This window comes from Gossypium arboreum, chromosome 5 (assembly GCF_025698485.1).
Source record: "Gossypium arboreum isolate Shixiya-1 chromosome 5, ASM2569848v2, whole genome shotgun sequence".
NCBI lineage: Eukaryota > Viridiplantae > Streptophyta > Magnoliopsida > Malvales > Malvaceae > Gossypium > Gossypium arboreum.
This window is the reverse complement of record NC_069074.1, coordinates 25,368,183-25,512,361: the sequence shown is the minus strand read 5'-3', so window position 1 is coordinate 25,512,361 and position 144,179 is coordinate 25,368,183. Positions and strand designations below refer to the sequence as shown.

The window sequence follows — 144,179 nt, the reverse complement described above, 5'->3', positions numbered from 1 at the left end:
ACGATACAAGAAGAAAAACTAAAGCAATGGATAAAAAACTAGAAAGACTGAAGTAAATACAGAAAGAGATGCAGGAGCAAATGCAAGCATAAGTGCAAGAACAGTTAGCTAAAATCTAGTAGGAAATGAGGGACCAAATGCTGAAATCACAAAGAAATATGATGGAAGAGCTAACCCGACTACTGACTAGTAGGCCGGACAAAGGAAATGACCTTACAGCCGATATTGGAAATAACAATGAAGATCCTCTTTACCCTCTAGTTTTACCTTGGCAAATGCTTAAACGCAACATAAGACACACACGCAGAGGCCATCCGTTACTGAAGATCCTCTTTACCCCCATGGTTTCACCTCGACGAATGCTCAAACGCAACCGGAGCTACACACGCGAATGCCATCCGTTACAATCAGGCCCCAACAATTTTAAGCCGATACCTCGATGCCAATCAACTATCAAACAGGCTCAGGCTCTAATCCAGGGGATAACCCTATTAATCTTATAATCCCTGATCTGGATAACGTGGCAGAAGACGAGAGAGTGAGAGCGGGGATCTCGAAAGAATTAGAAGACCGATGTAAGTGGTTAGAGAAAAAGTTCAAAGTGATGGAAAGTGCTGACTATCACTATGGGATCGGCGCTAAAGATTTGAGCTTGGTTCTAGACTTAGTCCTTCCCCCTAAGTTCAAAACCCCAGACTTTGAAAAATACAATGAAACTAGCTATCCAGAGGCTCACATCACCATGTTCTGTCGTAGAATGGCAGGGTACGTTCACAATGATCAACTGTTGATCCATTGCTTCCATGACAGTTTGGTCAGGTTCGCGGCCAAATGGTACAATCAACTAAGCTGTACTAAAATCCATTCATGGAAAGACTTAGTACAAGCTTTTATTAAGCAATACGACCACGTGATAGACATAGCACTTGACCGAATCACGTTACAAAACATGAAGAAGAAACAAAATGAGAGCTTCAGACAGTACGTCCAAAGATGGAGAGAGGTGGCGACGCAGGTCCAACCACCTCTCCTGAAGAAAGAAATGACCATGCTTTTTATCAATACTCTAAGGGCTCCATTCATAAACCATATGATGGGAGGTCTACTAAGAGCTTCTCAGACATAGTAATGTCTAGAGAAATGATAGAAAACACAATAAGATGCGAGAAGATTGAAATGGGGAAAAGTGCCAAGAAATCAGCCCCGAGAAGGAAAAAAAACGAGGTGAACAACACGAGCGTGTACAATAAAAGTTACTCCAAGCCAGTAATCGTGAGCCAATCTAGGGCTGTGACTACTAGCCGTTAGGGCTCCACAAGGCAAGATTTAAACTCGAGGCCTAACACAAAAAAATTCCAGTTTACGCCAATCCCAATGTCATATAGGGAATTGTGTCAGAGTTTATTCGATGCCCATGTGGTATCACCTTACTACTTGAAACACCTGCAACCTCCATTCCCTAAGTAGTATGACGCAAACGCTTAATGTAAATACCATGCAAGAATCTCGGGACACACAATTGAGAACTGCACTGCCTTCAAAAAGATAGTCGAAAGGCTCATAGACATGGGCATTGTGAAGTTCGATGATCCCACAAGACCTAATATGGCGGGGAATCCGTTACCTAGTCATTCAGACAAAGGGGTAAATGCGATAATTGAAAATAAAGGGAGGAGAACCAAGATGGACGTATCAAAGGTAAAAACCCTGCTGAAATGGGTTTGGAAGAGAATGATAGAAGGAGGTTTGATCACACAACGTTCAGGGGAAAGACCCAGAGAAACGAGGAAATACTACGAGTTTCATGCCGTTGAGGGCCATGACGTCCAAGAGTGCAATAACTTTAGGTCCATGGTGCAAAATCTGATGGACAATAAAGAGATGAAATCCTATGAAGAAGTCGAAGGATCAGAAGAAGAAGAGGTTTACGCCTCATAGGAAGGAACAACAGAAGGGGTCCAAAGAGTTAATCATCCTGTGGTGATAATTTCGCGACCAGAGAACAATGAAGTAGGAGTACAAATGGCGCCGAGAGTCATAATCCAGAAGCTGGTATCCTTCCCCTATAAGGATAGCAAAAGGGTTCCCTAGAATTATGATTGCAACGTGACAATCCCGGAGGAGGAGAGCCCGGCTACTACTTCAGAGGGGAATCGAGATGTAGGTTTTTATACACGCAGTGGAAGATGTTATGATCCCACAGGTGCAAGAACCGAAATTGTCAAAGAAAAGACCTCAATAGACGAGCGAAAGAAGGAGAAGACAACCAGACCTGAATGACCAGTCAATGAGTCAGTGGCTAAAAAGGAGACTAAAGAATTTTTAAAGTTCTTAAAGCACAACGAATATAGCGTTGTAGAACAGCTACATAAGCAGCCGGCTCGTATCTCAGTGCTAGCTTTATTTTTGAGCTCAGAGACATAGCAGAGCACATTAATAAAAGTACTAAACGAAACCTACGTCGCGGATGATATCTCTGTCAACAAGCTGAACCATCTCGTCAATAATATAAGCGCCGATAATTTCATATTTTTCAATGACAATGAAATACCGTCGAGGGAATAGGGTCAACAAAGGCGCTACACATCACCATCCGCTGTAAATGACATACACTACCAGGAGTATTGATTGACAATGGGTCTGCACTAAATGTCCTACCCTTATCCACACTGAATAGATTGCCAGTGGATAGTTCCCACATGAAGGCGTGCCAAAATATAGTAAGGGAATTTGACGGTACCGAGAGAAAAGTAATAGGAAGGATTGAAATACCCTTTTTGATCGATCTAAGCACGTACGAGGTGAATTTCTTAGTAATGGACATCAAAGCTTCTTACAATTGCTTATTGGGGAGGCCTTGGATTCACTTAGCAGGGGCAGTTCCATTGTCATTACATCAAAAGCTCAAATTTATAACGGAAGGCCGATTGGTGATCGTAAACGCAAAAGAGGATATCATTGCATCCGTTACCAGCAAGGCACTATATGTGGAGACAGATGATTAAGCAATAGAATGCTCTTTTCGATCACTAGAATTTGTGAATGCAATCTTCATCGTCGAAAGGAACAAGGTCTCGGTGCCCAAAATCTCCAAAACGACCAGGATGGGCTTACAATTGATGGTTGGGAAAGGAGCTTTGCCCAGAAAAGGGCTTGGAAGAAGCCTACAAAGAAGGATTGAGGCACCCATGCTCACAGAAAAACGAGACCGTTTTGGCTTAAGGTACAAACCAAATACAAGGTAAAAGAAAAAGGAGATAGAGAAGAAGCAAGAGAGGAGAAAAACGCATTTAAATGGAGAAGAGGTCAAATGGGAGCCAATGACCTTTCCTTATATATCCAGAACATTCGTGTCGGGAGGGACCATTTACTCTGAAGGAAAATCAACAAGAAAAGGGTCTGCTTTAAGCATTAACGCCATATCCAAGGAAGAGACGAGAGAAGAGAATTAAGTAGGCATTTGCCCATATGCGTCTAGGAGCGTCTTGAACAATTGGACTGCGGAGAAGATCCTTGTAACTTTTAAAATTAATTCAGAGTAATATCCAAAACAAGCTTATTACTTTAAGCCTAGGGGTAATAATAACCCTTTTATGAAATAGGCATATGTCGAAATATCGTTATTTCAATAAAATGCACTTTTGCGTATCATCTCGAGCAGACATTCTTTTATTCTTTCCATTTCATTCATAATCATACCATATAGATAAATATTCTTCGATTTTTTTGTTATTTGGATTTTTCTTCATCCCTATAACAGGTCTACAGATATCAATGATATGAGTAACGCCGCTACTGACTCGGAGTTTCCTTTTGAGCAAGAAATGTGCATAGAGGATCCTCTGGACTTTGAAAATGACTGAAATTATAACCTATCTCCTGATCTGTTAAGAATGGTAGAACAAAAGGAGAAACAAATCCTACCTCACAAAGAGTCAGTAGAAATAGTGAGCTTAGGAGAGGGAAAAGAGGTAAAGATTTGAGCTTGTATCGCTGCAGAAAAAAAGCAAGATCTCATCAAGTTACTCCGAGAATTTAAGGATGTCTTCGCATGGTCATATCAAGACATGCCCGGGTTAAATACCGATATTGTGGTACACCGACTCCCCATAAAGGAAGAGTGCAAGCCAGTCCAACAGAAACTCCGAAGAATGAGACCTGATGTTTTGTTAAAGATAAAGGAGGAAGTCAAGAAACAATTCGACGCCGGTTTCTTACAAATGGTTAAATACTCAAAATGGGTAGCCAATATAGTCTCAGTTCCTAAAAAAATAGAAAAGTACGGATGTACGTGGACTATCGAGATCTAAATAAAGCCAGCTCAAAAGACAATTTCCCGTTGCCTCACATTGACACATTAGTGGATAACACGACAGGTTACTCACTTTTCTCCTTTATGGACGGTTTCTCGGGATACAACCAGAAAAAAATGCATTCCGAAGACATGGAAAAGACCACATTCGTGACCATATGGGGAACATTTTGCTATAAGGTGATGCTATTCGGATTGAAAAATGCAGGAGTGACATATTAGAGAGCCATGGAAACCCTATTCCATGATATGATGCACAATGAGATCGAAATTTACGTCGACGATATGATTGCGAAATTCAGGACAGAAAAGGAGCACATACAAGTCCTGAAGAAACTATTCTTAAGGTTAAGAAAGTTTCAACTAAAGCTTAATCCCGCAAAATGTACCTTCTGAGCCAGGTCAGGAAAGCTGTTAGGATTCGTAGTCAGTGAAAAAGGGATCGAGATCGACCTAGATAAAGTCAAAGTCATACAAGAGTTACCCCCGCCACGCACTCAAAAAAAATTTCGAGGCTTCTTAGGAAGGCTAAATTACATTGCCCGATTCATTTCACAACTAACGGAGAAGTGTGACCCGATATTCCGTCTCCTTAGGAAACACAACCCAAGTGTATAGGATGAGGAATGCCAAAGAACTTTTGATAAGGTCAAGCATTATCTATCCAATGCCTCAGTGCTAATGCCACATTGTCTAGATAAGCCACTGATATTGTATTTGGCAGTGTTCGAAAACTCCATGGGATGCGTATTAGGCCAACATGATGAGTCGGGAAGAAAAAAGAAAGCAATATATTATCTCAGTAAGAAATTCACCGAATGTGAGACAAGATATTTGTCTATCGAGAAATTGTGTTGTGTTTTGATTTGGACAACCCGGAGACTGAGACAATATATGTTGTACCACACAACTTGGCTCATCTCAAAACTAGACCCTCTGAAGTACCTAATGGAGTCAAATGCTTTGAACGAAAGAATGACTCGTTGGTAAATTTTGCTTTCTGAGTTTGACATAGTCTACGTAACCAGAAGGCTATAAAAGGGAGTACAATAGTAGATTTTCTAGCCAGTAGAGCTCTGGAAGATTATGAACCTTTGAGCTTCGATTTCCCAAACGAAGATCTAATGTATGTTGCAACCACTGAAGAAAACTCTTAAGAAGATCATCCTTGGAGACTGAATTTTGACGGAGCCTCAAATGCTGTGGGTAACGAAATCGGGGCAGTTCTGGTATCCCCAAATGGAGATCATTATCCCTTCACTAGTAAATTAGATTTCAATTGCACAAATAACATGACAGAGTACGAAGCATGAATCATGGGTATCTATGCAGCCATTGAACGCAAGATCAAGATGCTAAAAGTATATGGGGATTCTGTATTAGTGATCTATCAGCTCAGAGGTGAATGAGAGAAAAGAGACCCTAAGTTGATCAATTATCGAAGACTGGTTCTAGAGTTAATTAAGAAGTTTGACGATATCACTTTCTGTTACCTCCTACGAGATGAAAACCAGATGGCTGATGCCTTGGCAACTTTAGCTTCAATGATCAAAGTAAACAAAGAGGAGGATATGAAACCTATCCAAATGAGCATCTATGAGACTCCGGCTCGTTGTTACAATATCGAAGAAGAAGAAAAAGACTATCACCCTTGGTATCAGGATATATTACGATACATGAGGAATCATGAATACCCAGACCAAGTGACAGAAAATGATAAAAGGACATTGAGAAGGCTAGCCAGTGACTATGTCTTGGATGGAGAGATCCTATATAAAAGAAGGAAGGATCAGGTACTCTTAAGGTGTGTGGACGCTGTCGAGGCTAAGCAAATATTGGAAGAGGTCCATGAAGGTGTCTGCAGAACACACGCTAACGGTTTCACCATGGCCAGACAAATCATGAGATTCGAATATCATTGGTACACTATAGAGGGGGATTGCATCAACTATGCTAATAAGTGCCATAACTGTCAAATTTATAGAGATAAGATTCATGTACGGCATTTACCTCTTCATGTCATGACTTCTCCATGGCCTTTTTCTATGTGGGGCATGGATGTCATAGGGCCAATCTCGCTGAAAGCATCTAACGGGCACCGATTCATCTTTGTGGTCATCGATTACTTTACCAAGTGGGTAAAAGCCACTTCTTATACCAACGTTACGAAATCAGCAGTCAACAAGTTCTTAAAGAAATAGATCATATGTCGATATGGAATGCCTGAGAGGATCATATCAGACAATACGCTGAACTTGAATAACAGTACGATAGCAGATGTCTGTATCCAATTCAAGATCAAACACCATAACTCGTCGCCGTATAGCCCAAAAATGAATGGCGTGGTGGAAGCAGCCAATAAGAACATCAAGAAGATCGTGGGAAAAATGACTGAGACTTATAAAGACTGGCATGAGAAATTACCATTCGCTCTTTACACCTACCGAACATCAGTCAGAACCTCTACCAGGGCAACACCTTTCTCTTTGGTTTATGGAATGGAGGCGGTCTTACCTATCTAGGTTGAAATTCCTTCTCTACGAGTGTTGTCAGAATTAAAGTTAGATGAAGAAAAATGGATCCAGTCACGGTATGATCAGTTGAACTTAATTAAAGAAAAGAGGCTGAAAGCTATTCGCCATGGTCAAATGTACCAAAAGCGAATGATGCGGGCTTATGACAAGAAGGTTCGCCCTAGAGAATTCTGTGAAGGAGACCTTGTTTTGAAAAAGATTCTCCCCATACAAAAGGACTTCAGAGAAAAATGGATACCAAATTGGGAGGGACCTTATGTGGTGAAGAAAGCTTTCTTTGGAGGAGTTCTGATCTTAACTGAGATGGATGACAAAAGCTTGCCTAGCCCCGTGAATTCATATTCGGTCAAGAGGTACTTTACCTAAAAAAAAATAACAACAACAATAAGACGGAGAGGCCAAGGCGAAAACCCGCAAAAAGGCGCTTTGAGACCAAAGAGGTTTTGAGTTGAAAACCCAGGAATGGGCAATTCAAATTTTGATCGGAAATGGGGCATACAGTAATTCTGTCTTCTCTGAATTAACAAGAAGGAGGGATGATACATCTTGGGGCATCAACAAAGTACTCTTCGTCTTCTAAACACATATCAAGTTCAAAGAGTCCTCAAGAAGTTTTGGGCAGAGAAGCTCATGCTACGATATCTGGGGCACCTATTTTCATATTTATTCATTTTGTATCATAGAAAAATTTGCTATCTTGATTACCTTATTCATTTTGAGCTTTTTCTCAATAAAATTCCATCTTGTCCATTGCAATAATCTTTTTCAAGTGTTTTTCATTGAAATAATGATTAATGGACGAATGACATTCAAAAAAAAGTTCTGCATATTACTCTGAAATGATTCTAAATGATACAAAGACCTGAAATGGGACTAATTAGTTTGAATTACCCAAATTCAAAGAAACATTGGGAAAAGAATAGCCCAAGTTATGATTATTCTTTAAGAAATACCAACTGAAGAGAAAGACTAAATAATATGTCATTGATAAAACCTTGGTGAACAACAAGTAATATCAAATTAAGCATTAAAAGAAAAATAACATTTTTACATTCATGCAAACATCACCCGTACACACCTAGTTAGGAAACTTGATTCATTCATGACATCCTAATCATTTGGCATAAGCATAGTCTCAAGAAATCAATTTTACGAGTCATGTCCCTCAGAGGACAGTGTAGCAAGATCGATTGAAGCTACAAATTACGACGAATCTTATCTTCCTAAAGTTCTAGTGAAGTAGGTTAAAGTCATCAATCTTATCTCCCTAAAGTCGCAGTGGAGCAGACTGAAGATAGCAAATTTTATTTCCCTGAAGTTGCAGCGGAACAGATCGAAGCTATAAATTACAGATCCTATCTCTCTAAAGTTGCAGTAGTGCAGGTCAAAACAAGCCTTATCTCCCTGAAGCCGCAGTGGAGCAGACTGAATATAGCAAATCTTATTTCCCTGAAGTTACAGTGAAACAGATTGAAGCTATAAATTACAGATCCTATCTCTCTAAAGTTGCAGTAGAGCAGGTCAAAACAAGCCTTATCTCTCTGAAGTCGTAGTGGAGCAGACTGAATATAGCAAATCTTATTTCCCTGAAGTTGCAGTAGAACAGATCGAAGCTGTCAATTACAGATCCTATCTCTCTGAAGTTGCAGTAGAGCAGGTCAAAACAAGCCTTATCTCCCTGAAGTTGCAGTGGAGCAGACTGAATATAGCAAATCTTATTTTCCTGAAGTTGCAGTGGAACAGATTGAAGCTATGAATCGCAGATCTTATCTCTCTGAAGTTGCAGTGGAGCAGGTCGAAATTACAAACCTCATCTTCCTGAAGTTGTAGTAGAGTAGGTTAAAATTACAAGCCTCATCTCCTTGAAGTTGCAGTGGAGCGGACTGGAGTGGGGCATATTGAAGCTACTCGAAGAAAATAAGCGCTAAAAGAAGTCGAAACTCAACAGGTCCAGGCAAAATTGGCCCTCTTATAGTCTTTGCTCCATTCCCGTTACATGACAATGAGCAAAGAGGGCAGCTGTACGGGCCCAAATTTGCCCGGCCCTTTAGAAAACCCAATAATGATAATAAAACCCAAAATTCAATATCCAAATTACAAACAATTAGCAGGCTTAAATTACCCAACTTAGACCCAGCTAAGCCCAAACCTGGATGGCCCGATAGGCCCAAGCCTAAACCGAATATAGCCAAGCCTAACCCTAGTTTCCCCCTAGAGTCGTACCCCTCCCACGTACGTCGTCTGCACGTCTAACACCCAAGGTTTGGCCCTCCATTGTCCAGTTGCACCAAAGCGGCCACCTACAACCCCGTTGACCTTCGTGCGCCTGCAAAAGAGAGCAAAAGAGGAAACGAAACAAGACAATAGAGTCAAAAAAAAATGAAGCAAAAACGAGGTGAGAAAACAAGCAGAGATAGACAATAGCAATAGGAAATCAATCGATTTTCAACTATAAAGCCCAAACAAAAAGCAGATTGTATTTACACAGACATTAAGATTGAAATACAAAAAGAAATAAAAAAAAGATGGTTTTTGTCTAAACTTTCTTGAAATTTTTACATTTCCTGGATTCATTTTCCTTCAAATCATTCATCATTGCATTAGAAAACAAAGAAAAAGTGAAAGAGGAACCTTACCTTGTGAATCGGCCATAGATTTCTCCTTTTGCTTCGTTGAAATTGAAGCCGAAAAAGGATCTCAAGGCTGAAAAGCCATCCTTCCAAAGTTAGAATACACCGGTCGCCGGTGATAGTGGCAGATCGGCGTTTGAGCCAAAGGAGGCTAGGGTTCAGCCGAATAAGGAAAAATGGGGTGTTTAGTTTTCTGCTTTTGATTCCTAAATGGTTAAGTGTATTAGTTTTAGGTTTTTTTTTTTAGTTTTAATGATGGACATAAAACGACATCGTTTAGGGCTTGTTTCAGTGGCTCCAAAATGATGCCGTCTAGGCCGACCCGTTTTGACCCGACCCGATGGCCCCTAGGACCTGCGTGTTTCAGCGGAGAGGGGATATTTGCGTGTTGGTCCTTCCTCTTTTGCACCAACGTTCGATTGAGCCTTGTTCGCATCTTTCTTTCTTTTAATTTTTTTCCTAAGATTTACGTGTTCTTGCATTTTAACCCATGTTGATAATATATTTGAATCTATCTTTCTCAGAGATATTATCACACTGTCAAGTCAACGCTATTGGTGTAGTGATTTCAAGTACTTTAAGTCTATGGCATGTATAGGAGTTTAAATATTAGAGTATGTGATATGGCTTTAACCATATTTGATTATGGGGTTGTAAATCCATTTTAATTATGCATGCATGTGCTATGGTATTACGTGATGAGTTTATAATGATTATAGCATGAATGTGGTAAAGATGTGAGTAAAATCTATGATATCTATTGCATGTGAAATTCCCATAGTCATGACGTGTTAGGAATGTTTAAGAACCTAATTTTGCCATGTTGTATGTTATTGTATAAGTATGCATGCATGTGTTGTGAGTGTGACAAAATGGCTCGGAAAATAGCCTTATATTTGTCCACACGGGTAGGCACACGGGCGTGTGTCAAGGTCATGTTTTAAAGTCAGTATTGTAGACGGGCTAAATGCACGGGCGTGTCCCAAGACACATGGGCGTGTGTGACCATACGATCTATATTCACACGGGTGTGTGGAGCCTTAAAGCATGAATTTTTCAAAGTTTTTCTTAAGTTCTAGGTTTAGTCTCGAACCGTCTCTAATGTATGTTTCAGGTCTCGTGAGCCCGTTTAAGGGACAAAATGTTTGTGAAACGGAAAGTTTTAAAGTGATCAAAATTTTATGGCCCGGTTTTATATAATTGATTGAGTTTAAGTCAAGTAACACATCGAACCCTATCCCGGCGTCGGATACGGGCGAGGGGTGTTGCATTTATTCTATTGTTGAAAATGAATTATTGTTAGAATTATAATATTGAATTGAATATTCAGGTTGAATGGAACGCGAGATTTGAGTATATTCGTTATTTGGCATATGACGCTGTTAAAGGAAGATATCGGCAAATTACCCAAGTAAATCGGGGTTCAACATTTGTTGCAAACTCTCATATTTTACTTTCTGTTTAGCTCTTTCGAGAGTTTCTGTTAAACTCTTATAAGTTTCTATTCAGCTATGACGAGCTTCTGTTCAACTCTTATGAGTTTCTGTTCAGCTCTTACGAGCTTCTATTTAACTCTTATGAGTTTCTGTTAAGCTTTTACAAGCTTCTGTTCAACTCTTACAAGCTTCTGTTCAGCTCTTATGAGCTTCTGTTAATGATGTACTCTTATCCATAAGTCATTCTTCAAATGAGAAAAATTTGGTAAGGTGATTTATTTATTGAAATTGAAAGACATGTTATTTATTTTTGGTAATGACTTGAAAACGAATGTATTCATCGATTGAAGTTGTGATTGATAGAGAATTATCAAAAATGATTTTATTATTTGATTTATTATAGTTAGTTCGATAAGATTTTTATTTACCCTATCGAACTTACTAAGCTTCATTAAGCTGATTTGAGTTGTTTATGTCCTTGTAGATTTTTAAAAGGTTAGATGATCGAATCAATACTCAAGTCACACTATCTAGCTTATTCCGGTAGTTTTTGAAATGTTCAATACGATTTATATGGCATGTATAGGCTTTTGTGTGGATTGGATTAAAGTTTGGCTTGTGTAAACGTTATGAATTACATTTTGTTTATATAACCAACTTATATATATTGGTTTGAGAATGAGGCATATTAATGATGTTAGTGTGAATGATATATGTTTGTATGTAATTATTTTGTAGTGAACCTTAGTAGAATTGTTAGATGGATTAAGATGGATTAAATAGGTAAGTTTGGATATTTAGTTGACATGTTTATCAGTTGTCATTTGAGGAGTCTAAGAGCATGTTGGTTGATTGTGGTGATGATAAATGTTTAAGACATGATTTTAGTTTGTGTTGAATGTTTTGGTATGGCTTGATGATGTGTGATTTGTTGAAGCTAAGTTGGTAACAATTTGGGTGAGAAATATGACTTGGAAAATGACCTATTTTCGTCCACACGGGCAGAGACACGGGCATGTGTCTCAACCATGTGCCAAGTGACACGGTTGTGTGTCCTCTGTATCTTTTAAATTGCGCAAGTCAGTATGCTCACACGGCTTAGCACATGGGCGTGTGACTTGGCCGTATGACCCAAGTTAGAGAGTTACACGGGTACAGACACGACCGTGTGTCCCTATTTTGAATGCCCATACGGCCTGACCACACGACTGTGTGAGTCACACGGCCTGGCCATACAGCCATGTGTCCTCTGCAACTTTGAAAATTTTCAATGTTTTTCGAAAAATTCTTTGAGTACCCAATTTAGTCTCAACTTGTTTCTAATGCATATTTTGGGCTTAAAGGCTCGTATAAAAGACAATATGTTTGATTTTGATTGGTTTCTGACGTGAATGTAATATGATATGAAATATCTGTTAATTTAATCTGTAAACTCCGATAATACTCCGTAATTCTGTTCCGGCGACGAATACGGGTTAGGGGTGTTACAAATAATCTCAATATCAATTTCTTAAATAATCTTAGATAATTTGAGAGTTGTGATTCTTAATTTTTTTCAATTTTTTTATTAGCTTTTAATTTTTTAATGTTATATCCTTTCACCAAATGGACACATGTCAACTTCAAAGGCATTATTGATTCCACATTGAATTCTTTTAAAATAGCATCACGATAGACCTCTCATCCATAGTATCTCTAAATGAGACTACCCATTCTACCTCAAAGGAGTCATACACTTGGGTTTAAATTCCATACTTGTAACATCCCGATTTTGGGCTTAGTCGGAATAGTAGTTTCAAGACCACAAATCTGATAAGGAAAATTTCATTTTTATTATATTTTTATGGTCTACAATTTCACGGAATGATTTCGTGAAAATTTCGTTCGAAAATTTTGACGTTTGGGCACTCAATTTAGTAAAAAGGACTAAATTGTAAAAAGTGCAAAAGTTGAATTTTACATGTTAGAGGTGTCTAATTGTCATGAAATTTTAAATGGGAGGTCCTTAAATGATAATTCAACCATTGTATAACTTATTGGACAAAAATGGCCTTGGTTGGGTAAAATTTGAAAGAATAGTAAAAAGGGTATTTTGGTCATTTAGGGGTAAAATGAATTAAAAGACAAATTTTAAACCCCAAATGTGTCCCTTTCTTCTTGCTACAGCAGAATGTACCAAGAGCAGCCATGGTTAGGGTTTGGCCAAGCTTCCAAGCTTAATAATCAAGGAAATCGAGATTTGGGCTTAAATCGAGAAAATACAAGGTTATGGACTAGAATGGTAAATTGCCATTTCTAGATCCGAGGTAAGTTCGCGTGATTTAATAAGCCTATTATTCATGTTATTATTGATATACATGAAATATAATTTGTTATAATTGTATTGAATTTGATGTTAATAGAAATTTGATGGAATATGATATTTAAAAGAAATGGGTGATTACCGAGAATATGAGATCTTGCATATGATTGTCCTGTTTGCATGAGTGGTTGTGCTAAGAGATAGTACAGGTACGTACTCGAAACTCATGATACATGTTTGACATGTGAAATGAAATGGACTTGTGAAGAGAGTGCAAATGAAATAAGTTTTAGTATTGTTCAATTAATAGACACAAACGGTGATTTATGGTTGATGAATTGAGATTACATGAGGAAATCTCTGTTGAACCTTCGGAATGAAAAAACGTGGTGCTAAATGGATATACCATGGTTATACATGTAACGTGGTGCTAAGTGGATATACCACGATTACACATATTGATACATGTAACGTGGTGCTAAGTGGATATGCCACGGTTACATATATTAATTCATTAATGTGGTGCTAAATGGATATACCACGATTAAACATGTAACGTGGTGTTAAGTGGATATACCATGGTTAAACATGTAACGTGGTGTTAAATGGATATGCCATGGTTATACATGTTAATTTGAAAAGTGGCGCTAAGTGCGTATGCCAAAATTACATGTTAGCCCAATAGTGTGGAGCTATGTGCTAAAACCACCGGATATTGTTACTTTCCGAAGTGTTCACCCAGAGCAACAAGTTTGCTAAATGAAATTTAACATGAAAAAAAAATGTGGGATAGTACCAGAATATGAATATATGAGTTTTGAATTATAAGTTAGATATGTGATTGAATTTTTGATAAGATGAATATGGATAAGTATTATCTTGAAAGTTGATAATAAGAAATTTTAGTGAAGGAATGAAATTTGGGATAAACAGTCTAAAATAGCAGCAGGGGAGTGACTTTGAAAAATCACCAAAAATAATAGAATTTTAATTAGAAGTGATATGATATATGGAATTAAAGCTTATTGAATCTATTTTCATATAAAAGAAACAGAGCAAACAAAGGAATTCTGTATTTTGAGATATTTATATTTTTGTAAGACTGGTTCAGACTAATTTCGTGATCTCCTGTTCTGAATTGTAAAAATTATTAAAAATTGTACAAAAATAATGAAGGAACATAATTAATATGGTTTGATTCCTTATTGAATTTATTTTCAGAAGAAAGAAACGAGAACCTCATTTGAATTTAGCAGCAAAAGATAATTAAAATTTAGTGAAGAGTGGTCGAAGCTGTCAAACAGCAAAATAGGGGAGACTTTAAATAATAAACTGTACTTATTGGATGGACCAAAATTCTGAAAATTTTATGGTGGAATTATATATGAGTATAGTTTCTGTGAAAATTTACGGATCTTAATTTGGAGTTCCGTAGCTCCAAATATAAATGATTTAGTGACTATGACTCAAGAAAACAGCTTAACCAGAACATGTGTAAATGTACAATTGGGATAGTTTTACTATGGAAAGCATGTTAGTAACTTGTTTATTATTTTCATGCAAGCTTACTAAGCGTAAAGCTTACCCACTCCTTTCCATTTCTTTTAGTGTTGTCAGGTTAACTCGGGGTTGGAGATCGTCAGAGGCAGCATCACACTATCAAGCCAACACCTTAACAGTATAAACACATATGCTAGAATTATCAAGTGAGTGGCATGTATAGGACCTAGTTTTATAACATGTGTTATTATAATTTGGCCAAATATATTGGTCTTTAGTGAGCTAATGATTCTGACTTATAAATCTAGCTATTCATGTTATGTCTGATATTGGTGATGTGCATATGCTTGTTTGCCATGCATGGTTGGTAATATGTTATGTGTTGTTGTAAGAATGTCATGCTTGTGTCTTGATTGTGAATATATAATTACTCAAATATGCCATGTCAATTGAAATGAAAATGTATAAGTGTATGTAGGTAATTAAGGTTGACAATTGGCTTGGAAAATAGCCTTGAAATTGACCACACGGCCCAATCCACATTGGCATGTGACTCTCCGAAGCAAGAAAATTAGTTAAGTTGCCCAAAGATTTTCAAAGTTCTTGATTTAGTCCCGAACCACCCCAATGTATGTTATAGGTTTCGAAGACCAATATAAGGGACGATATACATGTGTTCAAGATGTTTTAATTTTTGGTGAAATTTTGTGGTCCGGTTTTACATGTTGTGAATGTTTAAGTCCAGTAACGCCTCGAACCGTGTCCTGACGTTGGATATGGGTGAGGGGTGTTACAGTACTATTCTACTATGAACACACTTCCAAAGCAATAAAGAGTCTATTTAGGCTTAATTATCTCGTATTGATAAAGTCTCATGATGCATGCCTATAATTATCTATTACACATTTAACGTGATTGGATGTATATTTGGCACGTCATACTTGTGGATAAGGGGACCTCTCTTATAAATATCTTGAAAAACAATGAATAAAGGATCAACCTTTTAGCATCTTGAGGTTGTTCTGAACATTCATCTTTTTGATCAGCTTGTCCCATTGTCCTTGTTTTGGCGACTCTCGGCCTTTATAGGTGAATAGGTCTTCATTGCATAACCCTAATCTCCTTACTCCCTCTTATTTACCTTTCTTGTTGTATCCTGTATCAACAAATTCGTTATTCAAATTGTTAGATATAGTTAAAATATTATAACTTATTTAACAATTCAAATAAAAAAAAATGATTGCCATTTTCATTAAGAATAAATTGATCAAACTATAAAAATTGGGTAAACTACACTATTGGTCAAAAATTACAAAAGAGGCAATGACATTATGAAATGTTTTTGTTTTAGTCGCCCGCCATTAATTTGGGGTTAGGTAATGTTATTGTACACTTATTTTAGTCACTCAACTTTAGTATGTGTTCATTTTGGTTACTCATTCTATCTTTTTAATTTTCTTTACTTTTAAGAATTAATTTTAGATTATTTTAGTAAATGAGAAAAACTTGGGTTTTATAGAGAAAAGCTTATATTTTTATATGGAAAAACTATTTTATCTTTTTAATTTACTTTATTTTATTTTCTTTTTTTAGAATTAATTTTAATTTTTACGGGTAAAAGGAAAAATCTAAGGATTTACAAAGAATTATTTGGATTTTATAAGAAAAACTTGTGTTTTATAAGAAAAATCGATTTATTTTTTAATTTTCTTTTTTAGAATTAATTTTATTTTTTCAAAAGAAAGGAAAAGCCTAATTTTACAAGGAATTACCTAAGTTTTTATAGCGAAAAAGTAATTTTTCTTTCATTTTTAGAATCAATTTTAATTTTTCTCGGTAAAAGAGAGACGTAAGGTTTTTTTTTAAGAATTACTTAAGTTTTATAAGGAAAATTTTGAATTTTTAAAATATCTTTTCAATTTCCTTTAATTTTCTCTTTTAGAATTAATTTTAATTTTTTCAGTAAAAGAGAAAAAACCTATGTTTTACGAGAAAATATTAACGTGTTACAGAGTTTGAGTTACATGAAAAAACTTGAGTTTTATCTCGCACTTGAATAATTCAATTTCTTGTAAAACCTAATTTTTTTTCTTTTCTTTTTTGAAAAAATGAAATGAAAATAAGTGAGCAAAATGAATATTTATTAAAGTTAAGTGACTTAAATGAGTTACAATAAATATTGTTTAACCCTAAATTAACGACGAGTAACAAAAAAAACAAATTGTAACCACAATATTTTTAGTATTTTTTTTTGGGTACCCAACAGTAAAATAATTGTAAAAGAAGTAGTCTACGTGTACCAAATAAATAAATAAATCCAATTGGGATAATATTTACAGAAATTGAGACAAATTGGTGACAGCAAAACAAAATGATTCTCTTACGTTAAGGAGATGATGTTATACCCTGTTTTTGTGGATTTATTCCTTCCAATAATTCGTCGTAGCTGATTCCCTCCATGAAAACGTTAGCAGTAGAACACGTAATACAACGAACCATATATCTAGTAGCTGTTTTAATGGACTTGTATAAATTTGAGATACATTTTTTTTTTTGTTATACTATGAATTATCGCCCTAAAAAAATTTAATATAAATATAATTTTTTTAATATGATATCTAACCCCGCAAAATACGTAAAGAATGCACAAAATGTACAAATTGTTGGATAAAGCATCGTGAACATGAAGCTTGATGTACCCACGAAAAATTCCTGCACTAGCTTAAAAACTAATGGGTAAAATCCACCAAAAGTCACTATGCTATTAAAAATTTTACATTTTGGTCACTCAATTTCGAAAAGTTAGAATATGATTATTAAATTATTTAAAAGTTTTTATTTAAGTCATTGAACTATACAAAAGTATTTTTTATTTAATTAAGTCACTAGGCTGTTTAGTTTTCTTTTTAAGTTGTGCTACTAAGCTTTAAGCGAGGAGTCAACAATCAATATGGTAGATCAGTACTCATTGATAAGTAGAAGAATATAGTTAGTGTTGAATATCAGGGAAGAAAACTGTTTAGATTTTAGGTAAACAAATTGAACTATAAAAGAGAAAGGGAAGAAGAGTTTTTGATTAGCTTAGGCGGTTTGGATGGAGAATGTTGTACAATAGTGATTTTAACAATCCAATGACTTAAATAAAAATTTTTGAATAGTTCAATGGTCATTTTATAATTTTTTTAAGTTAAGTGACTAAAATGTAAACTTATTAATAGTTAAAGTGATATATATCCAAAATTAATAATGAAATAAAGAAAATGCTAAATTGCAGTATTGGCTATTTTTTCTTTTTAAATAAACAAATGTTGAAGCCATTTTGAACTTAAATCAAAGAAGGTGGAATTTCAAACATTCATCTGATCTTTCTCTTTTATTTGCTGCACAAGAGAGAAAAAAAATGGTGCATTTCTTCAGTAAAAGAGCAGAAACAAAGACCAAAGATATACCGAAAGAAGATTACGATGAATTAATGAAGCTATTCAAGCGTTGCGACGTCAACAACGACGGAAAGCTGAGCTGGGAAGAGGTGAAGGCAGGTTTCCGAAGGCTTCAATCTCGTTTTCCGCTTTATAGAACCCATCGTGCGTTTCAGATGGCTGACGAAAACCACGATGGGTTTATCAACGTCAATGACGAGCTCGACAAGCTTGTGACTTATGCTTTGGAGTGTTACCCAGGCAAAATCAAACTTCGATTAATTTAGATATATCTACCCCTCTCTATATAGAAAATCCACTGTATATGTAATCAAGCTGCTGTTATCCTTTTAAATCTGAATATCATAACAAAACTCAAACTGCTGAGGTTTGAGCGTGTACTTTGTGTATAAAATCAAGCACATTAGAACAACAAGTAGTTGGATGTAATGGTAAGATACGTTGCATTCTTATAGTAATAATTTAAGTTCAAACTTTAAAGATAATATTGTTGAAAGAGACAATTATAAACTCCGAACATAAGCCGTAAAATGAACATAAAAAATATAAAAAGAATAAGAATTTTAAGACTTGATTTGAGACAGTAAAGTTAACTACCTTTGCAAGCTTCTCATCGGAAAAAGATTTCAATCAAGGTTTCAGTGGGAACATGTAAACATATACTACAAAAAAAAAACTTATATTTACCGGCATTAATTAGCTCTCGGTAAAAAAAAAAAACACGCCTATTGATTTTTCCTACGGTTCGTTGACTGATGGTTCACCACTGGTTAGGCGAATGTGGATAAAAAGTTTCCGGCGAGAAGATTTTAAAGAGTAAAAGTTCTTTCCAAAATATTAAGAAATATTTGAAGAAATCAAAGAATTCTGAAAAAGTTGTTCTCTAATCCTATTAGATTGACAAAAAAGAGATTAAACTCGTTTTCAAAATCAAATCTTGAAGATCGATGAAAAAATATCATTCGTCCAAGATAAGTTTCAAAGACCTTCGAATCAAATATCTCTCGATCTTGTTACATTAGCACAAAGAAGATAAAACTCATTCTTCAAGATCAAATCTAGATGGTTCTTGAAGCAGACTCAACCAATCAAACCTCAAAGAACCTTGAATTCAAACTCGTTTTAAAGATCAAATCTCGACTACCTTTGAAGCGGGCTTTATTAATTCAAGATCAAGTCTCAAAGTCCCTTGAATTTAAATGAACAAATTCTCAAGCAAGCATCTATTTAGACTTGTTTTTAAGATCATCTCTATGACCTTTTTGAAGTTGATTGCGTCCATTCAAGATTAAATTTTCATGACCCTTAGATCAAAAGCTCCACCAAAAAGAAGAATCAAAGGAATTATCTAAAGGTTGTAACTCAAAAAATTTATAAATAAAATTCTTTGATTTGTTCCTAAATACTTTTTATTCTATTTTTAGCTCGAAATTTGTCTATACAAAATGTTGGCATCCTTTTAACTGGAAAATCTTATTTTAATTCTTATGTCTTTACGAGGATTTTATGCAAAGATTATATGGATTGAATCACATTGAATATCAATTAAGAAATGATTTATTTTGAAGACTTTATGTGTGATTATGTTACCTTAAATGAAGAGATCTAATTTTTATAAAATTATTGTTTCATACTTAGTTTATAACTAAGCTTTCAAGGAAAAAATTTTAGTGCAAAGAATAATCTTAAATTGAATTATGAAAGTAAGGTTGCAACTTGATCAGTATGTTGTATCTAAATCACATATTGTGTTGCAAATTGATAATGAATTACTCTTTTAAGTAAGACCTTACAAATATAGAAAAGATTTTGAATTAGCGTAACCAATTTCTATGTTTATCTCTATTTTACTTGTAGGTAATTAGGCAAGTTCTTTAATCCAAAATTAGTCTTAATCATTTTCTTAACTCTCAAATCTTTGCTTTGGATGCCATAGGACAGGATCAAATTGAGGAAATATCTCTATTATGATTTTTCTATGGAGAATGGGCATCCCAATGAGGCTGTTTTAAACAAGATATTTTAATTTAATCACATATTCGAATATATATCTCTTGTAATTCATTTCTATTTTCTTATATGAAATTTTCATTTATATGCTGAAAATGAAGTTTCTTTAAAATATGCTTCGACATGTAAGTTAACAGAATGTTGGGTATATCAGGGTTAACAGAATTAAGGAAAGAAAAGGCAACAAAGCTCTCAGGGTGACCAGAGAATATGGAATTGGGGGAAGAGGGGGTTCCATAAACACTTTAACACTTTACTTGATTCTCGTGATTTATTATTATAGTAAGTGGTCATGTTTACGTGCCTCATGTGATCTTGTCTTATTATTTATGTTATACGATTTTGAAAACGAATATCGGATGTAGATATATGTCTAATATAAGTGTGATTAATTTCTTTAATTATATTCATATGGTTGGAATATCAAATTTCTTCTTCCAAGTTGAATTTTTTTAAAAAATTGTTTATAAAAATATAAAAATTTAATGAACACGATAATCAGATTTAATGATGTGGTGATATGAGATTATGTCTCTTCATCACTTGAAAACTAAATATATCTATCTACCTATATATTTTCTTTTGATGACATGGTACAGTTATTAAAGTGTCGTGTATGGTACTCTAATAATTGAAATCTAAAGTGTCACATATAATATTCTAATAACCGGACCAATAGTTGAATTAGTCACACCACTGATTCTCGATTCAACTACTAGACTAACAATAATTAAATAATTAATTAAAATTTCATAAAAATTTTAAAAAAGTGTTTTTTATTAAAATGGTTCAACTACCATTTTTATTTTTTATTTTACTAGTTTCGAACAAATTCTTATTCAATCTATTCAACTCATTTATTTGGACTAGTATACCAATTGGTTCTTAACCTAATCAATCCAATCATGTTCTAAAAATACTAATCACATCATCAAATGTTGGGTAAATCCGTATTATCAATGAACTTTATAAGAGGCAGTGGCTGATTGAATTCAAGCATATAAATAGGGAGCAGAACTGTTGCGTTGATCGACTAGCTAAAATGGGGCATTCAGAGTTGGAAGGGTTGCGATTTCTGGAGCATCCACCGGATATGTTACTTGATGTTTTGTTGCAGGATAGGAACCGGCAAGGAGGTTTTGGGGCTGTTTAGACTGATTCTGTTGTGGTTCGAGTGAATTTTTTTTATTCAAAAAAAAAAAAAAACTCAAAATGAATGAAGTTGTTAAGTTTAAATACCAAAATGAAAATAAAAAGTATTAAAATAGATCCAATTATTAAATATAAGGACCAAAAATTATATAATTCCTTTATTGATGATATATGTTTAGCTGAAGAAGGGAATCAAAATGTACCCAAAAAGAAAAAAGGGATTCAAGTTCACCTAAAAGCCTTTTGCACAAAAAGAAATTCAGTTAAAAGCCCCCATCCATTCTATCCGAAGCTAAATCATTTAGATAAGCTTAAATTAGAAATAAATAATCATTTAAAACCCTTCTGATTAGGGCGAAATTGTGCAGATATGTATGTTCTTTACCATATTCAAGTTGGTGGCGTATATGTTAAAATGAGATTCCAGATTAAGTTTTGCTTCTTTTAACTGAAAATCAATTAAAAAGAAGGTTATTCTTTGGGTTAATAAAATCCCATTGAAAGGGACATCTCCATTCATGTTTTAACAACAAATAACAAAATTTCCGCATCTTTGGACCCTTGCCCCTTTATTCTCCAAACAACATGGCCTACCATTACACATAATTCATCTACAATGAGTGTTAGTTACGTTATTATAATTTTTTTTAAAGATCAGTAGTTCAATTCATTTTCCTCTAAAACGATCGTTATCTGTTCGGGGTATCATTGGTTTTTGACCACCCAGTGACTGAAAAATTTCCGACCCTCCACGCATCTATCTGTTCGGGATTTTATCCAAACACGTGTTGGGCAACCGATTTTAAAGCATACAATTCCCAAAAACTGCTCAATCCTCAAAAATTGCCTACTTGAAAACTACTAATCTCTTGAAACCTTTTCACTGCATCATTTGTACTGTTTATCAATTAAAATAAATATATCTTCTTATCAGTGAAAAAATAATAATACATTTATTTTTAATTGATAAGAACCAATGATGTGATAATGAAAGTTTATAAAACAATTCAAACATAATTTTAAAAAACTAAACATAAACTCTTGTTTATATGCAAAATATTCTTAAATTTTATATTAAACTTTTAAAAGTAAATTTAAATTAATCCTTTGTCACTCAATTATTAAAAATTTTATTTTAATCATTAAAATCTTTTAATTACTATGTGATTATATTTAAAACAACTGATGTTGTAGTGTTTACTTTTCTGTAAATTAAGGAAGCAAAAATTATTGCTTTTTTTTTAAAATTTATCTAACTTTTATTTGTTTCTTTTATTTAATTTCGTCATCTTCTCAAAAAAAAAAAAAAACCTTTTGGAGTTTCATCTGCATGTCAGGTCACCACTAAAATCGTCATTCTTTGCCATTCTAGATATCGACAAACTTATCTCATCGTCCTCTACCAGTCCATTATTATAAAATTTTTAAAAGCCTCTTTAAAACTTAACGCACCTTCAATCCAAAACTCAAAAGAAAACAACTCCAATTTCCAATCTCCACCATTTGATCAATGCGGAATCGAGATATATTGCTCCTTTCGTCCACCCCCCACAATTGGAATTTAAAAGATGTTCCAAAATAGAAGAATCAAGGGAGTGCTCCTCTGTGCGCGCACGTGCGTGCATGTGTGCGTGTTTTGGCTTGAAGGGAATCTTAGCCTCACTTGTAGAATAAAAATTTTTTGCCACTTAAGTATATAATAATATATATCTAGATCTATGTATATTATGTTTACTTTATATCTTTTTCCTTTTTCCTTTTTTCTTCCTCTCATTTTGGGCTTTTTTTACAAGTACGAGCATTTTAAGCTCCATGATTTTAATTAATATTTTCAGAATTAGATGATTAAACCATTCAAGTCATCAGTTTCCAATATAAGCAATTTATCTAGTTTGATTAAATAAGTTTAAAAAAATTATAAAAATAAAAATATTTTTAAAAAATAAAGAAAATTGATTCAACTAGATTTTTAACTCGATTCAATCTCTGTGTATGGTTTGCAGGTTAATCAATTCACCTCCAATCTAATTTAGACCTATACTCCGACAAGTTCGCAGTCCAATCAACTGATTTAGTTCTGAAAATATTGATTTTTATTGATAAAAAAACTTTTGCGATCCCATCAAATCAAGTAAGCAAGCAGTGAGATTTGAAAATAGAATTAATCGCCATTGTCTTGACCTTAAGAGAGAAAATTTCGAGCATTGTTGGCATTGTCGAACATTATAAACAAAGAATAAAGGAAAAAAAATAGAAAAATAAAGAGAGAGAAATAATGTAAAAGGAAAAGGAAAAAAAACTAAAAAATACTTTTAAAAGTTTATATGACATGACAATCTTTGGTTAAAACTTTTTTAATGAATATAACACTTTGGTTTAAAATGAGTAACGAAAGAATAGTTTAAGTACTATTTATGAAAAAAATTAAAATTAAGTATCAATATGAAAAAATAAGTATAATTTAATTACCTAGAATTTTAAAAATAGCCCAAGTTAATAATTTTTTTTGATAAAATAAGTTAATAAATTTAAATGCTATGATTATTACTAAAATTTAAAACAAAAATCAATAATGATTCATAAGAAGAAGAAGAAGAATAAAATTTAACAATAAAAGTTGCATAATCAGTTTTCTATATAAGCAGATATTCTCTCCACTTAAGACGTATACAACCGAAGCTAAAATAGCAACTTTACATATACATTTTCTTCTTCCATTTGGTTGGGTAAGGAGAAAATGGTTTTTTTTAAGAAAAGTGTATCACCATCTTTGCTAGCCGAACATGAGCAGATCCTGAGTTTATTCAAGGGTTGTGACGTCAACAAAGATGGAAAGCTTAGCAAAGACGAAGTGAAAGAAGGTTTTCGAAGGCTTCAGTCTCGTTTTCCTCGTTTTAGAGCTCAACGTGCGTTTAAGGTGGCTGACAAAAACGGCGATGGGTTCATCAGCGAGGCAGAGCTCGACGAGCTTGTTGATTATGTCTTGGACTGTTACGAAGGCAGCGTAGCTCTTAGATTGACCAAATAGATATGTATATTTTAGGAAAATCCTCCATGAAGAGTTATCAGAGAAGCTTTTAGGTAGTGATGTAGCATTATATATGTATGTACATATTAGGAAAATCCGCCATGAAGGGTTATTAGTGAAGCTTTTAGGTAGTGATGTAGCATAATATATGTATGTATGTATGTATATATTCGGACAATCCGCCATGAAAGGTTATCAGTGAAGCTTTTAGGTAGTGATGATGTAGCTGCAGTTTGAGCTTTGTACTTTGAGTGTTTCTTAGTCTATGAAATTAAGAGTATGTAATTTTAACTTGAATGTAAGATAGAAGTGTTACAAACTCTTAAAGTCTCTCGAGTTTCCTTCCATCGAAAGAAAAAAAGAAATTGAAAGGAAGAAAGAAAGATTGTTGATGCTTCAAGATTGTTAATGGTGTTTTACAAAATCTAACACCATGCAAACAATGGGAAAAAACTTTTCTAAAACAGTTTATGTCTGAATCTCTGATTGTCTGAAACTTTCAGCATTGAGCATAGTGTCTGAAATTTATGAGAGGAAGAATAATTCTTACTTGTGTAAAATAATTCTCTTAATTTTCGTTTTGCAAAGATTATGCTGCACATTAAGAAATTAAATAATACCGATTTTTCCATTTCAAGAAAAAAAAATTAATTAACATAAGACTGATTTTTCCATATGATTCCGCAGGCAGATATTACTTTCAGCGATGAATGTATAAAATATTTTATGTCGAAATTAACACAGAGTTTAAGACAGTATATGATAACCTAAGACCTTGACCTAATTTGCTGACAACAAAACAAAATTATTCTCTTACGTGAAGAAGATGATGTTACCCTGTTTTAATGGACTGATTCCCTCTAATAAAGCTGCTTTTTTTTTAAAAAAAAAAAATTTCCTCCAGTAACATGTGCTAGTTGATTCCTGTTGAGTTTAATCATGATAAAATATATTTTATTTTATCATACTCAAAATATAAATCTAAAATTTTATTTGAGTCTATTTCTATTTGTAAACAAATACAAACAAATAGCTCAAACTCATTTTAGGCTGTTTATATAAATATATATTCAAAATATTTATATTATTTTTAATTTAATATTTATTTTATATATAAACATCTTAATTTCTTAAATATTATTATCTTAAAATTTTAAATTATTTTTAAGATAAATGTTCAACCTGAACCAACTCTACTGGTTCCTCCAATAAAGATAAACTAGAGCTTGACTTAGAAAAAAACAGTTTCAGCACAACCAAAAAGTTAAATAACATAAAAAAAATATATACGAAGACAAAAGCATCTTGAACATGAAGATTGATGTACCCATGAAAAATTCCTTCAATAGCTCATAAACTAATATAAAAATAAAAATATATGGCAGAATGTTTATATATATAAGTAAATGATAAACCATTTTAAACTTAAACAGAAGAAAGTAAAGTAGTGTTTCAAACTTTCACAAATAGTTTGTGTTTCTCTTGTACTTGCTTGCAGGGAAAGAGAGAAAAAAAATGGTGTTTTTCTTCAATAAAAGAACAGAAACAACGCACAAAGATTTACCTCCCAAAGAAGATTACGACGAATTAGTGAAGCTATTCAAGCGTTGCGATGTCAACAACGACGGAAGGCTTAGCTGGGAAGAAGTAAAAGCAGGTTTTCGACGCCTTCACTCTCGTTTTCCGCTATATAGAACCCATCGTGCCTTCCAAATGGCTGACCAAAACCACGATGGCTACATCAACGTCGGCGATGAGCTCGACAAGCTTGTTACTTATGTTTTGGAGTGTTACCCAGGCACCATCAAACTTAGATTGATTTAGATCACATCTACAAATATCCACTGCCTCAACTAATATTATATATGTAATTAAGCTGCTGTTAGTGTTTGTGTGTGTATTCTGTGTATTTCCTATAGTTGGATCATAATATGAAGCATATTAGGACCTGATTTGAGACTGTAAAGTTAACTATTTTTGTAAGTTTCACATCTGTAAAAAATTCCGTTCGAGTTTCCGGTGGCAACAGAGACCAGAATTCCTTCATCTTACTCAACAATTCATTTTTATTTCTAAACTCTTTGGCTTCCACATAACTTCGAGCTCTTCCAGACTTCCTCCAAATCTCATTAAAGAAAAATCAAAGCTTGGAAGAAAACTTGAGTTAGATTTATAATGTCCATCGTTTCCAAATCCATCCACATCGATTTGAGTAGATTTTTCTTTTCAAACAATGGATGTGGAAAGGTGCAAGGGGGTGAATTTTAGTAGGTATGAAATGATTATAATAATTGTTTTTCTCACTTCGCTCCGTTTTATTAAATGAAATTATCATTTTATATTTAAATTTATATATTTTATATTTAAATGTTTTTTTAATAATTATATTAAAATATTTATTTGTATTTAAAAAGATTAAAAATATTAAAGATAAATAATAAAAAAATATATTAAAGTGAAGTGAGTTGAGATAAAGTGGATCGAAGATGGAAAAAGAGTATGTCAAATTTAGAGTAGTGACGAAGTTAACAATATCTATTCTCAGTCTACTCCATTATCACATCCTTAATGGATAGGTTTAAGCTAATCACATTCCAATATAATAAACTTCATTAAAAAATTTTATATATAATATTTTAATTTTACTAAACTTAAATATATATACAAGTTTGGCCTACCCTAAAACACTTCCACAGATGAAATAAAACAACTTAAAAATGTGGAACCAAATTTATCGCATATTTTAAAATTTAAAAAGTCTAATTTTTTATTTAAATTTTCTTTAAATATCGAAAGGACCTTTTGGACGTATGTGAATAGTCCAACCCATCGTTCAGGCAAAGGTACAGTTAAACCATGTATATCTGCATTACTGTCTTTACAACTCAAAAGTTACTATGCACGAACACCTATAGAGATTAATGCATCTGGAACTATGTACTTGCATGTGTTTGTATATATATAAGTAGAAGTTGAAACCCTCTTAAACTTGGAAATAACGTTTGTCACAAGTTGTTTCTTTTTGTTTTGTTGCAAGAAAAAAAGCAATGGTTTTCTTCTTCCGTAAAACAGATAAAAGGTTTCCAGAGACACTGAAAGACGATTATGCAGAGATAAAGAGGTTATCAAGTGTTGTGACGCCAATAACGATGGAAGGCTTAGTTGGGAGGAGGTGAAGGCTGGTTTCCGGGAGCTGCAATCGCGTTGGCCTGCTTATAGAACTCAACGTGCGTTTCACATAGCTGACAAAGACGGTGATGGCTATATCACTGAGTCTGAGTAATGGACCAGCTTGTTAAGTATGCCTTGGATTCTTACAAAACCAAACGTAAATACTAGATTCGTAAGTAACTCAGAATATATATATATAGAGAGAGAGAGAGAGAAAAACTCACTAGTGTACTGTATCAATGAAGTAGCAATTATCTGGGTGGTGATGCAGTCATATAATATACAATCAGTATGTAATTAAGCTCCAGTTTGCCTTTGATCATGTATTTTGTGTACTTCAGGTATAATAATAAATTTAAGTATATTAGGACTTGTTCTTTGTTGTTTAGAGTTTAACATCTTCCAACTTTCTCAGTCCAATGGTTTTTCACAATTTTTCTGAACTTTAAACAATCCACAAATGGGGAACATTTTTCAGAAATATGATTCTTTTTTTCCAAACAATTGATTGGAAAAGTTAACAACTCCACCAGGATTAATTTCTGGGTTGTTGTTCTGAAACATTTTAACTTGAAAATAACTTTGGGAAAGAGGGAATGAAGAAATATTCAACCCTGCAACATTCGACATAGGAAGTCAGTCGGAAAGAGAGTTTTCCCAATCCACAAAATGACGAAAATGATCAAAGAAAATGAAAAGAAAAAAGCTCGAATTTCTTACTAGATGTTGAATGTGAAATATCCTGATCAAAGTATAATAAAAATAAAAAGGCCTCCATTAAAACTGCAGAATTTATGCTGTATTGCTGTCAATAGCTTTCGTTGTCCCCATGTAAAAATTCCTTACGATAAAAGCTAATCTTGCTGAAGAATGTCAGTGAAGGTTAAAGTGATGGAGAATCAATTCAAGATTGCCCCCATCATAAGTTTATCAGTTAAGAATCTTCTCATCAATTATTGTTTCTTCAAGAATTTGACTACACTGTTCAAACATTGATTTTCTCAACACATCAAACAACCAAACTTAGGTCTAGATTTTATCTTTCTTTTATGATATTTGTAAGCAGAGATATCGATGAAACCAATCAGGTCTCATTTAAAAATATTTTCAGACCCAAACTCCACCGGCTCGCCTATTATATTAAAGCCTTAACAGCTCCTCCACTCACGCAATTTAAACTTTTTACACTTTAATCATTAAACCTGTACACATAAAATATTGGATTTCAATATTTACTTAGGTAAATATAAAATTGTACTCAATATGCTTGTAAAATACTCCATGAGTTGCAATCATGAAGTTTTAGGCAAAAATTTATTTGGAAAATGAGAAAAATATCATTTTTCATAAATAATTGATATTAAAGGGATATTTTTGTCTTTTAATAATTTATGTAAAATTGTAAGGAAACTATTTTATAATATAGGCAAATAATAAACTTAATCCTCAAAGTTTACATTTTTTTATTAATTTGGCCATTATTTTTTAGCTAAATTTGATTATTAACTTTTTAAAAAGAGTCAAATTATTTTTTAATCAAAATACTAACCAAAACATTATTTTTTCTAACGATGTTTGTAACAGCCCGATTTAGACCCTAGTTGGAACAGTGGTTCGGGACCACGAATCTGAGTCAGAAAAATATTTAAAAATTATTTTCTGTGTTTATTATGTGTGAATTTGTATGTATGAAATTTCTTTGCTTTAATTTTATCGTTTGAGTGTTCGATTAAATAAAAGGACTTAATCGCGTAAAATGAAAATTTGGTAGTTTAATGTATAAGGGGCCGAATTGCTATTGGCTTTATAAATGGAAGCCTTTAAGTTGAAAATAGCCCATTGACATATTGAATGAACGGCATTAGGCTTATATTTTATAGTTTTGTTATAAATTCATTAAGGTTAATTTAGTAAACTAATAATATAAGCTATTATAATATAAAATATATCATAAAACATTAGTGTTCATATTATTTTTTACCATTGCCGAAACTAAATAAGAAAGAAAGGAAAAGAGTTCTAGGGTTCGGCCGTTTCTAAGCTCAATCAAAGTAGGTGTTTAGCTCGGTTTTTGATAATTTCTACGTTTTTGAGATCGTTCCTTCGAGTACTAGTAAACCCATGCTTGAATTTTTTTATTTTGGTGAATATTTTGAGTTATGCCATTGTTAACAGCTTGTGATTTTTGTTGTTTGATGATGAAATATGAAAGATATGTTTTGGGTTAACATGTTTTGTATTGAAATTTTTGATGATTTTGAGTAATTTGGACTAAATTGAAAAAATAATAACTTGAGGGACTAAAATGTAAAATAAATGAAATATATGGACTTGTATGAACATGGGTAAGATTCGGCCTAACATGGGTATAGTGAAATTTTTCATATTTTGTGTTTTGTGCAATAGGGACTAAATTGCAAAAAGTGTAAATGTTAGGGGTAAAATGTTAATTTGCCCATTTACGTGTTTTTGGACTAAATTGAGTGATTTGAATGAGCTTAATTTGAATATGTTTAGATCAAGAACCAAAGAAATCGGATTTGGATCGGGTGAAAACGAAAGTTGTCGACTAGCTGTCTCGTTCCATTTTACATTGTCCAAGGTAAGTTTATAAGCAAATAGACGTACTTCATTTTAATTAAATACAAAGTATATTGCTGAAATGAAATATATGAATTTATATATGCTATTGTCGAATGTGTATAAGCATGGTAACCATTTTTATGCATTCGTTTCGACCGAGTTACGACGTTCGAAAGCCCCGTATGAACGTTAAGAATAGTTAGGATACATATGTCATGACATAGGATTCCGATATATGTGTGCAAGTAAGACCATGGCATAGATATGTGACTCTGATATACGTGTGTGAGTAAGACCCTATCTGGGACAGTGGCATCGATAAGTGACAACATGTAAGACCACGTCTGGGACGTTGGCATTATATGATATGTGTGATTATCCTAGTGTCCTATCCAATTCTGAATGGTTCATTGGGCAAAGATAAGTGGTGTTCGAATGTGTAAAACGAACTAAATGGCCACGTATGAATTAACTTGTTACCTACTTAGGATAAGGTAAGTAAGTAACTTGTTTATTTGTTACAAATCATGTACGATGCAAATGAAAATATATATGTATGTGGTATGTGTATTCGGCTTTGAGAATGAGTAACTTGTTCATCATTGAAATAATTCTTAATATGTGCATATATGTTTAGGTATATTCGGCCACTTAATTAATATATGTATATGTAGCTATAATTTGATACATGAGCTATATATATTTGAGTGTATGTGGACTAGGTTATATTATGATTATTTGGCTTTGGAAGTTGATTAATAATATGTTAAATTGACTATGTGAACATTCAGCCAAGGTGAGAAATTGTCAATGAAAATGTATTATTTATAAAATTTGTAAGTTTGAGATTAAGCATGGTATGGTAATGTAAATCAGTTAGTTAAAATGAGTAGACTATATCTTTGAGTTTATTTGCTTATGACTTACTAAGCTATGATAGCTTACTTTGTGTGTTCATGTTTACTCTGTTTTATAGCTTTTGGATTCAAATTACAAGCTCGGGGATCGTCAGCAAAGTTCATCACACTATCTACTATTTCGGTACTTAATAGTTGAACTCAAATTATGGCATGTATAGGCTGGAACATACTTTTGAAATGTTGTATTTTGGTTTATGTATAATTTGAGCCATGTGAAAATGACTTAATTTCTATGTTTGAATTCGGTTATGCTTAGTTGTGGTTTGAATTCATTTTAGTTAAAGTGTTAAGTACTATAAATGGATGATGTTCGTGATAGGTGTTTTATGCTTTGAAAATGGCTTGCATGTTATGTTTAAATTCTGGTCTTATATGCTCTTTTAAAATGTTTGTAAATTGATAATGGAAGCTTTGGATATGTAAGGGGTTTTAGGTAATAAGATTCGACTATGAAAGAATGATAGCATAATATGTATTTGGTATATTAGTTAGTTCATGATGGAGATATGAAATGTGATATAATTAAAGTGATGGATGAATGTATACTAGCTTGATTGGTTCGGTTGTTAAGTGGTAAGTATTGCATATATTTCATGATTATTTTTGTTGATTGTTTGGATATGTAATCAATGCTAAATGTGATATTTACTTTAGGGTAAGTTGCGTATTATGTATATAATATGCATTAATAGCATGTTCGGTCATGTTATATTGTATTAAGTTGCATATGTGATTGCTTGTTAAATTATGTAATAAGTTTTTAAATGGTTTTACTATAAGCTTGTGCAGGAGTTATTATTTATGTCCGAAAATGGTTTAAGTTAAAATGTTGTAATGTACTTGAGCTCGGTGAACATGTTGCATCTTTTATATGTTGGTTTATTAAACTATAAACATGACTTGTTATAAAGCTTAATTCGAATATGCTTAGATACATTATTTAAATTTACATATTTTCAAATGAATGTATATAAATTATATTAATGTATGATATATGAAATTCGCATTTACCAACATGGTAATGTTGCATGAATGAATGACAAATATAATATGGAAGTTAGTTTCATATGTGTTACAACCTATACGTGTGCAAGATTTTTATAAAAAAATTAGGTTAATATTCCATTAATGAAGTTGTTGATATAACTAAAATGTAATGCATATTAGTATGTATTGTGATATGATCGGTAATGCCTCGTAACCTTAATCCGACGACGGATACGGGTTAGAGGTTTTACATTTGATTGGTATTAGAGCTACGTTTTAGTCGATTCCAGGACTAACGTAGCGCGTGTGAGTCTAGCTATATATGCCATATTATTTACTGCGATAGTGTGATGACTTTTGACATTTAAAAATATGTTTTCATACAGTAAATGGATCCCGACAGAGTTGTAGCTGATGATGTTGAGAGTGTAGCGCCTACTCCCGCACAAGGGACAACGTCGGTTGATTTTCAACCAATTTTGAGTAACCAGGAGGGAGAGGTTAGATAAGCCTTTTACCAAATGATGAATGACTGGTTTACTCAGTATATCCGGACTAACCCGGCTGCACAACAACCCTCACCCCTGACTAATCCATCTTCGATACCTGTTATACCTCAAGTAAGTGACTCGTTGAGATTACAAAAGCCACCTATTGATAAAATCAGAAAACATGAGGCCGAAGAGTTCAAAGCTACCGATGATGATGATGCTGAGCGAGCTGAATTCTGGCTTGATAATACTATCCGTCTGTTCGATGAACTATTTTGTACTCCAGATGAATGTTTGAAATCTGCCATATATTTGTTTCGAGACACTGCATATCATTGGTGGAATACATTAGTATTGGTGGTTCCAAGAGAGCGGGTGACTTGGGAGTTCTTTCAGACTGAGTTCCGTAAGAAATATATCAGCCAGAGATTTATTAACCAGAAGCGTAAAGAATTTATGGAATTGAAACAGGGTCAGATGACCGTGACAGAGTATGAGCGGAAATTCGTGAGACTGAGTCGGTATACCCAAGAGTGTGTTTCGACCGAAGCTATAATGTGTAAAAGATTTGAAGATGGGCTGAATAAAGACATTAAATTGCTAGTTGGCATACTTAAGATAAAAAAAGTTAGTAGTACTGGTTGAGCGAGCCTGCAAAGCTGAAGACCTCAGGAAAGAGAAGAGAAAAGCTGATTTTGAAGCTAGAGATTCACGTAAGAGATCATTCAGTAAGCCGCTTCAGCCGGCACTAAAGAAGTTATGAGATAATTTTAGCCGTTCTAAAGCTACTTTGAGTTATTCTCGACGAGATCAGAATAAACCACCTGTGAGCTCGAGAGCTATCTCAGTAGCTAGTGTGGGTAATGTCAGATCAAATCAACCTGAGTGTAAACATTGCTGTAAATGACATCCCGAAAATTGTAGATTGTATGATCGGGCCTATTTTAAATGTGGATCGATGGATCATTATATTCGTGAATGCCTAAAATTAAGTGAAAAAAATCCAGTACAGAATACGAGATCGGGTAATACTGTAGCTTGAGGTAGACTACCCAGAAACACAGGTAATGTGAGTAGCAGTTAGAGAGGGACTAAAGATACGGCAGTTAGATCTGAGGCTCATGCACCTGCCAGAGCCTATGCTATTCGTGCACGTGAGGAGGCTTCATCCCCAGATGTTATTACTGATATATTCACTCTCTATGATACTAATGTAATTACATTGATTGATCCTGGTTTGACTCATTCTTATGTGTATGAGACTTTAGTATTCAGTAAGACTCTGCCTATTGAGTCTACTGAGTTTGTGATTAGAGTGTCAAACCCCTTGGGCCAGTGTGTTATGGTTGATAAAGTGTGTAAGAATTGTTCTTTGTTGATTTGAGATCTGTGCTTTCCGGCTGATTTGATGTTGTTGTCATTTGATGAGTTCGACATAATTCTGGGTATGGACTGGTTAACCTTGCATGATGCTGTTGTAAACTGCAAGAGAAAAACTATTGATTTACGGTGCCAGAATGATGAGATTATTCAGATTGAATCTAATGATCTGAATGGTTTGCCAGCAGTGATATCTTCAATGTTAGCTCAGAAATATGTGAAGAAAGGTTGTGAAGCTTATTTTTCCTATGTTCTTGATAGAAAAGTGGCCGAAAGAAACATTGAATCAGTACTTGTTGTGTGCAAGTATCCGGATGTGTTTCCTGAAGAATTGCTAAGTTTGCCACCTATTCGGGAGGTAGAGTTTGGTATTGAATTAGTGCCGGGGATAACTCCGATATCGATAGCTCCGTATAAAATAGCACCTACTGAATTAAAAGAATTGAAAGCTCAGTTGCAAGAGTTGACAGATAAAGGTTTCGTGAAACCGAGTTTCTTCCCCTGGGGTGCACCTTTGTTATTTGTGAAAAAGAAAAACGGAACTATGAGAATGTGCATCGATTATAGGCAGCTCAATAAGGTGACTATAAAGAATAAGTATCCGTTGCCAAGGATTGACAATCTGTTTGATCAACTGAAAGGGGCTACAGTGTTTTCAAAGATAGATTTGAGATCGGGCTACTATCAGTTGCGAGTTAAAAACTCCGATGTGTCAAAGACTACTTTCTGAACGAGGTACGGACACTATGAGTTTTTGGTTATGCCTTTCGGACTTACTAATGCACCTATTGTTTTCATGGATTTGATGAATCGGATCTTCAAACAATATCTGGATAGATTTGTGGTTGTGTTCATAGATGAAATTTTGATCTACTCCCGTGATAAAACAGAACATGCCGAACTTTTGAGACTTCTGTTACAGACTTTGCGAGATAAACAGTTGTATGCAAAGTTCAATAAATGTGAGTTCTGGTTGTGTGAAGTCAGTTTTCTAGGCCATGTTGTATCAGTATCGGGTATTCGGGTTGATCCGAGTAAAATTTCAGCTATACTTGATTGAAAACCTTCGAGGAATATTTTTGAAGTCTGAATTTTTCTCGGACTTGCTGGTTATTATAGGCGGTTTATGAAAAGTTTCTCTATGATTGCAGCCTCGATGACGAAGCTATTACAGAAAGATGTTAAGTTTGAGTGGTCAGAAAAGTGCCAAAAAAGTTTTGATCAATTGAAAGCCCTTTTGACCAAAGCTCCAATACTGGTTCAGCTAGAATTGAGTAATGAATTTGTTATCTATAGTGATGCATCTTTAAATGGTTTGGGTTGTGTTTTGATGCAGGAAGGCAAAGTTATAGCTTATGCCTCGAGACAGTTAAAGCCACATAAGAAGAACTATCCGACACAAGACTTAGAACTGACAGCTATTGTATTTGCATTGAAGATATGGCGTCACTATCTGTTCGACGAAAAATGTCATGTTTATTGTGATCACAAAAGCCTAAAATACTTGATGACTCAGAAAGATTTGAATTTGAGAAAACGTTGATGGTTAGAATTGCTAAAAGACTACGAGCTTGTAATTGACTACTGTCCAGGGAAGGCTAATGTTGTTGCTGATGCTCTAAGTCGAAAATCACTATTTACTTTGCGTGCAATGAATTCGCATATGGCTATGTCTAATGATGGTTCGATAATAGCTGAATTAAAAGCAAGACCGTTATTTGTTCAACAAATTTGTGACGCTCAAAAAGTTGATGATGATTTGTTAGCAAAACGAACTCAATGTGATTCAGATGCTGATTCAGAATTTTGAGTTTATACTGATGGTTGTTTGAGATTCAGAAACCAAAAATGTGTCTCGAGAAATTTAGAGTTGATTCAGATAATTTTGAATAAAGCTCACAGCAGTCGGCTATGTAATATCCTGATTTTGGGCCTAGTCAGAATAGTGGTTTCGAGACCACAAATTTGAGATAGAAATAATTTTTTTTATAATTATTTTGAGGTCTATGATATGATTGCATGATTGTATGAAAATTTCGTGAAGAAATTCTATGCATAAAGTGCTTAATTTGAAATTAGGGACTAAATTGAATAAATTGCAAAACTTGTGTTCTAGAAGCATTTTGCATAAAATTGAATTAGATTATTAATTAGAGGTCCTTACAAAGCAATTTGACCAATTTGTAAGTCTATGGACAAAAACTGGACATGGATGGAATTTTTGAAAAGTTTAGTAGTAAGGGCATTTTGGTCATTTAGATATTAAATGAAATTATATAGTATAGGAAGTTGTAGATAAAACGAAATAAAAATGAGGTATCGAGACCTAGAATTCATAAACCGAGCCATAAATATTTTTAGAAATATTTATGGAGTGTAAATAAGTTAGTATTAAAGTTTCGTCAAGAAATTTTAAGGTTTCGGTAATTAATTAGGTGAAAAGGACTAAATTGAACTAAGTGCAAAATTTGTGAGATGTGATTAAATAGCTTAAGTATTTAAAAAGATGGATTTAAAGAGCAATTAGACCCAAAGGTTAATGGCTGGACGGTTTGGGTATGAAATAAGCAAGAAAACAATGTGAACAAGGGCAAAATTGGAAATAGCATAAAAGTTAGTAATTAAATAATGATGTAATTGAAAAATCTAGACATTTTCTTCATCTTTCTCAGCCAGAAACGCCGTAGCAGGTCTCCTATGCTGTTTTTTCATATTTTTGTACCATGTAAGTTAAATTTTTACTTTTTCTTAGTAATTTTATGTTTTGTGACTTTTACAATTAGGTCCAATAATCTAATTCATTAGTTTTTGATTTGGTGGATGAAATTGGAAGTTCCCCTGGCTGAGTAAGGGCAGTTTATGATGAATTATTATGAAATTGAAGTTCTAATTTCATATTAAGGTTGTTTTATTAAGTCATTTTGATAGAAAATGGTATTTAGGACCTAATTGTGAAAACAATTGTGAATTAGATGTTGGTGTTGAAATTCAGAATATCAAAGGTTGTGAAATAGTTTATAATGATAAAATAAAGTGTTAATTGAGAAAAATTAGTTCAATTTATGGGTGAATTAAGTAGGGACTAAATTGTAAAAACTGTAAATTTTCTGGTAAAAGTGCAATTTCGAAATTTGAACAGCATAAATTGTGAAGTGAAATAGAAATCAAATAAATGCTAATGAGTAGAAATAATTTATATTATAGATCAAGAGAAACGAGATTCAAGTCGTGATCGAGGGAAGAATAAAGTTTACGAGGAATAAGCTCGATTGCTAATATTTTATATCGAGGTAAGTTCATATGATTTTTAATAATGCAATGTGTAATTTAATGTTTTGAAATGAAAATTTCATGAATGATATAGTATATTATTGCATATAAAATGTCATTAAACTGTGATAATTGTAAAATGATATTTGAATAAAAGTACAAATTAAATGGAACAACGGACTTGAGTACTTTCATTCAGTGGCTAAGACGAATTGACGGAAAAGACCATGGTTGGACCATGGCAGCACGTGAAATGTGATTTCCGTATAAGACCATAGCTGGGCTATGGCTTCGGAGAAATGTGATATGTGCTTCCGTATAAGACCATATTCGGGATATGGCATCGGTGTGATATGTGCTACTGTATAAGACCATATCTGGGATATGGCATCAGTGTGATATGTGATCCGTGTAAGACCATGGCTGGGCTATGGCCTCGGTATGTGATATATGACTATGTGCAAGACCATAGTTTTACTATGGCATTGTGATAATGAGGTACTCAATTCCGTAATCGTTCCCTAATTTGATTATGAACGAAAATATAAAATGGCCCGAAAAGATTAAGAATTGGCGAATACTATGAAAATGACACGATTTGGAATAAGTTCTTGATACTTGATGACATTGAGATTATGGATCTATGCTTATGAAGCATAATTATGTGTTCTTACCATGATGGATGAAATGATATTGTATGGATTTAGTGAATAATAGTGGTGAATGAATAAATATGGCCTTGGCAGTTTTGGGTTACTGCAGTAGTGTATATTTTGAAATTCACCATAAATTGTGGAAATTGAGTTAAGGGCTGAATAAAATATGAGATTAAAGCCTGATGAGTTTAGTTTCATATAGAGGAAACGGTGCATGCAATTGGATTTTATGTTATAAGATATTTAAATTGTTGTGAGACAGAGTTTGAATGATTCGAGATCCCCTGTTCTGATTTTAGAAAATCATTAGAAATTGTACAAAAATAATTATGAGTTTTAATTTATATATTTAAAATCCTTATCGAGTCTATTTTCAAGAGGGATAGACGGGAACATCATCCAAGTCCCGAATTATGAGATAAATAGTTTTTAGTGAAGAGAGATCAGAACTGTTGGACAGCAAAACAGGGGAAACTTTAATGAATAAACTGTACTAAATGGCTGAACCAAAAATTCTGGAAATTTTATGGCAGAAAGGTATATGAATCTAGTTTCAAGGAAAATTAACGGAACTTAATTTGAAGTTCTGTAGCTCCAGAAATAAATTATTTAGTAAATGTATCTCGATAAAACAGTTTAAGCTGAGTATGTATAATTGTACAATTGTGGTGTTTTATCTTAAAAGCATGTTGGTAATTGCTTATTAATTTCATATGGACTTACTAAGCATTTATGCTTACTCCCTCCTTTTCATTCCTTGTAGTTTTGATAAGCCAGCTCGGAAATCGGGAACGGTCGGAGGCCCACTCACACTATCTGTATACCATCATGGACTAATGGCTTGTATATTTTGAGTATGGCATGTATAGCATTATAATCATTTTGTATATATGGTCTTATGATATGGATATTGAGTGGTATGGAAATGTTTGGTAATGATTAGCCATTGGAATGGCTAATCATGATCATATTTGGTGTTATATATGCTAAATTGCTAGCTAATCCATGGAAACCATGAAATAGGCAAAATTTACCATAAAATAGATCCAGACAGCAGCAGTGATGTGAGTTTGAAAAATCATTAAAAATAGTAGAGATACAATTAGATGATGAATAAAATATGGAATTGAAGAATTATTAGTCTATTTTCATATGGATGGAACAAAACAGGTATATGAGTTATATTTTATGAGAAGTTTAAATTTTTGTGAAATAGGGCCAGAGCGATTTCTGGATCCCCTATTCTGACTTTGGAAATTCACCATAAATTGTACAATGATAATTAGAAGTTATGCTTTATATGTATAGATTCCTTATTGAGTCTAGTTTTATTAGACACAAACGGCATAGTCATTGAAACTCTGTACAGGGAGATATCTGATTCGTAATACACAGAGGTCAGAGTACTCGAACCCTAAAACAGGGGAGACTTTAACTAATAAACTGTACTAATTGGCCCGACCAAAAATTAAAAAAAAAAATTAGTAGATAGATATATGAGTCTAGTTTAAGGGAAAATTTACAGAATTTGATTTTGAGTTTCGGAACTCAAGACATGAATTTTTAAGCAACTATGACGCAGTTGGACAGCTTGTCCGAATTTGTTTAAGTGCTCAAATAAGTTTAGTAATGCCTCGTGCTCGACTCCGGCGACGGTGTCGGGTAAGGCGGAATTACAGGCTATCTATTCACCCAGGTAGTACAAAGATGTACAATGATTTGAAATAGCTTTACTGGTGGCTTGGTATGAAACGAGACATTTCTGACTTCGTTCTGAAATGTTTAGTCTGTCTGCAAGTAAAAGCTGAACATCAGGTACCTTCTGGATTGCTTCAGCCAATCATGATACCCGAGTTGAAATGGGACAGAGTCACGATGGATTTTGTATCCAGTTTACCGTTGATACCGAGCAAGAAAGATGCAATCTAGGTTATTGTGGATAGATTGACTAAATCGGCTCATTTTGTTCCGATACGTACAGACTACCCGCTTGATAAGCTAGTTGAATTGTACGTTTCTCAAATTGTGAGATTTCATGGCGTGCCTATTTCTATTGTTTGGAATAGAGATCCAAGGTTTACATCGCGGTTCTGGAAGAAACTGCAAGATGCACTAGGTATGAAATTAGATTTTAGCACAACTTTCCATCCGCAAACAGATGGTCAGTCTGAACGAATCATTCAGATACTTGAGAATATGTTGAGATGTTGTATTCTCGAGTTCGATGGTACGTAGGAACGATACTTACCCCTGATTGAATTTGCATACAATAATAGCTTTCAATCGAGTATCAAAATGGCACAGTATGAGGCTTTGTATGATCGTAAATTTCGTACACTATTATTTTGGACTGAGCTCAGTGAAAATAAGGTACACGGGGGCGATTTGATCAGATAGACCGAACAGAAAGTAAAAGTGATCCGTGAAAGTCTGAAAGCAGCGTCAGATCGACAGAAATCGTATGTGGACTTGAAACGAAAAGATATAGAGTTTCAGATTGGAGATAAAGTCTTTTTGAAAGTATCACCGTGGAAGAAAATACTCAGATTCGGTCGTAAAGGCAAATTGAATCTGAGATTTATTGGGCTGTATGAGGTTATAGAGCGTATCGGGCCGGTTGCTTATAGACTGTTGTTGCCACCTGAGTTAGAAAAGATCCATAATGTATTCCATGTTTCAATATTTCGAAGATATCGATCGGATCCCTCACATGTGATTAGTCCGTCTGATATTGAGATTAGGTCTGATATGACATATGAAGAAGAACTGATTCGTATTTTGGCTTGTGAGATTAAAGAGTTACGAAATAAGAAAGTTCCGTTGGTTAAAGTATTGTGGCATAAACACGGATTTGAGGAAGCAACATGGGAGCCAGAGGATACAATGAAAGAAGGTTATCCAAACCTATTCACCGGTAAGATTTTCGAGGACAAAAATCCCTAAGGGGAGAGAGTTATAACAACCCGATTTAGACCCTAGTCAGAACGGTGGTTTCGGGACCATGAATCTGAGTCATAAAAATATTTAAAAATTATTTTTTGTGTTTATTATGTGTGAATTTGTATGTGTGAAATTTTCGTGCTTTAATTTTATCATTTGAGTGTTCGATTAAATAAAAGGACTTAATTGCGTAAAATGAAAATTTGGTAGTTTAATGTATAAAGGGCCGAATTGCTATTGGCTTTATAAATGGAAGCCTTTAAGTTGAAAATAGCCTATTGACATATTGAATGGACGGCATTAGGCTTATATTATATAGTTTTGTTATAAATTCATTAAGGTTAATTTAGTAAACTAATAATATAAACTATTATAATATAAAATATATCATAAAATATTAGTGTTCATATTATTTTTCACCATTTTCGAAACTAAAAAAGAAAGGAAGGAAAAGAGTTCTAGGGTTCAGCCATTTCTAAGCTCAATCAAGGTAGGTGTTTAGCTCGGTTTTTGATAATTTCTACGTTTTTTAGATCGTTGTTTTGAGTACTAGTAAACCTATGCTTGAACTTTTTATTTTGGTGAATATTTTGAGTTATGCCATTGTTGAAAGCTTGTGATTTTTATTGTTTGATGATGAAATATGAAAAATATGTTTTGGGTTAACATGTTTTGTATTGGAATTTTTGATGATTTTGAGTAATTAGGATAAAATTGCAAAAATAATAACTTAAGGGACTAAAATGTAAAATAAATGAAATATATGGATTTGTATGAACATGGGTAAGAGTCGGCCTAACATGGGTTTAGTGAAATTTTGCATATTTTGTGTTTTGTGCAATAGGGACTAAATTGCAAAAAGTGTAAATGTCAGGGGTAAAATGGTAATTTACCCATTTACGTGTTTTTGGACTAAATTGAATGAAAATATGTTTGAACAAGCTTAATTTGAATATTTTTAGATCAAGAACCAAAGAAATCAGATTTGGATCGGGGAAAAACAAAAGTTGTCGACTAGCTGTCCTGTTTTATTTTACATTGTCCGAGGTAAGTTTATAAGCAAATAAAAGAACTTAATTTTAATTAAATGCAAAGTATATATGCTGAAATGAAATATATGAATTTATATATGCTATTGCCAAATGTGTATAAGCATGTTAACCATGTTTATGCATTTGTTTCGACCGAATTTATGACATCCGAAAGCCCTGTATGAACCTTAGGAATAGTTAGGATACATATGTCATGACATAGGATTCCAATATATGTGTGCGAGTAAGACCTTGTCTGGGACAGTGGCATCGATATGTGACAACATGTAAGACCACGTCTAGGACATTGGCATTGTATGATATGTGTGACTATCTGATTGTCCTATCCAATTCTGAATGGTTCATTGGGCAAAGATAAGTGGCATTCGAATGTGTAAAACGAACTAAATGGCCAGGTATGAATTAACTTGTTACCTACTTAGGATAAGGTAAGTAAGTAACTTGTTTATTTGTTACAGATCATGTACGATGCAAATGAAAATATATGTGTATGTGGTATGTGTATTCGGCTTTGAGAATGAGTAACTTGTGCATCATTGAAATAATTCTTAATATGTGCATATATGTTTAGGTATATTCGGCCACCTAATTAATATATGTATATGTAGCTATAATTTGATACATGAGCTATATATATTTGAGTATATGTGGACTAGGTTATATTATGATTATTTGGCTTTGGAAGTTGATTAATAATATGTTAAATTGACTATGTGAACATTCAGCCAAGGTGAGAAATTGTCAATGAAAATGTATTATTTATAGAATTTGTTAGTTTGAGATTAAGCATGGTATGGTAATGTAAATCAGTTAGTTAAAATGAGTAGACTATATCTTTGAGTTGTTTATTTGCTTATGACTAATTAAGCTATGATAGCTTACTCTATGTGTTCAAGTTTACTCTATTTTATAGATTTTGGATTCAAATTACAAGCTTGAGGATCGTCAGCAAAGTTCATCACACTATCCACTGTTTTGATACTTAATAGTTGAACTCGAATTATGGCATGTATAGGCTGGAACATACTTTTGAAATGTTGTATTTTGGTTTATATATAATTTGAGCCATGCGAAAATGGCTTAATTTCTATGTTTGAATTCGGTTATGCTTGGTTGTGGTTTGAATTCATTTTAGTTAAAGTGTTAAGTACTATGAATGGATGATATTCGTGATAGGCGTTTTATGCTTTGAAAATGGTGTAACAGCCTAATTTTCAGCGGTATCGGGAATAGAGATTTGAGATCACCAAATCCGACGGGTGAGTTAAAAATTTATTAAATTAATTCCTATGAGTCAAATGCGAATATAAAAGCATTTTTGAATTAGTGAATTTGGTGATTTAAAAGAATTAATTAGGTAAATTGGGTCGAGAGTGAGGTATCGAGACCTCGACTTCATAAATCGAGCCATAAATATTTTTAGAAATATTTATAGAGTGTTGGTGAGGTAGTATTAAAATTTAGTCAGAAAATTTTGACGTTTGGGTGGTTAATTAAATAAAAAGGACTAAATTGAAAAGGGTGTAAAAGTTCCTAGAAGGATTAAATAGCTCAATTGTCAAATGAGGAAGGACCTAAAGTGAAACTAATCCTAAAGGAGATATTTTGGGCGGCAATAGCTGAGAAAAATCAGGAAATGGATGAAATAAGGGCAAAATTGGAAAATTGCCAAAATTGGCTAAATAAAAATGGGACTAAATTGGAATATCTAGAATTCTCTTCATTTCTCTCATATTCATCAGCTGAAAAATAGCCATGGAGGAGGGTTCAAGCTGGTTTACATACTCTAGCTTCATGTAAGTTTAATTCTTTCTTTCTCCTTGAAATTTTTATATTTTTGTGACTTTTACAACTAGGTCCACTTGTTGAATTCATTAGTTTTTGATTCTATGAAAGAAATTGAAAGTTGCTATGAATATGTGCTGGAAGTATATGATGATTTGGCATGGAATTAGAGCTTTAAATTATTTATATGCTGATTTTATTGAAAGAATTGAATAGAAAGTGAATGTTTGGGACCTAATTGTAAAAGAGTTTGAAGTTAGAGTTCCATATGGAAATTCTGAATTTCAATAGTTATGAAATAACTTATAATGTCTAGAAAAAGAATTAATTGGGAAAATTATCTTAATTGAGGGGTTAATTGAGCAAGGACTGAATTGTATGAATTGTGAAATTTAGGGCAAAATGGAAATCAACATTTTGCACTAAAACTGTTTTAGACAACAGTAGTAGTCTAACTTTGAAAAATCACCAAAAATTATATAAATCGAATTAGAGGATGAATAAAACATGAAATTAAAGCTTATTGAGTATAGTTTCTTATAAAAGAATTTATGTAAGCAATGGAATTGTAAATCATGAGATATAATAACTTTTGTGAGACAAGGTCAGAATGATTTTGAGTTCCCCTGTTCTAACTTTGGAAAATCATAAAAAATTGGATAAAAATAATTAGGGGTTTAAATTTATATGTTTAGAATCCTGAATGAGTCTATTTTCAAGAGAAGCAAACGAGGACATCATTCAAATCCTGTACAAGAAGATAATTAATTTTTAGTAAAGAAGGGTCGGAACTGTCAGACAGCAGAAAATGGGTGATTTTAATGAATAAACTGTATTAATTGGCCCAACCAAAAATTATGAAATTTTTATGGTAATAAGGTATATTAGTCTAGTTTCAGGAAAAATTAGCAGATATTAATTTGGAGTTCTGTAGCTCAAGATAAAAATAATTTAGTGACTATGACACAGATGGACAGCTTGAATATTCACATAAGTAGATAGTGAAAATTATGAATAATGTTTACCTACAAGTGTGTTCTTTATACTAAGGATGTGGAATGGAGAGGAGGAGGAGGAAAAATATGTATGAATATTCAGCTAGCATGGCTAATTTGTATGTTTTAGGCTCAAGGACTAAATTGAATAAAAGTAAAACTTTATGGGTAATTTTGTAAAAATGTCGAAAATGACTAAATTGAAGGGAATGAATTGTTTTATTATCTAAATTAATAAATTGAATGAAATTATCAATTTAAGATTGGGTGAAATTTGGGAATATGGTAAATTACCAATATGCCCCTAAATCTTGGTATTTCTGCAATTTAGTCAGGTAGGTTCGTATATCCTGCATGAGCATGTAAATATAAAAATTTAAGTATTGTATCGTATTTTATATGATATTTTGAATTGAGTATATGAAAAGAATGTTACATGAAACATGAAAATGAATACTAAATAATATAAATTAATTGAAATTATTTTGAAAAATCTCAAGAATACCGTATCCTATCCAGTCTAGTGCGGGTATGGGGTATTACATTTAATGGTATCAGAGCTACGGTTTATCGGTTCTCGGATCAAACGTAGTATATGTGAAGTCTAAAAACACATGTCATTAAAATATGTGATAGTGTGATATCTCTCGACTCTAATGAAATTTGTTTTACTTATAGAAAGAGATGTTTTATAACCAAGTTAATTCTGATAATGCTAAAAACGATACTCAAGTGTACAAGTAGAAAGTTGATTATGATGAATCGGTAAAAAAAAAAAGGGGGGGGCATGAATAAAAGTTTTATAATACATGTCGATGATGAATATTATGTTATATGTATTATTAAAAGTAAATTATATTACAATATGAAATATTGTGCTGATGACTAAATTACAAAATATATAAATGTGATATATGAAGTACATGATAAGGATTATTAGAGAATTATGAATGAATAGTGAATTTTGAAATATATTACATGTATTGAAGATACAGAAGATATAAGCATATAAATTATTGGTACAAGGATTAAATTGTAAAGCATGTAAAAATATTATGCGAAAGGTGTAAAAGTGATATGCATGTATGAAATAATTTGCCCAAGTAGACAAGATTAGAACTACTAGGATGTTAAGGGACTTCAGCATGCTCTCTGAATATTAGCACGTCAGTGCTCTCTGATTAGCACATTTGTGCTCTCTGATATTTAGCACGCCAGTGCTCTCTGATTACTAGCACGCCAGTGCTCTCTGATATTTAGCACGTCAGTGCTCTCTGATTAGCACATTTGTGCTCTCTGTATAGCACTTCAGTGCTCTCTGTTCATTAGTGCATAATAATGCACCTCTGTATAAGTCCTGTATATCCGAAGTGTTCTATCTAGTCTACTGGGCCTCTGTTAAATAAAAAGTAAACAATTTTCGTTACAAGATAAAGGATTATCCCTGAGTAAAAATGTTAGTTATGATGAAGCAGTACACGTAAAAGTACGGATAAATGTTTTATAATACTTGAGAATAATAAATGTTATATGAGTAAATACATGAAAATTAAATTATGAGGCTTTACGATCTATACCCCTTTACTAATACAGTTATATGCAATGAAATTCATGAGATTTATATTGATTAAATTCAAAAGCGGAAAGTGAAAAAGTTCAATGGTTGAACAATTGATAATACAGTCGGAACTGAGAATGAGTTAATAGGTAAAGATGGGTTCTGAATAGAGACATCAAATTTTTCTGAAAACTAGCTGGGATATACAGTACCACTGTTAAATAAAGAAACTATTTATAGGAAAATCGATTTGTTCAAATATGGTATTTACAGAATGGTTAACTGAAAATTCCTTCCAAATTAATTTCTTGAGTGAACTGAATGATGTGAAATTATTGATGACTATACTAGTCAATAGATTGGTGAATAAATTGCAAAAATATTTGAAAATAGCAGTTATAATTGGGTATATTATAGTAAATTTTTGGGATATTATGTGGGTATCTTATATGTACTGATATTTTCAGAGGCATATGCAATTGTTAATGTTTGGATGCTATAATCAATATATTAAAAGGTTAGATAAATATGCTAATAGACAGAAATTATCGCAAGTCTGATTGATTCACAAGCGGTACTACTCTATCTTTCTTTGGTTTTCCAAGCTAATATATGTGATAAAACACTTGATAATAAGATTCATATGATATTATCTTCTATTCCTGTTGGTAAAAGCTCTGAGAGGCAAATGTGAAAATTGAATTGAAAATAAAATGTGAAATGAAAGGATAGAAAATGGATATAAATGATAAACTAGGTAAATATGTGCAAAAAGAAACTATAGAATTATAGAAATAATGAAATTCATGATCAAAAGAAAATAGTGTAAAGTGTTTAGAGATACATGCCATATAAATCTGTGATAGAGTGATGCGTATAATCCGATCAAATTTTTATTTTACTTATAGACAGAAATACTTTTTAAGCGAGTTATTTCAGAAAGTGTTGAAAGTGACACTAATGTGTCTGAGTAAGAATGTGTTTATGATGAGTTGAAACTTGGAAAGGTATGAAAAGAGTTCATGATATGGATGTGATGATGTATGAAATGAAATAAAAGTTTATCTTGTGATGAGCGCGCCTATGTTGTTTGGTATTTATATGATGTTATGTTGATTGATAAATGATATGTTAGATGTGTGTATATATATAAGAGTTAAAAGTCGAGGCTTTACAATCTTCACCCCCTATCATTATGGTATTATATAATAAAGTTTATGAAATTTATATTGAATAAGTTCACAAGTGTGAAACAAAAGAGTTCAAAAAAGTGGAATAATTAATAAAGTGGTCAGAGATAAGAATGGTTTAGCAAGTAAAAACGATTCTGGAATAGATGATAAACTGTTTAGAAAATCATTCAAATTAAGTGATGCCACAGTTAAAGAAGAGGGCAATAAGAGGACAATCAACTTATTCAGGTATGATATCTAAAGAATGTGTTATCGGGAATTCTTCGAGTTTTCTTAAGAAGATTGACATCAACAAAGTGTGGATTGTGACTGTTCAAGCTAAATTTTTATATTGACTTTCTTTTATTAGGTAATATTGATTAAGGTCAATGAGATAAATCAAGATGTGGTGTTTTGTTTGAACTAATGCCGTTAGTAAAGCTTTTTGACTAGCATGTTACAGAAATTTGTGAAAGATTATGTGATTGAGTTGTTCTAACAACTTGAAGAGGAAATTGTTTGAAAGGTTATTATTGTTTGACAGTTAAGATGGAATAAAATGTTTTAATCAAAACAAGTTATTCAGTTGGAAGGTAAATTGAGATATATGCATGTAAATCGATCCTCGAGTTTGAAAATGAATTTTATGTATTCATGAGTAAATAAATGGATAGTCTGAAAAATAAAATAAAAAAAAATTTGCTACATAATCCCTGATTCCAAGAGTTTAAAGTGTCGAATATTACAGAAAAATTTGAATTTAAGACAGTAATGATGATTTGAGTTGTTGAAAGATTGTGAGTAGCTATCGATTAACCTTTGAGAGGAGTAAACATAGATATGTATGCTCTGAGTAATGAAGTTTCGTTTACTTTGCGAGTGATGATTACTTAATTAATATTGTATAATGACATTCAGAAAATTTAAAGTAATCGAGTACAGTGTAAGGTTCTTAGGCAACATTACAGGATGGAGGATTTATGCTGAAACCTTAACCTCTTTTCTGATAAGATTTTCGGGACGAAAATCCCTAAAGGGGGGAGAGTTGTAATAGCCTAATTTTCAGTGGTATCGGGAATAGAGATTTGAGATCACCAAATCCGACGGGTGAGTTAAAAATTTAATAAATTAATACCTATGAGTCAAATGCGAATATAAAAGCATTTTTGAATTAGTGAATTTGGTGATTTAAAAGAATTAATTAAGTAAATTGGGTCGAGAGTGAGGTATTGAGATCTCGACTTTATAAATCGAGCCATAAATATTTTTAGAAATATTTATAGAGTGTTGGTGAGGTAGTATTAAAATTTAGTCAGAAAATTTTGACGTTTGGGTGGTTAATTAAATAAAAAGGACTAAATTGAAAAGGGTGTAAAAGTTCCTAGAAAGATTAAATAGCTCAATTGTCAAATGAGGAAGGACCTAAAGTGAAAATAATCCTAAAGGAGATATTTTGGGCGGCAATAGCTGAGAAAAATCAGGAAATGGATGAAATAAAGGCAAAATTGGAAAATTGCCAAAATTGGCTAAATAAAAATGGGACTAAATTGGAATATCTAGAATTCTCTTCATTTCTCTTCATATTCATCAGCTGAAAAATAGCCATGGAGGAGGGTTCAAGCTGGTTTTCATACTCTAGCTTCATGTAAGTTTAATTCTTGCTTTCTCCTTGAAATTTTTATGTTTTTGTGACTTTTACAACTAGGTCCACTTGTTGAATTCATTAGTTTTTGATTCTATGAAAGAAATTTAAAGTTGCTATGAATATGTGCTGGAAGTATATGATGATTTGGCATGGAGTTAGAGCTTTAAATTATTTATATGCTGATTTTATTGAAAGAATTGAATAGAAAGTGAATGTTTGGGACCTAATTGTAAAAGAGTTTGAAGTTAGAGTTCCATATGGAAATTCTGAATTTCAATAGTTATGAAATAACTTATAATGTCTAGAAAAAGAATTAATTGAGAAAATTATCTTAATTGAGGGGTTAATTGATCAAGGACTGAATTGTATGAATTGTGAAATTTGGGGCAAAATGGAAATCAACATTTTGCACTAAAACTGTTTTAGACGGCAGCAGTAGTCTAACTTTGAAAAATCACCAAAAATTATATAAATCGAATTAGAATATGAATAAAATATGAAATTAAAGCTTATTGAGTCTAGTTTCTTATAAAAGAAATTATGTAAGCAATGGAATTGTAAATCATGAGATATAATAACTTTTGTGAGACAAGGTTAGAATGATTTCGAGTTCCCCTGTTCTGACTTTGGAAAATCATAAAAACTTGGATAAAAATAATTAGGGGTTTAAATTTATATGTTTAGAATCCTGAATGAGTCTATTTTCAATAGAAACAAATGAGGACATCATTTGAATCCTGTACATGAAGATAATTAATTTTTAGTGAAGAAGGGTCGGAACTGTCAGACAGCAGAAAAGGGGAGATTTTAATGAATAAAATGTATTAATTGACCCAACCAAAAATTATGAAATTTTTATGGTAATAAGGTATATGAGTTTGGTTTCAGGAAAAATTAGCGGTTATTAATTTGGAGTTCTGTAGCTCAAGATAAAAATAATTTAGTGACTATAACATAGATGGACAACTTAAATATTCACATAAGTAGATAGTGAAAACTATGGATAATGTTACCTACAAGTGTGTTGTTTATACTAAGGATGTGGAATGGAGAGGAGGAGGAGGAAAAATATGTATGAATATTCAGCTAGCATGGCTAATTTGTATGTTTTAGGCTCAAGGACTAAATTGAATAAAAGTAAAACTTTATGGGTAATTTTATAAAAATATCGAAAATGACTAAATTGAAGGGAATGAATTGTTTTATTATCTAAATTAATAAATTGAATGAAATTATCAATTTAAGATTGGGTGAAATTTGGGAATATGGTAAATTACCAATATGCCCCTAAATCTTGGTATTTCTGCAATTTAATCAGGTAGGTTCGTATATCCTGCATGAGCATGTAAATATGAAAATTTAAGTATTGTATCGTATTTTATATGATATTTTGAATTGAGTATATGAAAAGAATGTTACATGAAACATGAAAATGAATACTAAATAATATAAATTAATTGAAATTATTCTGAAAAATCTCGGTAATGCCTCGTATCCTATCCCGGTCTCAGGTACGGGTATGGGTGTATTACAAATGGCTTGCATATTACGTTTAAATTTTGGTCTTATATGCTCTTGTTAAAATGTTTGTAAATTGATAATGGAAGCTTTGGACATGTAAGGGGTTTTAGGTAATAAGATTCGGCTATGAAAGAATAATAGCATAATATGTATTTGGTATATTAGTTCGTTCATGATGGAAATATGAAAAGTGATATAATTAAAGTGATGGATGAATGTATACTAGCTTGATTGGTTCGGTTGTTAAGTGGTAAATATTGCATGTGTTTCATGATTATTTTGGTTGATTGTTTGGGTATGTAATCAATGCTAAGTGTGATCTTTATTTTAGGGTAAGTTACGCATTATGTATATATATGCATTAATAGCATGTTCGGTCATGTTATATTGTATTAAGTTGCATATGTGATTGCTTGTTAAATTATGTAATAAGTGTTCAAATGGTTTCACTATGAGCTTGCAGGAGTTATTATTTATGTCTGAAAATGGTTTAAGTTAAAATGTTGTAATGTACTTGAGCTCGATGAACATGTTACATCTTTTATATGTTGGTGGTTTATTACTGTAAACATGACTTGCTATAAAGCTTAATTCGAATATGTTTAGATACCTTTATTTAAATTTACATATTTTCGAATGGATGCATATAAATTATATTAATGTATGAGATATGAAATTCGCATTTATCAACATGGTAATGTTGCATGAATGAATGACAAATATAATATGGAAGTTAGTTTCATATGTGGTACAACTTATACGTGTGCAAGATTTTTATAAAAATAAATTAGGTTAATATTCCATTAACGAAGTTGTTGATATAACTAAAATGTAATGCATATTAGTATGAACTGTGATATGATCGGTAATGCCTCGTAACCTAATTCGTTGACGAATATGGGTTAGAGGTATTACAATGTTGACGTGGCAACCTATTTGGCAGTCCATATGTACTTTTTTTGACAAGATACTATTTGTCTTATATGTCACATCAATAAATAATTAAAAATATATAAAAATTAAAAATTTAAATAAAAATAGCATGAAGTACCTTTGAATTATCATGTAAGTTGTCATATTTAAAATTTTAACATTTTAGTTAATATTTCTATAAAAAAACAATTTTACTCTTTTAAAAAGTTTATGTTCAGTTTAACTCTTTATAAAAGATTGACAACCAAATATGATTAAAAAATAACGGCCAATTTGATAAAATATATAAATGTTAAGAGTTAAATTTATCATTATATCTAAAATATACTAACAATGTTTGAATTTAGAAACCTTGAGGCATTAACAAAGAAGTTTCAACCAATACGCCAAGTGTTGTTATATTATTAAATGGTTAAAGTGCAGATTTGTAATCATACTATAATGAATATTGAAATTTGTCACTATATATTTTTATATTAATATTTGCCATTATGTTTTGAAACTATGAAGAAATTTATGTTCAACTCTTATATGATTGAATTTTATTAAAATTTTGCGACTAAATTAGTTTTTTAATTAAATTTTCTGCATAATATTATTTTTAATGATTTAAAAGCATAATTTAATAATAAAACTTATTTCAAATATTTTATTTTATTAATTAATAATAATTTAATTTATAAATATTAGAAAAATTAAAATTTCTATTTAATGAAATAAAAACTTGAAAAACAAAATAACATATATCGTAAAAGAAAAAAATCATTTTTTGTAAAATAACCATTTTACTTAATTTTAGGCTTTGTTTGTTTCACTGAAAATGAATTCCGGAAAATGATTTCTGGAAAATAATTTACTTTTCCGGAAAAGCTAATATTTTCGGTGTTTGGAGGAATTTGTGTAAAATATTTTTGGTGTTTGGTAGATTTCTTAAAATATTTCATAAAAGTTGTTTTCAATTAAACAAACATACATTTGATATTTTCTTATTTTTTCATTGTTTAATTGAATTTTTATCTAAAATTTTATATTTTACATTTTTTTGCATATATTAAAAATATTATGTTAAATTGATTCATTACAACGTCATTTTTAATTACATAACTACTAAGTGAGTATTTTTATTTAAAATGTGACATCAACAAAATTGACAAGAAAATTTAACAATGTCAACAATTGGACTTGATTTTCAAATTTGAATAGTAAATGGACTAAATTCTTGAAAATAAAAGTACAAAGACTAAATTACAAATCTGTGAAGTGTAAATAGACTTATGACATATTTTAAACTTTATACTACAAAACATTTATTATTAATATATTTATAATTGTAATAAATATTTATTATTAAAATATTAATATTGAATATTTTCAATAATATGTGAATAATATTATTTAAAATTATTGTTTTTAAAATTTATTATTAAAATAAAATTGAAATATTAAATAATTTATTAAAATAATAAATTATATTTATTATATTAACAATTTATTATATGAATAAATATAAATAATTAAATATATATGTTTAATAATATTGAAAAATATAATTTTTAAATATTTTAAAATAAAAATAAAATTTATTATCAATATAATAATATTAAGTTTGATTTAAGTTAATTTATATATAAAAATAAAATTATCTATAGATGAGCTCTTTTCCGGAAAATGACTTGCGCTTTTCAAAATGGTAAATCATTTTACAAAAAAAGAGCTTATTTTACCTTGACCTGTAAGTCATTTTCCGTTGACCAAACTATTTTTTGTGAAACAAACACAAGAAAATACAGAAAATATTTTTCGTAAAATCTTTTACATGTAAACAAACGGACCCTTAATGTTATATTAATTAACATATTATTGTTAAATATTTAAGAAAAATATAAAATTTATTTTATTAAATTTTATCTTCAAATTATTTTTAAATTTAAATTAAATTTGAATAAAGAATTTTAATAAAAAATAATTTTAGTGGTAAAATTCAATAAAATAAAAGTTAAAAAATTATTTGGTATATTATTAGTGGAGTTTTTAGACTCTACAAGTAAAGTTAGAGATTAACAAATGTCCTGTAAAAATATAGTCAATTATTAAAAATAAATATTTTAAATAAAGATACATGTTACATTTTAAGATTACTTGTGAAATAAAAAAAAAAAAAAGTAAGTTGCCAGTATATTAAATGCTCACCGTACGAGTAATGCCACAAAATTTATTATAGAATTAAAATATAGTGATAAATTTATCTCTAGTATCATAACGACGGTGACTAATATCAATATTGATAATTTTCAATTTCCACGTGGCAAATTCGCATATTAACCCATTAATTTTCAGGCTCTGACAACATGTGTTTTGTTAGTTGGGCTTTTTGGCTGATGTTTAGACATCAAGGAAAACGGTCCATTTAGGAGCTTGTTATTAAAAATGGCTACCCAACAACAGAGCCCAATAACATCTAAAAACCTCATCTCTTGATCTCTTCTCTCATCCCAGGCGATGATGCGATTGCCTTGTTTCTGCCAACACCTTTCGATGGATTCGACTTTCAAATCGCCTCTCTTTCATCCAACTACATCGTTCAGTCGTTCTCAAGTTTCATTCCCTTTCTTCAGCTTCCAAACACAATACCTTACCCTCAACAAACCACCTACCATCTTACGCTGCTCTAACTCTTCCACCATTTCTTCCACCACTAATGGTAATAACAACAATATGGCAGGGCTTCCGGTGAAGAAGAAGAGGAAACGGTATAGGAAACAGTACCCTGGAGAGAATGAGGGCATTACTGAAGAGATGAGATTCGTTGCTATGAGACTTCGTAATATTAAAGGTAAAAAGGTCAGTTCCGATACTGTTTCTGACTCTGAAACCGACACTGAAAATACCCCAAGCGATCAAGAGAAAGAAGAAGATTCTGAAACTTTGAAAAGCGGTGAAAATGGTGGTGATGGAGAAGCAGAGACTTGGAGTCCCACTATGGAAGGATTTCTTAAGTACTTGGTTGATAGCAAATTCGTCTTCAACACTATTGAGCGCATCGTTGATGAATCCGATGATGTCGCTTGTGAGTTTTCTTTTTTCTCCTAGCAAATTACTTTACAAAAAAAATGGGTGCTTTTGGCTTTGTTTTTTCTCTTTTTTTTTCCCCATTTTCTGGGAAGTACCTTTTACATTTTGATGTGTGTCAAATTAGAATAATATTGAACTTTGTGGCTGTGCCTACTGATTGTGGATTTTGAGTAGCTTTGTTAGAGTGAAATTTGAGCCTTTGCATAAACAGGGGTGGCCCTTTGCTTTCTTATTTCTGCTACTTGCATGAGTTCAATTGATATCTTCTTGTCTTGTTTTGAATTCGTAGATGTAGAATTAGCATCTTGTGTTCAGTGAATCCATGGTGGATATAATTGATTATATTGCTGACTTGCATGTTGGTCACACAATTTTAACTCTTGCTTGCCGAATTACTAGAGAATTTAACATCGAAATTTGCTGCAGATGCCTACTTCAGGAAAACTGGACTGGAAAGATCAGCAGGGCTTTCTAAAGATCTAGAATGGTTCAGCCAACGAGGTCTTGTAGTTCCAGAACCTAGCAATCCAGGAGTTTCGTATGTCAATTATTTGGAGGAATTAGCCGAGAAAAGTGCCCCACTTTTCTTGTCTCATTTCTACAATATTTATTTTTCACACATAGCTGGTGGTCAAGTGATTGCAAGGAAGGTATGCAGAGGGTCATTGCCTGCTGACTCTTCATTTCTCTTGAAGTATTTGTGCTTGACACCTTTGTATGACAAATTTCAAAACGAGTATGAAGATTTGAGTCTCCAAGGACCGTCCATATACATGGAAAAGCGTAGAAAAAATTGTACATATACCAGTATGCGGTACTCATGATGTTTAGTAGTGTTTACTATCATTGCTTGAGGTGGTAGCATTGAAAGTGTTTCTGGATTTGAGCCTATAAACTTTTGTAATGTTCTTATTTTGATAGTTAGGAACTTAGATGAGTTCTTTGTATGTGCTTTTATATTGTGTCCTCCAAGAAACTCTAATCTGAAAGAGAATTATGAAGGCTAACAGCCTCTCTCTACGAAGTGAAGGCAAAAAAGGAACATGCAGGAGCTTAAAATAATGTTCTTTTTGCCGGATTTAGATTCTCTGAGACCAAACCAATCATTTTTTTCCTAATTTTTAATTGTCTTTAGGTTTCTGATCAGCTTCTTGAAGGAACGGAACTAGAGTTCTATAAATGGGAGGGTGATGTGCAAGAATCATTGAAAGATGTCCGCAAGAATCTCAACATGCTTGGCGAGGTTGATGATTGAGATTGCTATGTACTGGAAGAATAATCTGTTTCTTTTTTCTAGGTATTTCTTCATACTTATTTCTGGCTTATACTGTGCAGCATTGGTCTCGGGATGATCGAAATAAATGCCTGAAAGAAGCAGCAAAGTCATTCAAGTTTTTGGGGCAGATCGTTCGTTTGATAATCTTATAAACAGGATTGGTTTCCCATCAATGCACTGTATATTTGTAAGCCGATAACCTTTTCCACTTGTTCTCCTCTACCGACCTCCTTTTGCACTGCATGCCATTGATATTAGAAGGTGACATCAAATATGTTGATATATCCTGGAAATAAACCAACATTCCTCTTTGCTTGAACTTTAGCTTACATTTCCAAAGCTCCTCATGGTCTCAGCTAATATGTTTGTGTTTTCTTGCTGTTCACCAGGCAATGCATTCACCTACTTGTCGGGATTGTCGGGACAGCCAACAAATGGAATATCGGCACCACTGTCGTGCATTCATTGACATTAATGTCCTCTAGTGGTGACATTCTTACTTGGGGGCACTAAGCAAAGGAAGCAGCCTTTGTTTCCAAAACATGAAAATGGTGGCGATTGGTGTTTCCACTGAAGGTGTGTGAAAATAAACAGCAAGTTTGACGGTGGGACAGTGGCGATGTTTCATGTTTTCGGTGTTTGGTTTTTAATGTAACATGCAAGAAACCATGAATTTTATCCTAGTGGGTGTAAGAGTATGCAGGTTTTGATTAAAATGTGACACTTTATGTACTATTTTGAAATTTTAGAAGAGATATAGCAAAGTGGGAATAGACCAAGATAGGACACTTTATTCATTATGTTTGTTGTTTGTTAAGTTTCCATGTCCGACACATACAACGAAAATTTTCGGATTATTGTATGACAATGCAGATTACCCTTTTGTTGAGAAATTTTAATAAGAATTTATGTTGTGTTCTGATCATCTAGATGAAGATCAAAGAAGAATTTGTTTTACGCTTTCAGTTAGATCAATAGCTTTGTCAAATATTTGTAGATATAGTTTTTTGAGTCCTTAACATGAGACTAACAAGAATGTCTACTCTGCTGCTGTACTCTGTTCCTTTAAAATACATCCTCTTTTGCATCAAAATTTCACAAGGATGATTGAATCCAATCCAAGAACAGGGATGAGGATGATGAGGTGTTCCAGAAAAATGAAGTTGATGCAGGAAGATTTAGATTGATTATGATGGAAAAAAAGAGGGTCTTCTTGAGTAGTGGTAGTCAGATGATACAAGTTGTTCTCACCCCCTATGGAATAGGCACAAGGCCTAGTCGGAGGCCGGTTATGGGGCCGAGAAATGTGTCCATTTGAAGGGAGATAAAGATTTTCCGGTCTGCAGTAGAAGCCCCACAAAATCCTACTTTGATTTACGTTATCATAATAACCCACCCATTGCTGGCAATTTGCTTCTTCTACCTTGTCACGCTTCAAAATGCTCATCCTCAAAACATTCAACAACAAATAACAAAAAGAACATAAAAAAATCATTGACCACTAGAAATATATACATTGTATTTCAACCATCTACTGTGGAGCCAGCATCCATATTACCTGATACTCATGTAAGAATATATATCCAATATGCTATACCGGTATTTTATGTAAAAGAAAAAAGAAAAGTGTGCAGAGGCTGGGGCTGGGGCTGGTGAAGTCAAAGAAGGTATGCAGTGATGGTTTGAAAATCTTAAGGATGGCAGAGAAATCACGAGAGACAAGGAAAATTGGAACACTTGGATTTTCCACTTTATGTTCCTTTGAAAACAATTATGATTACTTGTTGTTACATGTTAGTTTCTTCTATGTTTCTGTTTATGGCCATTCCTCAGTCACTACAGAAAAGAAATTCATACCTGCAAGTAATTGATATGTTAAATCTACAAATTTTGGAAACAACGAATCTTTTGTTGAAGTGACAGCTTTTATCTCACTTTCAAAGGTTTTAGTGCTTAATAACTCTTACTACAAATAAAATTACTTTGTTATCCAAGCACGTGAAACATGACGTTAACAGTAATTCCAAGGCTGATATTCAAAGATTATGGTCGTTTGCTGTAAACTGATGTTCTAAGGCTCCGCCTTCTTCCTATTTACAATTTACCAAAAAAGGAAAATTTCCTTTAAATTTTAGTTCAATAGATTTTGAATTTGTTGTATTAATTTGTGGACAATCCGCAACCGTAACATCAATACCTGAGAAGCGAGACCTAGGAAGCAAATACGTGCAAGTTTCCGCCCACCAGCAACAAGCATGAATATGCTGTCTAACAATTCAAATCTAGAGAAAGAACGGGGAACAATAGTTGACACTGCATGGAATCAAGACATGCAGGAAGCAGGCAGCAGTACAACACCACACATAGATGTCAACAATTAAACACTATGGGATTATACTGAACCTGTCCTTTCAATCCATCATAATAACCAAAAAGACTCATCAGTCTGCAAACCAGCCAGCACGGGCATTCCCACTCCACTCCACTCCACTCCACCGCTAATTAAAACTCTATAAATTCCCAGCCAAACCAAACGCTTAAACCCATCTCCTCATCATCATCATCACTCATACCTGTAACTTTTCCTCTTTCAGCCGCTCAAATGGCCAAAACCAACCTCATTGTACCCGCTGCCATTCTCGCCGTCCTTTTGTTTGCTTACGGGATCACATTTTCCGAGGAAGCCCGGGTTTTGAAAGCCGACCATAAAACACATCACCATTCCAGTCTAAATGTGAACGTCAAGGGTGACGTTTTACCAGATGGATCCGCCACTGTCAACAATGTCAAAAAAGCTGCCTATCGCACCGACGCTTTCCGTTCCACGACTCCCGGTCACAGTCCCGGCGCTGGTCACTAGAATAACTAGATTTATCATACGAAATATTATATTATTTTCATTTTAAGTACGTACTGTTATCTTATAATATCCACTGTTTGAAATAATGTCTTATATCATCATTTGTAGCCTTTTTAATCAATCTCATAGGCTATCTTCTATCCTATGATATTGTTTGATGAGATGAGAAAGTAGTATTAAGTACACGAAAATTGCATCTTTGTCTCCATTAATAAATTATTAAAATGACTAATGCTACTATTATGTTCTTATTTACATATAATATAAAGTTTGATCTTTCTATTTAGGGTAATAGCATCAATAGAGTACATCTAAATATTACAAAGTTTGGAGCTGTCTTGTCTTCTTTAATTGCCTACACCCTTTAAGTCACCTTTTTTAGATAACCAAAACCTCATGACCTCCAACTATTATTGGTCATGACGCATAACTTATGAGCTACTGTGATAACTGGTATGAAATAGTAACGTCATATTATTTGTATATTTTAATAATTTAATATTATATAAGTATTTTTATTTTAAATTTTAATATTTTCATCTTGATAAAAATTAAATTTAAATGAAAATCTTAAAATTAAGATGAAATTATTGATGTGATATTAAACTATTAGAAAGAGATAATATCATTAGTTTATAAAATTTTCTCTAATGAGAAGAGATATTCTAAACTGTCATTTCACATTATCTCTATTCTTTTTAAAAACTTTAAATTAATTGCTCTATAATTCCAAATTCAATGAATATAGGTATTAATTAGGTGATGGAAGAAAGATAAGAGGATGGGAAAGGATAAAGTTTTAATTGGATACAAACTACTATCCTTTTATGGAAAAAAATTATTAAAATAATTTTGGTTCTGTAAATAATGCATGTTGCTGGCGGCGGATTGAGGGTGAGAGAGTGGGCTTAAACCCGTATTACGTATCATCCCCTCAAAATGAACGGCTGATATCAAACTATCACCTATCTAATCTAACGGCCAAAACCACAACTACGTTTGGGTTAAATCCTTTGCTTATACCCTAGCCGCATTTTCTTTCTCTTCTATTTTCTGTTTCCTGGAAACACTCGGATTCAACTTTTATTTTATTTTATTTTATTTTGTTTCCTAAACGAATAAAGGAAAAGAAAGAAAGAAATTAAAACTCAGATTCAATTCAACTAAACATTCAAATCTTTTTTAATTTATATTATTTTCCTAAGATAATAAGTGCTAGCAGTTTTTATTAATAAAAAGGATAAGGATGCAGCAAAATAGTGGCTTGGATTCGCAACCGTCGCAGGAACAGAACCAACGGCAGCAACAACCTCCACGATCGCAGCCGCAGTGGGTGGCAATGCAGTATCCGGCTGCCGCTATGGTAATGCAGCATCAAATGATGCAACCGCAGCACTTCGTGGCGCCGCCACTCCCACCTCAGCACTACATGCCTTATCACCACCTTCATCTCAATGGCCACGCGCAGCAAGGTTCCGGCGGAGGTAGCGGTGAGAACAAAACCGTTTGGGTTGGTGATTTGTATCATTGGATGGACGAGAACTATCTTCATAGCTGTTTCGCTTCCACTGGCGAGGTTGAACAAAATCTCATTGACACATTTAGATGCTTCTTTTTAATTGCCTAATTTGCTCTGATTTATATTCTCCTGTTTTCGCAACAGTTACATTGTCATATTTCACGGTTTTCTGCTGTTGATATAGTTAGTACGGATTATAGATTAATGTGATTGAATCTTCTTTAATACTTCTTTACGTGCCTCTCCATTGACAATCAATATGATCGTCATAATTTAATGTATGAAAATACTTCTTTAAATGCTAACCTTCACAATTACTGTTATACAGAAAAAATTGTATCTGTACATCAGCGTCGGTATTAATTTGCTCTATTCTTGCATGCTTAACCCTAATCAAATTCCATGAATTTACATGAGTACAACTGGTGAACTGTGTGACATCGATTCCCCATTTAAATATAGCAAAAAGAAACATTAATTAACTTCTACCCTGTCTGAAGATATAGTCTGGAATATAAAAAAATCTGTTAAGAGAAGGCATTGCTTTTACAGGATTCTGTATTTGTATGAATGTTGAGGTTAAATTCAAGTTAGAATGTAAGGTTGGTAGTGACAGTAACTTTGCATAAATTCATTCCAAGTATGACAATGGTACTTAAGGAAGAAAGAAAAGGAAGAATCTTGAAGAAAGAAATTTGAGTAAGGGTTTTAGTTGATTGCCTGCCTAACTTAATTTATAATTTGGAATTTGTTTGAGCAGATTGCATCCATTAAGGTCATTCGCAATAAGCAGACTGGTCTACCAGAAGGATATGGATTTGTGGAATTCTTTTCGCATGCAACAGCAGAGAAAGTTCTCCAAAGTTATAGCAGCGTTTTGATGCCTAATACTGATCAACCTTTCCGTCTGAACTGGGCAACTTTAAGCACGGGAGAGAAACGCTCAGAAAATGGCCCTGATCTTTCTATTTTTGTAGGAGATTTAGGTGCTGATGTTACTGATAGCCTATTGCATGAAACTTTTGCTAGTAAATATCCTTCTGTTAAAACTGCAAAAGTCGTTATTGATGCTAATACTGGTCGATCAAAAGGTTATGGTTTTGTGAGGTTTGGGGATGAGACTGAAAGGTCACAAGCCATGAATGAAATGAATGGTGTATATTGTTCAAGCAGGCCGATGCGCATTGGTGCCGCGACTCCGAGGAAATCCTCAGGGTATCAGCAACAATATTCTTTGCAAGGTATTTGATTATTTACCTTGCATTTCTTTTTAAAGTTCACAAGCATTGGTACTTCTAATTTCTTCAAGTTTTATGGAGAATTTATGTTCCTTCGGATCTATCAAAAAGCAAATGTTCTTAGGTGACATTTCATAATTCTCTATGCCTCCTCTCTTTTTGTTGGTTAATTGCCGTTTCTTCGGTTATAATAAGAACATCTTGGTATTAAATGGTACCTTTGTTGGACAATAAATGCTAGTCGTCTGGGGTTTTTTATTTTTTTTGGTAATATACAATTAGAGAGTTAGTACTCATGCACTCACGGTAGAAATTTTATTATCATATCACGTAAGTTGTTAGCTTCCTTTTTTAGTGGCCATGACTGAATTTCTAGAATAGTAATTGGGGTTTTGAAATTGACATCACTAAAGGATTTTATTTCATAGCGTAAGAATTTAATTGGTTGCCTCAAAATTTTATTATAAAAAGTTTTATCATTTTTTTTAATAATTGTAACATCCTTTTACCTCACCTTATATAAAGGATGAGTCTTAAAATTAACCTTCTTGCTCCCTTTTTCTTTCATGAAACTTAAAACGGGCTTTGGCAAATGTAGCATTGCATGATCGGCACTGTGAATGAACTTCAGTGCCATGGTCAATTGCCAAACCCAGATGTTTATTTACCGGGTTTTATATCTGCCGCCCTACACAGAATTAATTTCTGGTTGCTATTGTTCATTCTTGCACCATCTATTTTTTAAACCGTCCGGGCAAAGTTACTTGTTACGGTTTAAAGTTTTGAGGATTTTACCAGACACTTTTTCTTTCTTTTGTTCATGGAAGGTGGGTATGCATCAAATGGTAACTCAACTCAATCTGATGGAGATTCTTCAAACACAACCGTGAGTTTTTCCCCTCTTTTTTGGCTTTTAACTTCTAGGAGCATCACCATTTGTGCTCCTTGGCTAATCTTATTTATTTTAGATATTTGTTGGAGGGCTTGACCCAAACGTCACTGAGGGAGATCTCCGCCAACCTTTCTCTCAGTATGGTGAAATAGTCTCTGTTAAAATACCTGTTGGCAAAGGATGTGGGTTTGTACAATATGCCAACAGGTAAATCTATGGCTCTATTTCGGCCTTTGCCTATAATAGACTGCTATTTTTAAGATATAATTTGTTACTCAACAGGAATAATGCTGAGGAGGCATTGCAAAAGTTGAACGGGATGGTAATTGGCAAGCAAACGGTGCGACTTTCCTGGGGTCGCAACCCGGCAAATAAACAGGTCTCTTTTTCTATCCATATTCACACTCCCTTTTTTCTCCATCAGTAGTTTGTCAAAGCTGCCTGTTACTAAAAAGTAGTATTGATCAAATGACATTTTCCGAAACAAACTAAAAACCTTTGCATATAATTTCCTGCCCATCACTTATGATAAATCACATATTTAGTCTACGATTTTTTTGGAGAATGCAGTTTAGAGGTGATTATGGTAACCAGTGGGGTGGAGCTTATTATGGAGGACAAGTCTACGATGGTTATGGATATGCTGTGCCACCACCTCATGACCCGGGCATGTACGCAGCCGCATATGGGGCATATCCCATCTATGGCAGTCATCAGCAGCAAGTTAGTTGAAATAATGACATCGGGGGAGAGAAGTTGTAGCTCTTAGTGAGTAGATACTCAAACTAAAGGGGGCCAACGGCAAACTAAAGCAGTAAAGCTCTCTAGATTTCTTTAGAAATCTTTATATGAATCCTCTCCAACTGTGGACCGGAACTGAATTTTGACCCCTTAGATAGTTTTTTGTAGGGATTTATTTCAAAATTTGTTTAATTTTTTAGGTGAGGTGAAAAAGAAAACTTGGTGATTGGAATATAAAAGTTGAATATGGTAAATAAGAAGTACCAAAGATGGGGCTACTTGTCCGGTCTGGTAGGTTCGACCTTAAATAACATCTTTAATTACGGCATGGTTCAATCCAAATTAGGCTTGGGAAAGAAAATAGGGCTTTCTTTTCTTTCCTATTTTGAGTTTTTTAATGCTAAAAATGGAGATTTGTCTTAATGGCGAAGAAGATGAGGGTTTATTTTAATACTAAAAATTGGGGTTTGTTTTAACGGGGAGAAATTTAAAGTTTATTTATTTCAAAATTTTGTAGATTTTTTATTGTAGAAAAGATGAAGATGGAACGAGAAGGACCGAGAGATGATTTTTATTTATTTTAAATTTAAATTTTATTGAATCTTAATTTTAAATATTTTATTTAATTAAAATCATATTTCATAAATTGTTTGGTGTAGAGGTTTTTTTAATAGAGTTAACTGTTGGTAGCTAAAGTGATAACAAAATAAAACTTTAAAATTTAATAAAAAGAAATTTAATTATTTAAATGAGAAAATTTGTATAGTTTGAATAGCTTTTTTTTATATCTTAATAATCTTAATGTTAAAGAGAAATTGAAATTATTATAGACTCATTTTTCCTCTCAATCAATCTTTGAAAGAAATTATTGAGTGTTGATACTTATAATTTGAAACATAAAGTATACTTTATATTTACTTAATAATTGAATAATATAATATAATGTAATTAAATTTTATATTTTACTAATTGAGTTATAGTTTGATTGATATAGATATTATTGTCAATATAAAATATATACATTCTTTTATTATAGTTTCATATTACTATCGTAATTTTGTCTAAAAATTATACTGACACAAATGATTTTCTTAATAATAAACAATTTATTAACAAACATAGATAATAAATTAAATATAAATTTCAACAAAAATGCATGGAATGCAAGCAACGGGTTGAGTTGACTCGGTGACCGAAGGACCGAAAAGTTGACCGGCAAATGGGTTGGAAAGAGACAACAACGGGCCCACCTTAGTGACAGCCATTCAAGTGGCTCTTCGTTACATTTCATAAATCTCTTCGTATCTTTCCACTCCCCTTTTTCTCTCATGTGCGTGCATCATACTCCCCAAATTAGGCATGAGACGCTTCAAGAATCATATTTACTTAAAGAGATATTTGAGTATGGGAGCTCAGATGGTTGAGAATGATTAATTATGAGTATAGTTGCTCCTCGAAAACAAGTGAGTCACACGCTCCCTAGGGAGGAGATTTAAATTAAAACCCACAGAATGCAATTGGAATCACATGAGATTCTTACAACCTGGCTGCTGGGCCAATCCTACGTGGAGGGCGCCCAAGTCTGTAATTTTGTTTTCTCTTCCCATTGAGAGCCGTTGATTAGTGTAACCAAAAAGAAGTCAAAAAGGTATAGGGTCCTCACTTTCCGTCTTAATTTAATATAAAACTTCTGTTCTGTTTATGTTATGCGTTGCTTCAACCTATCTTCTCATGTTTTAAACGTGATTTTATTAGGTTAAAATTTCACATAGCTACTTATACTTTTTACAAATTTGAAATTTAATCCTATATTCTTATTTTCAAGAATTTAATCTCAACTTTTTAAATTTTAAAATTTAATCTCATTATTAACACTAATAAATTTAGTCCTATATAGCAGATCAGGCATGGGAACAAAGGATCCCAAATAATTACCAAATTCGACGACTACAGATTCTATCCTCTATATTTACTATATAGTATTTTCTGTCTTTCTTAACTTCACACACATTTTTCCCATTCTAGATCATCTTTCAATCAACACATTTCTTCTTGCTGTCATCAAATTTCTTTTTTATCAATGGACAATAATTGTATTTCCATGAATTGCCTTGCTTCCTCTTATCCACTATTTTGGTCATCATTTTAACTTTGATTTCCTCCAACATGGTTATTATACTCTTGAATTGCGATTTTGCAACATGCATTGGATAATCATTTTAACTCCGATTTCCTCCAACATACCCCAAAATAGAAACCCTATATAAATATTATTGAAAATCAAAATGCGATTCTATAACAGGCTTTAGATAATCCTCTTTCGCACAATTTTTTTACTTTCTCAAATTAGGGTTCAATTTTTGCTCTCTTTTCTTTAAATTATCTAATTCAAGTGTTTGTTCTTTTAGGATTGACCATATCATTTCTAAATTGATTCAGCGTCTGCTTTTTTTACGTTTTTTTGTTTTTAATTTTTTTAATGAATAAAAATTTTTTTGAATTATTTTTATTTTAATTACGTGTGAAATGCGTTGACGTTTAGGTGGAATAAATTTCTTTTCACATCAGCACTGTTAAACATTTAACAGCTACGTCAACATGTTCGTTAAAAATAAATTAATTTGACAAAAAAAATAAGCGTTAAGAGTTAAAGTGCTGATAAAAACAAGATAAAAGACCAAACAATTAAATGATAAGAGTTATTTTTGGGATTATGACTAAAAACAATTATTTTAGATGAATTCGTGTCTTATTGGAACTTTTTCCCATACATAGTCGGTGACTCCTAAGGTATTTTTACCTTGCAACACAGTAAGACTGATGGATTAGTTGGGTTATGATTTTACTAAATGTTTGTACTTGGAAAACATTAAGGCAAATTGGGTGAGGATGCTAAACTACACTAGACTTTAAGATTAAGAAATTTGCATTTTGGTGCCTTTTTTTTTATTACCTTTTTGGTGTAGCAATAGTTTTAAGGATGAAAAATGTCAAATAGCTAGTCGGACATGATTTTAAAAATAAATTGGTTTATTTAATTTACTAGGAATCCATTTGAATTAATTTATCACACCTGCTTTTCATTACGTTTTTAAAGGAAGTTAAAGGTTGAAATGACTATAAGTAATAAACCAAAAATGTTAGTTATCATATAATAATTTTTTAAAATTTAACGACCAAAATGCAAACTAATTTAACCATAAATAATTAGTTTTGTTGTTTACCCAAAATAAAATTAAAATCAAATTTCTATTTAAAAAAAAAAATCAGATCATTTTTTAATAATAAAACTTTAAGACGCCACCTTCCACGAAGTTCCCTCTTCTCTGGTGGATGCCTAAAATGTTCATGAACCTTTACTTCATATATATAATATAAACCCGATCCCCCTCTTTCATCTCATACATTTCTCTTTGCCTTGTTAAGTCTTTTAAAAATGGAAGCAGTGAATGGATGTTCATCTTCTTCATCATGTGATACATCTTCTTCTTCTTCTTCAAAGTCATCTTTGTCTGAAATGGCTTCGAGCAAATCTGAGAAGATCAAAGGTCCATGGAGTGCAGAGGAAGATAGGATTTTGACTCGGTTCGTTGAGAAATACGGACCCAGAAACTGGTCTTTGATAAGCCGTTATATAAAGGGTCGATCAGAGAAATCATGTAGGCGTAGATGGTGTAACCAGCTCAGCCCCAATGTGGAGCATCGTCCGTTTTCACAAGCTGAAGATGAGACCATCTTGGCTGCTCATGCTAGGTTCGGTAACCGGTGGGCCACTATTGCTAGATTGCTCCATGGGAGGACTGATAACGCTGTGAAGAATCATTGGAACTCCACGCTGAAAAGGAAGGCCAAAGAATCACGACAGCAACAGCAACGAAAGGAACAGATCTCAATGAGTACTTACCAGCAAATGGATGAGGAAGCCTTGTCGACATCGTTGACTCTAGCGCCGCCTGGTAGTGGAACTGCGTCGGTGGCGGAGAGGAGGATAAGTGTACCGGCGGAGCTTTGGGATGTAATGAGAGATGTGGTAGCAAGAGAAGTTAGAGAGTATATGAGCTCAACTTCATCACACTGAAGCATCAAAATTTCACTAAGCCATTGTATTATTCTGTATTAATCTCCCTATGTTTTTGAACAAATAGAAAGATTGAGAAAAACGATAAGTATCTTCTGTCGAGTAGCACTGTTTAGAATTTCTCCCAATTCTAGGAGATGAGTGATAGTGGGCGGCCACCACAAGACAAATTAATACTCTTCTCTGTACTCCGGTTCTCGTTAACATTAATTGATAACACGTGCAGCTTACAATGCCTTAGATCTCATGGGGTTGGGCAAGTAAGAAAAAATAAGTAATTGTGTTTTTCACCATTCAAAAGCTTTACTTTTTTTCCCCTGAAAGAAGTTTAAATGAATTTCAAAACAGATAAAAAGAGATTTGGGTATGGACTATGGAGTGTTACAGCATCAAGTATTCATTTTCAGCTTCAGTGAACTCTTTGTGCAGATGCTCTTGTAAGATTAGAGAGCAGTGTTTCGATTCCCAGCTTTTGTCAATAGTTGTTGGGTTTTTGACACAAAAACATAACAGCAGCATGGATGGCCAATTTCCAACAATAGCCCTTGAACTATTTAATCCCACTATTGCGCGTTGAGTCCAATGGGAAAGTGATGTACCGTGACACCTTCACGTTTTAATCATTTTAATGCACTTTCTTTCTTGATTTAATTTAAAAAAAAAAACACTGTTGGGATTTATCTCTATCAACATATATAAAGTACTTCAGACAAGGTGGGCCTTGCCTGTTGAAAACTTGAAAACATGGTTTTGAAACCGGATTCAATTAATCAAAGCTCTCTAACTTGACATCACCGACTTTGGGTTTCATTTGAACAAGGCTTGCATGTGTTAATGTGGCAATGCGCTTAAAAAGAGGAAGTTTTCAAGTGATGTAGCTTTCAGTACTGTTGTTTTTTTTTTCAGTTTGGTGGTTCAATTAATAGGTTATTGAAAACCCTGAAATAAATGCATACAATAACCATTTCAATGAGAGTTAAAAGCTCTGCAGGAGAGAAATTATGTTAACCATGTTAGAGATTTGTGTCTCATAAGGTATCCGGAAAGTTTAATAATATTCATGAAACCGTCTTAGGTTGTTAAATTTCATCACCATATCCAAATTTATTTGTGAATTGATCAAAATATATGTAGAAGGTTCTTCTGATAAAGTGAAGAGACATTACAATCTAGTAAAACAAGATGTTGTGGAGAGACGGGGGAGAGAAAGATTGAAGCAAACTCTAGAAAATAAGTACGGTAGTAATAGACGCAACATAAGGTTGAGAAAGATAAGAGCTACTATGGTTGTTGTAATTGTAGAGAAAAAGTTTCTGTAAGAGTTTTAGAAAGCTAAGTTTGTCAAAAGGTCTCAAAAGTCCTCCTCAAATGAAACTTTGGAACTTCTATTTATAGTTTCTAAAGTAGTTATCCCAAAAAATTGTTGTAAAACAAGTGAGAACGTGGGGGAACGTCGGGTTAATTCACAAGTATGTTTTATGAATTATTGGATAATGAAAATGAATGAAATTCATTCACATTCATGTTACTTGTAGTGAGTAATGGGAGAGAAGTTATGAAAGTAGTGGATGTAATGATAGTTTAGCGAAAGTTCCTCTCATGTAACTCATTTTTACAAAGAGAGTGCTATTTGCAAACTTAAGTGCTAGTGTCATAGGGCTAGAACTTTAGTTTGACAAACCATGTGGCATTAGGCGATTTATTAGGATTCAAATCCACCTAAGTCAACCTTACTCTCAAAAAATAAGATTTCTAACAGAAATTTTTTAAGATATTGAAGTAAAGTAAAAGCAAACTCGAAAGAAAAAAAAACCACTAACAAATAGAAAAGGCACAGAAAAAGAGTGCACACCAAATGTTTGAATAAATGCTCTAAACAAGATATTTTTAACTCAAAAAATCAAGTGATTACAAATAAAGGGGAATGACTCTATTTATAGTTGAGCCTCCCCAAATTTAATGATACTTTGAATTACATCAATGGTTGAATTTAGTTCTCATCTACAATAAGAGAGTCCAAAGAGATTTATAATAATTATTCTCATAAAAATATAATTTACTAGAGTGAATACATTTTAACCAAGAGAGGAATAGACACACTTGCACTCCAGAGAAAAGTTAATAAGAATCATTTTTAATAATATTTGTATCTAAGTCTCCGAACTATACTCTCCAAGATTTCTCAATGGTGGAGTAAACTTACAAATCCTGCAAATCTTCTTAGTGATTTTATAAAAAAAAAAACATATTTCTTGACACTAATATTTACAGAAACGTTAATAACCAAAAACGAGTATATAAACTCTATTTATAATACTTTAAAATAATTAAGCCTAAATGGGGATAAACATCATCTGTACAGACAATAATTGACTTATTGGTCCAGAAAAGATAAAGGCGGAGATTCGAATTTGTGAAACCCAAAATTGAATTAAGCTGGACCGACTCGACATTACCTCAAAATTTTGTACAAGCAATAATATTGACCCTACAAACACCTCAACTCATGAGTTGCTTAGGTTTGCTTCACGTGGACCTTGGATTGTTGCTGATGGGCTACATCTTTGTTATGGGGTAAAATAATAATTAGGGAAAAGAGGTTAATTTCTGTTAATTAATAGTTAGTTTGTTTAGTAAAACGGTACGTATAGTTTAATGAACCGGGGCGTTTTGCACAACTGTAAGTGCCACGTCCTCTTTAGCTGCTGTTTCCTTTTTAAGCATGAATTGTGTGTGGAGAAACGATTATGAAAAATATTGAGCAGATTTATGAACCTTCTTTTTTCTCTTTTCTCTCCTTAATTCTTCTTCTTCTACGTTTTCTCTGTTGTATTTTCTGAGTTCTTATCAAAGGTATCAGAGCCTCTACCATCCCCACAATGACCGGTGATAGAGTGTCGACACGGTTGCAAAAGGAAATGGGCAGTATGAAGCAAGAAATCTCCAAGATCCATGAGGAGTTGGCTCGATTGGAAGCAACGATAGACTCCAAGTTTCAAGCATTTCGAGAAGAGTTTCGAGGGGATTTGCAAGCACTTTTGAGCAAGAATTTTGATAAAGGGAAGGAGGTTTTAGGAGCACCACCTGGTTTCCCTCAAAAGGAGGCCGACGCATCCACTGTTCTTTTTGGACCGAACTTGACGGATATGGACAGCATGCATGGGAAGGTTCAGTCGCCTGTGGTTGGGGTATCGGAGAAGGTCAATAAGCTTGAATGTCTGAAGTTTGGCGGCAATGATTTTCGAGGATGGTGGACCAAGCTTGAGCAGTATTTTGAGGCCGAAAGAATACTTGAGTCTAGCAAGGTTTGTATGGTGATGTTGAATTTAGAGGGGCGAACCTTGGAGTGGCATCATTTTTACTCTCAATGAAATGGGGGTCTTCAGATGCTGTCATGGCCAGCCTACTTCAAGAGTCTACAGGATCGTTTCGGGTTTGGTCAGTTTGGCAACCCTATGAAGGAGATAGTGAATCTGAAACAACAAGGTACGGTAGAACAATACCAAGACATGTTTGTTAGATTGCTGAATCAATTACATCTACCTGAATCTTATACTCTTAGCATTTTTCTTAGCAATTTAAAATCTGAGATTGGCTATTACTTGGATCTGTTTGAACCTACTACATTGATGGAAGCATTTTAGTTAGCCAGCAAAATTGAGGCACTCTTGGCTTGTCCAGCAAAGAAGTCTTCCACTCCTTCGAGTAACTCACCTCGATCACTGTTGAATCCGTCTATCATCTCGGGCTACTCCTCATCACCTATAAGATCTGTTCCTGTTTCATAATTTGTTAGCAATGCCACAGTCGCTATTCCACCTGCAGTGCTGGTAGAACGCAAGCAGAAAGGTTTATGTTTCTGGTGTGGAGCCAAGTACCAACTGAGGCACAAGTGTGTCAAGTCGCAATTGTATCATTTCTTATGGGAGCCTCTGTTGGATAGCGATGTAGAAGAATTTCAAGAGTGCTCAGACAAACTCGAGGAGGGAAATTCTGAAGAAGACCAGTCGAAATCCCCTGTGATTTCGTTAAATAGGTTACAAGGCCATAACACTATGAGAGTAGCTGCTTGGGTAGGATACACTCTAGCCATCATCTTGGTTGACTCTGGTAGTACCCACAATTTTATTGATGCCAAATTAGTGAACAAATTGTCCTTGCCAGTAACACCTCAAGAGAAATTGAAAGTGACTGTAGCTAATGGAACTTGTCTTTTTACTAGAGGGCTGTGTAAAGGAGTGTCATGAGAGGTTCAAGATCATCACTTTGTAATAGATTTTTTGGTTTTTCCTCTAAAGGGATGTGACATGGTCTTGGGGGTGCAATGGATACTGATGTTAGGGGACATTATTTGGAACTTTAGCTCATTAACCATGCAATTCATGGTTAAAGGACAGACTTGTATTCTTCAAGGCATCATTCCTGGTTCGTTGGTAGTGGAGGAGCCTGGGTCGAATACGAAATGTTTTGTGACTATGGGTCAGCCGTTGGGACTATATACAGTAGTAATGAGCACGTTAAGGCAAGCAGCACTTTCAGCCATCACAGTTAAGGACTCTACAGTACATCTTCAAGGAATATTGAACGAATTTGAGGATGTCTTCCAAGTACTTAAGGGATTACCACCGCCTCGACTACATGACCACTGAATCCCTTTAAAAGATGAAAGTGTGGTAATTAAGATTTGGCCTTATCGATATCCTACTATTCAAAAAACTGAAATAGAGAAATTAGTTAATAAGATGCTCCAAGCGGGGATAATTAGGGACAACAACAGCTCCTTTGCTTCCCCGATAATAATGGTCAAGAATAAGGATGGTAGTTGGCGGTTGTGTATGGATTATAGGCAACTAAATCAGCATACCATTAAGGACAAATTTCCTATCCCTATTATTGACGAGCTACTAGATGAGTTGGGGGAAGCTCGAGTGTTCTCTAAACTTAACCTAAGGTCAGGTTACCATCAAATTCGAATATATGAATCAGACATACATAAAACTGCCTTCAGAACACATGAAGGGTACTACGAATTTCTCGTAATGCCTTTTGGCCTCACTAATGCCCCTTCTAGTTTTCAGGCCTTTATGAATTCGATTTTCAAGCCCTTATTAAGGAAGTGTGTGCTTGTATATTTTGACTATATATTGGTGTACTCGAGCTCTTGAATCGAACACCTGCAGCATTTGAGGGAGGTTTTTCTTCTTTTGAAGGACCAACAGTTGTTTGCTAAGAAGAACAAATGTTGTTTTCGCACTACTCAAATTGACTACTTGGGCCATGTTCTAGGCACTAGAACGGTCTCTATGAATAAGTCCAAGGTTGAGTGTGTTTCATCATGGCCAGTTCATCAATCAATTAAGGAATTGAGAAGTTTCCTTGGTCTCTCCAGGTATTATAGAAGATTTATTCGACATTACGGTCTGTTCGCTAAGCCTCTTACCGAGTTGTTGAAGAAGAATGGGTGGAACTGGTCAGAACAGGCTAGTGTTGCGTTCCAATCACTCAAAGATGCCTTATGTACAGCACCTGTCTTGGTGCTACCAAATTTTCAACTTGAATTTACTGTAGATACTGATGCTTGTGCGACGGGAATTGGAGCTGTGTTGCAACAAGGGAGACCAGTAGCATACTTCAGTAAAGCCTTAGGAATTCGACACCAAGCTTTCTCAATTTATGAGAAAGAAATGTTAGATGTTCTGTTAGCCGTGCAAAAATGGCATGCTTACTTGGTGGGACGACATTTCATTGAACACCCCCTACCTATGTCTGACGCTGGGACCGGATACGAGGCATTAGCGGACTTAAACATGTATACAAATGAAAACCGACCCTAAAATTTCATTTAATTCAAAACTGTTCAGACACATGCATAACGCCCCTTATTTGGGTCTACGAGGCCCAAAACATACTTTGGAACGATTTCGGGACTAAACCGAGAACTTACGAAAACCTGGAAAATTTCACGCAACAAGAAGTCTTTCATTTTAAACATATTTCACTTTAACCAATATCCATGACTATCAACCTCAACACAAGATATTAGCACATACATGAGTTCAATAACATTTAATATCATCTATTTTAATACCAACGTATCATTTGCCTACAATCATGTATGTAATGTACATTCTTACATTAACTAGAACTAGATTTGCCAAATCTTATTCTCGTTTAATTCCATCTTACTGTGGTTACCAATTTGTCCATTAAACATTCATGTTCAAGGCATTATTACTTATTTACATTTAATTCATGATCCATAGGTATGCATTCAACTTACCTAATGTATCACCAATCATGCACAACAAACAAAGCTAACTACCTCATCACACCAGAAACATAGAACATGACATGATTAATTAAGCTTACAAACCATAGTGAATATGGGCCACATCCCATGGCCATATACGATAACTCAATGTAGATCAATAGGTTAGGCCAAATCATAATAATAATAATACATGTCATAAAACTAGCTTCCTATATATGCCACTCTCTCGATATTTCTAATATTTGAATTAATTCTCCCAAAAGTGATAGCTTGATAGTGTGATTCTGCCTCCGACGATCTCCAACCCCGAGCCGACCTGCCAATACTAAAGAAATGAAGAGGAGGGGTAAGCTTTATGCTTAGTAAGTCCATATGAAATTAATAAGCAATTACTAACATGCTTTTCAAGATAAAACACTATAATTGTACAATTACACATGTTCAGGTTAAGCTATTTTATCGAGTTACAGTTACTAAATCATTTATATCTGGATCTAAAAAATTCCAAATTAATTTACGTTAATTTTCCATGAAACTAGACTCATATGCCTTTCTCCCATAAAATTTTAAGAATTTTTTAATTTTCCAATTAGTATAGTTTATTCATTAAATTTTCCCCTATTTCAGTGTTCGACTACTCTGATCTCTGTTCACTACAAATCAATTCTCTCTTTGTATAGAATTCAAAGGGCTATGCCGTTTATTTTTCTTAAAAATAGACTCAATAAGGAATCTATACATGGAAATTATAACTCCTAATTATTTTTTCACATTTTTAGTGAATTTCTTAAATAGGAACAGGGGATCTCGAAGTCATTTAGACTCTATCTCACAACTATTTAAATATCTCATAACATAAAATTCAATTGCATGTCCCGTTTCCTCTATGTGAAACTAGACTCATTGATCTTTAATCTCATATTTTATTTAGCCCCTAAATCAATTTACACAATTTATGGTGAATTTCCAAACTTTCATCACTGCGTTAACCCAAAACTGCCAAGGCTAAATTTATCAATCACAACTATTATTCACTAAATCCATACAATATCATTTCATCCATCATGGAAAGAACACATAATTATGCTACATAGGCATAGATCCATAATTTCAATGTCATCAAGTATCAAGACTTATTCCTCATCATGTCATTTTCATAGTATTCACCAATACTATATACATCATATATCAAGGCATCATACATAAGTTTAGTGTACATACCTGCACAACTTGTAATTTAACCTAAGAACATACTCACCAATGCCTTGTCTCATTAGGACCATTATTGAATACTCCGTCAAATTACCCGTTGAACACTCGAAATATAATCGGATACACGGAAGCCCGCAGCTAGACAAACTCAATAGCCTGCGGTTTATGTAGCAAAGCTACCATAATCTCACCCATAATGAACTCGAAACACAACTCAACGAGCTCGGGTGTTCGCATCCATAATGAACTTGGAACACAACTCAACGAGTTCGGATGCTTGCATCCATAGGTGAACTCAGAACGCAACTCAACGAGTTTGGATGACTCATAATTCTCACAAACTCGGATCACAACTCAACGAGTTCGGATCTCAATTTCTTAGTGACATGTCACTTGTATCCTAACCTATTCCTAAGGTTCAAATGGACTCTTTCTTCGATCATACGCCTTTTTCATCTTTCTCGTGATGTCAATATCGATACTCCAGTGGCAACTCATATTTTTCAATTATTCCACATAATTTGTATAATAATTCAACAATAATCATAGCATGCAACAATTCGTAAATAATAATCATCATACCATTAGCAAGACATCAACAAAATATAGTAATGTTACATCATTTACATAATATCAAATTATTCACATATATGTATACTTACAATTCATATAATATCATAACATTAACATTAAAATACACATTGCATTGTTAAAATCATATGAACTTACCTCGTATGCGAAAATGGTCATTTTTACCATTTTGTCCACAACTTGGTATTTTGTCGATTTTAGCCCAAATTTCAATTTTCATTGCTCTATCATTTCAAATATAGCTTAATTAGGACTCATATTATTCAAATCAACCCAAAATCATATTTTTGAAAAATTACAATTTTTCCCCTAAACTTTTCATATTTACACTTTTGCCCCAAAGCTCGTAAATTAAACTTCACTCTATTTTCTTATGTTTCATGACATGCTGATCATTTTTCCCTTCTATAGCAACATCCAATTCTCACTCTAACATGTATTTATGAACATTAGGTATTTTTACCGATTATGTCATTTTACTAGTTTTCACGTAAAATCGCTTAGCAAAAGTCATTTATCTAACACCCAACCTTCATTTTCTATCATTAGACATCAAAATACATCGATATTATTCATAGGTAAATTTTTAGACATGAACCTTAGCTCAAATTAATGTTAGAAATAAGTAGAACAAGTTATCGGGATTTCAAAAATGTAAAGAACTTTAAAAACTGGGAAAAGATGGACTTACAATCAAGCTTGGAAGTTTAAACTTAGCCATGTCTTCCATATACGGTTATGGCATGAGAAAAATGAAGAAGATGACATATTTTTCTTAATTATTTTAACTTTATTTACCAATTTACTAAAATACCCTTAATGAAAAATAAATAAAAACATACCATGTCATGTCCATCTTTGTCCACTAATTACAAAATGGTCTATTTACCATTTAAGGACCCTCAATTTAAAAACCCATTACTCACAAGTACTTAGTACCTTTGTAAACTAGAATACACATTTTGCAACTTTTACAATTTAGTCATTTTAACTAAATTGAGTGTTCAAATGTCAAAATTTTCGAACGAGGTTTTCGCAAAATTATCTTGTAAAATCATAGACCATAAAATATAATAAAAATAAAATTTTATTCATCAAATTTGTGGCCCCGAAACCACTGTCCTGACTAGGCCCAAAATCGGGATATTACATTTCAAGATACGAACGAATCATCAGAGTCTACGATTTTTGTCTGATCAAGTGGCTGTCACTCTATTTTAGCAACGTTGAGTGGCTAAGATGCTGGGCTACGACTTTGAGGTTTCATATAGGAAAGGGATTAATAATGGAGCAGCTGATGCACTGTCTAGACAACCTCAGCTAGACTAAGGCCAACTCTTCCAGTTGTCAACGAGTTTTGTTATCTCAAACTTGTTAGCTCAGGTGCAACGTTCATATAAGTCTGATGATAAGCTCCAAAAAATCATACAAGATGTTCACCATTCGGGAACTCAGTACCAAAAATATTTATGGGATGGTCGTTTTTGAGCAGGCGAGGGAAAATTGTTGTTGGAAAGGACTTACAGCTTCGACATGAATTGTTTCAACACTTCCATGCGAGTGCTGTAGGAGGACATTTGGGAATACATGTTACTAGGAAGCGTTTGGCTAGTTTGTTATACTGAAAAGGTCTTACTGCTAATGTTAAATAGTGGATTTAGGAATACCTAATTTTTCAGCGATGCAAGGGTGAGCAGTGGCTTCTCCTGGACTTCTACATCCGTTACCAGTTTCTGATCGAGCATAGTCTGTCATTAGTTTAGATTTTATTGAGGGCTTACCCAATTCGAACAAGAAAAACTCTATATTAGTGGTGGTAGATCATCTGACTAAATATGGACATTTTGTGGCTTTATCTCATCCCTATACAGCAAAGGAAGTGGCCCAGGAATATCTCAACAATGTCTATAAGCTTCATGGTATGCCCGACTCGATCATATCTGACAGGGATAGAATTTTTGTTAGCAATTTCTGGCAGGAGTTGTTTCGACAGGCGGGAACCAAACTCTTATTGCCCACGGCCTACCATCTTCAAACGGATGGTCAGATGGAGGTCTTGAATAAGTGCCTTGAAAATTACTTGCGATGTATGACTGGTGAAATACCTTCACAGTGGTCTCAGTGGCTCCCTCTTGCTGAATGGTGGTACAATTCTTCTTTTCATTTTTCTATCCAACTTACTCCATATGAAGTACTATACGGGCAACCACCCCTTACACATATGCCTTACTTACCTGGGGCCTCATCGGTAGCTGTGTTAAACCGCAGTTTGCAGGCGAGGGAGGCTGCCAGGAAGTTGTTGCATTTTCACTTAAAGAGGGCTTGTTCTCGCATGAAACACTTTGCTGACAGACATTGCTCAGACAGGGGTTTTAGCATTGGTGGTCTTGTGTACTTACGCCTACAACCTTATAGACAGCAAACAGTGCGAAATGTGCTTAATCAGAAATTATCTCCCAAGAATTTTGGACCTTTTTCAATGATCAAGAAAATAGGAGCTGTAGCTTATACCCTACAATTACCTCCGGGTTCTCGCATACACCCTACCTTTCATGTGTCGCAATTGAAGAAGCATATAGGTTCCAGTCTGGCTCAAACTCAATTACCTTTGCATGATGATCATGATGCCATGCAGAAGGAACCTGTGCGGATTGTTGACAGAAGGATAGTTAAAAAGGGTAACCAAGCTGTTACAGAGGTCTTAGTGGAGTAGGTCGACACTTTTCCAGAAGACGCTACATAGAAGTTTCTGACTATGCTACGGACAAAGTTTCCTCATTTCCATCCTTGAGGACAAGGATTTTCTCTTGGCGGCAGTATTTGTTATGGGGTAAAATAATAATTAGGGAAAAGAGGTTAAATTCTGTTAATTAACAGTTAGTTTGTTTAGTTAAACGGTACGTATAGTTTAATGAACCGGGGCATTTTGCACAACTGTAAGTGCCACGTCCTCTTTAGCTGCTGTTTCCTTCTTAAGCATGAATTGTGTGTGATGAAACAGTTATGAAAAATATTGAGCAGATTTATGAACCTTCTTTGTTCCGCTTTGCTCTCCTTAATTCTTCTTCTTCTTCTACGTTTTATCTGTTGTATTTTCTGAGTTCTTATCAATCTTTTTCTTTACTTAATTCTTCTTATGAACCTAATAACATAGCAAACTTTCTGAATTCCACTATTTTAATATTTGGATTTAATAAATTACGAGTTTAATTAAATTAAATTTTATTTTATAGTTAGAAGAAAGACTTTAATTTGAATTTAAACTCGAGCTGGAACAAGATAATAAGCAATGGGCTTATGCTTCTAGTTATTTAGTAATTCTATTTGCAAGTTACATACTTGCGTAAGAATCAAAATTACGGAAGATTTCGGCACTTTATGTGAGATACAGGTATGAACAGCTAGCTGTTGTTAGCGTAAACTCATTAAAATACACACAAAAAACAGCCTTTTAGCATACAAAACGTAGTCTGCAATGTTGAAATGTGATGAAACAAAAAAAAAAGAGTTAAAAAATATATTACGTGCACTGCTACTATTGTTTGTTTTGGATTGAAAAAAAAAATTGGTGTTATTTGTCAGCGAATTGTGTTTCATGCATGCTTTAAGCCCCTACCCTGGTTAATTTCCTATATATGAGTTGGTCAATTGAATTTCTTAATTTCATATTCTATTTTTTTTAAACATATAATCTCGAGATATATATAATTATTAGCCCCAAATTGAAAAGGAAAAATATAAACTACAAATTAGATCCAAAAAGTCAAATCTAGTATACTTGGAAATAGTAATAGTACGGACAGAACTAATCTTCTTCTAAGCGATGATGACTCGTAAGAAAAAATTAGTCCTCCAAGTTTCGGCGTTAGAATCTTCTCTATTTCAGTCGTCATCATCATCAGCATCAGCATCAGCTTCATCGTCATATCAATATATCTCAATTTAGTTTAATTTATACGTATAATAAAAATCGAATTAAAATTTAGAAAATAATAATAATAATAGTTCACATCAAAAGATCAAACCAAATGAATTTGTGCTTTCATGGGTAAATTCATAAAAAATAAATTTAAGGGTTAAAATTGAATTATGAAATTTTAGAAGGGCATTATATTAATCTATAATTTTATATTTTAAGAAAATAAAGAGGCTCAAATTTACCTTCGTTTAATACAGTTAATTACTTAAAATGTAAAAAGTATAGGGTTCTGTTAACAAGAATACTTTGAAGTTACTTAAATTAATAGTATTTGTTATAATGTGGTTATTAGATATAAAAACTAAAAGTTAATTTGACTACTTCAAATATTTTATTAAATTAATATGAATATTTAAAAGCTACAATAACATATCAGATTACATCATAAATTCTCTAAGCAAGATTATCACTTGCTAATAGTTGTTTAGGAATTTCCTTGAAAACCTTTCGACTTTGTCTTGTATCAAAGGCCAATTTGGCAAAACAATTCGTGACATTATTAAGCTCATTAGGAATATATTAAATAACTCAATATTTACGCCTGATTAAGACAGAGTTTGAAACTAATGAAGAAGTTTACTGTATAACTTTGACTACCTCTGTACTGTCTGTTTGAATCATAATTCAAGCAAAGCTATTATCATGGATAAGAGACAAACCCATCAAGAATTCCCCACAATTTCACATCGAATACCTAATATTCTCCTAAAAATATGTTAAATCCTATTATTCATTTTTCATTCCCATTTCTTAAAAATCCCTCTGCTGCAACAAAATCAGATCAACCTTAACCGTACTATCAGTACATAGCTGGAATCACATCATCTCAGTTTTGCTTGTAATAAAAAAACTAGTCAATAAAAAACAAAAAGTTTCCAATTTTAAAATAAATCTTATAAAATATAAATATTTATCAAACAATGAGGACATGAAGAAATGGTGATTTTTATAATCAAATTCCCCTAACCACACAAAGAGTTGGCACACCCGTAGGGGTGACACTTTGAAGAAAGATTTTATGAATACAAGCGGACTCACATTTATATTTAGTTATTTATTATTTTCAATAATAATTAAATATTTTTGATTCGAGCTTAATTCAAATAGTATCTCACCTTTTTAAGAAAATGAAACTTTTGACCAAACAAAGAGATAATAATATATATTTTTACTTTAAAGCTGTTCAACTTCATATGCAAGTAAACATGTTGTCTAAAGCATTTTCGTTTTTTGGATAGTTAGTTTCCATAAAATACTTACCATATAATCACTCAGGTTTTAAATTTTTATTTTATTTTAAATTTATAATTAAATTAGTATGATAAATTAATTGGAAATTAAAGATAATTAATATATATATATATATATATCTTTTACAAAATAACATCTACTGTTATAGAGTGTTTTTACCTTTTCTGTATTATTATATAAAATTTATAAATTTCATTTTAAACCTAAAAGTTTAAAATTTTAACATTGTAATTTCAAATATATATATTTATGTTTTTATTAAATTTTTCATTGGAAATAAATTGAAATAAAATAATATTTCAAAGTATTAAAGTGAAATAAAAAATTTTAAAGATTCACAACAAAATCGAATAAAAGAAAGTAGCTTTTCCTATATCTGGAAAAAAATTCAATTTTTATTACCATAAACTATACATGTCATAAGAAGTGTAAATTGAAATACTTTTAATATAAATTGTACTTTTTTTTTAAAAAGATAAATTGTACCTCTTTTTAAAGACAGTAACTAAAGCTACTAGAAATCCAACAATGCCCGCCATTTCAACTCATTAGTCATACCTCGACGGAATTCTTCCCACCGGTTAACCAAGAAAAACGATGGCGTTCAACTATTTTTTCGCCGGAGAAATCGCAATGGAACTTTTTAAACAATTAATTGCCATCGCCCGTAAGTCCTGCCTCTGCAAATCCAGTGTAGACAATCTCATATCAAGCATCCAAGTGCTCCTTCTCATCATCAACGAAATCAAATACTCCGGCGTCGAACTCCCCGCCCTCCGCCAATCTCAGCTTGACCGTTTCTTCGAGACCCTATGTGGCGGCCTCGAATTGGCCTGCAAAGTCCTTCCCTCTAGCCGTTGGAACGTCTACAAAAACCTCCAGCTCGCCAGGAAGATGGAGAAGTTAGAGAAACAAGTTGAGAGGTTCTTAAGCAGACCGATGCAAGCCCATTTATTGGCCGACGTCCACCACATGCGGTTTGAAACGGTAGAGCGGTTTGATCGGTTAGAAGGCCGGTTGGAGCAGCGGCTCAGTTCGATAAAGATTGGAGCTGGAGGGTGGGTCGAAGAAGATGAAGCTAGTGCGGGGATTGTAGGTGGAGTTGGTTTGGATTTACGAAAAACAACGTTAAAAAATTGGTAGTCATAAGAGATGATTTAAACGTTGTTGGAATTTGGGGTATTAGAGGATCTGGCAAAACCACTTTGGCTAATGAAATTTGTAGAGATAATCAAGTTTGAAGTAAGTCTCTTCCTTATTCTAAGTAACCAAATCAAACAAAAACATACTCACTTTGGTGAAAGATGCAAGGTAATTGTTATTGCTATTGAAGCAAGTTATTTTAATTGGTTTAGTTTTTAGTTTGAGGTGTCTGATATTTGTTTTGTGAACTGTGTTTGGATAGGTCCGGGGATGCTTATAGCAGTTACCATGTAATCTATGTTACTCAACACGATGTGTTGAGGAACGTCGCTTGTAACACCCCTAACCTGTAACCGTCGGCGGAATAGGTTAAGAGGCATTACCGAATTTGTAACTCAATTCAGAACAATCATTTATCAAATGTCATCTCGTTACAGAAAATATCATTCATTCACATTCAATATATACTTAAATTGAGCATAGGAAGCTTAAAACATGCATTCGGGACTAAATCGGTAACATATAAAAATTTTGGAAACTTAGAAAAATTTCAACATTTCAAGTGTCACATGCCCGTGTGAACAGGCTGTGTACTTCACACGGCTAATAGACACGCCCGGGTCTTAGACCGTGTGGAAACAAGGCATACATACTGACTTGTGTCACATGGCCAAGGACACGCCTGTGCGCTAGGTCATGTGAAAACTGGAGAGGTTACTAACTTGAGTCACCTGGCCAGCCACACGTCCATGTGCTAACTCGTGTGTCACACACGGCCAGTAGACACACCCGTATGTCTAGGCCGTACCAAAACTGTAGGGTATACTGACTTAATTCGAAAGGGTACCCTAGGGGACACACGGCCGTGCAACATAACCGTGTGTTGCACACGGCTGAGACACACGCCCGTGTCTCTGCTCGTGTGGACAAAAATAGACCATTTGTAAAGTCATTTTGCCACCCTATAAAAACAAGTATCACAAGCATAAATGACCAAACTTTTACAACTCAATAGGCAGCCAAGATAACCATTTCAATACACACTATTTGCCATATCAAAACCTAACAATTACATACCTAAATACTTTTTAACATCATGCATAATCCATTCATATACCAAATACATATTAATACAACATTTGCACATTTTCATTCCATATATTCTTTGCCAAAACATACCATAATTGAACACTTATACATAACCAATGATGATACCAAAATAAGCCAAATCACATGGCTTAGCTAATACACAAGATATACCAAAAGCATAATTTTCAAGTGACCATAACTAATATCATTTAAACTAGCCTATACATGCCATATTTACATATTTTCACAAGTTTAAAAGTACCAATCGAAAATTGGATAGTGTGATGTGCAACTCTGACTTGTCCAAAACGAGCGAGCTAACGAACCTCTATAAAACATAGAAAAAGAAACAGAGTAAGCTTTATAGCTTAAAAGCCCGTATTAATCAGAATTAAACTTACCATTTATACATAATCAAATCAATAATTAAAGTGTAACCAATTCAATTTACAAACACCTAATCACAAGTAGTCATCACATGTTAGTCATTGTAAAAATACCTGAAACCATCCATTAATACAATACTTTGCATCATTCCAAATTCATATATCATATATAACATTAACAACATTTATAAACCGTAACTCTTCCGTATAACATTATTTGTGCTCGTTGAACCTATTAGAAATTCAAAGGATACTCAGGTGAATAATATCAGTAATCTGTCAATTTATTATCATTTATGCTCTTTCGAGCCATGATTGGTAAACTCCTCCTGAGTTGATAAACAATAAGCTCTATTGAGTTGAAACGGTAAGCTCTATTGAGCTGATAACAGTAAGCTCTTACAAGCTGATATATCAGTAAGCTCATACAAGCTGTGGTGAGTCCGCAACAAATGCAGGAGCTCGACCAAAACAGTAACCCAGTAACATGTCACCCGTATCCTATGAATTTATACAGTTCAAACAAGGCTCAGTAACAAATAAATTATATCAATAAGGCATTCGTATTTCAAGTATTTCCATTATATACATTCATTTCAACAATTACAAGTATATAAAAGTTTGATTCTAATTATATGAACTTACCTCGTATCCTCGAATAAAACTATCAGCTATTCGTCCATTTTTTGTTTTCCCCGATATAGTTTCGATATTTGCTTATCTTGATCTATAATATTAAATTAACTCATTCAAACTTTCATTCAATTCAATTTAGCCTAAAACATTTATTTTGGCTAAATTATAATTTTACCCTTAGACTTTTGACTACTTTGCAATTTAGTCCTTAACACATAAAAATGCAAAATAACGTAATTAGGCCATAACCCATAGTAGTCGAATTTACTATATACCACTAGCAGCCCATATTTTTCATTATTTCACACTTTTAACCACATAATTTTACGTTTTCTCAATTTAATTCCTTTTTGACATTTTTGTCAAAAATCACTTTACAAAACATTAAAATCCATCATCAATGTAACGTCCCCCCTACCCGAGACCGTTGCCGGAGTCAAGCAGGAGACATTACAAAACTTATCTTAGCACTTAAACAGTTTTCGTAGTAAACTATCCATCTGCGTCACAGTCGCTAAAAAAATCAAATCTCGAGTTACGAAACTCGAAATCCAATTCCGTAAATTTTCCTGAAACTAGACTCATATATCTACTTACTAATTTTTTCTAGAATTTTGGTCAGGCCAATTAGTACAGTTTATTATAAGAAGTCTCCCTGTTTCAGGGTTCAGTTACTCTGACCCTTGTGCACTACGAATCAAATTTCTTCCTGTACAGAAATCCAATGACTATTCCATTTGTTTCAATTAAAATAGACTCAATAAGGAATCCATACAAATAAAGTTTGAGTCCTAATTCTTAATACACAATTTATGGTGAATTTCTAAAGTCAGAACAGGGAATCCAGAAATTGTTCTAACCCTGTTTCACCAAAACGTAAATATCTCATAAAATACAACTCTTTTACCAATTTTGTTTCTTCCATATAAAAATAGATTCATTAAGCTTCAATTACATATTTTATTCATCATCTAATTCACTTTATACTATTTTTGGTATATTTTCAAAGTTGGACTACTGTTACTGTCCAAATCTGTTTTAGTATAAAATGTTGATAACTAAGTTTATAACATCTTCATTTCTTCTTTCTACAACATTTACCAACAATTCCTCTTATTACTCTTCACTAACATATCAAAACATACCATTCTTAAGGTTTTGGTAACATTTACAAAACATACCAAAATATCATTTAACAACTTAGATACTTTCAATATAACCAAAAGACATCCTAGGTACAATGCCATTTTCCAAAAGATAGAAACTTCACCAATTTGAGTTTGGGGATCGGCTTGTATGTTGAGTCCTTATACTTTCAGATTACCTAGCCTGCAAGACGGAAACAAACCGCACGCTGAGAATACTCTCAGTGGTATTTCTATAAACAATAGCTTAATCAACTTTAAAACATGGTAATTCAAACATATTATTGCTATTATTCAATATCAATCAAGACTTTAATAACCTTTACTTTATTTACCCTTATTAACATAACTCGGACATCGACGGATACACGGATCCAACCCACACTCCGGGATAAGCACATAGGGCTTCATCGGAATAAATCCGAACTTTAACATTATAGTACACAAAGTACTTCATCGGAACAAATCCGAACTTTAATAAGAGTCGACACATAGTGTCTCATCGACTCAATGTCGGAATATCCCAATACTTCCAATTCCTATGACATGTCAACTATATCCGACTAGCCCGACATCGTTAATAGGGTATTCAAAATCACATTCATTTCAATATGGTAAAAATACTTACCTCATTCACATTTTCATACAATATAAATATCAAATATAGCAATAACGATTAAGCTCGGTTTATAGAAATACAAACCACTATTTATCGAATTTAATCGATATCTTCGTTCACTTTCTCTTTTCCTTCTTTGATGACGTATCCGTGCTACGTTTGCTACTAACAATCATACAATTAAAATTCATCAATATACTAATTCATAAAACACATTTTCACTTTCTATCAAACTTTTACAAAAATTCCAATTTCGTCCTTTTTCCATTACTAATCTTTTTCTTTAACTTAAGCTTCATATTCTCTTTTAATCAACTCATTAACAATTTCTAACTCATAAAATTCATTATAAAACATAAATTTTGAGCTCTATTCAACTTAATCCCTATTTAAACCTAACTTAGAATTCTTTTAATAAATCACTCAATTTTCACTTCTAACTTCAATTCCTATCAATTTAACCCATAAAACCTCAATTTATTCAACTAAATCAATATCTAAAATTTTCTATTTTTCTTCATTTTAACCTTATACATGTAGAACTTTGAATTAGGCATCCATAAACATAAAAATCATAAGAAAATGAGCTAAAACAACTTACCAATTAAACTTTAGGGCCTTAATCCTCAAATTTCCCTTTTCTTTTTCTTTCTTTCTTTCCTTCTTTCTTTCTCACGTTTGCTCTCTGTAACTCTTTCTATGTTTCTTTACTCATTATTATTTATTCATTATACTATATTATATTATTATTAACCTATAAAAAAATATAAATTAACATGTGTAATAATTATAACATAAAATATCTTATAGCTATTACACATATATACCAACTATTACACATGTTATATCATACATTCACACACATGGCACTTAGGGTCTAATTGTTAGATTAGTCCCTTTTACTTCTTTAATCTATAATTAAACTTTTATTCCTTATGCAATTTAATCCTTTAAACTAAATTCAAGCTACTTCACTTAATTAAACACTAAATAACCATTCAACTATAATTCATAAATATTTCTAATAAATATTCATGAATAAATTTCACGAAACAAGACTCAAGACTCAATTTCCGATACCGTAACTTTCGGTTCATTACAATCAAATTTTCATATTTGATCATCAAACATCTAAAAACTCAAATAATCATCAATGGAACTTCACAAAATCATGAAAAAATTCAAAAATTAAGGTACGGGCTAGCTAGAATATGAAGCAACGATATCAAAAACGTAAAAATCATTAAAAACCGAGTAAAAATCGTACCTTAATTGAAAATTTTATCAATGCCGAATGAAGAACCCTATTTTGGCTTCATCTACTTCTAATTTTCGGCTAAAGATGAATGAAATAACAAAATTTTGATTTTGTTTTATTATAATTAACCTTATAAACTAAATTACCATTATAACTTTATTGTAAATCATTAATATATCATATTATTCATGGACATAAATGTCTACTAACCTTGATCATGGTCAAATTTCAATATAAGGACTTTTAATTTAATGATTCATAGCTAATTAATACATTTAAATAATAGACTTCAACTTTTACGTGTTATACGATTTAGTCTTTTTTACCGAATTAAGCATTCAAACAGTAAATTTTTTTTACGAAACTTCCACATAATAATTTTATCATGCTGTAAACCTTATTAAAATAATAAAATAATATTTTGACTTCAGGATTGTGGTCCCAAAACCACTATTCCAATTTGACCCAAAAACGGGTTGTTACATCGCTATTCATCTAAGCAATCGCTCGGATGTGAATGAATGAAAGCGATTACTTATTCCAATAAGAGATACCAAACTTTCGAGAGATTGGGGAAGAAATACAAATCTGCCATTCAATGCTCAGATCATTTTAGTTCATATAGGTGTAAATGATTACTTTTTCTTAATTGATTTGCACTAAATAAGTTCCTTGGCTAAAATCTGGCATAGCTATCAATTCTGGAAATTGTTTGATGACAGGAGAAATGAGGGAAATGGACTGGTACCGGATGGAGTTTCCAAAGGCTAAAGTAGTCATCCTGAATTTTGCCTCCAATGAATACTTCTTGCCTCATTTCGTGGATGATATGCTTTATCTTAGAGCACTTATTATAATAACTATGGTACAACTAAGGCAACTCTTCTGAATTTCTCAATTTTCATTAATCTGACGAATTTATGGAGCCTATGGCTTGAAAAGGTGTTGGTTCCTGAATTGTCCAACACCACTGCTCCATTAAGGAACTTGAGGAAACTATCTACGGTTTTCTATAAGGTTAATAACAACTTCAATCCATCAGTTCTAGACCTGCCCCAGATCTTCCCTTGTTTAACCGAGTTCATAATAGATCATTATGATTATTTAGTTAAGCTACCTGAAAGCATTTGTAAGGTAAATTTACTTCAAAATCTCAGCATAACTAGCTGCCACAGGTAGAGCTGATCATGGGCCGAACCGGGTTTGGGCTGGGCCCAAATAAAATTTTAGGCCTATTTTTTAGGCCCAGGCCCCACCCGACCTGAAACATGGGCCTAAAAATTATTCAAGCTCGGTCCAAAATAAAATTGCTAAGCTCGAGCCCAACCCAGCCCAGCCAATATTAAAATTTTTTTAGCTTATTTCTAGCCACAGGTTATCTGAATTGCCTGTTGGTTTCGGCTTGTTTAAGAAACTGCAAATACTTAGGCTTTATGCTTGTCTGGAACTTAAGGTCCTCCCTCTGAGTATAGGCGAGCTACTTAGGTTAAAATTCCTTGCCATTTCACAATGTGTTAACTTGAGGTCTCTACCTAGAGAAATTTGTAAATTAGCAAGCTTAGAAATAATAGACATGAGGGAATGCCCATAGATTGTGAATTTACCATCGCCAGTCATGTTGTTGAACTTGAAATCACTACGCCGAGTTATATACGATGATGAAGTTTTTAGGGACTAAAAAAAAGTAAAGAGGGGAATGCGATAGCTTCATGTTCAAGTTGCAGAGAAATGGTATAGTTTGGACTAGCTTCATGACTGAAACAACATATGATATGTATCTATGTGTCAAATATTAATATTAAGTTTATTTACTGCCATAAAAGTCTTCTTGGTGTTAGATCATAATTCAAATCAATGGGGAAGTATTGCAACTACTTTCCTTTTTCCTTTAAAAGAAGGGTGTGAAGGGGCAGGGCCAGCAAAATAAAGAGAAAAGAAGCATAAAAAGGTTCCATTATGGATGAGGAAAATGCCATCACCCGAGATATGATATGCGGCTATTAAAGATTTAGTGGAATTCTTCTTTTTTGTGTGCATGTGGTTCCAAGGTTGGGATGAGAAGTTTTATTTTTTTTCTATTTTAGAGAAAAAGAAATTTTATATCTAAATTCGATAAATGGGTACCCACATGGGCAAAAAAAAAGAATTTTTCACCTCTATTAATTTCGATTAATATTTATATTTTCTCCACAAATAAACTTTAAAAAAAAGTCAAATATCTTTAAGTAAAAAAAAGCATGTAAAGTTATTCACACTTGCATCAATTTAATCCAGGCCCCCACTTCGTGATGAAATTCAAACCCATTTCATTTATTTATCAATTTTTTTATAAAAATAAATATTGTATTTACCAGATGTTTCATTTTACTAAAATATATCAGTTCTAACAATAGTCGTAGACGATTACAATACTGCACATTGGCCAACACTGGGAGTTATCTGTAAATAAATTAAGCCATGTCTGGTGCAATACACACAATGTAGGATATTTCATAGAAACCTGGTCAGATTATATTTATTTATTTTGAGAGATTAGCTGTAGAATTCCTTAGTTCGAACATCTCCCTTGCTGTGTTGGGAGGGTTTCCACCATGGAACTCTTTGATCCTCCAAATTCTTTGCTTCTAGTGTGTTATCAAACACTATCCCAATGATGATCGCTGATAAACCGTAATTTATACATATTTTTACCCAATTCTTGGCTTATTTATGAATGATTTTTCCTTGGTTTTAGTGAATTTGATGCTCCTAATCCTTTAATTTCATGTTTTATACTAAGGAGAGCTTATGGTAGCAAAAAGAGCGAGAAACGGGCTAAAAACGGACAAATTAGGCTTAAAACAGTGTTACACACGGTCTAGGCATTTCCACACTGGTAAACCACACGCCCGTGTGTCATGGCCATGTCGACATTAATCCAAGTCAAAATTGCACACGGTTTGAGCACTTGCACACCGGCGAGGTACCCGGCCGTCTCCCTGTCGAGGTACACAGAGTTGGAGGCAGAAAATACTCGAGAATAGCCATCGGAATCACCTCAGAGCTAGGATCTACATCAAGACTGAAGATTTCCATCCAATTTCCTAGAAGTTCTTTGGGTTTCTTTATGTTTTGTTGTTTTCCAAACTTTAAGATGTTTTCTATTAATATTATGAACTAAACTCCCTAAATACCTAAGGGAGATGAAACCTAAGACGAATCTGATTACTCTTTGATTTATATGATAAATGTTTAGTCCAATTTTGGCCCGGGCCAAAACAAAGCCCAAACCAATCCAAAACCCTAAACTAAACCCAATCCCAATTAAACCAACTAAGCCCAACCTACCCTAACCCAAACAAAACTGACCCAAACCCACACATAGGCCCAAAATTTTGACCCAACTAGCCAGATTTAGGGTTTCAAAACATTTGAAACCCTAGTCAACCCCTAGCGTCGCTAACGTCACATCATCAATGCAAGTGGCGCACTTGCCCACTGCCTCCCCTGTTGCCACCGCCATTTACCTGCAAAAGAGAAGAGTAGAACAATTATTAAACAAGTTGTAAATGGCTATAAAAGCCATCTAAGAAACCATTGTAGCGCCAGCTTCTACTTCAACGAATAAATGAAATAGAAAAAAAGAGATTCAAATATCAAACTACAAATCCACAAAACAGATTAGGAAAAAAAAACCAAAGGTTACTGTTATTTATTTTTTTCTTTTTTTTCTTTTTATTTTATTTTCTTTCTTTTCTTTTCTAATCTATTTATACATGCTTTCTCTATTTTATCTTTTAAAAAAAGTATATATATATTTATATATAAATATTAAAAAAATAAAAATTTTACCTTTTTTCGACAGTGGCCGGCGCGACAGACAACATCGGTCCGATGATCGGACCATGGCCAGAAGGGGATGGATTGAGAGAGTGAAGGTAGAGCTTTTCAGTTTTTGTTTTAAGGAAAGGGGAAAATTATTTTTTTTAAAAAAAAATTTTGGCCTTTTATAGCTTGAAGAAAATGATGTCGTTTCACTTAGGGGTTTTACCGCCCAAAATGGTGCCGTTTGGCATGGCAACCCGTGACCCGACCCTTTCGCCCGAAGGTTCGCATGTTTTTAAGCGAAAGGGTTATTTGCGCTTTTGGCCCTTCCGCTTTTTTATGGTTTTGCAATGAAATTTTTTTATATTTTTTAACTTTTGCCCCACGATTTTATTTCGAATACAATTTGGTCCTCTGACCATTTGAGGAGTGGACATTGGAACGGTGTCTTTTTGGGGATAGGGCATAATTGCGCAATCAGTCCCTCCTTCGTGGCGTGCGTTTGAATTTGATCCTCCCTGCTACTGCACGTTTTGGAGGGCGGGGTTATTCCCCACTTTAGTCCCTCCTTATTATTCGCATGTTCGATTTGGTCCTTTTCTTTTATTTTTTATTTCAAATTGGCCCCAAACTTTTGTTTTAAGTTCAATTTAGTCCCTTTTTGGTTATTTTTGCTATTATTATTAAATTAATTAATTCAATATTATTACTACTATTATTATTGTATTATTATTATTACTACTATTAGTATTATTTTTATAACTATTATTTTATTATCATATCGCTATTATTATTATATTATTATTACTATTATATTATTATTATTATATATTTTTACCTATTACTTTTTAAATACACTAATTCTATTTTTATTCCTCACTCACATTATATATTATTTATTTATATATATATCTTTTATATCATCTCAAACTTTAAAATATTTATTACTTGTATTATTACCATTAATATTATAATCATTACTATTACTATCATTTTTTAAAATAGTTTTACATAATATTCATTTATTTACTACTAGTTTTTTAATTTCAATTTTTTAGCTTATTTATTATTTCCTTTTTATTTTGCTTATTCGCTTAATTCATTTATTTTATTTTTACTTTTATCATTATCTTTCACATTCGCGTCTATGTTTATTCTGTTATGCCTGTCAATACTGAAATTTGTATTTGTTTATGCATTCTTTATTATCTCATTTTATTACAAACTTATGTTATATTAATCTTTACCCAATCCAAAATTGATTCCTTTATAAAGGCAATGTTCTGTATTTGGAAATTCGAGAAAGTTGTACCCTAACTTACTGGGTTTCGATTTTTCTCATTTAACCTAAATAACGGAATATTATTTTAAAATCGCAATACGAGTTTTGAATAAAATGCTTACTCTTTGAGATTCGAAGTGTTGTGCCCTAACTTTTCGGGTATGACATCTTGTCACCTCGAGATAAGATTTTTGTAAATAAAGGTGATCTTCGATATTTGGAAGTTCGAGAGATCGTGCCCTAACTTACTGGGTTTCGATTTTCCTCGTTTACCCTAAATAATCGAATATCCTTTTAAAAAAGGGTTAAAATACACGAATTTTAAATAAAAAGAAAGCTCATTCTCAAAATTTCAAGATGTCGTGTCCTAAATTACTGGATGTGACATTTTATTACTTCGAGACGAGAAGGTCTTTAACATTCGAGTATTTTTTTTACAAAAAGAGGGATCGTATTTTAAAGTCTTTCAAGTTTTCAATTCTCGACACTAAGACACTAATTAATCAACTAGGTACTAATTTTTGGGTGTTACGAGGGTACTAATCCTTCCTCGTATGTAACCGAATCCTGGATCCGTTTTTCTGAATTTTGAGAACCAAAATCGTTGTTTAAATAAATCAAATCATTTATTAAAAACAACTACTTTTACAAGGTGACTCGATCACACCTCATCAAAAAGGATTGGTGGTGATTCCCATGTTTGTTTTCGTTTTCAAAATTAAGTCGACCCCGTTTTTCCAAAAAATGGTTTCAATAGCTTGGCGACTCCACTGGGGACAAATAAGAGAGTTTGGTTTTAATATAGGATCCTTACAATGCATTTCATCCATTTTTGTTACGATTTTCGTCATTTTGTTCCTATTTTCGTTACTGCTTTGAGTTTTTTATATATATCTGTCCTCGCATATTGCATTGTATGACCACTTGGTCACACCCTTTTAAGTGGGAGTGAGGAACTATTCCTTCGTGAGGTTTTCACCTCCACATAGGATAGTGGATCACTTTCAGGATACATTCATACCTATTTTTTCGTGAGATTTTCATCTCTGTGTAGCTATAGGGAAATGTATTCCCCTGAATTGAACTCGATCCATATGAGCCTATAATGGGTGAGGATTGAGGAATATGTCAGTTCGGGTACCTTCACTCTAGAACTGAGGCATATATAATGAACCCTAAGAGCCCACCTTAGGTAGAACCACACCAAATCCTAGTGGTCACCCGAATAGGTGTTCTATTTTGTTTATTTATTCTGTGCTGATGCCTTTGATTTTGCTTCGATCACATTGCATTTCATCGTAAGAGATCCTTTCGTTGCATTTTTATTCGTCATTGTTACGATCCTTATCATTGCGGTTTATAATTGTTGTGTTGGTTTGAGTTTAGGCATCTTTCTGCACATTACATTGCATGATCGATCGATTTTACCTTTTTAGGTGGGAGTGAGAAGCTATGCCTTCATGAGGTTTTCACCTCCGCATAGGCTAGTAGACTGCTTCTGAAATACATTCGTACCTATGTCTTCGTGAGATTTTCATCTTCGCATACCCATAGGGAAATGTATTCCCCTGAACTGAACTCGATCCATATGAGCCTATAATGGGTGAAGATTGAGGAATTTGCTGGTTCAGGTACCCTTTCTTTAGAACCACACCCCATATAGCAAGCCTTAAGAGCCCACCCTAGGTAGAGCCACTCCGAACCCCTAGTGGTCATCCGGATAGGTACTCTATTTTGTTTATTTCTCCTGTACTAACATGTTTTCTTTTGTTTTGATTACATTGCATTTTCATCATAGAAATGAGGCATTGAGTCACATTTGATTGCTAAATAGAAAAGCTTGTCATGGAGAATGGATTTCTTGATAAAGTGGAATATAATACGGCCGTCCGAATATGGTCCGAGTAAAAAACAAGAGAAGGCTGATAGTCCATGAAGGAATATACGACTTTACTTCATTATCTGAAGAAGCCAACAAAGATTATTCGAGAGTCGTCATGTCTTAAAGAATCTGACGAGCATCGCGGGGATAAGTGAGCAACGGGCTGCAGTCCATAACATCCTGATATGAAGAAAAAGATCGGTGTCTTCGATTGGAATATGAGGGCAAAGCCGCATATGTAATCTATTTTATGTAAAAAAAATTATTTTCTAGAAAAATTATTCTAATGGAATTGAATCTATAATCAACGCCTCTCTTTCTTTTTGCATTCATCTCATGCATTTGCATTGCATTTCATCACATGCATTAGATTTTCACAAAAGCACCCTAATTAGGTAAAATTATTTTAGCTAACTTAGGAATCGACAAAAGTCTACTGAACTAAGTATCACTACGATACCCGTAGCAAGACAAAAGTAATGGATCAAAGAATGGAAAGATTAGAGCAATTAAAAAGAGATATGGAAGACCAGCTACAGGCACAGATGCAAGAACAACTAGCCAATATTCAACAGGATATGAGGGATCAAATGCTTGAATCCCAAAGAAGCATGATGAGCCAATTGACGCAATTGCTAGTTGGAAGGCTTGAAAAAGGGAAAGACCAGTAGTCAACAGTGAAGACAGTAATGAAGACTCTATTTATCCTTCAGGTTTTACCTCAATAAGTGCCCAGGCCCAACCAAACGCGTATCTACAAGGGGCATCTGTTACTGTCAGGCCCCAACAACATCAGGCCGGTACCTCGGCACCCATGAACTACCCGACAGGCTCAGGTTCCAATCCGAGGAATAGTTTAACCAATCATGTAGTTCCTAATCTAGACGAAATGGCAGAAATATGAAAAGTAAGGGTTGAACTACCAAAACAACTCGAAAATCGATACAAGTGGTTGGAGAAAAAACTTAGAGCAATGGATAATGCTAATTACCATTGCAGGGTTAACGCCAAAGATCTCAGTTTGGTTCTAGATTTAGTACTCTCGCTGAAATTCAAGACTCCAGAATTTGAAAAGTATAATGGGACCAGTTGTCCTGAAGCTCACATCACGATGTTCTGCCGAATAATGACAGGATACGTTGATAACAATCAACTGTTAATTCATTGCTTCCAAGATAGTCTGATTGGGTCAACTGCCAAATGGTACAACCAACTGAGCTGTGCCAAAATTCATTCATGAAAGAACTTGGCACAGGCTTTCATGAAGTAATATAGCCACGTGACAGACATGGTGCCCGATAGGATTACACTGTAGAATATGGAAAAGAAGCAAAGTGAGAGCTTCAGGCAATATGCCCAAAGATGGAGAAAGGTAGCGACGCAAGTCCAGCCACCTCTTCTGGAGAAAGCAACTACGATGCTTTTTGTCAACGCTCTAAAAGCCCCGTTCATTGCCCATATGTTGGGAAGCGTTACCATGAGCTTATCAGATATAGTAATGTCCGGCGAGATAATTGAAAACAAAATCAGGAGCGTGAAGATAGACGCAGGAGAAAGCGCTAAGAGGTCAACCGTAAAGAGAAATGAAAATGAAGTGAATAGTACGAGCAAAAGGTATTCCAAATTGGTCAATGTAGGCCAGCCGAGAACTGTAACCACTAGCTATCAAGGCTCTTCAAGACAGGAATCTAACTCGAGGCCAAATACAGAAAGGCTCCGATTTACACCCATCCCGATGTCATATAAAGAGTTGTATCAGAATCTTTTTGATGTGCATGTGGTGTCTCCGTTCTACTCGAAACCTGTGCAACCTCCGTTCTCAAAATGGTATAAAGAGAATGCTCAATGTGAGTACAACACGGGAATAACGGGACACTCAATCGAAAATTATACTACATTTAAAAAGTTGGTCGAGAGGTTAATTGAAATGAGAATTGTGAAGTTTGATGATTCCTCAGAACCTAATTACTCTGACAACGCAGTAAATGCGATATTTGAAAGTGGGGGCAAAAGAGTTGCGATGCCTTGAACAAGTCAAAAGCGTGGAAGGAATATGGGGGCAATGGATAGGAAATAGATCCTACTTTACAAAAGAGCAATGGATATCGCGAACCTAAGAGAAGAGAAAGAGGTGAAGATCGGAGCCTATATCACCACAGAGACAAAAGTGAGACAGCATTGAGTTGTTTCAAGAATTCAAAGATATTTTCACACGATTGTATCAAGATACGCCTGGGCTACTAAGGCGTGAGGATGCTACAGAATGGTCGAACAACATATGCTAATGGTTCTACGATAGCCAGACAAATCATGAGATTTGGGTTCTGCTGGTCCATCGTAGAAAGGAATTACATCAGTATGTCGTAAATGCCAAATTTATGGAGACAAGATTCATGTGTCCCTTCATTTCTTCACAAACTTTCTCTTTGTGGGGCATGGATGTTATGAGGCTGATCTCGTCAAAAGCTTCTGACCAACACTAACTCATCCTTGTAGTCGTCGATTACTCACTAAGAGGGTGAATGTGGCTTCATATGCCAATGTTACAAGGTCGACAGTTATCAAATTAAAAAAAAACAAAAAATAAGGTAAAGAGATCAAGTGCTGACAAAAAAAAAATACCAAAAAAAGGATCATGTCTAACAATGCACAACCTCATAATGTCAAAAGTTTGTAGTCTATTCAAAGATCAGACGCCATATCACAGTGCAGCAAAGGCAACAAAAAAATCGTGGAAGATAATCAAGACTGGTAAATATTGGCATAAGAAGTCACCATTTACTCTCTATGCATATCGAACGTCGACCAAGACCTTCATCAGGGCAACACCTTTCTCACTGATTTATGGATTGGAAACAGTTTTGCCCATTGAAGTCGAGATTCCTTCTCTCCAAGCTTCAATTGAGTCAAGAATTGGATGAAGCAGAGTGGGTCCAATTTTAATATGATCAAGTGAACCTGATTGAAGAAAAGAGTTTGAAAGTACCCATAATGGTCAAATGTATCAAGTTTATGGCAAGAAAGCTTGTCCCAGAAAATTCCATGAGAAAGACTTAGTTTTGAAAAGGATCCTTAATATACGAAAGGACTTCAGAGGAAAGCGAATGTCAAGCTGGGAAGGACCTTATGTAGTAAAGAAGGCCTATTCTGGAGGAGCGTTAAGATGGGTGGCAAATATTTGCCCAATCCGGTGAATTCAAATCCAGTCAAGATGTATTCTACCTAAAAGGGGAGAGGCCAAAGTGAAAACCTGTAAAGGACGCAAAAAAAAAAAAAGAAGAAAAAGAAAAAGGAGAGGCCAAGGCGAAAACCAGCAAAAGGTGCTTTGAGACCAAAGGAGATTTGAGTTGAAAACCCGTAAAGGGCAATTCAAATTTTGATCGAAGGTGGGGCATGCGGTAGTTTTGCGATACCTGAATTAACAAAGAGGAGAGATGTTACATCTTAGGGTATCAACAACAGTACTCTAGATCCCCTAAACACATATTGAGCTAAAAAAAAAAGGGTCCTCAAGAAGTTCATACAGAGATACTTATGTGGAAATATCTGGGGTACCTATTTTCCTTTTATTCACTTCGTATTCCAACAATATTTGCTTTCTGTGATTAATCTATTCCTTTCAAATTTTGTTTCTGATGAATTTCAGTTCTGTCCATTGTTACGACCTTTTTCAAGCATTTTGCATTAAAATAACGATTAATGGACTAATGACACTTTCACAAAAGGAGTTCTGCAAATTACTCCGAAAGTTTCTACATAGTACAAGAACCTAAAATAGGACTGTTATTTAGAACTAACCAAACCTAAGGATTGGAAACATTTGAGAAAGAAGAGTTTAAATTGGGACTACCTCTTCGGGTTTTCTGTCCAAGATCTAAGCTAAACAAGAAGACAAGATATTGTTTCATTGATAGAACCTTGATGAACAAAGAGCAATGGCAACCCAAGCATTAAAAAGGGATCATTCTCATAACATGCTGCACTCATTTATAGATCATTCATAACACATCTAGTTAGGAGTATTTAATTCATTTCAGTCATAGCATCCTACTCATTTGGCATAAGCATAAGTACATAAAATCAATTCTACAGATCATGCCCCTAGAGGACGGTGTAGCAACATCGGTGAATTTATAGATCTTATCTCCCTAAGCAGTAGTGAAGTAGATCAAAAATGGCGAATCTTATCTCCCTAAGCAGTAGTGGAGCAGATTCAAGCCACCATCCTATCTCCCTAAGCAGTAGTGGAGTAGATCGAAGACGGTGAGCCTTAACCTCTTAAGCAGTTGGGAAACAGACTGAAGATTACAGACCTTATCTCCCTAAACAGTAGTGCAGCAGATCGAAGACGACGAGCCTTAACCCCTTAAATAGTAGGGAAACAAGCTGAAGATTACAGATCTCATCTCTCTAAGCAGTAATGGAGTAGATCAAAGACGGTGAGCCTTAACCACCTAAGCAGTAGGGAAACAGGCTGAAGATTACGGATCTTATCTCCATAAGCAGTAGTGGAGAGATCGAAGACGACGAGCTTTAACCCCCTAAGTAGTAGGGAAACAGGGTAAAGATTACAGATCTTATCTCCCTAAGCAGTAGTGGAGCGGATCGAAGACGACGAGCCTTAACCTCCTAAGCAAAAGGGAAACAGGCTGAAGATTACAGATCTTATCTCCTTAAGCAGTAGTGGAGTAGATCGAAAACGATGAGCCTTAACCCCCTAAGTAGTTGGGAAACAGGCTGCAGATTACAGATCTTATCTCCCTAAGCAGTAGTGGAACGGATTGAAGACGACGAGCCTTAACCCCCTAAGTAGTAGGGAAACAGGCTGAAGATTACATATCTTATCTCCCTAAGCAGTAGTGGGGTAGATCGACGACGGTGAGCCTTAACCCCCTAAGCAGTAGGGCAACAGGCTGGAAATTACAAATCTTATCTCCCTAAGCAGTTGTGGAGTAGATCGAAGACAATGAGTCTTAATCCCCTAAGCAGTAGGGCAACAAGATGAAGATTACAAATCTTATTTCCCTGAAGTTTTAGTGGAACATATTAAAGCTATGAATAAACAGATCTTATCTATCTGAAGTTGCAGTAGAGCAGATCAAAACAAACCTTACCTCTCTGAAGTTACAGAGGAGCAGTTGAAGTCACTAGTCTTATCTCCCTGAAGATGCAGTGGAGCAGACTGAAAACAGCAAATCTTATTTCCCTGAAGTTGCAGTAGAATAGATTGAAGCTATAAATAAATAAATCTTATCTCTCTGAAGTTACAGTAGAGCAGATCAAAACAAACCTTATCTCCCTGAAGTTGCAGAGGAGCAGGTTGAAGTCACTAGTTTTATCTCCCTGAAGTTGCAGTGGAGCAGACTGAAGATAGCAAACCTTATTTCCCTGAAGTTGCAGTGGAACAGATTAAAGCTATAAATAAACAGATCTTATCTCTCTGAAGTTGCTATAGAGCAGATCATAACAAACTTTATCTTCCTAAAGTTGCAGTGGAGCAGGATGAAAACTACAAACCTTATTTGTGTAAAGATTGCGGTGGAGTGGATCGAAGCAACAAGTTTTGGTGGACTGGAACGGGGCATCCTGAAGAATAGGAGCACCAAAAAAGTCAAGACTCGGCGCGACCTGGCAAAATTGGTCTTTCTTGAAAGTCTTTGCTCCGTTCTCGTTACACGAAACGAGTAAAGAGGGGCAGCTATTTAGTCCAATTTTGGCCCGGGCCAAAACAAAGGCCAAATCAATCCAAAACCCTAAACTAAACCCAATCCCAATTAAACAAACTAAGCCCAACCTACCCTAACCCAAACAAAATTGACCCAAACCCACACATAGGCCCAAATTTTTTACCCAACTAGCCAGATTTAGGGTTTCAAAAAAGCTAAAACCTTAATCAACCTCTAGCGTCACCGACGTCACATCATCAGCGCAAGTGGCGCACCTGCCCACTGCCTCCCTAGTTGCCATTACCATTTACCTGGAAAAGAGAAGAGTAGAACAATTATTAAACAAGTTGTAAATGGCTATAAAAGCCATCTAAGAAACCATTGTAGCGTTGATTTCTACTTCAACAAATAAATGAAATAGAAAAAAAGAGATTCAAATATCAAACTACAGGTCCACAAAATAGATTAGGAAAAAAAACCAAAGGTTACTGTTATTTATTTTTTTTCTTTTTTTTCTTTTTATTTTATTTTATTTCTTTTCTTTTCGAATCTATTTATACATGTTTTTTCTATTTTATCTTTTAAAAATGGTGGCCGGTGCGGCGGACGACATCGGTCCGATGATCGGACCATGGCCGGAGGGGGATGGGTTGAGAGAGTGAGGGGAGAGCTTTTCAGTTTTTGTTTTAAAGAAAGGGGTAAATTATTTTTTTTAAAAAAAAAATTGGCCTTTTATAGCTTGAAGAAAACGACGTAGTTTCTCTTGGGGTTTTAGCGCCCAAAATGACGTCGTTTGCATGGCGACCAGCGAACCGGCTCGTCCGCCCGAAGGTCTGCATGTTTTTAAGCGGAAGGGTTATTTGCGCTTTTGGCCCTTTCGCTTTTTTATGGTTTTGCAATGCAATTTTTTATATTTTTTAATTTTTGCCCCATGATTTTATTTTGATTACAATCTGGTCCTCTAACCATTTGAGGAGTGGACATTAGAACAGCGTCGTTTTGGGGATAGGACATAATTGCGCAACCAGTCCCTCTTTTGTGGTGTGCGTTTCAATTTGATCCTCCCTGCTACTGCGCATTTTGGAGGTCGGGGTTATTCCCCATTTTAGTCCCTCCTTATTATTCGCATGTTCGATTCGGTCCTTTTCTTTTATTTTTTATTTCAAATTGGCCTCGAACTTTTGTTTTAAGTTCAATTTAGTCCCTTTTTGGTTATTTTTGCTATTATTATTAAATTCATTAATTCAATATTACTACTACTATTATTATTACTATTGTATTATTATTACTACTACTATTAGTATTATTTTTATAACTATTATTTTATTGCTATTACTACTATTTTATTATATTATTATTACTATTATATTATTATTATGTTTTTTACCTATTACTTTTTAAATACACTCATTTTATTTTATTCCTTACTCACATTATATATTATTTATTTATATATCTTTTATATCATTTCAAACTTTAAAGTATTTATTACTTGTATTATTACCATTAATATTATAATCATTATGTTACTATCATTTTTAAAATAGTTTTACATAATATTCATTTATTTACTACTAGTTGTTTTTTAATTTCAAATATTTTTTTAGCTTATTTATTATTTCCTTTTATTTTAGCTTATTCGTTTTATTCTTTTATTTAATTTTTCTTTTATCATTATCGTTCACATTCGCGTCTATGTTTATTCTGTTATGCCTGTCAATATCGAAATTTGTATTTGTTTATGTATTCTTTATTATTTCATTTTATTACAAACTTATGTTATATTAATCTTTACCCGACCTAAAATTGATTCCTTTATAAAGTTAATGTTCCGTATTTGGAAATTCGAGAAAGTCGTACCCTAAATTTTTGGGTTTCGATTTTTTCTCATTTAACCTAAATAACGAAATATTCTTTTAAAACCGCAATACGAGTTTTGAATAAAATGCTTACTCTCTGAGATTCGAGGTGTTGTGCCCTAACTTATCGGGTATGACATCTTGTCACCTCGAGATAAGATTTTTGTAAATAAAGGTGATCTTCGGTATTTGGAAGTTCGAGAGATCGTGCCCTAACTTGCTGGGTTCTGATTTTTCTCGTTTACCCTAAATAATCGAATATCCTTTTAAAAAAGGGGGTTAAAATACATGAATTTTAAATAAAAGGCAAGCTCGTTCTCAAAAGTTCAAGATGTTGTGTCCTAACTTACTGGATGTGACATTTTATTACTTCAAGACGAGAAGGTCTTTAACATTCGAGATTTTTTTTACAAAAAAAGGGATCGTATTTTAAAGTCTTTCAATTTTTCAATTCTCGACACTAAGACACTAATTAATCAACTAGGTACCAATTTTTGGGCGTTACGAGGGTGCTAATCCTTCCTTGTACGTAACCGACTCCCGAATCTATTTTTCTGAATTTCGCGGACCAAAATTGTTGTTTAAATAAATCAAATCATTTATTAAAAATAACCACTTTTACGAGGTAACCCGGTCACACCTCATCAAAAAGGATTGGTGGCGAGTCCCATGTTTGTTTTCGCTCTCAAAATCAAGTCGACCCTACTTTTCCAAAAAAATGGTTTCGACAATAAATATTTGTTCTTATTCTTAATTGTGACTTTTAATCCTTACTTTAATATTCCAGGATATTAATTCAGGTTTTTGATGTGCTTATTCAGTGGAGGAAAAGTCCCTGTTTAAGAGTAGATCATTCGTAATTAAGCGGAGTTGCATGCAATCCTATAGATAGGACGACATAAATATGTCGCATTAGAGTCAAATCTAATAAGGGAATCCATAGATCGAGTTAATACGACAATAGGGGTTTTAATTAGAAAGAGATTTCGATTAATCAACCTAGAGTCAGTTGTTTTTAGTCTCGAAAGGGATATTAACATAAATCAGGGATTTCTACAGAATAAGTCAAGGGAATAAATCGTCTAAGTCAAAGGTAATAAGTGAAGTCTAGGTGGATTCTTCCTGGGGTATTGTCTTTTCCATTAGTTTTCATAAAGTATTATCCAACTTTAATCTCTGTCGTTACTTTAGTTAATAGTTAATTAAGTCTTAGATAAAACATTCCCTAAATTTTTAGGCTAGATAGTAAAAAGATAAGTAATTACTAATACTTTTAGTCTTTGTGGATACGATATTCCCGGTCTCACCATAACTATACTATAATTCAATAGGTGCGCTTGCCTTAAGTCAAATTTTTAGTTAGTTTCACGACCATCAATCACCATGGTTGCAAGTAATGAGAAGATTGTGTTCAATATGTTATTGAACTGCATGGATCGTAATCTCATGTTATATCCAACCAAAATAAGTGTATAAGGAACTCAAAATTGCAGTACATGGAACTTACCCATCCAGCATTTGTTTTAATGGGTCCATAACCGTCGTAAGTTGTGTTCATTGCAAAGTATTGAGGAATCGAAAGCCCGAAGAAGAGAGAGAGGCCCAACACATAGATGTTTCTCTTAGAATTATTGTTTGCAAATTGGATGGATGTGATCTCGGAAGTAATTGGCATCAAGATGGAAATTATAAATTAAATAAACAATACGATATCAGATACATAATAAAATACAGTATATGGCGGAAAATATTGGCAATGGAATAGATGCAAATAGTGCTCCATATTTCCCTGAAAGAATATAGGATAATGCAGCAATCAAGAATGAACATGATGCAAATAGACCAAAATACTTAAGAACCAAGCACAGGAAACAAACCAAATATGGAGAAAAATATCATGAAATCCAATATACGTAAATCCAAGAAAGCTGACATTTTTGCTGCAATGTCATTTGGAGTGCTGCCTATCAGTAAAAGTTTCTTAGAACTAATAACTACTCTAAATAGAATATAACTTCTCTTTAAAAAAATAAACGGATGCTTCCTTTCACAGATGCAGATGTACCAACAAGAGAACCGAAAAGCCCTTTAAGCAGCATTTCAATATCCTGCATTTAAATTAAAAGTATTTCAAGCAGCATTCCAATAGACTAGAATTGGTTATTCTAGAGAAATTATCGATGAATAAGTTGTGAAAGTGATCGCGTGATTCGTAACAAGTAATAAATATTTATAATTAAGATCGAACCTAGACTAACTATTATCATGACGAAAAGGCAAGCGCACCTATCGAACAATAGTATAGTAACGGCAAGACCGGGATATCGTACCCAAGGGAACCAAAAGTACTAGTAATAACTATTTTTTTATTATCTAGACTAGGAATAAAAGGGTTTATTTATTAAACTAATTATCTAAACTAATTAACTGATTTAATTAAAGCAAAGAGAAAATTGGGAAAAAGACTTGAAGAAAAGCAATTGATAAAGACGACACCCAAGGAGGAATCCACCTAGAATTCACTTGTTATCTGAGTCTGAACCGGACGATTTATTCACTTGACTTGATCCGTAGAGATCCCTAAGTTAAGTTATTATCCCTATTCAAGACTAATAACGTCTAATCCCTAGATTGAATAACCGAGACTTTTCTCTAATTAACACTCTAGAGTTACATTAACTCGATCTATGGATCCCCTTATTAGGTTTCACCCTAATCTGACAAAATCTCGTAACCCTATTTCTAGGCGTTTGATCAACTCCGCTTAATTATACCAAATCTACTCTTAGGCAGGGTCTATTCCTCTTCTGTATAAGCACATAAAATTATGAATTAATATCTGGAATACTAACTCAAGTATTAAGAATACATAATTAAGAACAAATCAAGTATTTATCATACAGTTCAGATAATAATAACAAGATCCATCATAGGTTTTATCCCCCTTAGGTATCTAAGGGGTTTAGTTCATAATAAAATAAGAGTACATCTCAAAAGTATGAAAATAACAAAACATAAAGAAAACTCTAAAACCCCTGAAGGAATTCTAAGAGAGATCTTCAGTCTTGGAGTAGCTCTGGCTTTTGAGATGGATCGTCTGGCTTTCTTCAAGTAATTCTTGGCGTGTGGTTCTGTATTCTAGAAAAGTTCTGGAAAGAGCGGCCTCTTTCTAGGTCACACTTAGGGTGTTTATATAGGTTTTGGATTGGCTTTCTTCCTCCCTAAGTACCCTTTTTCCGTGTAAAATACAACTCTTTGAAAAGGGACACGCCCGTGTGACGTTATTACCAGGCTATATTCGATCCGTTGAATTTCACACGGCCGTGTGGGCTCAATGGCCAGGCTCTGTGAATCGTGAAAACCTTGGTCGACACCCCCGAAAGCCACGGGCGTATGAGATGCCCATGTGGCAAGGCTTAGGCTGTGTCATGTTCTCAAATTGGTCTATTTTTGTCCCTTTTTAACTCGTTTTTGCCTCCTTTCGACTTTTGGTGCTCTCTTAAGTACAAAACATGAAAGAATCGGATTAAGAGCATCAAAATCCACAAATCTAGTAATAAACATCCATAAATATGCTAAGTATTTGGGGTATAGATATGTATAATTTGACGTTTATCAAATACCCCCACACTTAAGCATTTGCTTGTCCTTAAGCAAAATTCTCATTTACTGCTAGAATTCATCCTTCTCAATCACATAATTATTACTGATAATGCTACAAGTTATTCCACAAAAAATCATACAGTGAGAATTCAACTATAGGGGCATTAAAAGCCTCAAACAATCTAAATCGAATACTTTGACAACAAAATTTTAGGTAATCTCCTTCCTTCAAGTAATTAACTTTAGTCCTAAATATACAAGAGATGACATCCTCACTAAAGATTCACTCAAATCAATCACAGTGTTTAAGGTTCAAGATTAGGCACTCAATTGTCTAACATGAAAAGTTATTACCATAGGCTTGCATGAAAATTACATCTCCACCACTTGTAAATGATATGATACACTAATCAAAAGGTCTTTGCATGGTTGTAATGGGGTTTAGGTTGCAAGTATGGATACAAGCTGAAGAGAAAAGGGTTAGAATCGAGATAATTTCAATATAGTCCCCCACTATCAAAAACTTAATTACTGAACCACAAACAAATATCTAGAACTATTTTACATGAGTTCATGACAAATTTAGCTTGCTGAGAATTACAATATAATATTGAGTTTTTTTTAAGAACAAATCAAGTCAATACAATATGGAAATCAGATTTTATGATTCAGTAACAAAAAATGGTGAACATAGTGAGGTAACAATATTAAATTTAATCTCGATAAAAAGGGTCAAACTAAGTAAGAGGATTTCAACAATAATGAGTTAATGGGTTAATGATGAGGGTTAATCAAAGAAAAGGGTTAGTAGGCTCAAAAGGGGTTCACTAAGGGTTTAATTATGTGGGAAGGCTTTTTATGAAGTAAATGGGTTAAATCCTAAGTGCCTTTATCATCTCAGTATATCAAATCATACGTGTGATCTCGACATGTATAATCGAAGCAAGTTCTAGAATAACAGTTCAAAAATTTGGGTTTTTGATGCCATTCCTGTATACTTAATATTTCAAGATAATACCTCAATTTAGGAAAATAATCTAAAAAATTTTAGTTATTGAAATATCAACTTATCATGCTCGATTCTTTAAGGTCCTATAATCAAATAATCATGCATAATTCCCATAGTCTAATTCATGACATACCAACAATAATTGTAGATCAATCAGAATTTATTCGATCAAGATTATGAGAAAATCACTTAAGCATAAGACCAACTTCAGGGATTTGAGAATAATACAAAAAGTTAGGTTTCATGTTCACCCCCCACACTTAAGATGTACATTGCCCTCAATGTACAAAGATAGATTACTCAAAATAAAGAAAATCATAAGAGGAAAGGAGGTCAAACTCTCTGTTATATGGATGTGGAGCTTGATTCTGAGGCTGGAGTGTTTGGGAAAAGTAGTAACTACCATTGTTCTTGGCTAGATGAAGAAATTGGGTCGTTGAACATGGCACTCGTGAGGTATTGTTTCTCATTTGTTTCCTCATTCCGTAAAATATTCCTAGCAGCTTTGCTTGAAAGTCTGTAGAATCATGAATAGCTTATTAAGAGTTGGTGTGGAAGGGAGCGTAGTGGAATTACTTGTTAAAAATACTAGAAAATGGAAAAAGTAAAATTTACTAATATAGATATATCTTTCAAAATAAAATAATAATAAAATTGAAATGAAAATAAAAATTAAAAGAAAATAAAAATAAAATAAAATAAAAATAAGACTAAATAAATAAAAAAATAGGAGGATTTAATGATCCTTGCCGGTGGGGCCCTCAGGTAGTGGTGCTGGAGTAGCGATGTGGAAGTGCTGGCACAGCTGCTGCATCATGGCCTGCATGTCATCCATCTGTCTCTCACGTCGCCGATCTCACTCATGAATCATCTCGAACTGTGTAGTGCAATACTACTCGAAATGGGCGAGTCAGTCGGAAAGGTGTGCCAATGAAGCAGCCACATAAGCTGGTCGTTCCCTAGGTGGCGTGGTAGAAGGCTCCTTATGCTGTGGGGGAACATCATCAGGGATGTCCTCGAGATCCTCTTCGTCAATGGCGTACGAGAGACGGTACTGAGGAGGATCGGTCCCACGTCGGCGCTCGATTATCCTCATGTGTAACATAGTCGTGATGCCTTGTGGGGACATCTGACCTATCAGGGTAAGCGCTGATGAATGCGCCGCGGTGTTGAGGAGACCGAAGTGTCTGGCAAGGGGCGTCACGTAGGGGCTGATGGAGATCACTCCCTTCCTATGCTGCTCGGTCTAATGGCGTATGGTGAAAGCAATAAAGTAGGCTAAGTCGATCACGTGTGCATTCGCCATGCACCATAAATAGTAGGCGTCGTGGGAGTTGACGACCTCGATGCTCTCTCTCCTCCCGATCAAGGTGTATGCCAATATGGCATGGAGATATCGTAGGGAAGGGGGGAGAGCTGAGGCCTTCGAGCGGCTGGGGTCGTAGTTGGAAGAGAGTGGTGCCAAAGCCTTCCAGCACAAGGAGGGGGAGATGTGGATGTTGCGTGGTAGTACATTCATGTCCTCCTCCTCTATAAAGTCATCGGTGTAAAGTCCCAGAGCAACTCCAAACTCTGGGATACTCATCGAACGAACTAGACTGCCTAATCGGAAGTGAATGGTATCGGGGTCGTCATTGTTCGTCATCACCACCTGTAAATGAAAAGTAGAGCAAAATTCTAAGGTTAGCTCTAAATAAGTGGGCTCGGTGATAGTGAAGAACCGTTCTCATTGGTCTGTGGACAGGAGGGCGTGGATGGCATCAGCGAGCTAGACTTGCTCTAGGCAGCCCAGTCGATGCAGCAACCTGTGGTGATGGGTCGTGTGCGTAGTATTTGAAGCTTGTGGAAAGTCAAGGAACGGGTACCAAACTTCGGCTGTAGTACGCATCGAGGAAGAACCAGTCCCCTACGTCTCTTTGAGGATGGGACCGCGGCCTTTTTTCCTCTCGATGACGACATAATGTACCTGAAAATATATGAGCAGTGATGGAATCTACGATACATCAGTAGTTAAGCAAGAGGCCCAAAACTAGTATATGCTATTTAACGGCTTAAATAATTCAAATATAGAAAAAGTTAAAGTAAATTCCTAACTTGTCTAAAGCAAAACGTACAATATCTATGTAAAGCATGTAGAATACTAATGTAGCAATACAAATTGGAAAAATAAAGTTGAAAAAGTGAACCAATGACTGTTGTATGGCGGCGCACGGGCGTGTGATGGCGATCACAGGCGTGTGACGCGGAGAGGAAGCCATGTGGAGGAAAAATAGAGGGTATAGAGAAGGGAAAGAGGGGATTAATGCAAGGGGAATGGATTTCAGGGTGGTTTGAAGGTTGGAGACATGAGAATCTTGGGGATGGTAGCCGAAATAAAGATTAAAGAGTGGGGAGGAGGTGTTTTCAGCTAGGGTATTGAAAAGGGGAAGAAGATGAACAGTGGTCTGTTTATATAAGAGAGGGTCACACGGCCTTGGGCCACGCCCGTGTACTTTAAGTGTGAGCCCATTTTTTTCAAATTTTTCAATTTAGGTCGTACCCGGCTACTGTCCCACGCCCTTGTGTCTTGGGCGTGTGTGGCACACGGCCATGTCCCACGCCCGTGTGTCTTGGGCGTGTGTGGTACACGGCCATGCCTAGCTTTGTTCGTTTCTTCCACGCCCGTGTATTGTTGTACACGGCTGATTGGCACGAGCGTGCTGCACGCCAGTGTCGAAAAAACAGAATCGAGCCTTGTCCCTGGCATACCCATGGGTTTTCATTCCCACACCCGTGTGTTCCTATCAAGTTCACCCACGGCCATGTCGCACGGCCGTGGGGATTTATCACACCCCGTGTTTTGGGGAAATCATGTCCTGCTTCAACAAGGCCGTATCGCACGATCGTGTCTCTTTCCCTGTTTGGCCACGGCTTTAGGCATGCCTGTGTGTCTGGCCGTGTGTGCTAAAAACTTTGCAATTCAAAGATTTGAGTTAATTGACTCGAAGTTTGAGAAAATAAAAATAAAGAAATCAAAATATGTTAGTGCTCGGGTTGCCTCCCGAGAAACACTTATTTATAGTCTAAGCTCGACTCACCTCTCCGTTGAATGATCATGGTGGTTCGAGGAGTTCATACTCTTCATTTCTAGTGTCAATTTTAAAATAAGGTTTTAAATGGGTGTTGTTTACCTTAAAAGTTCCGAACTTAGGATGACTCACCTCCACTGTACCAAATGGAAAAATACTAAGTACCGTAAGAGGGATTTCCTTATTTGGTGTGGTAGTAACAAGGTGAGGATCGACGGCATCTAGTAAGACTGTATCGTCGACCTGAAGTTGATTAGGAGAGGTATCGGGCTTGTGTTTGTGTAGTTTCAATTTATCATGTGTTCTCAGTTTGTGTTCTCGCCATTCGTCTAGCTCCTCTATACGTAGCTTCGTTCTTCGTGGACGTCTTTGTTCTCTTCATGATAGTAGCAGACTGTCTTTATTGTCTTTGTTCGAGGAAGTTCCTACAAGGACGATTGAATATTAGTTTTATCATTGACAATTTTTATAGCATTATCTTGAGTCTTAGAGGTTTTGACTGAGTCACGTGCTTGAAGTGTTACTGCATCGTCACCTGCACGAAGTGTTAGCTCTCCTGTGCCTACATTAATAATGGTTCTGGCAGTTGCTAAAAATGGTTATCCTAAAATTAGAGGTTCCTCGTTATCCTCATCCATATCTAAGACAACGAAGTCTAATAGGTAAATAAATTTATCAATTGTAACGAGAATGTCTTCAATAATACCCTTAGGAAATCTAACTGTTTTGTCAGCCAATTGTATGCTCATCCTAGTATGTTTGGGTTTACCGAGACCTAGTCGTTTAAACATTTTATATGACATAACATTTATACTTGCCCCTAGATCAGCTAAAGCATTATTCACAAATAAACTACCAATTAAACAAGGAATTGAAAAACTCCCTGGATCTTTCAATTTGTTAAGTAGTTCATTTTTTAGAATAGCTGAGCAGACTGCATTGAGTTCCACATATGATGTAGCATCTAATTTCCTTTCATTGCTCAGAAGTTCCTTTAAGAATTTTGCTGAGTTGGGCATCTGCGAAAGAACTTCAATAAAGGGTAAGTTAATATGTAATTTCTTTAAGAGTTTGACAAACTTACCGAATTGTTCTTCTATTCTGTCTTTCGTCATCGCTTTAGGATATGACACATGAGATTCATGATTTGTACTGACCTGCTTGGGATCATTATTGTTTACCTTTTCTTGTCATTTGTTCATCACGTTGGCTTGCTGTATTTTTGGTTGGGGTGTAATGAATCCTTCCTTGTCTTGAGTGCTAATTGCATTGAGGTGTTCCCTCGGATTAGGTTCAGTATTACTTGGTAGGCTACCTTGTGGTCGTTCGGAGATTAGTTTGGACAACTGGCCTATCTGAGTTTCGAGTCCTTGGATCGATGCTTGTTGATTCTTAAGTGCTATCTCGGTATTTTGGAAACGGGTTTCTGACACCGAGATGAATTTAGAAAGCATCTCTTCATGGTTTGGTTTTTTCTCCTGTTGTAAGGTGGCTGTTGAAAACCCTGAGGATTTTGTGGCTTTTGATTCCCTTGACCTCCCCAGGAAAAATTGGGGTGGTTCCTCCAACCTACATTATAAGTATTACTGTATGGGTTATTTTGAGATCTAAAGTTATTATTACCTATATAATTGACTTGTTCCTCTTCGGTTGTGGGATTGAAGGATTCATATTCTGTATGCACACCTCCTCCGCTTGAGTCACACCTCATTACTGGATGTACCTGTATAGAACCAAGAAAACTATCAATCTTTTTATTGAGAAGTTCTACCTGATTAGAGAGCATGATGACTGAATCGATGTTATAGATGCCGGCTGTTTTCGTTGGCTTTGTCCTCATAACTTGCCACTGATAGTTGTCCAGTGACATCTCCTTTATGAATTCATAGGCATCTTCTGATGTTTTATTGTTGATGGTTCTGCCAGCAGCTGCGTCAATCATTTGTCTTGTCGAGAGATTCACACCATTGTAGAACGTTTGAACTTGTAGCCAGAGCGATAACCCATGGTGAGGACACCTTCTTAGTAAGTCCTTGCATCTCTCACATGCATCGTAAAGTGTTTCTAAATCCATCTGCACAAAAGAAGAGATATCATTACGCAATTTAGCTGTTTTAGCCGGCGGAAAATATTTTAGTAAAAACTTCTTGGTCATTTGTTCCCAAGTAGTGATAGACCCTCGTGGTAACGAGTTCAACCACTGTTTAGCTTTGTTTCTCAGTGAAAAGGGAAATAACCGAAGATGAATGGCATCATCAGAAACACCATTGATTTTGAATGTATCGCAAAATTCAAGAAAATTTGCCAAGTGCATGTTGGGATCATCATCCTGCAAACCATCAAACTGAACAAACTGATGTATCATCTGAATTGTGTTAGGTTTTAGTTCGAAATTATTCGCAGCAATAGCAGGTCTAACTATACTAGACTCAGTTTCTGTTAAAGAAGGTTTAGCATAATCATCATAGTACGTGGAGCAGGATTTTGATTAGCTGCAATTGCCGGAGGCAGCTGATCACCTGGGTTTTCAGCCATCTTGTAGGTTGGGTTTTGAGTATCGTTTTCTCAATCGTTTTCCGTATAGCGTAAACTACGCCTTATTTCCCTTTGATTTTTACGAATTGTACAATCGATATCTTCGTCAAAGAGTACTGGTCCTGACAGGTTTCTTCTAGTCATAAACTATAAAAACCTGCCAAGAGAGAGAAAAAAGTAAATTAATAAAAAATAAAATAAAATAAAATTGCAAGAAAAATAAATGGCTAAAGTAATAAAAATTTAGTGTTCCTAATATTTCAGATCCCCGGCGACGGCGCTAAAAACTTGATCGCGTGATTCGTAACAAGTAATAAATATTTATAATTAAGATCGAACCTAGACTAATTATTATCACGACAAAAAGGGAAGCGCACCTATCAAACAATAGTATAGTAACGGCAAGACCAGGATATCGTACCCAAGGGAACCAAAAGTACTAGTAATAACTATCTTTTTCTTATCTAACCTAGGAATAAAAGGGTTTGTTTATTAAACTAATTATCTAAACTAATTAACTGATTTAATTAAAGCAAAGAGAAAATTGGGAAAAATACTTGACGAAAAGCAATTGATAAAGACGACACCCAAGGAGGAATCTACCTAGATTTCACTTGTTATCTGACTCTGAGCCGGACGATTTATTCACTTAACTTGTTCCGTAGAGATCCCTAAGTTAAGTTATTATCACTATTCAAGACTAATAACGTCTAATCCCTAGATCGAATAACTGAGACTTTTCTCTAATTAACACTCTAGGGTTGCATTAACTCGATCTATGGATCCCCTTATTAGGTTTCACCCTAATCCAGCAAAATCCCGTAACCCTATTTCTAGGCGTTCGATCAACTTCGCTTAATTATACCAAATCTACTCTTAGGCAGGGTCTATTCCTCCTCTGCATAAGCACATCAAATCATGAATTAATACCCGGAATATTAACTCAAGTATTAAGAACACATAATTAAGAACAAATCAAGTATTTATCATACAGTTCAAATAATAATAACAAGATCCATCATAGGTTTTATCCCCCTTAGGCATCTAAGGGGTTTAGTTCATAATAAAATAGGAGTACATCTCAAAAGTATGAAAATAACAAAACATAAAGAAAACTCTAAAACCTCTGAAGGAATTCTGAGAGAGATCTTTAGTCTTGGAGTAGCTCCGGCTTTTGAGATGGATCATCTAACTTTCTTCAAGTAATTCCTAGCGTGTGGTTCTGTATTCCAGAAAAGTTCTAGAAAGAGTGGCCTCTTTCTAGGTCACACTTAGGGTGTTTATATAGGCTTTGGATTGGCTTTCTTCTGGCCTAAGTACCATTTTCTGTGTAAAATACAACTCTTTGAAAAAGGGACACGCCCGTGTGATGTGATTACCAGGACGTGTTCGATCCATTGAAATGCAAACGGCCGGATGGGCTCAATGGCCAGGCTGTGTGAATCTTGAAAACCTTGGTCGACACCCCCGAAGGCCACGGACGTTTGAGATGCCCGTATGGTAAGGCTTAGGTCGTGTCATCTTCTCGATTTGGTCCTTTTTTATCCCTTTTTAGCTTTTTTTTTTCTCCTTTCGACTCTTGGTGCTCTCATGAGTACAAAACATGAAATAACCGAATTAAGAGCACTAAAATCCACAAATCTAGTAATAAACATCCATAAATATGCTAAGTATTTGGGGTATAGATATGTATAATTTGGCGTTTATTAGAAAGCAATCAAGGAAGAACCTGTAAGACAATACTGCTGTTGAGTACGTGTGCAGGAGGGGCTATTGCACAAAAAAGTCAAGCTGCTGTGAAAAGTGTTCCTGTTGACTGTTGTGCAAGTCATATAGTAAAGGTATGTTAGTATATAACTTCTTGCTTTTAACCGAGGAAATGTACAAAGGAACATATAGAAGTTAAGATTCGAGATGAGGTAAATGAAGTTTATGTAGCTCAATGCAGAACAAAGCCTTCGAATTCGATGGAGTGAAACTAAATATTAAATAGAATTGAAATCCTCTAAGATAAAGATTAAACTTCTGTAGATGAAACAAGTGCAGAACCTATCATCCCAAAGACATAGCTTGCTCTGAATATTGGAGTGCCCCATTAAAATGGATAGGGTATTCTAATCCTAGTAACAATTACAAGAAACTATGAGCCGTTGGAAAGATTTAAATTAGTGGATTCAATCATAGCACAATCAAACAAGGAATGCAGGAAATCATAATCATACCATGGAGCTGAAGAAATTAGAAAAGATCGATCCATGTGGCAACTCTGTTTAGTGGTAATCTTAACATTATTGTAAACACCGGTATCTGATGCAAAAAAGCCCAGATAATACTGATGCAAAAAAGCAAAGCAAATCTCTCAGGTATCTGATGTGCCCTCGAATAGTAGATGCGCTTCAGATACTGCAGCAAGCAAAAATGTATTTTTGTCAAATTAATAAAAGAAGAATGTTAGTCTGGAACATTACGATATTGCTAATTTATATTTACCAGTTGAGAAATAACCAGCAGAATAAGCATAGGCAAACCGATTTCCACACAATTCCCGAGTTGTATCATAAGTTAATTGCATCAAAGCATAGTTCATGTTGGTATATTATTAGCACCAATCGAATCACAAAACTTTTAAAGAATATTACAAACAGGAAACCTCTTGCAAACAGACCAAGACCAAGGAGATAAACCACTGGCAACACAACTATAGGAGTAAAGAATCTAGAGAAGAAAAAGTGTAAAAATAAAATAAAATAAAGAACACACAGATTTTACGTGGAAACTCTTTCGAGAAAAAACCACGGGCAGAGGAGAAGAAAATTCACTATGTCGAATTCGAATTTAATTAAAAGAGGAATAGGTTATGTCTATTTATAGGCTTGTAAAGCCATATTCTAGTAAGATTGAAACACTTTGTTCTAATCAATATAAAATAGATGAAGTTTAATAAGGTTTAAAAAACCTTATTCTAAAATAAAATTGATAATACTCTAAAATGACGTATTTTATATATTAATCATGTGTTTATTTTGAGCTTGAGCCTACTAATTTGAGCTATTTATGTCTTTTTATCTTTTAGGGACTAAATTAGAGGCGAAAAGTAAATTCAAGGGCAAAAGCGTCAATTTGGAGATTAAATGGGCCAATATGCAACATGGGACAAATATGGTGCCAAAAGTACGAACATGGAAGGCACAAGGACTTAAAAGCAAATAGAAGAGATTTTATTTTGGAAGACTCTATTTTCTTTTATTATATTAGGATAATTAATATTAAGATAATTATTAGGATTATTCAAATTTAGGATTTTATTTTAATTATCTTTGTTTATCTTTAATTAAATGTATTTATCTTTTTAGAATTTAAGTTCAATTAGACTATCTCCCTAGCACTATAAATAGGGGGTGAAGTGACTCTATTTGGAGGATCTTTTTCTGTAAACACTCTCCCCCAAAAGTCTTTTGTTCTTTCATATTTCTTTTCAATAAAATTTCTTTTTCCATATTTTTATTTATTTTCTTTCCCACAATTATCATGAGCCACTAAAACCCTTCTAGCCAAAAGTTGTCAATATTTCCCCAAAAAAGGTTCTTGAGGCCTAGAATCCGTACTTAGCCTTCTCGCCAAGTATTCATCGTTTCTCACCACTGGTGACGCTTCATCCATGGCCCTTAAGTAAGCTTTTCAGCATATGCAAAGGCGGCCGCTTTGTATGTATTGGAAGGATTGCATAGTCGGTTCGTTAACTTACTGCGTCAGAGGTTGGCGAGCCAAAGAGACAAAATGGCGTGGGATTCGCCATTGAGAAGCGTTGATCTAGCATAGATTCTTGGCTAGAGTCAGTTCCTAAAAATCGTAAGTCTAATCTTTGGAGCTGGTGGTCGAGGCGTCCTCTTCCACTATAAGCGGCTTACTCGAGTCGAGAAGGATCATCCAAAAGCCAAGGATTGAGCCCAAGGCGGAATGAGACAACCGGAGGCTGGAACTTTCCCATAAGAATTTCTTTTCTCTTAAAACTCTCTTTATTATTTTTATTATTTTCGTAATCATAATTTCAATAAACTTTAAATTCTATTTTTATTTTATTTTCGCTTCCAAAATCAATTCTTAAATTCTATTTTTTATTTTTTTCCAGGAACGCAGGTTTTCTTGAGCACGATTCTGCCCAGGATTTCGAGAGACAAGCATTCGTATAATCCGGTCCCTGAGGATTCGACCCTACTTCCCCTTTACTATTTCTTTTTTTGGTGCTCTCAACGACCGCATCAAATTTTGGCGCCGTTGCCGGGGACCGGCAACATACTAATCTTGTTTTTCTTTGTTTTCTATGACCAGATCTGCTCCGGTACTCTTGCGTTCGACTCGTAAATCGAAAAGATCATGAAAGCTAATCGAAAGGAAACAAAACTAAGGAAAAGCGATCGATGGTGGTTGGAACTCAAAGCAATCCACCGCCGTAAATTAGAATCGACGACGAAGTAGAGTCTAGGGTTAACGAAAACCCTACTCAAACGTTAGAAAGTAAAGAAGAAGAAGTCGATTCCCCTGAAGAAGTGCTGAACACTAGGGTTGACGAAAACCCTAATTTAACACCTCAACTTATGGCTCAGACAATTCGGCAACTGGCCGAAGCGCCGACAGAACAACCGTCACTCTGCATCGCGTATCCTACTATGGATACTTATTTTGAATTAAAGTCAGGCTTGATTCAGCTACTGCCAACTTTTCGTGGGTTACAAAATGAAAACCCCCATAAGCATTTAAAAGAATTCCATATGGTTTGTTTGAGTATGAAACCTCAGGGGGTAACTGAGGATCAAATTAAATTGCGCTCTTTCCCTTTTTCCCTAGCTGATTCAGCTAGGGAATGGTTATTTTATTTACCTCCGGATCCATTACAACTTGGGTGATCTATCTCGTTTATTTCTTAATGTGTTTTTCCTGCATCATGAGCGGTGAGTTAAGAAGAGAAATCGTGGGCATAAGGCAAAAAGACGCAGAGACTCTATACGACTATTGGGAGCGATTTAAGAAGTTGTGTGCAAGTTGCCCACAATACTGATATATGAACGATCTTTGCTCCAAAGACTTTTATGAAGGCTTGAAACCCATGGAGATGAATATGGTAGATGCCGCGAGTGGAGGAGCGTTAGTCAACATGACTCCACAACAAGCAAGAGACTTAATCTCCACAATGGCTGCGAATTCCCAGCAATTTCGAGCCAATCCTAAACCCCCTAGAAGGGTTCACCAGCTAAGTAATTCTACCATTGAAGATAGACTTGATAGACTTACTAATATTGTGAATTCCCTTGTTACAGAAAAATCGAAACCAGCCCGAGTATGTGGAATATGTGCTACACCTGAACATACGACTGATGCGTGCCCTAGTCTGTGTGACGATTCTATAGCCCATTTAAATGCTGTGGGAAATTTTCCTGGGCCACCACAAAGACGATACGACCCTTACGCCAATACCTACAACCCAGGATGGAGGGACCACCCTAATTTTAGTTATGGGGCTAATCCACGATATAACCACCATACCAAAATCGGGCCCCACAACAATGCAAGATTCGTGTAATTCTTTAGAAACTTTGGTCAATAAATTAGCAACTAATGTCCTTGATTTTCAACAGCAAACTCTCAATTTCCAAAGAGAAATGAAGGGTTTTCAGCAGAAAAATGAAGCATCCATAAGGGAGTTGACCACATCAATTGAGAAATTAAACTCTCAAGGGAAACTGCCATCACAAACAGAACCAAACCCGAGGTAGAATGCGAATGCAGTAACGTTACGAAGTGGAAAGGTGCTGGAACCAATTCCTGGCAAGAATCTTGGTCAAGAAATCGCCCAAGAAACTCCAGGAAACGCCAAACAGATCCGAGCGAAACCTCCACTGCCGAAAATCCAACCTCCATTCCCAGGACGATTAAATCAGTGTCGAAAAAGTAAGGAAGACAAGGAAATCCTCGAAACATTCAGGAATGTTGAGATCAACTTACCTTGTTAGATGCCATTAGGCAGATTCAGCGGTATGCCAAGTTCCTCAAAGAACTTTGCACCAACAAACGAAAACTAACGTGTAATGAAAAGGTAAGTGTTGGTGAGAATGTTTCCGCAGTTCTACAACGAAAAATGCCGGTTAAATGCAAAGATAGGGGTATGTTCACTATTCTATACAAAATTGGCCATTTGGGAATTAAGAAGGCTATGTGTGATCTAGGGGCCTCCATAAATGTAATGCCTTATTCTATTTATGAATCACTTAACGCGGGTTTTTGACAAAGACAGTGTTATTATTCAATTGGCGATGTGTCTATTGTGCATCCTGAAGGAGTCCTCGAGGACGTCTTGGTAAAAGTTAATGAACTTATTTTCCCTGCAGATTTCTACGTAATTAAGATGGAGGAGGACAACACTGCTGGATCTTCAGACCTCCTGTTGGGCTGACCCTTCCTTAGTACTGCTAGCACCAAGATCGATGTTCGAAGCGGCACTCTTACGATGGAATTTGATGGGGAGATCGTGAAATTCAATGTTTACGATGCCATTAGCCATCCAAGCGAAATCTTGAGCGTAAACCGCGTCGACCTGATTGACTCATTAGTGGACGAGACTTTTGAGTCAACTTATAAAGACGAATCTGAATATAGATATGATGATTATGAATTTGTTAAGACATTATTATCACCATCGAAACTAAACTTCTACCTTCATTGTGCGGCTCCAGATTTGGAATTGAAACCACTTCCAAGATCTCAAGTATGCATTTTTAGGAAAAGGTAATACCTTACCAATTATAATTTCAAATAAACTCTCTAAACCCGAGGAGGAAAGTTTGATCCGGTACTAAAGAGTCATAAGGAGGCGATTATCGGACCATTCTCGACTTGAAGGGGATAAACCCTTTGACATGCACCCATAAGATTTACTTGGAGGAGAACACGAAACCAAGGAGAGAGGCACAAAGACGCTTAAACCCGAATATGATGGAGGTGGTGAAAAAAGAAATAATTAAGCTGCTAGATGCTGACATCATTTTCCCCATTTCTGACAGTAGATGGGTAAGTCCGGTACAAGTCGTGCCCAAGAAAACGGGCGTGACAGTAAAGAAAAATACTGAGGGTGACTTAGTACCGGTCCGAGTGCAGAACGGGTGGCGTGTCTGTATCGATTATAGGAAGTTGAACGCTTATACTAGAAAAGATCATTTCCCTCTTCCTTTTATAGATCAAATGCTTGAACGTTTAGCTGGTAAAACTCACTTTTGTTGTCTTGATGGATATTCAGGTTTCTTCCAAATCCCTGTTGCACCAGAAGACCAGGAAAAGACCACTTTTACATGCCCGTTCGGCACGTTTGCATGCAAGAGGATGCCATTTGGACTTTGCAACGCACCAGCTACCTTCCAGAGATGCATGATGAGTATATTTTCTGAATATGTAGAAAAAATAATTGAAGTTTTTATGGATGATTTTACCGTGTATGGAAACTGTTTTACTGAATGCCTTGAAAACCTTACGATAATTTTGAATAGGTGCATAGAATTTAATCTTGTCTTGAACTATGAAAAGTGTCATTTTATGGTAGACAAAGGTTTGATTCTAGGTCATATAGTCTCATCTAAGGGAATTGAGGTTGATAAGGCCAAAATTGACATTATAAATTCTTTGCCATATCCCTCTACTGTTAGAGAGATACGTTCTTTTCTTGGCCATGCAGGATTTTACAGGCGTTTTATAAAAAACTTCTCAAAAATAGCTGAACCATTGTGCGAGCTGTTGCAGAAAGACAAAAAATTTGAGTTTGACTCAAAATGCATGGAGGCTTTTGATACACTTAAGCAAAAGTTGGTAACCGCCCCTATAGTACAAGCACCAGACTGGAACTATCCCTTTGAAATTATGTGCGATGCAAGCGAACGTAGCGTGGGAGCCGTATTGGGACAAAAGATAGCGAAAGAGCCTCATGTCATCTGTTACGCCTCAAAGACCCTAGATGCTGCACAAAGCAACTACACAACCATAGAAAAAGAACTTTTAGCTATTGTATTTGCTTTAGATAAATTTCGATCATATTTACTGGGATCTAAGGTGATTATTTTTTCTGACCATGCAGCTCTTTGGTACTTAATCGCAAAGAAGGAAGCAAAGCCAAGGCTCATTAGGTGGATTTTACTGCTCCAAGAATTTGACATCGAGATTCGTGACAAAAAGGGGTGTGAAAACCTGGTGGCCGACCACTTGAGTAGGATAAAAACTCCATTTGATGATGATCCCATAAAGGATGAGTTCCCCGACGAAAGCTTATTTTCAACCGAGGCTTACTATCCGTGGTATGCAGACATAGTTAATCTCTTAACCACGGGATCGCTGCCCACTGAGTTAGCTCAATCCGTAAAAAACAAGCTTAGACGCGAAGCTCGGAATTACATATGGGACGATCCATACTTGTGGAAACATTGCTCAGATCAGATAATACGATGATGTGTTCCAGAAACTGAGGTAACCTCTATCCATACTTTTTGTCACACAGAAGCTTGTGGAGGTCACTTTGGCCCTAAGCGGACAGCTCACAAGGTATTGGAGTGCGGGCTATATTGGCCTACAATCTTTCGTGACGCGTTTAACTTCTGTAAGTCTTGCGATAAATGTCAGCATACAGGTAATATCACTAGACGAAATCAAATGCCCCTATCCCCGATTCATGTATGTGAGATTTTTGATGTATGGGGCATTGATTTCATGGGCCCCTTTATTTTTTCGTTTGGAAACGTATATATACTTCTTACAGTAGACTATGTTTCTAAGTGGATAGAAGCAAAGCCTACTCGCAATGATAATGCTAATACTGTTGTGGAGTTTCTAAAACGAACTATTTTTTCTAGGTTTGGAACACCTCGAGCTTTGATCAGTGATCGTGGTACCCACTTTTGCAACAAGGTCATGAAGGCACTATTATCAAAATATGGGGTTCATCATCGTATAGCAATAGCCTACCATCCCCAAACGAACGGCCCAAAGAGAGGTTTCAAACAGGAGATCAAGTCAATTTTGAAAAACGGTTCGACCCAACCGTAAGGATTGAGTCTTGACTCAATGACGCGCTTTGGGCCTATCGGACGACGTATAAGGGACCAATTGGCATGACCCCGTATCGACTTGTTTTTGGCAAAGCATGTCATTTACTAGTAGAGTTGGAGCATAAAGCTTATTGGGCTATTCGACAATGTAACATGGAGTTAGAGCCCGCAGGGAAGGCAAGGAAATTGGACATTCAAGAATTGGAGGAAATTCGCAATGATGCCTACGAGAATGCTCGAATTTATAAGGACAAAACAAAGATGTTTCATGACAAAAATATAGTTCAAAAGCATTTCCTAGTAGGACAAAGAGTTTTGCTTTATAACTCCATATTAAAGCTATTCCCAGAGAGTGAAGAATCAGGAAAGCGGTTCACAGTCAATGGTCAACGGCTGAAGCCATTTTACGAGAATTTCCAGGCCCACACGGTCGAGAAAATTCAATTAGAACCACCATAAAACCGTTCAAGGCGTCGAGCTAACGACGTTAAACAAGCCCTTGTTGGGAGGCAACCCAGTCTTTCTTTTTATTTTTATTTCTTTTTTTATTTTATTATTTATTATTTTCTTTTATTTTTATTTTATTTTAGTTAAATATTAATAAATTTCTCTTCTTCCATCTAGGTGAAATGAAGCGAAAATACGAAGAAAAAAAAAAGATGAAAGTGTGCACCAAAACAACCCTATCCATTTGTCAAGCAGTTCTATTCCGACCTAGAACGCCATATCTCTGCTGACCAAACACCCCTTTTCAAGCAAATAAAACCCCAAACCTTACATTTTTTTTTCCTTTTTTTCCAAATTTCTCCATAACCGCCGACTCCTTTCTCCTCCACCACCCACCGCCGATTTCTTAGCCACCACGGTGAGAACCCAAGCCAAACCAACATTGCACACATCACTCACCCCGTCTCCACCTCTTCTTCGCTTCGCCATCTTCTTCTCCTCCCGCTGCGCCAACCGACAGTAACTACATGGGGAGTTTTTCTAAACTTTTTTTTTTCTTTTCTCTCCACCTATTTGTTTTCCTTTTACTTTCACATCGAGGACTATGTGTTTTAAGTGGGGGGGAGGCATTCTTCGTTGTTACTGTTATTATCTGCTATTTTTGCTGTCATATTGTTGTTTGACTTTCATGCATGATTCTTACCTTTTAAGGAAGTTATGATTTTTCCCATAATTGATGCCATCTCCACTGTTTTATTTTTATTAAGCTAAAAATAATTGTGATTAATAGGGTTCTATATTGCTTTTCGTAAAATTGATCAAGTTTAATATAAAGTGAACACTTAAAATGATTGCATGCTTAATTAATGTTCATGGCTATTAGGTGATTATTAAAACTTATTTTTGACACTTAAATTTTTTTCTTTCCGAGTTCTCAAGAATTTTAAATATCGTTTAATTTTTAATAAATGTTTTCCATGGTTATGAGTCTGACTTAAATCGTGGATCGATCGAGTAACCGGTAGGGTGCTTGGGTTGTCATTCTACTTGGCGTCAAAAGGTTGTGTGACGTGACAAGTAAAACTCCACTAGCCGAGGTTATGAGTGTGGCTCAAATCGTGACTGACTGAGTAACCGGGGTAGGGTGCTTGGGTTGTCATTCTACTTCACGTCAAAAGGTTGTGTGACGTGTTGGGTAAAACTCCGCTAACTGGAAATAAATAATTTGAGGAGTATGTTGGGCCGAGTAACCGGGGTGGGGTGCTTGGGTTGTCATCTCTCTTCGCGTCAAAAGGTTTAATATATTCCTAAGTAAATAAATAATAATAAAATTTAAAAAAATCAAAAAAAAAAAAAAAAAAAAAGAAGAAAAAAATAAGTACTAATAAAGTTGCACTTCGGGGACTAAAGGAGGAAATAATTAAGGTGTCTTAGTAGGTTTGGTAATTTACCTAAATGGCATAACTCAAATCGATCTTAATTTTTGTGTGAAATAATTGGAATACTTTTTCTGTTTTACTTAAAGCAAGCTTAGAGGTCTCTTTATTTTTCATATGCGTTTTTAACTAATTTTTATGAAACTTTGGAGTGGTATTTCTTTTATGGCAGAATCTAGCTTTCACAAGTGATAGGAACCATACTTGAGGGCAAGCATGGGCTAAGTAGGGGGGAATTTGATAATACTCTAAAATGACGTATTTTTATATATTAATCATGTGTTTATTTTGAGCTTGAGCCTACTAATTTGAGCTATTTATGTCTTTTTATCTTTTAGGGACTAAATTGGAGGCGAAAAGTAAATTCAAGGAAAAAGCGTCAATTTGGAGATTAAATGGGCCAATATGCAACGTGGGACAAATATGGTGCCAAAAGTGCGAACATGGAAGGCACAAGGACTTAAAAGCAAATAGAAGAGATTTTATTTTGGAAGACTCTATTTTCTTTTATTCTATTAGGATAATTAATATTAAGATAATTATTAGGATTATTCAAATTTAGGATTTTATTTTAATTATCTTTGTTTATCTTTAATTAAATGTATTTATCTTTTTAGAATTTAAGTTCAATTAGACTATCTCCTAGCACTATAAATAGGGGTGAAGTGACTCTATTTGGAGGATCTTTTTCGTAAACACTCTCCCCAAAAGTCTTTTGTTCTTTCATATTTCTTTTCAATAAAATTTCTTTTTCCATATTTTTATTTATTTTCTTTCCCACAATTATCATGAGCCACTAAAACCCTTCTAGCCAAAAGTTGTCAATATTTCCCCAAAAAAGGTTCTTGAGGCCTAGAATCCGTACTTAGCCTTCTCGCCAAGTATTCATCGTTTCTCAAGACCACGGGTGACGCTTCTGTCCATGGCCCTTAAGAAGTAAGCTTTTCAGCATATGCAAAGGCGGCCGCTTTGTATGTATTGGAAGGATTGCATAGTCGGTTCGTTAACTTATTGCGTCAGAGGTTGGCGAGCCAAAGAGACAAAATGGCGTGGGATTCGCCATTGAGAAGCGTTGATCTAGCATAGATTACTGGCTAGAGTCAGGTTCCCTAAAAATCGTAAGTCTAATCTTTGGAGCTGGTGGTCGAGGCGTCCTCTTCCACTATAAGCGGCTTACTCGAGTCGAGAAGGATCATCCAAAAGCCAAGGATTGAGCCCAAGGCGGAATGAGACAACCGAGGTGGAACTTTCCCATAAGAATTTCTTTTCTCTTACAACTCTCTTTATTATTTTTATTATTTTCGTAATCATAATTTCAATAAACTTTAAATTGCTTTTTATTTTATTTTCGCTTCCAAAATCAATTCTTAAATTCTGTTTTTTTATTTTTTTCCAGGAACGCAGGTTTTCTTGAGCACGATTCTGCCCAGGATTTTGAGAGACAAGCATTCGTATAATCCGGTCCCTGAGGATTCGACCCTACTTCCCCTTTACTATTTCTTTTTTTATTATTTTACAGGGAATAGGATATTTTTGGTGCTCTCAACGACCGCATCAAAAATAAAAGAAGTGTAGTTCTATATGGATTTTACTTCTATTTTATTTTACCACTGTATTTTATTTAAATAAGGTTTCGGGTCATTTAATTCTAACAATCTCCACCTTGACATGAATTCTCAATGAACATGTAACATCCCAAAATAGGGCCTAGTCAGAATAGTGGTTTCGGGACCACAAATTCAACATCAAAAATTTTTATTTTATGATTATTATGAGGCTTAAAATATGAGTATATGTATATGTTAAAAGTTTTATGAAGAAATTCTAAGTATAAGGTGTTCAATTAGAAATTAGGGACTAAATTGAATAAATTGCAAAACCTGGATTGTAGAAGCAATTTGTATGAAATTGCTTTAGATTATGAATTAGAAGGTCTTGGAGATCAATTTGCCCAAATTCTAAATTTTTGGACAAAAAGAGGCTTGCATGAATGAAATTTTAAAGAAATGGCATAAGGGCATTTTGGTCATTTGTCATTTTAATGAAATAAAAAGGGAAAAATGGAGCAAAAATATGCTCATCTTCTTCCTATAGCTGGCAAAATTGGCAGGACACCATAGCTAGGGTTTCTTCAATTTTCAAGCTCAATAACCCCGAGGAACAAATTCCGGAGGCCGATCGAGGTAAACGCAAGGTTTCGGAATAACCGAAACATAACTCTAAAACTGTTACTAGGTAAGTTCGGATAACTTAAAGTAAACCCCTAATATGCATGATTGTATTATTTATGAATGCATGATGATTGCACTATCAATGGTATGGAAATGCATAAAATGCATCTTTGATAATGACATGTTGATAACCGTCTCGGTTGAGGTTAAAAGGGAATTCAATGGATAAACCATGTTTTACATGTGAAAGAAGATCCTGCATGTGTTGCAGTAAGGATTTAGCCTGGACGGGTAATCCGTGATCTCGAGTATGGAAAGGAATCTAACCTGGACGGGTGTCCCTTGAATGATCAAGCCTCCCGAAGAACATGAGTGAATTGTGGATTTAGCCCGGGCGAGTAATCCGATTAGGATCTGAATTTAGCCTGGACTGGTAACTCAGATCCAAGCTCATTAAGGGTGTTTGTCGTTATAAGGAATTTAGCCTGGACTGGCAATCCCGACATCACCTTATGAGTTCATATAATGGAGGATTTATCCTGGACTGGTAATCCGACCATATGATGTGAGGTTCGCGGAAGTGCATATATGGAAAGATTATTTGAATGAATTGACGGATATTGGGCATTCCATCGAGATTTCTTAGAAACTCAACGAGATTAACGTAGGATACATGTATGAATGAAATGTTGAATGATGAGCTCATCTAATTAAATTACATGATACATGATTATGTGACTAACTCATTGATTGAGTGCATGTGATACGAAATCATTTCATATTGGATGATTTCATGATTTAAGTATAGATGTATGCTAATTACGCGGTAAGTTTACTCTTCGGTTATTCGAGCTTTCTAAGCATGAAAATGCTTACCCTTCTCTTTTCCCTGTTTTACAGAGCTCGAGGACCCATAAGGATTGAAAGACGGTTGGAGAAGCAACACACTATTAACTAAACAAGCTTTGGTATAAAGATTCTGTTTATTTTGTTCAATGGCATGTATAGTAATTTCGAGTATTTTGTTATATGTGTCATTTGATTTGCCCAGTAAAGGCATGTAAAAATATGTTTATCTCTTTGTATATGGCCATGAAAATTGGCTTAATTTAAGTAGGCTATGACCTACGATTTTATCTATGGTTTTAATTACAAATGATGGGTTGCTATCAATTAGCAATGAATCACATGAATGAGCTAATTTCAGATGGATTAATGTAATATGGGAACCCATGACACTAATAGGAAATAACCATTTATGTATGAAACCAATGATATGAGGTTTCTAAACAACTATTTTCATTAAGATTATTTACAAGTGTATAATCATGCTTTCCCTCAAACTTGGTAACTATTAGGCACACTAGTAGAAAGGGGTGACTAAAGGCTTGAAAAATAGCCTATTAAGGTCTACATGGTTAGACACACGGGCGTGTGTCTAGACCGTGTGTGACACACGACCCATCCCAATGGGCATGTGGTATGGCTGCGTATCCCCTGCACCTAAAACTTTAAGTCAAATTAGCACATGGGTAGGACACACGGACGTGTGTCTGGGCTGTGTTTTTTTAACAGAATGCTTAAGTTTTGGACACGAAGTGAGCCCACGGGCGTGTGTCTTGGTCGTACCCAACAGTTAGTGTTAACCACGGGTTAAAGGCATAGACGTGCCTTAGGTCACACGAGCGTGTGAGTAAACATGGCCCACCTACACAGGCGTGTGACACTCCAAAGCTAGAAATTTATTAAGTCGCCCAAAGTTTACCGAATGATTTTGATTTTGTACCGAACCGCTTTAATGTAGGTTATAGGCCTCGATGGCCTGTACAATAGACGATATGCTTAAGTTCTAGAAGTTTTAAATTTTGGGCGAAATTTGGTGACCCGATTTTATATGTTTATGAATGATAAAGTTTCAGTAATGCCTCGATCCCTGTCCCAATGTTGGATACATGTGAGGGTGTTATATTTATTGGTATCAGAGCTACGATTTAGTCGGTTCAAGGACGACCATAGAGGACTTTAAAGGTTCGCTATACATGCCATTACTCGAATGTTGATAGTGTGACGTCTCTTAATTATTTAAATTGTTTTGAATATAGTAAATGTCTTCCAATCAAGCATAAGCTGAGTCCGAGGGAGCCGAGAGTCATGCTACAGCTTCCGTTCAATGAGCTGTATCTAGTAGTAGTAGAAGGCTGATGTCAGAAGGCTGAGATGAGGCCCAAGCTGCCTTCTTTGATATGATGGATGAATGGTTTGGGGATTATCTAAGAAATCGCCCCAATATACCAAGACCACCCCCGCCCCCTAACCAACTTGATGAGGATGAGCCACGAGGTTTGGTACCGGTGAGAATCGATAAAGCCCCTGTAGATAAGCTTAGAAAGTATGGGGCTGAAGAATTCAGAGCTAAAGTTGATGATGACGCTGAAAGAGCTGAGTTCTGGCTCGAAAACACTACACGGGTGTTAGATGATTTGTCATGCACCCGAGGAATGTTTGAAGTGTGCTTTGTACTTTTTAAAAGACACTGCATACAATTGGTGGAAAATCGTATCCTCGGTAGTGCCGAAGGAAAATATTACTTGGGATTTTTCCAAGCAGAGTTTAGGAAGAAATATATTAGCCAACGGTTTTTAGACTCGAAGCGAAAAGAGTTCCTAGAACTCAACCAAGATAACAAGATTATAGCCGAATACGAGAGAGAGTTCGTACGACTAAGTCAGTGCGCAACCGAATGGGTCCAAACGGAATCGAAAATATGTAAACGCTTCGAGGAAGGTCTGAATGAGGATATCAAGTTTTTATTGGGATCTTAGAAATACGGGAGTTCGCCGTATTGGTCGATCGAGCCAAGAAGGCCGAGAAACTTAATAATGAAAGAAAACAAGCTAAGAGAGAGGCTCGAGTTGCGACAAGAGGACTAACAGTAAAACACTCTCGTTCTCCATGAAGAAAGCCAGGAGCTCGTATAACGCTCCACGTCGTTAGTGGGATATTCGAGTAGATCGAGAAGCTCTAATCGCCGAGGTCAAAAGTCTTCCTCCCCGATGGAAACTAGTGTGGGGAGTGTAGATGATCAAAAATCGAAGTGTAAGAGCTGTAATAAATTTCACTTCGGTGAGTGCTGAATAAAGAGCGGTGTGTGTTTCAGATGTGGTTTTCTTAATCACTTTCTTAGAAACTGCCCAGAACAAGCTGAAAAAGGAGTGGATGTAACCCTGAAATCGAGCACTCCTATTCTTCGAGGTAGACCTCCGAGATTCCCTGGGAGTGCTAGTGGCAGTCGAGTCATAACTAAAGATGCTACAAAACCAGAGGTTCGAGCCCCGGCAAGAACGTATGTGATACGTGCTCGAGAGGAAACCGATGCTCCTAATGTTATTACGGGTACCTTCTTTCTTTTTAATAATTAACCGGGGTCGACGCATTCATATATCTGCATGAGATTGGCATCTAGTATGAACATACCTGTTGAACATATGGAAGATATTATTAGAGTGTCGAATCCACCAGGCCGATCAGCCCAAGTTGATAAAGTCTGTAAGAATTGTCCTTTGACGATTCAAGGTTGTTGTTTCCCGGCTAACTTTATGTTGTTACCATTTGATGAATTTGATGTAATACTTGGTATGGATTGGTTAGCCGTTCATGATGTAACCGTGAATTGTGGTAGTAAGTATATTAAGTTAAGATGCCCAGATGGTAAGGTTCTACGGGTTGAATCAAGAGAATTGGGTTCGTCACCGATTGTAATCACGGCAATGGTTGCCCAGAGATATATGAGGAAAGGATACGAAGCCTACCTTGCGTTTGTGATGAACACTAAGGAAATTGCATTAAAGATTGAGTCTGTGCCTATAGTATGTGAGTATCTAGATGTGTTTTCAGAAGAATTACCCGGATTACCTCCTAAAAGGGAGATAAAGTTTGGTATTAAGTTGATGTCAGGGACAACTCTCATTTCTATTGCACCGTACAGAATGGCACCAACTGAGTTGAAAGAGTTGAAGGCACAGTTGTAAGAGCTGACTAATAAAGGATTCGCAAGGCCAAGATTTTCACCTTGGGGTGCCCCCGTGTTGTTTGTGAAGAAGAAAGATGGGTCGATAAGGTTATGTATCTATTATCGGCAACTGAATAAGGTGACTATCAAGAATAAACATCCTTTTACAAGGATCGATGATTTGTTTGACCAATTGAGAGGAGCCACAATATTCTTAAAGATAGACTTGAGGTCTGGCTATTATCAGTTACGAGTTGAAGACTCGGATGTACCCAAGACAGCTTTCAGAACGAGGTATGGCCATTATGAATTTCTTTTCATGCTATTTGGGCTGACAAATGCATCGGCCGTGTTTATGGATCTAATAAATAGGATCTTTCGGCCATATTTGGATAAGTTTGTCGTTGTGTTTCTTGACGACATTTTGATCTACTCTAGAGATGAGACAGAGCATGCAAAGTATCTGAAAATTGTGTTGCAGACCTTGCGGGAAAAGCAATTGTATGATAAGTTTAGCAAGAGTGAATTTTGGCTCCAGGAAGTTGGATTTTTGGGTCATATAGTTTTGGGTGAAGGCATCCGAGTTGAACCAAGTAAAATATCTGCAATGGTTGAATGGAAATCGCCTAAGAATATAACTGAGGTTAGAAGCTTTTTAGGCTTAACCGGTTACTATCGAAGGTTTGTAAAAGGATTTTCCATGATAGCGACTTCGATGATGAAGCTGCTACAGAAAGACGTTAAGTTTGAATGGACGGAGAAGTGTCAGCAAAGTTTTGAAATGTTAAAAACATTACTGACCGAAGCTCCTGTTTTAGTGCTACCTAAACCGAGAAAAGAATTTGTGGTCTACAGTGATGCATCCTTAAATGGATTGGGTTGAGTGCTTATGCAAGATGGCAAGGTGATAGCCTATGCTTCACGACAATTGAAGCCACATGAGAAGAATTATCCAACCCACGACCTAGAACTTGCTGCTATTGTTTTTGCCTTAAAAATTTGGAAACATTATTTGTATGGTGAGACTTGCCGTATATTCACGGACCACAAGAGTTTTAAATACTTAATGACTCAGAAAGAATTAAATTTGAGACAGTGGAGATGGTTAGAATTAATTAAAGATTATGATTTGATTATCGACTATCACCCGGGAAAGGTGAATGTGGTCGCCGATGCATTGAGTAGGAAATCTCTGTATGCCTTGAGAGCCATGGATACTCGTTTGACATTGCTTGATGATGGTTCAGTTATGGCCAAGCTGGAAGCTAGACCGACATTTTTGCAGGAAATTTATGATGCTCAATTTAATGATGATGACTTGCAAGCAAACAGGGCTCAATATGAGTCTGGTATTGAGATCGATTTTCGAATTAGTCCTAATGAATGTTTGATGTTCAAAGATAGGGTTTGTGTACCCAGAGACAATGAACTTATTCGAAAGATTTTGCAAGAAGCACATAACAGTCATTTGTCAGTTCACCCGGGAAGTACCAAGGTGTACAATAATTTACAGAAGATGTACTGGTAGAACGGCATGAAAAGATACGTTTCTGAATTTGTATTGAAATGCCTAGTATGTCAGCAAGTTAAAGCTGAACATCAAGTGCCTTCAGGTCTGTTACAGCCTGTAATGGTCCCCAAATCGAAATGGGACAAAATTACCATGGATTTCGTGACAGGATTACCTTTGACTCCAAAAAGGAAGGATGTCATATGGTATATAGTGGACAAACTGACAAAGTCGGCTCATTTTATCCCTTTAAAGACGGATTATTCCCTTGATAGATTGGTTGATTTGTACATTTCTGAGATAGTAAGATTGCATGGAGTACCACTCTCAATTATTTCGGACAGAGACCCGAGGTTCACTTCGAGATTCTGGAAGAGGTTACAAGAACCATTGGGTACAAAGTTGAGCTTTAACACAACTTTTCACCCTCATACTGATTGTCAGTTTGAGCGGATGATTCAAATTCTCGAGGACATGTTGCGCTGTTGCATCCTTGAATTTCAGGGTAGTTGGGAAAAATATCTGCCATTGGTAGAATTTGCCTACAACAATAATTACCAAACAAGTTTGAAGATGGCGCCTTATGAGGCCTTGTATGGTAGGAAATGTCGAACTCAATTGTACTGGACAGAACTCAAGGAAAATCAGATTCATGGAGTTGATCTGATTAAAGAAACTAAAGAAAAAGTTAAAGTGATACGGGATTATTTAAAAGTGGCATCAGATAGACAAAAGTCTTATGCTGATCTGAAAAGAAAAGAAATTGAGTTTCAAGTTGGAGATAGAGTATTCTTGAAAGTATCTCCATGGAAAAAGGTATTGAGATTTGGTCGGAAAGGTAAATTGAGTCCACGATTTATTGGACCGTACGAGATCACCGAAAGAGTTGGACTACTAGCCTATCGTTTGGCGTTGCCACCAGAACAAGAAAAGATTCATGATGTGTTCCATGTATCCATGTTAAGGAGATACCGATCAGACCCCTCTCATGTAATTTCGCCGATTGAGATCGAAATTCGACCGGACATGACCTATGGAGAAGAACCGGTTAAGATATTGGCTCATGAAGTTAAACAGTTGAGAAATAAAGATGTGGCTTTTGTGAAAGTTTTATGGCATCGACATGGTGTAGAAGAAGCCACATGGAAGCCAGAAGAAACCATAAGAATCCAATATCCAAATCTATTTTCTGGTAAGACTTTCGAGGACGAAAGTCCCTAAGGGGGGAGAAATGTAACATCCCGAAATAGGGCCTAGTTGGAATAGTGGTTTCGGGACCACAAATTTGACATCAAAAATATTTATTTTATGATTATTATGAGGCCTAGAATATGAGTATATGTATGTGTTAAAGTTTTATGAAGAAATTCTAAGTATAATGTGTCCAATTGGAAATTAGGGACTAAATTGAATAAATTACAAAACTTAGATTCTAGAAGCAATTTGGATGAAATTTCTTTAGATTATGAATTAGAAGGTCTTGGAGATCAATTTACCCAAATTTTAAATTTTTGGACAAAAATGGGCTTGCATGGATGAAATTTTAAAGAAAGGGCATAAGGGCATTTTGGTCATTTGTCATTTTAATGAAATAAAAAGGGAAAAATAGAGCAAAAATATGCTCATCTTCTTCCCATAGCTGCCGAAATTGGGAAGACACCATAGCTAGGGTTTCTTCTTTTCAAGCTCAGTAACCTCGAGGAACAAATTCCGGAGGCCGATCGAGGTAAATGCAAGGTTTCGGAATAACCGAAACATAACACTGAAACTGTTACTAGGTAAGTTCAGATAACTTAAAGTAAACCCCTAATATGCATGATTGTATGATTTACGAATGCATGATGATTGCATTATTAATGGTATTGAAATGCATGAAATGCATCTTTGATAATGACTTGTTGATAACCGTCTCGGTTGAGGTTGAAAGGGAATTCGAGGGATAAACCATGTTTTACATGTGAAAGGAGATCCTGCATGTGTTACAGTAAGGATTTAGCCCGGACGGGTAATCCGAGATCTCGAGTATGGAAAGGAATCTAACCCGGACAGGTGTCCCTTCAATGATCAAGGCTCCCGAAGAACATGAGTGCATTGTGGATTTAGCCCAGGCGAGTAATCAGATTAGGATCTGAATTTAGCCTGGACTGGTAACTCAGATCCGAGATCATTAAGGGTGTTTGTCATTATAAGGGATTTAGCCTGGACTGGCAATCCTGACATCACCTTATGAGTTCATAGAATAGGGGATTTAGCCTGGACTGGTAATCCCGCCATATGATGTGAGGTTCGCGGGAGTGCATATATGGAAAGATCATCTGAATAAATTGACGAATATTGGGCATTCCATCGATATTTCCTAGAAACTCGACGAGATTAACGTAGGATATATGTATGAATGAAATGTTTAATGATGAGCTCATTTAGTTAAATTACATGATACATGATTATGTGACTAACTCATTGATTGAGTGCATGTGATAGGAAATCATTTCATATTGGATGATTTCATGATTAAGTATGGATGTATGCTAATTATTCGGTAAGTTTACTCTTCGGTTATTCAAGCTTTCTAAGCATGAAAATGCTCACCCCTCTCTTTTCCCTATTTTACAGAGCTCGAGGACTCATAAGGATTGGAAGACGGTTAGAGAAGCAACAAACTATTAACTAAACAAGCTTTGGTATAAAGACTCTATTTATTTTGTTCAATGGCATGTATAGTAATTTCGAGTATTTTGTTATATGTGTCATTTGATTTACCCAGTAAAGACATGTAAAAATATGTTTATCTCTTTGTATATGGCCATGAAAATTGGCTTAATTTAAGTAGGCTAAGACCTACGATTTTATGCATGGTTTTAATTACAAATGACGGGTTGTTATTAATTGGAAATGAATCACATGAATGAGCCAATTTCAGATGGATTAATGTAATATGGGAACCCATGACACTAAATAGGAAATAACCATTTATGTATGAAACCAATGATATAAGGTTTCCATACAACTATTTTCATTAAGATTATTTACAAGTGTATAATCATGCTTTCCCTCAAACTTGGCAACCATTAGGCACACTAGTAGAAAGGGGTGACTAAAGGCTTGGAAAATAGCCTATTAAGGTCCACATGGTTAGACACACAGACGTGTGTCTAGGCCGTGTGTGACACACGGCCCATCCCCATAGGCGTGTGGTATGGTCGTGTGTCCCCTGCACCTAAAACTTCAAGTCAAATTAGCACACGGGTAGGACACACGGGCGTGTGTCTGGACCGTATTATTTTAATAGAATGCTCAAGTTTTGGACACGGGGTGAGCCCACGAGCATGTGTCTTCGCTGTGCCCAAAAGTTAATGTTGCCCACGGGTTAAAGGCATGGGCATGCCCTAGGCCACACGAGCGTGTGAGTCCACACGGCACACCTATACGGGCGTGTGACACTCCAAAGCTAGAAATTTATTAAGTCACCCAAAGTTTACCGAATGATTTCGGTTTGTACCGAACCGCCTTAATGTAGGTTATAGGCCTCGATGGCCTGTATAAGGGACGATATGCTTAAGTTCTAGAAGTTTTAAATTTTGGGTGAAATTTGGTGACCCGGTTTTGTATGTTTATGAATGATAAAGTTTCAGTAATGCCTCGAGCCCTGTACCGATGTTGGATACGAGTGAGGGGTGTTACAGAACAAGTTTTTCATCGCGAACTCTCAGCGAACAAGTTCTCCACCTCTTCCATAAAACCCCTTAAGGGTTTAACTTCAACAATGAACACCAACCAAGTCTAAGCAATGCTCAAACTTGGTTATAGGAAGTGATTTAGTCATCATATCTGCAGGATTTTCATGAGTACTAATTTTGTTTAGAACAATATCACCATGAGCAATAATATCACGAACAAAATGATACAGAACTCTGATTGTTCTCTCATGAAACATTTGATCTTTTGTAAGGAAGATTGCACTTTGACTGTCACAAAATATTGTACTGATTTGAAGGTCTTCATTGAGTTTATTAAAGAGTCCCTTCAACCAAATACCTTCTTTACAAGCCTCAATAATCGCCATGTACTCAGCTTCAGTGGTATACAAAGCGACTGTAGTTTGTAAAGTTGCTTTCCAACTGATTGTACAACCTCTGATTGTAAAAACATAACCTGTGAGAGATCTTCTTCTATCAAGGTGTCCAGCAAAATCAGCATCAACATATCCAATGACTCTATCACTAGTTCTTCTAAATTGTAAGCAGACATTAGTAGTACCTCGTAAGTATCTTAAAATCCACTGAACTGTTTTTCAGTGTTCTTTACCGGGATTCGCCATGTATCGCTAACCTGACCGATTGCGCATATGATAAATCTGGACGTGAACAAACCATAGCATACATGAGAGATCCCACTGCACTAGAGTATGGAACATGTGACATGTACTCAATCTCATCATCTGATTGTGGAGACAAAGCTGATGAAAATCTGAAATAAGCTACTAAAAGAGTACTAACAGGCTTAGCACTCTGCATATTGAACCTGCAAAGAACTTTCTTAATGTACGCCTTCTGACTTAGGTACAATTTACTTGCTTTTCTATCTCTGAGAATCTCTATACCAAGTATCTTCTTTGCTGGTCCCAAATCTTTCATCTCAAATTCTTCACTTAGTTGGGCTTTGACCTTTCTTATCTCTCTTTTATCTTTTGTTGCTATCAACATGTCATCAACATAAAGAAGTAGATACACAAAAAAACCATTACTATTTTTCTTAAAGTAAACACAACTATCAAAACTACTTCTTTTGAAATCATTAAAAGTCATAAAGGAATCAAACCTCTTGTACTACTGTCTTGGTGACTGTTTCAAACCGTAAAGAGACTTTTTCAGCAAGCAAACATAGTCCTCTTTTTCTGATACTGTAAAACCATCTGGTTGTTGCATGTAAATGTCATCCTCAAGTTCTCTATACAAAAATGCAATTTTTACATCTAACTGCTTAAGCTCCAAATCATGTATTGCCACAATACCAAGCAAAGCTCGAATCGAACTATGCTTCACAGCTGGGGAGAACACATCTGTGAAGTCCACTCTTGGAATTTTACTGTAACCCTTTGCAACAAGCTTTACTTTATATATAGGTTCTTCAACTCCTGGAGTCTCTTCTTTCTTTTGAAACACCCATTTACAATGAACAACCTTTTTTACCTTTAGGAAGTTTCACAAGATCCCATGTTCTGTTTTTGTGGAGTGATTTCATCTCCTCTTGCATAGCAAACATCCACTTTTCTGAGTCTTCACAGCTAACTGCCTTAGAATAATTAGATGGCTCTCAGTTTGCATCTATATCTTCAGCCACATTTAAAGCATAAGCAACTAGATCAGCCTCGTCATAATTCGTTGGAGGTTTAATTTCTCTTCTAGTTTTGTTTTTGGCAATAGAGTATTGTGGTGAAGAAGCAACTTTATTCTCAATTTTTGTACTAGCTTGAGGAGTCGACTCTGTATTAAGCTAATGCTCCACCTACTTTTGATTTTCTTTATTGGAAGAGTCTTTAAGAGATAAGTTAGGTAGCATAGCAGTTTCAACAAAAACGACATTTCTGCTAATCACAGCTTTTCTATTTTCAGGACACCATAACTTATATCATTTTACACCGACTTTATAACCAAGAAAAACACATTTAATGGATCTCAGTTTTAATTTTCCATTATCAACATGAGCATACATAGGACACCCAAAGATCTTTAAGTCATAATAATTAACAAGATTACCAAACCATACCTCTTATGAAGTCTTTTTCTCAATGGCAATGGATGGAGATCGATTGATCAAAAAACATGCAGTAAAGGCTGCTTCTGCCCAAAACGACTTCGGTAAGTTGGCATTTGACAACAAACATCGAACCTTCTCCATGATCGTTCTATTCATTTGTTCTGCAACACCGTTTTACTGTGGAGTATGATGAACTGTCAAGTGTTTCAGGATCCCTTCTGATTTGCACAATATATTAAACTCATCAAAATAGAACTCTAAGCCATTGTCTGTGCGGAGGTATTTTATTTGTTTTTCTATCTATTTTTCAATCATAATTTTCCAAGACTTAAATGCGGAAAACACATCGTTTTTCTGCTTCAAGAAGAATGCCCAAACTTTTCTGGAAAAATTATCAATAAAAGTTAGCATATAATTAGCTCCACCTCTCGAAGGCACTCTGGATGGCCCCCACAGATCAAAATGAATATACTCCAACGTTCCCTTCGTGTTATGGATTCCTCTAGTGAATTGAACTCTCTTTTGCTTCCCAAAAAGTGTTCACAGAACTTTAGTTTGCAAATTCCTTACCTATTAATAAGTCCTCTTTTGCTCAGTTCTGTCATGCCATTCTCACTCATATGCCCTAGGCGCATATGCTAAAGTTTAGTAATATCATCATCTGACAAGGAAAAGGAAGCGACAGCTACATCACTAGTAATAGTAGAACCCTGCAAAACATATAACTTGGTAGTCTTTCTCTGCCCTTTCATTACAATAAAGGAACCTTTGGAAATCTTTAAAACTCCACTTTCAGCTATGTATCTGTACCCTTTTGAATTAAGAGTACTTAACGAAATTAAATTTCTTTTAAATTCTGGAACATGTCGTACGTCACTAAGTGTTTTGAGAACTCCATCAAACATCTTAACTTTAATTGTTCCAACACCTGCGATTTTACATGAAGCCTTATGTAACACCCCTAACCTATATCCGTCGCCGAAACAAGGTTACAGAGTGTTACCAGTACATACAGAACATTTACAGATTAATCGAAATATTACTATTCACTTTCTGAGATCATATATCTATATAACAACCTTTATTTGGGCCCTCGAAGCCCAACATGAACATTAAAATCAAGTCGGAACTTAACCGATTTCTCATAAAATTTTTCGCTTAATTTTTTTAAAAATTTTACATGTGAACAGTACCCACATGCCCGTATGATTACGCCGTGTGGATTCCACACGCCCATGTGGCTTGGGACAAGCCCGTGTCCCTTGTCCGTGGAGCTTTCTGTTTATGACATCATCATCAATTTAGGGGCACACGGCCACATCGCACGCCCGTGTCCTAAAGTCGTGTTCCATACACGGCTGAGACACACGGTCGTGTCTCTGCTTGTGTGGTCAATACCTAAGCTATTTTCCAAGCCTTGGTCAACCTTAATCTCTTACACACTCATACAAAATCAAAAGCATATAACATGGTATTCATTTAATGATTAAACATTCTCAATTAAACTACAAACATAGTATTTGTATGTCATCATACATGTATCTCTCATACTCATTTTACCTTGTCTATTATGGTACCACTTATACTTTTTTACCATGATTATCATCTTACCAAATATTTTCAGCTTAATCATCAAGCATTCATATTTAAAGCTAGATCATATCTTCATAAAATACTACATTTCAGATACGCAGAATAAAATACTTGCCTGAGACATTTCAATCCAACTTCATACCCAACAAGCATCATATTGAAACTAGTTATATATATACATGTCATGATATGTATCATTCTCATACTATTTTCTTATAAACATATATCATTTATTTTCCTCCTCCTTCTCTCCATTCCACATCTTTAATGTATATAACATTCTTGTAAGTACTATTTCACAATTTACTTATTAATGCTCACATCAAGCTGTTCACACGAGTCATAATCACTAAATTATTTATAATTATAGCTACAGAGCTCCAAATTAAGATCCGTAAATTTTTCCTGAAACTAGACTCACATATTATTCCACCATAAAATTTTCAGAATTTTTGGTTTAGCCAATTAGTACAATTTATTCATTTAAGTTTCCCCTATTTCACTATCCAACAGTTTTGACCTCTCTTCACTAAAAATTAATTATATCATAGTACAGAACTCGGATAATGTTCTTGTTGATTTATATTGAAAATAGACTCATTAAGGATTCTAAACATATAAATTTAAGCCTCAAATAAATTTTTTCCAATTTTTAGTGATTTTCCAAAGTTAAAATAGGGGAACCCGAATTCATTCTAATCTTGTCTCACAAAATTTATTATATCTCATAATTTACAATTCAATTGCTTACACCGTTTCTTCTATAAGAAACTAGACTCAATAAGATTTAATTCAATATTTTTTTCATCCTCTAATTATATTTTTACAATTTATGGTGATTTTTCAAAGTTAACCTACTGCTGCTGTCCAAAACTATTTTAGTTCAAGATGTTTATTACTATTTTTCCTCTAAATTTCACAGATCATACAATTCAGTCCTTGCTCAATTAGCCCATCTATTAAGCTAATTTTTCTCAATTAACATTTTATTCCATCATTCTAAACTATTACACAACCTTTGAAAATCAGAATTTTAACACTAAACCTTAATTCACAACTTTTTCACAATTAGGTCCTAAAATCAATTTCTATTGAAACTACTTGATAAAATCATCAAACAAAAAAATCAAAGCTTAAAACTCATTTTATTTCGTCATAAACAGCCAACACTTATCAATGGTAGCTTTCAATTTTGTCCATAAAATCAAAAACTAATGAATTAAGCACTTGGACCTAATTGTAAAAGTAACAAAAACATAAAAATCTCAAAGAAAAGGGCAAGAATTGAACTCACATATGTCAAAGTATGAAAAACCAGAAACTTTCAGACCTCCCATGGCGTTTTTGCTGAAGAAAAATTATGATATCTCTAGATTTTTCAATTTTGTCTTGTTTTATATGTTTAATTTACAAAATTTCCCATTTTGCCCTTGTTTCTCCTTGTCTTTTTGCTGATTTTCTTGCCCAACAGTCCAGTCCATACAATTTGGGTCCAATTGCCTTTTAAATCCCTCCTTTTTAATCACTTAAACTATTTAATCACAATTTAACAAATTTCGCACTATTTTTAATTTAGTCCTTTTTAATTAATTGACTAATCAAACGTTAAAATTTTCTGACGAAACTTTAATACTAACTTAATAACACTCCATAAATATTTATAAAAATATTTATGAATTGGTTTATAAATTCGAGGTCTCGATACCTCGTTTTCAACCCAATTTACCTGATTAATTCTTTTAAAATCGTAAAATTCACTAATTAAAAAAAATTCTTTTAAGTTTGCGCTTGGCCCATAATTATCATTTATTAAAATTTCTAAACTTACTCGTCGAATTTAGTGATCTCGAATCACTGTTTCCGATACCACTAAAAATTTTGCTGTTACACCTTATTTCCCATCAAAATAACATCTTCAGACACTGTTTCATAAGTTGTAAACAAATCCCGATTAGGACTCATGTGGAAGGTGCAGCCTGAATTAAGTATCCACTTATTGCTTACTTTAGAATCATTGACAGAAGCAACTAAAAGTTCACAATCGTTGTAGTCTTCTACAACATTAGCTTCACCGGAATTTTCTGGTTGTTTTTCCTTTTAATTCGCAGCCTCCCTTTTAAACTTGTTCTGTAGCTTATAGCACTCAGATTTAATGTGCCCTTTCTTCTTGCAGAAGTTACAAGTTTTACCTTTGTTTGAAGACTTCGATCTACCCTTAGATTTACCACGAGGATTCCGTTCCTGTGTCATTCCACGATCATCATCAACGTTCCGATCTTGTCTCCCACGAACAATGAGACCCTCTCTCTGAAAGTCAGGTGTAACCAAAAAATGCTTCATCTTATCATACGAGGTCAAAGAATCATAAACCTCATCAACTGTGAGAGACTCGCGGTTATATAAAATCATGTCTCTAAAGGTTGAATAAGATGGGGGCAACGAACAAAGTAAAATCAACCCTAAATTTTCCTTATCATGCTGAACCTCCATGGCCTCCAAGTTTAAGAGAATTTCTTTAAACACTGTTAAGTGTTCATGTATAGACGCACATTCCTCCAAACGATGAGCATAAAGACGCTGCTTCATATGCAACTTGCTTGTTAGAGTTTTCGACATGCATATTTGTTCCAGTCTCTTCCATAATGCAGCGGCGGTCTTCTCTTTCATCAAATCCTGCAAAATTTTGTTGGACAAATTTAGATGTAATTGTGTTAACGCATTTTGATCCTTACGCTTCTTCTCTTTATCTGTTAATGTCGAAGGCATCTTATCTATCCCTAGCAGGGCATCTTCCATATCCATTTGCGCAAGAACTGCTTGTATCTAATAGAAATTCATACTTCAAAGACGCCATTACCGTGATCGAGATGAACTATCCGGAAGCTCAGATACCAATTTGTGAAAATAAAATAAAATAAAATAAAGAACACACAGATTTTACGTGAAAACCCTTTCGGGAAAAAAAACTATGGGCAGAGGAGAAGAAAATTCACTATGTCGAATTCAAATTTAATTACAAGAGGAATAGACTATGTCTATATATAGGCTTGTAAAGCCATATTCTAGTAAGATTGAAACACCTTATTCTAATAAATATAAAATAGATAGAGTTTAATAAGGTTTAAAAACCTTATTCTAAAATAAAATAAAAGAAGTGTAGTTCTATATGGATTTTACTTCTATTTTATTTTACCACTGTATTTTATTTAAATAAGGATTCGGGTTATTTAATTCTGACAAAAAGGTTAAAGAGAAAACTATTAGAAAAATTAGTAATGACAACTCAATAATTATCGAACAAACACCTCAAGCTATAACTAACGAGCAGTCGAGGACGTGATAACTACATTCGGTATTACCTCGTCAGCTCTCCCCATGCCCTGCCATACCCAAGGATAATGTTGACAAATGAAGCAACAATTAGTGATCCTTGAATGGTTCTCATACCATGAACAAACCGCTGCAGAAACAATCACCCCAGATCATTGTCATTAAGTAATACGGTCATAACCGAGAAGAATCTAGGAAGAGTACACCAACAATGAGCAGATTTATGGAGCATCTACATCAACTTTGTTCTATGATACATGCTAAATCAGTTCCAAGATGTAACCCCAACGTACAAAAATATTAAGAGACAAATAAAAACAATGTCTGATATTAAAATGAATGAATTTGGTTCATTCGTGTCATTACTAAAGTTTACATACGTCGTGCTCAAATGTGAAGGCCTCGTCTGTATAATCGTTGATGATCGACAACAATGGTAAGGTGTATGCAAAAGATGCACCATCACCGTGGGAAGTCTCGAGCCGATAAATGTTTGAAGTAGCGTATTAATGCCCAACATAAATGACAACACTTGAATGACCCGGGCTTTATCTCCCTGTTCATAGCATACAACAAAGGATTGAGAGACATAAAAAGGATACCAATCCCACTAAAAAGAAATTTCGGATCGTAAAATGTACATGATGGACACCTATTCGATACAAAAATGTATTTGCAATTAAGACTGTCGTTCCAAGATTCACAATGTAGTGTTAGAAAGCCAGTAAAAGTGCTTTAGCTATTAAACAAGTTAATTCTATGAGATTGATTGCATATCACTAATATTCGAAAAATGAGTGTCCAATAGTAGTATATGTCCCAAATCGATATGCATAACTTTTTCTAAGTTATTCCATTTATGCTTTACTTATATCTGAATATTCCAAATATGCATAGATTTATGCTAGTTTATGTGAAACAAATTACTAAAATGTACCGAACGGAGTGACAAGATAAATCGAAAAAGATCAAACAAATAATACATAGGCATTGCTTAAAGTACTTAATGAAAAGTACCCATAAAGAAAAAATATTCAAAAGTAAAACTTTTAACGTAAAAACTTCAAAGCTTAGTCAGCTTTCTTTTTAAATTAAACGGTAAATACTTGACAAAAAATAGAGCAAATAAAGAAGAAGAACTGACGCCAAGAAGGGTTGGAGTGGATGCAGTATTGAAGCTGATGGAGTTGTTCAGCAGGAGTCCAAGTAAGTCCTTTTTCAGAGCCGGCAGTGGCGGCAGGTGGTTATGGTAGTGGTGCTCTGTTTCTCCCATCTTTGTTCTTCTTTGTTATTGTTTTTCTTTCCAATTAAATACTTTTTTTTTCTTTCCAGTGCTTGTAATCTTTCTTTTTACTCTTCTTCACTTCGAAGAACAGATAAGCAATGTGTTTTTCAAATTCCTATACCAAAAAAAGAAAAGAAAAATGATGAACAAAAAGCAAAAATTTATTAAAAATGTAAATGGTTGAAGGGAGACCTTTTGTTTTGTTCCAAAAACGAGAAAATATTTAATAAAAAGGCCGATTCAATTTCAGTTGTTTGTAAAAGAAAACTTTGGAAATAGAATGAGAAAAAGCTCAACGAAGTTGAAGGTTTTGACACGCGCGTGTGGAGCTTTATTCAACTTTCACCTTGTTCTCACATTTCATGTACAAGGATCTTGTAACGTATTTTCCATCGAATTTAGCCTTCAATTTCGTTGAAAATAACATTTGTGTCATTCTTTCTCATTGCCATCCTATGTTTTCCTTGTACTGTCTTTGAAACTTCATAGGATTATATATTTTTTTATTAAAAAATAAACTACAAATATAATCACTCAATTATTAAAAATTTTCATTTTAGGCATTCAAAATAAAAATTATTTCCTTAAAATTTTGATCACTTCCATCAAAATCTCAAACCAACATCTAACATTTTTTTTTTTAATTTTGATTTTCTTTCTTTTCAATATCCTCTTTTCTTTTCTCTCTATTTCTCTTTTTTTTTTCTCTTTCTACTTCTAACCCTAGACATGAAAGTCATGTCTTGAGACCCCTAATAGAATTTAGATTCGAATCTTAACTTTGTTTTTAACTCCGTGCAACTCCTAAATACTTTAAATAAGATCAATTAATATTCATTGATTATGTTCATGTGATTTAATTGAAATTATACATAATTTATTGGTTTGCTACATTTGAATGAGTCTGAGGTTGAATAATTTTTTAAATCTTTTTTTCAATATAATAAAGGATGAACAAAAAAAAAAAGAAATATTGTTTCTCAAAAAAAAAAACTCACAAATTTTTTTTATTTCCAAGACAATATTTCTTTCCTTTGGTTTTATATTTCTATCTTGAAATAATGAATTGAGTTTTTATAGGTATTTTTGACATCACTATTGAAATAGCCTTTATGGCTGTAATTTCGGCTATTCCGCTCATTTCATAAAGTATTCTGCTCAGTTTAATAACAACTACCCAATACTCAAGAGATCTTTTCCCCAAACCCATAAGTGTTTTTGTAGGTCTTACCGTAACTGGTTTATCTGGAAATATATGTACCCATATTTTTCCACCACGGCATTCAGTAACGTAATGTTACATCACGCATTCGGATAAGATCGGATGTGTGGTGCCACAAATTATCTCTCTTATATTAATAATATAAACTAGAAAGTCTACCACTCGCATATACATGTGGAAACCATGTATTTAGATGTTTTTAAAAATAACATACAACAAGTAATGAAAAGTATGGTTTGAAACTAATAAATAATAACACGTGAAAATATGTACGATATTAAAATTAAAAATTAGATTAAATTGTAAGTAAAACAAAATTTAAGCACAAATGCATCGATTAAGAATACTAAATACAATTGTTTATTATGGCATTGTTATCAATCCTAAGTTGTGTGGAGTTAATTTGTTACACTAACTCAATCAACAACACTATTAATATATACCGATAATAAAATGTGCATAATAAAATTAAAACATATAAAGAAATTAAAATAAATATTTTGTTAAGTGGTAAATTTAAAATTGGGTAAACTACAAAAATAGTCTCTTTTGTTTGTTTCAGGTTACATTTTAGTCACTTATGTTTGAAATGTTACGTTTTAGTCACTTATGTTATTATTTTGTTACGAAATGATCACTCTTCCATTAAGTTTCGTTATCTCCCTAACGGTAATCCTACGTGGCAGTCCAACTAGATTTTAAGTGCCAACTTGGATTTCCTAAAGGTATGAGATTAGATTTTTTATTAAATAAATTTAATTAATTAAAAATTTTAAACCTTAAATCTTAGTTAAAAAACCGTTCATCTCCCCCTTTTTTTAGTTTTCTTTTTCAATTGACTAAAAAAGCTATTATCATCAAAATTTGTTATTCACGTACAAAAACAAAAGAGGATTAAATGGAGGGTCCAGATATGTCTTCTTCACCGACAAATTTATGTTCTAAAACTTAAAATGAAGTGGTTGTCAACAA

The 144,179-nt window shown here is 34.6% G+C and overlaps 5 protein-coding genes, 1 non-coding gene and 2 pseudogenes across 7 annotated transcripts; 7 read left to right on the top strand and 1 right to left on the bottom strand.

Annotated features, from left to right (window-relative positions):
• The first annotated feature begins 24,053 nt into the window (after positions 1–24,053).
• LOC108450862 (uncharacterized) lies at positions 24,054–27,627 on the top strand. The gene is made up of 3 exons (XM_017748628.1): positions 24,054–24,306; positions 25,843–26,114; positions 27,424–27,627. Exons 1-3 carry the CDS (start codon positions 24,054–24,056, stop codon positions 27,625–27,627), a joined length of 729 nt encoding a protein of 242 aa, XP_017604117.1.
• A 26,210-nt stretch (positions 27,628–53,837) lies between these two features.
• Positions 53,838–56,656, top strand: LOC108449919 (probable inactive heme oxygenase 2, chloroplastic). 2 transcript variants are annotated; one of them, XR_001866174.2, is made up of 5 exons: positions 53,838–54,470; positions 54,902–55,125; positions 55,611–55,718; positions 55,811–56,012; positions 56,141–56,656. XR_001866174.2 is itself a non-coding variant. In XM_017747300.2 (5 exons), exons 1-4 carry the CDS (start codon positions 53,903–53,905, stop codon positions 55,901–55,903), a joined length of 993 nt encoding a protein of 330 aa, XP_017602789.1. In that variant the 5' UTR covers positions 53,838–53,902; the 3' UTR covers positions 55,904–55,938; positions 56,141–56,656. The 2 variants fall into 2 exon arrangements, 1 of the variants encoding a protein (XP_017602789.1); XM_017747300.2 differs by having other exon boundaries at positions 55,811–55,938.
• A 1,697-nt stretch (positions 56,657–58,353) lies between these two features.
• On the top strand, positions 58,354–58,611 carry LOC128292633 (precursor of CEP11-like). Its single transcript, XM_053027509.1, has one exon. It carries the CDS (start codon positions 58,354–58,356, stop codon positions 58,609–58,611), a length of 258 nt encoding a protein of 85 aa, XP_052883469.1.
• A 970-nt stretch (positions 58,612–59,581) lies between these two features.
• On the top strand, positions 59,582–63,312 carry LOC108450040 (polyadenylate-binding protein RBP47C-like). Its single transcript, XM_017747466.2, has 6 exons — positions 59,582–60,187; positions 60,891–61,371; positions 62,196–62,254; positions 62,337–62,467; positions 62,543–62,639; positions 62,831–63,312. The coding sequence occupies exons 1-6, from the start codon at positions 59,858–59,860 to the stop codon at positions 62,990–62,992; spliced, it is 1,260 nt and encodes a 419-aa protein (XP_017602955.1). The 5' UTR covers positions 59,582–59,857; the 3' UTR covers positions 62,993–63,312.
• Positions 63,313–66,365: 3,053 nt separating this feature from the next.
• LOC108452464 (transcription factor MYB73-like) lies at positions 66,366–67,161 on the top strand. Its single transcript, XM_017750254.2, has one exon. It carries the CDS (start codon positions 66,438–66,440, stop codon positions 67,077–67,079), a length of 642 nt encoding a protein of 213 aa, XP_017605743.1. The 5' UTR covers positions 66,366–66,437; the 3' UTR covers positions 67,080–67,161.
• A 13,819-nt stretch (positions 67,162–80,980) lies between these two features.
• On the top strand, positions 80,981–88,337 carry LOC108450860 (probable disease resistance protein At4g33300; annotated as a pseudogene).
• Positions 88,338–89,149: 812 nt separating this feature from the next.
• Positions 89,150–142,349, bottom strand: LOC108450859 (nucleobase-ascorbate transporter 3-like; annotated as a pseudogene).
• Positions 110,833–110,939, top strand: LOC128293500 (small nucleolar RNA R71). The gene has a single exon (XR_008283681.1). It is a non-coding gene; the product is annotated as a small nucleolar RNA R71 (small nucleolar RNA).
• Positions 142,350–144,179: the final 1,830 nt, after the last annotated feature.

Bases quoted from the DNA above. Each gene is read 5' to 3' on its own strand.
- LOC108449919 (XM_017747300.2), top strand. From the start codon at position 53,903: ATGATGCGATTGCCTTGTTTCTGCCAACACCTTTCGATGGATTCGACT. The intron at 54,471-54,901 runs GTGAGTTTTCTT...AATTTGCTGCAG, and splicing joins TGAATCCGATGATGTCGCTT to ATGCCTACTTCAGGAAAACT. The intron at 55,719-55,810 runs GTTGATGATTGA...TATACTGTGCAG, and splicing joins ATCTCAACATGCTTGGCGAG to CATTGGTCTCGGGATGATCG.
- LOC108450862 (XM_017748628.1), top strand. From the start codon at position 24,054: ATGGTTTTTTTTAAGAAAAGTGTATCACCATCTTTGCTAGCCGAACAT. The intron at 24,307-25,842 runs GTTACGAAGGCA...ACTTGCTTGCAG, and splicing joins TGTTGATTATGTCTTGGACT to GGAAAGAGAGAAAAAAAATG. The intron at 26,115-27,423 runs GTTACTTATGTT...AACAGATAAAAG, and splicing joins GCGATGAGCTCGACAAGCTT to GTTTCCAGAGACACTGAAAG.
- LOC108450040 (XM_017747466.2), top strand. From the start codon at position 59,858: ATGCAGCAAAATAGTGGCTTGGATTCGCAACCGTCGCAGGAACAGAAC. The intron at 60,188-60,890 runs GTTGAACAAAAT...TTGTTTGAGCAG, and splicing joins GTTTCGCTTCCACTGGCGAG to ATTGCATCCATTAAGGTCAT. The intron at 62,640-62,830 runs GTCTCTTTTTCT...TGGAGAATGCAG, and splicing joins GCAACCCGGCAAATAAACAG to TTTAGAGGTGATTATGGTAA.
- LOC108452464 (XM_017750254.2), top strand. From the start codon at position 66,438: ATGGAAGCAGTGAATGGATGTTCATCTTCTTCATCATGTGATACATCT.
- LOC128292633 (XM_053027509.1), top strand. From the start codon at position 58,354: ATGGCCAAAACCAACCTCATTGTACCCGCTGCCATTCTCGCCGTCCTT.